Source organism: Arachis ipaensis, chromosome B4, assembly GCF_059453495.1.
Source record: "Arachis ipaensis isolate K30076 ecotype BB chromosome B4, ASM5945349v1, whole genome shotgun sequence".
Taxonomy (NCBI): domain Eukaryota; kingdom Viridiplantae; phylum Streptophyta; class Magnoliopsida; order Fabales; family Fabaceae; genus Arachis; species Arachis ipaensis.
In genome coordinates this window covers 8,473,766-8,617,177 of record NC_142439.1, presented here as the reverse complement: position 1 = coordinate 8,617,177, position 143,412 = coordinate 8,473,766, and the positions used below count along the sequence as shown (strand labels likewise).

Genomic DNA, 143,412 nt, shown 5'->3' with positions numbered 1-143,412 from the left:
ATTCATTTTTTGATGTGTTTCAGTGCGTTGATATAGGAGTTTTGAAATTGGGAATCTGCTTGGGCTATAGATGCTTGGTATGCCATTGTTTATGATATTCGGCTTCTTGCTGAGAATGTATCGATTCTCATTTCATTCGTTTTCTTCTAGAAGTTTTTTGTGAGGTTTTGTGCCATTGTAGTCTGATAGAGAGTTTGCTTCAAATGGGAAATTTCTGGAGAAATTGAAAGGAGCTGGTTTGTTTCTTATAAAACTATTTGGTGTTCTTGCGGTATGTATTCTTCTACCTAATGGTTATTGTTTCTACATTTGGTTCATGAAAGTGAGGTTTTTTTGAAAGGAGGATTTAGCTACTTTCTTTATAATAATAGCATTTTGTGTAAAGAAATTGGAAATAACTTCGCAAATTTCAATTCTGAAGTAACAGAGGCTATAATGTTATAGAAACCTTTTATATTTATAAATTATAATCATAATCACAAGTAGGATTATCTATTGTAAGACCTTGGTAAATGCTTTTTGTGGATGAGAGCACTGTGAATTTATGTTTGTAATATATTCTGTTGTATTCTGATTCATTTGTGTCTTCATAATTTTTTGGCATCTTGATTAGTTGGTTATATGTAAATAGTATATATATAGCTGGTGAATGAGTAAGGTTTTGGGCACTATAAGTTAGGAGAGAGCAAACACTCACTTAGGCTAATAAATCATGCAGATGACATGACCCAACCAGATTAATTTGGATAACACCGAACTCAACTTGATTTAACTTTTTATTGTAGTTTCATTCTCTTCTTCAAGGTACCACCCTCTGCTGAATTGCTGATCACTTCGATCTCTGTTCTCATTATTTAGGTATCACCAGCCATGACTGCAGCAGCTTCAGGAGAAATCGCTCGAACTGTTGTCGGCATCTTAGGTCTCTCTCAAGTACTCTAATTAATTAGTTACTTCAATTGTATCTACTATATCATCATTGATCTTAATTACTTTCTTTTGTCTTGCCTAGAAAACAATTTCTGCCTTCCTGTTCTTGTCCCCAGTGTAAGTTTGATATATTTCGCCTTCATTCTTAACTATCCCTTTTTATGAGGCCATATTTTTGTCATTTTTTATCTGCATCTGATCTTCCTAGAGTAAAAAGGAAACAAGTGTCTTAATTAGGATGATGCAAAATACTTAATTAATAAGTATTGCTTGTGCTGTTCTATCATTGGGTTTTAAGATTTAACGGGTTTCATTGATATTTAATTTGATTGTATGGTAATTAGCTAATTTTAGGTACTTAATTACTTTGGTTAGATAAAGATAACTCTTTATTTACTTCACTTCAAGAATAGAGTCTTTCTCAGATACGGTTGGTACAACTACAAGTTACTTCTAAGTCTTTAAGATTACTTACTATATATATTCATTTTTAATCATTTAATTTGATTCCCCTAGATTCTAAAGTTTGCTTTTAAGAATAAAGCGCACAATTTTATTTATTGATGACAGATTGACATTAGATTTCTGGAGATTTACATGTGCTTATCGCGCTATAATTTATATTTTATAAAATAAGATTAAGAATGATCACATTTTTTTAAAAAAATTACATACAATTAATTTTATGTAAAATTGATGGTTGAAAATCGTTAAACGGTAATTTATTGTTAAATATATTAAATTATTTAAGATTCATTATTAATTTTTGTCTTAAAACAAAAATATTCATTTTTCTTTCGTGTTTTTTTCGATCTGTTTTTGCTTCCCTGGTTGAAGTGCGAAAAATTGTCTTGATTTCCGCATGGATTGTTGCAAGTTGCTATGATATTCCTTCCCTTTTTTATGATGGGTTTTCTCTATTTTGTGTTTCAGAGAGATCCAAAATCTTGAGTCATGCAATCTAATGTGCTCGAAGCCTACACCAGCCTTCAAAAAAGTCTTGAAGTAATCCTTCCTTACCTATTCCCTTCATTTCTTTATTCTAATTATTCTAATTTTTATCTTATTGAAAGGAGCTGGTTTGTTTCTTATAAAACTATTTGGTGTTCTTGTGGGGTAACATTTTATTTCATCCCCCCTCCCCCCGATTTGCACACAAAGGAATTGAGAGGCAACTTTGGTTTTGTTGCCTTTTTTTTTTTTCAGTTACCTGTTCTTCAATTGTGCAGCAGTTTTTGGGTTCAAAGATAACATACCTTTGGGTAAGTTTAAGTAAGACCACTGCTTGCTTATTTTTTATATAAATTATTCTTTTGTTTTCTTGTGTGTGGGTTTATAATTTTTACCTTTTTATGATATGTGAAAATTTATAGGTGTGTAAAAATAAGTTAATGTATTTATAGGATGCAATTGTATTCACTGGTTTATTTTTTTTCTGGTTTTCTGATTTTATGGTATTTTATCTTCTTGATTATTTACTTTCTGAATACATATTTTGTTTACCTCTCCTATGAAATAAAATTAGTAAGAAACTTATGGTTATTTGTTTCTCTCTTTTATTTATTTCTTTTTTCCTTTTGTTTTCTTGGGTGTTGAACTAAATAATTAATAAATGTTGCTGTTTTGTCTTTTTTCACCATTTGCTTCAGATTGGAGCGATTTATCTCTTATATTTCTAACTGTTGAATTATGCCTTTTTATGCATTCAATTTCTAACAGTGGAAAATTCTTTAAAAATTTGTATGGTGTAATTTCAACCGCTGAGTTCCTTTATTTTATTCTGTTGTTTCTCAGATCTTTTGGTTTTTATTTTCTTGGGTACTTATTTTATCAATGCATTTTTTGTTTCCCTCTATTCTAACGTGTTATGAGTGATAGGCGTGATGGATGATGATTTGCTTTTGATGGTCCGCTCTGGTTTTGCAGTGGCGGCGGTGCCAGTGCTAGGTATGACTCTTCATTCATATTACTCTGTTTTTTGTTATTTTTCATTTTATTTTTTACCTCTGTGCCTTATTATTTATATATAGGTGTGCATCACTTGATTTTTATTTGGAACCTGTTTAAAATACTTTCTCACTTTTTAAGAGGTCTTGGTTTTTCTCTTTTTTTGAAATAGGCCAATAAGATTATAATAGATCAAGTCCTTTAAGCTATTGTGGAGCTAATGAAAATTAAATGTGATTATTATGTTGAAATTATGCCATTTAAATATTTTGTTTGGTTTAGAGAATGTATCCATTAATGCTGTGAAAAAAACAAAAGAAGTTTACTGAATGAGGAAAATAGTAGGCTTATATTAAGAATTGTTGGATATTAAGTTTGTTTTTCTAATTTCCTTTTGTTGTCGCGCAAGGGGTACGAGATTGAAACCATTCTTTTTAGATGTCATCATATGTTGTTACTAAGATTTAGAATGTTGATTTATATAATTGTTTGATAGATATTTAGCATTGCATAAGGGATCAATTAATGTTACTACTTTGTATTGTAATCATGTCAATGTACTAATTTGATCAGAAAATGTCCATTGATTGGGGAAAAAAGAGATTTCTAGATTTTTTTTTTCTCCTCTCATTAAACACCATAAAACGGTATATGGTATTCTTACTGAGTGTGCTACTATAAGTTATGTTACGTATTTATCACATGCCATTACCAAAAAGGCAGAAGATGAAATTTATAGGGAGAAGGTAAGGTACATTATTTAGTTGTTTGAATAAATAAATTCTGTTGTGTGTTTATCACATGCCATTTAGTTGTTTGAATTGGGTAGTACTTATTTAGTCACATGACATGCTTTCAAATTGAAGGCAATTCCTAACTAAATACATACCATGAAACTGAATGCCTTTAAGCTAGGGATGTTATTGCAATTGAGTTAAAGAATTGAAATTTTATTTGTTCGTTTTGATTTTTTATTTGTTTTTTGGAGGTTATTTGTGGAGCTGAAAATACTAAAATATCTCCAATTACATGACGAGCTTCTAAATTTTTTAATTTTATATTCTTTCCATTCCAAGATCTCAAATGTCTTTTTGTTCTTTTTTGGTGTATTATTTGGAGCTTTTATTTTTTTTTCGTCTTCTTTATTTCTTTATTTAATTATACCTGATTCTATGTGAATGATTTCTTTATACTAAGCATCTTCACTGTATTGTTATCTGTCTCAAGAGAGCTTTTCATTTCATTTTCTCCTTATACTATGCATCTTGACTGTTATTTTTCATTGGTTGGCTAGTATTCTGTTGTGGACTTGTGGTAACTACTTCATCACTTGAAATTGTTTGTATATATTTTTAGTAGGCAGCATGATTCGGTTAGAGATGAGTGAATAAATGCAGCGGCATACGGGGAGCAAATTGATAGGATTGCCAGCTTACTGATTCTCAGGTTTGTGAATGTAGCTTTGGAGCTTAATTTGTTAAACATTTTTACATGAATCTCCCATTTTTTCCTTTCCTGCTTCTTCTCCAATTAATACAGTAAAAATGTTTGTGAAAGTGGATCTGATCAGGTCAGTGAATTTCATTTAAAAATGCAATGGTGGTGAAAAAAATCTAAAGTTGTTTCGCAACTATAGGACTTCTTTTAATTTAAAAAATTACTAAGATTTATAAACTAGGAAAGGATATGCTGTCTTTCAGAATTTTAAAATCACAAATTAGTCATTTTACACAAAATTCATGCATATAAAGGGGAGGACTAATATGCTGACTTTTATTTGATATTTTCTATTTCTTTATGGTTATTTCTTTGTTATTTTTTGTGGGTCTTACTCTCTTTTATTTAATTCTCTCTCTCTTTGATTGAATCTTTTATTTTTAGTTTTATGTCTCTATTGGGGTAAATAATGGAGTTGTTATTTCTACATGATATCCATGTTGATTTTATAGGTATCATAAACATTTTTTTTATTTTTGTTGTTCTGAATTTTTGGACAGAAAAGATTTGAGAGTGAAATTTTGCTTTGTGCCTTTTTTATTTTTTTCATATTAAAATTATTTGTTGTTAGTAACCAGATTTCATTTGTATAAAATTAGTAAGAATTTGAGGTACATGTTGATTTGACAAGTATCATAACATTTGATTTCATTTTTCTTTTTCTGAAATTTTGGGCACACATGAATTGAGAGTCAATTTTAGTTTTTTGCATTTTTTTAATTCTGATTAAAGCTACGTGTCGTAGCCATATTTGATTAGTATAATAAGCGCTACTGTTGTGAATGTGGTAACTGACATACGCTTAATATACATAATTGTACACCACTTGAGTTTTACTTTATGCTATTTATATACTTTTTTTTTTCCTAACTCACCTGTTCTTTAATTGTGGAAATTGTGGAGCAGCTCTTGGCTTGGGAGAAAAGGCTTTTTGGGCAAGTTAAGTTATACTACTACTAGCTTATTTTTATATGAAATTTAAGGCATTAAATATTTATATTTTGGTGTGTCGTATGCTATTTGGTGATGTTTGTGTGTTGTCAGGTTTGCTGGGGACTAAGAAAGGAATGAGTGTCTTCAAAGACAATGAGAAAGATGGGAAGTGAAAAGGTGTCAAAAGACCCTAAGGTGTCAAAAGACCCTAATAAACCAAAGAGGCAATTTATGGTTTCTTCGTTTAGTGCGAAAGGGTAAATAATTCTTCAGTCTTTACTTCCGTTGTAGTATGCTAATTCCGAATGCATCTTACTGATTGTTTTATGTTTTATTGTGCATGATGCATCTAACTTTGATTCTTTTAATTAAAAAAATTACCAAGGTTTAAAAACTAAGAAAGGATAAGCTGTTTTTCAGAATTTTAAAATCACAAATTAGTCATTTTGTACAGAATTTATGCATACACAGAGGAGGATTAATATTTGGCCTTTATTTGATATCTTCTATATCTTTAAAGTTATTTCTTTGTTATTTTTTGTGGGCCTTATTCTGTTTTGTTAACTTTTTCATTTCTTTAATGAATGATCTATTTTTTTTGTTTTTGCGGGATAAATACTCGGAATTGTTATTTTATAAGTATTGTAAACATTTTTCTTTTTCTGATTTTTGAAGTGAAAGGAATTCATACTTAGATTTATATTTTTGTCTTTTTATTTTTTTCTTCAAATTAAAATTTTGTTTTTTAACTTAGTAACTGAATTTCATTTGTATAATTAACACTATTGTGAATTTTATAATATGCTGCCTTTTATTTAATATCTTCTCTCTCTTTAGGGTTATTTCTTTGTTTTTTATTGCCTTACTCTCTTTTGTTTATTTCTTTATTTCTAAATTGAATGATCCATTTTCTTCTTTTCTGCTTGGGATGGTTATTAATATATGAGCTCTATGTTGGTTTTATAATTATCATGCACATTTTTTATTTTCTGATTTTTTGTATTGAAAAGAATTTATAGTCATGTTTAGATTTTTGTCCTTTTTTTTTCTATTGAAGATTGTTATTTGTATGAGGTCCATGTTAATTTTACAATTATCAAACATTTTTGTGATTTTTATTCTTTTGAAATTTTGTACACAAAGGAATTGAGAGTCAAATATAGTTCTTTCCTTTATTTTTTTAATTATGATTAACACTGATTATGTTTTTTTTGTGTTTTTTAATGTTTATTTTTAGAGAATTTTTGAAACATTTTACAAGTGATACATTTTTATGCATTTAATTTCAAAAAGTTTATGTCTTAAAGAAGTGGAATATTCTATATTTTATTATTTTTTTAAAATCAAATTAGTAAAAAGGTTATCTTTACATGTTACTCTCTTTTGTTTATTTCTTTAATTCTCGATTGAATCTTTCATGTATTTTTGTTTTCTGTTTCTGTGGGGTAAATAATATGAGTTGTTATTTCTATATGATGCCCAGGTTGATTTTATAGGTATTATAAACATTTTTTCAATACAACTATTTGCTTATTTTTATATAAATTATTTTTGTGTGTTTTTTTAAGCGGGTTTATAATCTTTATTTTTTCTTATGTATGAAAGCTCATAGGTGTGTAAAAAATAAGTTAATAAATTTATTTTTGATTTTTTATATTCTTGATTAGTTACTTTATAAATACATATTTTGTTTCTATCATTATTGGAATAAAATTAGTAAGTAGTTTATGCTTATTTGTTACTCTCTTTTGTTTATCTTTTAATTTCTTGTTTGTATATTTTATTGTTTTCCTTTTAACATAATTTTTTAAGTTTATTGATGCCCTATCTCTTGAAAATTTAGTTAAATAATAATTAGCTTGTGTGTATCTTCATTGGAATATGATTTTTTTTTCATCGGAAATCTAATTATCCAGGAAGCCTGGTAAAATCATGATATTTAAACAAAAATGCTCATTACCTAAGCCTGCCATCCCCTAGATTTATGCATAGGCTTTTTGGTTTTGATTCTTGCTTTTATTCTTATCCTGGCCTTATGTTATTTTTGTTCTCTTCCTCTTCTCTCTTCTCTCCCTCTATCTATGCATTAGGTTAGGGTTTAGAGGGAGCCGTCTTGATTTACGTGTTATTTTTCACACCTCTTTGTTGTATTTCTCTCCTAATATTAGGTTAGGATATAGGGTTTCAAGTCTGTCCTTCTCATTCTTTGATCTCAGCAGTTGCTATATTTTATATTTGCGGTATTTTTTTCCAAATATTAAGTTAGGATATAGGATTTATAGCAGTTTCACTATTTTATTCCATTTTGCCCCTTTTTTTTAAGGGTCCATTTAAATTCAAACTATTCTCTTGTGTGCTATAATAGTATCCTCTCAAGAGAAAGTCTGTTTATGCGGTGAGAAACAAGTTAAATGAATTATATCATTTTAAAAATTTATGTGATGAAGTTCATGAAAGTTAGGAGGTGAATTTTGTTAAATTATATTTCTATAAGGTATTGACTTTTATTTTTGGATTCTTTTGACTACGGTTATTTGTAATTATCTCTATAATTTGATTTCAATTTTCATGTATTTTTTAAAATTAGGAGTATGTGGTTAGTCTTAAACAATGCTTTCTTGAGAAAAGAGGAGCATCTCTTCTTGAAGAGGTTGAGAAGATCTTTGATGTTGAAATTTAATGAATTTGAGAGTCATAGCTCTGGAGATGATTCTGCATGTTAAATGAGATGGCTGTCTATGTCAGTTAACTAGAGCTACTGATTAGGATTAATAGGGCATTAAATATTTTGGTGGTGTCCATGTAAGCATTTCATATTTTTGGTTGTGATGTAGGAGATGTGTGGATTAGGATATTTTTCATCTTCTGTATGGAATACTTTGTGCATTTTTATTGGGCTTATTTTTCATGTAATTGGTTAAGTGTTAGGGTGTGGACACAATATCATTAGTCGCTTAGTAAATTAATTGTGCAGTCCTTCATGTTTGTAATTCAGTTATTTCTTTGAAAAGTGTCTTTTAACATCATAAATGAGCTACTCCACTTTATTGAATTTCAAAGAAATAACTGAATTACAAACATGAAGGATTGCACAATTAATTTGCTAGCGACTAATGATATTGTGTCCACGCCTTAACACTTAATCAATTACATAAGAAATAAGCTCAATAAAAATGTATAAAGCATTCCATACAGAAGATGAAAACATCTTAATCCACACATCTCCAACATCACAACTCAAAATATGAAATACTTACATGGACACAACCAAAATATTTAATGCCCTGTTAGTCTTAATCAATAGCTCTAGTTAACTGGCATGGGCAGTCATCTCATTAACATGCAGATTCATCTCCAGAGACATGAGACTTATAAGATTTATCAAATTCCAGCATCAAGAATCTTCTCAATGGAAGAGGTTCCTCTTTTTGTTTAAGACCAACCACATACTCCTAATTTTAAAAAATGCATGAAAATTGAAACCAAATTATAGAGATAATTACAAATGATCGTAGTCAAAAAAATCCAAAAATAAAAGTCAATACCCTTTCAAAAAAATAATTTAACAATACTCATCTCCTAACTTTCATGAACTTCATCACATAAATTTTTAGAATGATCTAATTCACTTGACTTGTCTCTCACCGCATGAACAGACTTTCTCTTGAGAGGACACTATTATAGCGCACAAGAGAATAGTTTGAATTTAAACGGGCCTTAAACAAAATGGAATAAAACAGTAAAAACTGCTATAAATCCTATATCCTAACTTAATATTAGGAGAGAAATACCGCAAATATAAAATAGAGCAACGGCTGAGATCGAAGAATGAGAAGGACAGATTTAAAACCCTATACCCTAACCTAATATTAGGAGAGAAATATACCAAAGAGGTGTGAAAATAACACGTAAATCAAGACGGCTCCCTCTAAACCCTATCCTAATGCATAGATAAAGAGAGAAGAGGAAGAGAACAAAAACATGAGGTCAGTATAAGGATAAAAACAAGAATAAAAACAAAAAAAAATCCTATGCATAAATCTAGGGGATGGCAGGCTTAGGTAATGAGCACACCTTTTTGTTTAAATATCATGATTTTAGCAAGCTTCCTATATAATTAGATTTTCGATGAAAAAAATATTATTTTCCAATGAAGATACACACAAGCTAATTATTTATTTAACTAAATTTTCAAGAGATAGGGCATCAATAAACTTGAAAAATTATGTTAAAAGAAAAACAATAAATATACAATCAAGAAATTAAGAGATAAACAAAAGAAAGTAACAAATAAGGGTAAACTACTTACTAATTTTATTCCAATAACGAGAAAAACAAAATATGTATTTATAAAGTAACTAATCGAGAAGAAAATTAGGGTTTAGTGGGAGTACGTACTCTGTACAATTTTGAAAATCGAAGATGAGCGCTGGAGTGAGCGGGGAAGAGACTTTGAGGGTGAAACACGGTGAGGCAGCCGATAATGTCGGCGGAAGAGATAAGGGGGAGAGTGGGGGAGGGATTGCATCAGGGGAAAAGGAGGATCATATTTCGGGAGGGGTTTCTAAACCTTTGAAGGTTTCTTTCAGGGACAAAGTTGTGGGTTCTAAGATTGCTAAAGCTTTTTCACTTGTTGAAACTTTATCGGGAGATAACATTGCGGTAGTTTCTGGGAAGCAAGGAGATCTCTTGCCACCGAGTGTCACGTTTACCCAAGAAGCTAAGAATTGCTTGGCAGAACCTTATAAGGATGCTATAGTAATTAAGGTGCTAGGTAAACATTATAGCTACACTACATTGTCTCATAAACTCCGAACGGTATGGAGGATTAAGGGAGGTTTTGGTTTATTGGACGTGGGATTTGACTACTTTCTTGTGAAGTTTGATGTAGCTGAGGAGCGAGAAAAAGTTCTCTTAGGAGGTCCATGGATGATCGAGGGAAATTATGTGGCTGTGAAGCCTTGGGATCAAGAGTTTAGATCAAGTGAAAACTGTTTTGGAGAAACTTTAGTGTGGATTAGAATTTCTGGATTACCAATCTGGTGCTACCAAGAAGATGCAATGCTCCGTGTTGCGGCTGCAGTTGGCATTCCCGTTAAGGTTGATTTGGCAACAAAATTAGCTGAAAGAGGACGATATGCTCGAGCATGTGTTCAGATAGATTTAGGATTGCCAGTGACTAAGAAGATTCTTGTTGAAGGTGTTGAATATGAGGTTGAATATGAAAGTCTTCACCTTATTTGTGGCTCCTGTCTCAAGTTTGGTCATGATATGAAGGTGTGCAAGACTGACAGCAATGCAGGAGGAGGAACTAATGCCAAGGTGATCAGCGATGTAGCAAAGCAGCCAGAAAGCTCAAATTCAAAAAATCCAGTACATGTAGAAAAGGCAAGTTTTCATTTTGGCAAGAATCTTGGAGATGAGACTGTAAAAGTTACTGTCCCGGATTTGGTGGAGAGTGATTTGCATGCTGTTCATGTAGACCATGCACAACATGAGGATTTGGAAGGTTGGACTCAAGTGATTAGGAAAGGAAAGTATAAAATGGGTCAAAAGCCTTCTCTTAGCACCCATCAGGTCCAACCAAAAGTAAAGAAGACTCCTAACAAGACTACCAATACTTGGACAAGGCCTAATCACCAACGTACAACACATGCTACTGGATCCAAAGCAAAATTAAGCAGGGGCATCAATATTGGAAACCGGTTAGTGTGGCTTCTTCAGGGACCCGGCACAATGTTCATCATCAGCAGCAAGGTGAGACAACAAATGGCACTGTGCGAAAGCGTCCTTGCCCAAACTCTTTGCAGAATTCACCAGTAGATAAGGATGGAGCATCGACGGCGGGTATAGTGCAAGTTTCGACGGAGAAAATTGGGCTGCAACTTGAGAGTCCATTAAAGGCAGGATCGTCGAAGACAGGGACATCATGTTGAGTCTCGGGTTTGTTATTGGAGCTCCCTTTTTGCTATTTTTATGGATAGTTTCAATATCATAGCCTGGAATGTGAGGGGTGCGTCTAACAAGATGGCCTGTGTGCATTGCAAAAATTTGGTGAGAATATATAAACCATCTTTCTTCTTTCTCTTTGAGACTCATACCATGTTTAATAATTTGAAGAATTTTTGGGATAAGTTGGGTTTTCATTGTGTTGGTATTGAGGAAGCAGTAGGACACAGGGGTGGCATTTGGTTTCTATCTTCTATTGCTAATGCTTCTTGTGTGGTTATTGATCAAATTGACCAATGTATCACAGTGAAAGTGAGTGTGGGTAACTTAGTTTGGCTTTGTAGTGCAGTATATGGGAGTCCTCAATTCGAAAAAAGATGTATGCTTTGGGATCATTTGCGTTCTATTAATTCAGGCCATAATAGACCATGGATGGCAGTTGGTGATTTTAATGAGATTGTGGCACCAGATGAGAGTACAGGTGCTTATTTTTCTTCTCACAGAGCTAGTCTATTAGCTACTACTCTAGATGACTGTGAGCTCTTTGATCTTAAAGTGACTGGTAGGAGATATACTTGGTATAGAGCAGTTCAGGCTGGCAAGGACTTGGCTAAAAGGTTGGATAGAGCTATAGTTAATGAGGCGTGGATGACAATGTTTCCTGAGGGTTATTCTGAAATTCTTAGCAGGCTTCATTCTGATCATTGTCCTATTTTAGTTCGTTGTCATGGTAGCCCCAGAGTGAAAGGTTCACGTCCTTTTAGGTTCCAAGCTGCGTGGGCAACACATCCTTCTTATAAACATGTTATTAGTAAGGCTTGGAATCAAGAGTTTGGAGGCGTTACCGAAAGGCTTAAGATGGTTCAACAGGCTTCTTTGGACTTCAACTCAAAGATTTTTGGAAATATTTTTGTGCAAAAAAATAAGCTGGAATATCAGATTGATCAGATTCAACGGCGTTTAGAGGTTACCGATGTGTTATCTCTGAGAATTAAAGAAGCTGAACTGAGGGAAGATTACAATAGGCTTTTATTGCAAGAGGAACTTTTTTGGTACCAAAAATCTAGAGAGCAGTGGGTCAAGTATGGGGATAGAAACACTAAATTCTTTCATCTTCAGACTTTGGTGCGTAGAAACCATAATAGAGTACATGGATTATATGTTAAAGATGGGTCTTGGTCTACTGATCCAGATATTCTCCAGGAAGAAGCCCTCTCTTTTTATAAGAATCTCTTTGGTACAACGGAAGAGGTTGAGGTTGATTGTTTAGGGGATGTTCCGATGCCCACTCTAAGCACTGAGGCTTGTGCTAGGTTAATTGACCCTGTCTCTTTTGCGGAAGTCAAGTCAGCAGTATTCAGTATGAGCCCTTTTAAGGCTCCTGGTCCAGATGGCTTTCAAGCTTATTTTTTTAAAGAATATTGGGAGATAGTAGGCACTGAGATTTGGAATATTGTCCGGAGCGCTTTTTTGGGAGAGTTCTTAAATCCTAGCATCATGGAAACTCTGATTGTGCTTATTCCTAAAATTGATAACCCTACCTTTATGAAGGATTTCAGGCCTATTAGCTTGTGTAATGTTGTTTATAAAATTATCACCAAAGTATTGACTAACCGACTTCGGCCTTTTCTTCCAGATATTGTTAGTCCTTTACAAGGAGGTTTTATTCCAGGTCGTGGTGCTCCTGATAATATTATTGTGGCCCAAGAAATTCTGAATTTCATGAAGCACACAAAATCCAAGAAAGGTACTCTTGCTTTTAAAATTGATCTTGAAAAAGCTTATGATAGGGTGGATTGGAAGTTTTTGGAGAGTACTCTCATTGCTTTTGGTTTTCCTATCATCACTGTTAATTTGATTATGACTTGTGTCCGTGCATCATCTCTTTCTATTATGTGGAATGGGAATAGATTGGATAGTTTTGCTCCTAGAAGGGGGCTTAGACAGGGCGATCCAATGTCTCCTTACTTATTTGTGCTTTGTATGGAAAGACTTGCTTGCTATATATCTCATAAGGTGGTTGAGGGTGTGTGGAAACCAGTTTCTGTCACTAGGGGTGGCCCAAAATTTTCTCATTTGATGTTTGCAGATGATCTCTTACTCTTCTGTCAGGCTACAAAGAGTCAGGTCCAAATGGTCATGCATTCTCTTAACATTTTTTGCAAGGCATCTGGCATGAAAGTGAATCTTGAAAAGTCTAAAGCTTTTTGTTCTAAAAATGTGACTGCTCGTAGAAGAGATATTTTTACTAGTGTTTCTTCAATACGTTTTGCTTTGGACTTAGGAAGATATCTTGGAGTTAACCTTAATCATTCCCGTATCAGTAGGGCTTCTTTTCATTCGGTGATTGAAAAGGTGAGGGGAAGATTAGCTAATTGGAAAGGAAGGCTTCTAAATAAAGCAGGGAGACTTTGTTTGATCAATTCTGTTGCAGCATCCATTCCTGTCTATCATATGCAAGTATCTTTTTTTCCAAATTGGGTTTGCGATAAATTATCTTCTATGATGAGACAGTTCCTTTGGAAGGGTCAAGTTGATGGTAAAGGTCTTTCTCTTGTTAATTGGAGGACCGTGATCACTCCAAAAAAATTTGGTGGCCTGGGTGTTAGAGATCCTGCGTGTGTTAATATATCTTTACTTGGTAAATTGGTGTGGCAACTTTTTTATTGTCAGGACAAGCCTTGGGTTGCTCTATTGAGGGCGAAGTATCTGAGGAATGAGGGAGTTTTAGATGGCCCTGTCCCTTGCAATGCTTCTCATGTTTGGAAGAGTATCTCAAAGGCTTTTGGTGCTCTTAAGGATGCCTTCTCTTGGTGCGTTGGGTCACTTGATCAATCTTTTTGGTTTGACAATTGGAGTATTGAGGGCCCAATTGCTCAAGATGTCCCTTTTGTACATATATCTGACTCTGATTTAACTATTAGAGACGTTTGGAAAGATGGTCAATGGAATCTCCATGATATTTTCTCTACCATTCCAGAAGATGTCAAACAGCGTTTGAATGCTTATAATCCGGATTTGAATGCTGGAGAGAGTTCGGGTTGGTCGTGGGGTGTGGCATCTTCTAGACTTTACTCAGCTAGGAGTGGGTACAGTTGGCTAGCCAAAAGAAAGTTTGACTGGAATGAGCATGATAATTGGTTGTGGGTATGGCGACTGCATATTCCTGAGAAGTACAAGTTCTTGATTTGGCTCAGTCTTCATAATGCTATTCCTACGGCAGAGTTTCGTTTGGGTCGTGGTTTAGCTTTATCTAGCACCGTCAGAATGGTTCTGAATCAATTCTTCATTGTCTTCGGGAGTGCCCTAGTGCCAAGGAGGTCTGGAACCTTTTAGGCCTGTATTCAAATAACTCGAATTTACATGATTGGCTCTACAGAGGTGCAAGGAGTGAAAATGTTTTTCTTTTCTTTTCGACCATCTGGTGGATTTGGAGAAGCAGGAATCAGGACTTATTTAATATAGATGATTCATGGAGTGCTAGTAAAGTGGTGAGTTTGATTCGTAGTTCAGTAAGGGAGTTTCACACTATTTTTGCTATGCATCAATCTCTGTCTCCTCCTTCACTTTGTTTGCATTGGGTTCCACCTCCAGTTTATTCTGTTAAATTGAATTGTGATGCTAGTTGGTTTGCTCCTTCTGGCTATGCTGGTTTTGGTTGTATCATTCGCAATCCTGATGGATGTTGGTTGAAAGGTTGCACTGGGAAAGTCGAAGTGTGCAGTGTTCTTTTTGCTGAATTGTATGCAATTTGGAGAGGTTTACTTCTTGCTTGGGAGAGTGGATTTCGTGAGGTTATTTGTGAAACAAACTGTTTAGAAGCTCTTTTCTTGGTAAACCAAAGAATGCTTGGTAAGGATATTCCGGAATGGGATTTGGCAAAGCATATACAGGAGGTTATGAATTGGAATTGGAGAGTCTCTATTCTTTTAATTCAGAGGACTGCAAATAGTGTTGCAGATTGTATGGCTAAAGCAGCTGCTTCTGTCGCGGACATTCACTCAAATTGGAGCCAACCATGGAGTGAGCTTCAACATCTAATAGATTTAGATATGACCCTAGCCAATTAATTTGGTTTTGTATCTTTTTTTTTCTTTCTTTTCTATTTAGTCACCAAAAAAAAAAAGTAACTAATCAATAATATAGAAAATCAAAAATAAATTTATTAACTTATTTTTTACACACCTATGAGCTTTCATATATAAGAAAAAATAAAGATTATAAACCCACTTAAAAGAACACAAAAATAATTTATATAAAAATAAGCAAGTAGTTGTATTGAAAAAATGCTTATAATACCTATAAAATCAATATGGACATCATATAGAAATAACAACTCCTATTATTTACTCCCACAGAAACATGAAAGATTCAATCAAGGATTAAAGAAATAAACAAAAGAGAGTAACATAATAAGGATAACCTTCTTACTAATTTGATTTTAAAAAATATGGCAACGAAATATAGAATATTCCACTTTTTTAACACAGAAGCTTTTTGAAATTAAATGTCTAAAAATGTATCACTTATAAAAATGTATTAAAAATTCTCTAAAAATAAACATTAAAAAACACAAAAAATATAATCAGTGTTAATTAGAATTAAAAAAATGAAGAAAGGAAAATTATATTTGACTCTCAATTTCTTTGTGTACAAAATTTTAAAAGAAGAAAAATGGTAAAAGTGTTGATGATAATTGTAAAACCAACATAGACCTCGTACAAATAACAATCCCCATTAGAAAAAAAAAAAGCAAAAATCTAAACCTTCCGTACAAAAAATAAAAAAAAATGTTCATCATACTTATAAAACCAACATAAACCTCATATATTAATAATAATTTCGAACATTTACTCCTACAGAAACAAAAAAGAAAATGGATCAAGAAATAAACAAAAGAGAATAAGGTAACAAAAACAAAGAAATTACTCTAAAGAGAGAGGAGATATCAAATAAAAGCTAATATATTATGAAATTCACAACAACAGTGTTAATTATACAAATGAATTTCGGTTATCAAGTTAAAAAACAAAATTTCAGTTAGAAGAAAAAAATAAAATGGCAAAAATATAAATCTAAGTATGAATTCCTTCCACTGCAAAAATCAGAAAAAGAAAAATGTTTATGATACTTATAAAATTAACATAGAATTCCGAGTATTTACCCTACAGAGACAAAAAACAGATCATTCAATGAAAAAGTAAACAAAACAGAATAAGACCCACAAAAAATAACAAAAAAAATCCTAAAGATACAGAAGATATCAAATAAAGATCAAGATATTTGTCGTATGCATGAATTCTGTATAAAATGACTAATGTGTAATTTTAAAATTCTAAAAAACAGTTTATCCTTTCTTAATTTTTAAACCTTGGTAATTTTGTTAATTAAAAAAATCAAAGCAAGATGCATCATGCACAATAAAGCATAAGACAACTAGCAAGCTGCATTCAAAATTAGCATGCTATAGTGAAAAAAATAAAAAAGTAAAGACTGAAAAATGATTTACCCTTTCGCATTAAACGAAGAAACCACTAAGTTGCCTCTTTGGTTTATTAGGGTCTTTTGACACCTTTTCACTTCTCATCTTTCCCATTACCTTTGAAGACATTCATTCCTTTCTTAGTCCCATCAAACCTGACAACACACAAACATCACCAAATAGCACACGACACATCCAAATATAAATATTTAATGCTTTAAATTTCATATAAAAATAAGTAAGTAATAGTATAATTTAGCTTTTATAAGCGTATATCAGTTACCACATTCACAGCAGCGCTTATTATACTTGTCAAATCAACCTGGGCTTCAAATTTGTTGAGTTAAGAAATTAACTAAATTAATTAATGATGACAAACATTATTTTTGAGCTAAATAAATAATTAGTGTTGATTAATTATATCTACTTATTAACTAATTGTTTATTGTTGCAGGCCAAATGTTAATAGCCCAAATGGAATAAAAAGCATTCAGCAAAGAATATTGGGCTGAAAGCAAAATATAGAGCCCAAGCAAAATCAAAGGAAGAAACCAAAGAAATTAAATCGGGCCATACATACTAATACCCAATCCAAGCCCGAACCGGTTTCAGAATTGAAATTTCCTCTCTCCTGCTTAACCAAAAGCAACGTTCTTCTTTCTTCTAATCAAGTCACATCAAGATTTCAGAAAAAGCAAGAAAGAGAAAGAGAAGAAAAGCTTCTTCCATAAGCCATTAACCAAAGAAGCAAGAGAGAGAGAGTTGAAGCTTGAAGCACAGAAGCTAAAACAGAAATCCCAAGCTAAATCAAGCTTAAGAAAGGTAATCCATCTCATCTTGCATGCATCAAATCTTCATCCCTTCTTTCCAACTCTCTGCACTACCCGAAAATGGCTTTGAAGGAAAAGTTGGTCTCTGCCCTATTCTGCTTCACATCTACGGTCACAAGTGATACTTGGGGACCAAGTAGTTTATCAATGGCTAAGATCAAGTTGACCACAAGAAGAGTTCTATTGTTACTGTTTTGTGGCTTTCGGTCAAGTTGGAAGAGTCAGAAGCAAAGGTTCTACTTTGATGTTTGAGAAGAAAAAGTAAGCTTGTGGGTTGGTGAAGCTCAAGGCTCAAGGTGTTGACCTTGGAAGAAGAACTCAGCCACATACAAGGAGATATAAGAAGTTTGCTGTTCATTCAGAAACCAAGGAGAGAAAACCAGTGAATAGAGGTTATTGTTCTGAGAGAGCTCTTTGAAGAAGTTCAACTAACTGGACAGTGTAACCTAATCAAAGGTGCATTCCGCCAGTATGAAGAACTGAATCAGAGGCTTGCTAATCTGGTTTTTCGCATAGCAAAGAGGCTGTTGATGAAGTCAATCTCCTTCATGTTTTACTGATTGTAATGTACTTTTCTAAGCTTATCTTTCTGTAATTTCTTGAGAGAAAAGGCATTGTGAGAAAGCTTGAGAAAAAGCCATGAGTGGAAAAAGGCTGAGATATACACTTGAGAGAAAAGCCTAGAGTTATTTTCTGATTTCTTTAGGTTGATTAAGTGTCTTGTATCTAGTATCTGAATGGTATCCCTTTCTTAGTTGGGTTAGCACTAAGAGGTATAGTTAGGTATTAGCATAGCCAATGTCAAGTTAGGTTAGAACTTGAGTGTGAAAGGATTGGGTCAATCCTGTGTTATTGGTGTATGTAATACTGTTTACTATAGTGAAATTCTTCCACAGTTGTGGAGGAGACTGGATGTAGGTTGCATAGCACAAGGCAACCGAACCAGGATACATGCTGGTGTTAGCTTTTCTCTTCTCTGCTGTGTTCTGTTTTCTGATATTCATGAGACAAAAATAAATTGTCTCATAAATTTCCGCTGCTAAGTTAAAACAGAATCAGAATTGCAAATCTGTTTTAAAAGGGTAACAACAGTAATTAAAAAGGAAGGCATAGATTCAACCCCCCCTTCTCTAAGCCTACCACAACCTTCAATTGGTATCAGAGCTAAGGTCTCAAGAATCAAGCTTAACCGCTTGGAGCAAAGATCCAATGGCGAACAATCTGGGCACAACCACAATTGCCTACACCCTCACTGAAGGCCAGTCAAACAACCGGCCACCTTTCTTTAATGGAAAGAACTACTCCTACTGGAAAGAAAGGATAAGGATCTTCATCCAATCCATTGACTACAACTTATGGAAGATCGTTGTGAGTGGTCCCAAGATCCCAACAAAAACAAGTGCTGATGGAGTGGTGACTCCGAAAGAAGAAGCTGAATGGAATGAAGATGACAAGAAGAAGATAGAGCTGAACGCTAAAGCAATCAACCTTCTTCACTGTGCTATCAGCTTTGAAGAGTACCGGAAGGTGTCTAGATGCAAGACAGCCAAAGAAATCTGGGAAAAACTCCAGGTTACACACGAAGGCACTAAACAAGTCAAAGAAACGAGGATTGATATGCTGCGAAAAGAGTATGAGATGTTTAGCATGAAGGATGGAGAAAGCATTGATGAAGCATTTGAGAGATTCTCAATCATAATCAACAACCTTGATGCTATGGGTACAAACTATGCAGAACAAACCTTGGTGAGAAAACTCCTTAGAAGCCTCACAAAAGAGTGGGAAAATACTGCCACTGTCCTAACCGAGAGTAACAACATAAGTCCCATAACCTATGATGAGCTGAGAGGAAAATTCCTTGCCTATGAAGCCACACACACAAACACAGACTCAAAAAAAAAGGGAATAGCCCTCAAGTCACAAATAGAACCAAAAGAGAGTGAGTCTAGTGATGGTATTTCAGATGACGAACTTTTGTTTTTTGCTAGGAAATTTAGAAGGATGATGAAAAGCAAGAGCAAATACAAGGGTTCAAGTTCAAAGGAGCAAAAGATGGACTTGAGCAAGGTGACATGCCATCATTGCAAGGAGGCTGGACACTTCAAGTCAAACTGTCCAAAGCTCAAAAAGGAGGACAAAGGCAAGAGGGAAAGGAAGAGAGTACTCATGGCAGCTTGGGAGGATCTTGAGAATGACTCAAATGAAGAAGAAGAATCTGAAGGAGATGACAAAGACTGCTTCATGGCTGGAAACAACAATCTTGATGAGGTAAACTATTATGATTTGACCATTGAGGACTTGCATGTTATTATTGATGATCTCACTTTAAACACATCAAAACTGCTTGATAAATACAATGAATGCAGATCTGAAAGAAATTTGTTAAGAGCTGAAAATGAATTTTTAAAAGAAAAAGTGAAGGAAACTGAATGTGCTTTGGACATCATTGAAGAAAACAGATTTCTAAAATCTGAACTTGAAAAATTAAAAGGAAAGCATATTGTGGATCCTTCACATGAGTTAATTGCTGAAAATAAAAGATTAAATGATATGGTTAAAAGGCTTAATAGTGACTTAGCAAAATTTGCTCAAGGTTCTAGTAACTTGGACAAATTACTTGCAAGTCAAAGACCATTGTTTGAAAAATCTGGTTTAGGCTACATAGCCAAGGAAGATGCATCTTCTAATATTTCCTCTATAAAGTTTGTGGCTTCTTCATCAAATACCAAAACCATACCAAACAAATCTGGTATTGAAAATGCTCAAACAATTGAAGAAAAATTTGATGAAGTATACACAAGTGAAACTGACCCTTCACCAAAAACTGAACCGAGTTCAAACCGGCCAGGTTTGGGTTATATTTCGAAAAATGAGGCTGCTTTCAAGAAACCAACTTTTTACAACAAAACCTCATTTTCGAAAGGTAAAAATATTCAAAAAAATTCTGGTGAAAATGCTTTTGCAAAGAGGAATAACTTTACTAAAAATCAGTTTGTCAAAAGAAATGTATCTCCTCCAAGAACCAGAAACTTTCAAAGCTTTAATCATTTCAAGCAATATAACTCACATCAGTTTCAGAAACACACACCAGAAAATCATTGTGTTAATTGCAAGAAATTTGGTCACTCATATGCACAATGCTTCATTGAAAAGAGAGTTGTAGGAAACAAAGTCTACAATGTTGTTTGTGATTTCAATGCACTTGGGCAACCAAGATGGATTAACTTCAAAGGATCCAAATTAATTTGGATACCTAAGGCTACTTGAAACTCATCATGCAGATTTGCCTAGCATCCAAGAACAAAAAGGACATGTGGTACATGGATAGTGGATGTTCAAGGCACATGACTGGAAGGTCAACCTACTTCATCAAACTAAATAAGTATGATGGAGGTTTTGTGACCTTTGGAGATGATGGTAAAGGTAAAATCATTGCTGTTGGAAAAGTAGGTAATGAGCAATCTACTTTCATTGATGATGTACTTTTAGTATGTGGTTTAAAGCACAATCTTTTAAGTATAAGTCAGCTGTGTGATTTGGGATATTTAGTTGTTTTCAAAAGACTTGAATACTGTGTTGTCAATGAAAAGACAAATGAAGTGATGTTTGTTGCCAAGCGTTTCAATAATATGTATGGACTTACTCTTGATGAACTAAAGAATCAAAATGTAGCTTGTCTTCACTCTAAAGAATCTGAAAAGTGGTTATGGCACAAGAGATTGGGCCATGCAAGTATGTTTCAAATAAACAATCTTGTAAAGAAAGAATTAGTAAGAGGTCTTCCTTTGATAAAGTTTGACAAAGACATCACTTGTGATGCTTGCCAAATGGGAAAACAAACAAAAAGTTCTTTTAAACCAAAGGAAGACATCTCTACTAAAAGACCACTTGAGTTGCTACACATTGATTTATTTGGTCCAACAAGAACTCAAAGCCTAGGTGGTAAACATTATGGTTTAGTAATTGTGGATGACTACACTAGGTTTGGTTGGGTTTTATTTCTTGCACACAAAAATGAAGCCTTTTCGGCCTTTGAACCTTTTTGCAAGAAAATTCAAAATGAAAAGGATTTGAAAATCTCTTCTATAAGGAGTGATCATGGAACTGAATTTGAAAATAATTTGTTTGAATCCTTTTGTGAGAAATTTGGAATATCTCACAACTTCTCTTGTCCAAGAACACCACAACAAAATGGTGTTGTGGAAAGAAGAAATAGAAGCATACAAGAGATGACAAGAGCTATGCTTTGTGAGAGCAATGTTCCAAAATTCCTTTGGGCTGAAGCGGTTAACACAGCTTGCCACATTTTAAATAGAACAATCATAAGGAAATTTTTGAAGAAAACCCCTTATGAACTTTGGAAAGGCTACCCACCAAACTTAGATTACTTGCACATCTTTGGATGCAAATGTTTTGTTTTAAATAACAAAGAAAATTTGGGAAAATTTGATCCAAAGGCTTATGAGTGTTTGTTTGTAGGATATTCCACAACTAGTAAAGCATATAGGGTTTATCATCAAGATGCTAGAATTATTGAAGAGTCCATACATGTTACATTCTGTGATACTAACTTGGTGCAAAGCATTTTGGAAGACGTTGATGCAGGAAATCAAGCTCAAAAGGGGGATGAGACTGCTCAGAATCATGGAAAAGAGAATTCTGGACAAGCTGAACCAGAAACAGCAAATGATGAAAATTCAAGAGACAATTCCATTTTGTCTCATGAATCTGAAGGAAATTCTGCAGACAGCAGCACACAGAATCCCTTGGTGACTGAATCTGCCTCCAAGTCCACCAGACCTCGTGAATGGAGATTCTTGAAGAATTATCCTGAGGAATTTGTCATTGGGGACGTCTCTCATGGAGTGCAAACAAGGTCCTCCACTAGAAAGGCAAATGAAGGTTCAAACATTGCCCTTCTTTCACAAATAGAGCCTCAAAATGTCAAGGAAGCACTTAGTGACCCTTCTTGGGTTAAAGCTATGGAGGATGAGCTTCTTGAGTTTGAAAAGAACCAAGTGTGGACGTTGGTTCCAAGGCCAAGTGGAAAGAAAGTGACCGGCACCAAGTGGATATTCCGGAACAAGTTGGGAGAAGATGGTAGCATTGCAAGGAACAAGGCAAGGCTGGTGGCACAAGGATATGACCAAGAAGAAGGAATCGACTTTGATGAATCCTTTGTCCCTGTTGCCCGAATGGAAGCCATAAGACTTCTCTTAGCTTATGCTGCATTTTGTGGTTTTAAATTATACCAAATGGATGTGAAATGTGCATTTTTGAATGGAGTGATAGATAGAGAAGTGTATGTGGAGCAGCCTCCTGGTTTTGAAAATAAAGAGCATTTTGATCATGTTTTCAAACTATCTAAAGCTCTCTATGGTTTAAGACAAGCTCCTAGAGCTTGGTATGAGAGACTTAGCTCTTTTCTTTTGAAAAATGATTTTCAAAGAGGCACCACTGATACAACTCTATTTATCAAGAACTCTAATGATTCTTTTATTCTAGTTCAAATATATGTTGATGACATTATTTTTGGATCAGCAAATGAATCCCTTTGTTCTGAATTTGGAAAACTCATGACAAGTGAATTTGACATGAGTATGATGGGTGAACTTAATTTCTTCCTTGGGCTGCAAATTAAACAATCTGAAAAAGGTATTTTCATTCATCAAGAGAAGTATGCCAAGGAATTAGTTAAGAAATTTGGTATGGAAAATGCCAAACCCATGGGAACTCCCATGCATCCTAATTCTAAATTAGATAAGGGAGAAACTGAGAAAGATGTTGATGAGACTAGGTATAGAGGAATGATTGGTTCTCTTATGTACTTAACTTCCTCTAGACCCGATATTGTGCAAAGTGTTGGATTGTGTTCTAGGTTCCAATCCAAACCAAAAGAGTCACATCTTTCTGCAGTTAAAAGGATCATTAGATATGTTCATGGCACATCCAATTTTGGTCTTTGGTATCCTAAGATTGATGATTTTTCTGCAGTTGGTTATTGTGATGCAGATTTTGCTGGTGATAGAGTTGATAGAAGGAGCACTTCTGGTTTATGTTGCTTCCTTGGGAAGTCCTTAAATGTATGGTCAAGTAAGAAGCAACCAACAGTGGCCCTTTCCACTGCAGAGGCTGAGTATATAGCTGCTTCTTCTTGTTGTTCTCAGCTTTTATGGTTAAAAACACAGCTTGCTGATTACAAATTAAAGGCTGAAAATATTCCCCTGCTGTGTGATAATATGAGTGCCATTAATATTTTTAAAAATCCAGTTTTGCACTCTAGAACTAAACATATTGAAGTGAAATTTCACTCAATAAGAGAACATGTCCAAAAGGGGGATATTAGTATTCAATTTGTTAAATCAGAGGAGCAATTAGCAGATATTTTTACAAAACCATTAGCTGAGGATAGATTCTGCATGCTTAGGACTTGTTTAGGAATTTTGAGTTATGATTCCTTGTTTGAAAAATGCTAATGTATTTGCTGGAGCTTTTTGTCTCATAAACAGGCATGAGACAATTCTGGGCAGGTGATGAACATTTCCATCTAGTCAACGTGTTCTGGGCTTGCTTCAAGTGAAAAACTGATCTGGACCAACCTCAATTCGGATCTGGGTTGTCCTATATGTTTCATTAAATCCAAATCACCTCAAGGCCCTAACATGAATGTTACAATCTTGTTTGTTATTTTTTTGATAACTCATGTGTGTCATGAAAGGTTTTCAATAAATGTTTTGTGGCCCAAAAGATTTTCAAGAGGATTTAATTTTGGCCCACAAAGGTGGTTCAGGTTAATTTTGTTGTTTTTCAAATTTTTAATTAATTTTTAAAATCAAATAAAATCTTTTTTGAATGAGGTCATGTCTTTTCAAGTCTTTTCAAATGGTGATGCAGTTGCATGGTTTTGGAAATCCACTTTTTGGGTACGGTTACCAACACTCCCTCTCTTCCCTCCATAACTTCTCCACACACTCTTCGGTTTCTTCCCACTCACTTTACTGCTTCTCTTCCCTCAAAAGACTGACACTAACCAAACGAGGAAGAAAACCATTCCTAAAAGGCCTCCTCGTGAAAAGATCTTCAAGCTGCCCACAAAGCCTTCCACTCGCTCTCAAGACCGAACCTTTACCCCTTCTCCTTCTCCTCCTACCTCTCCTCCTCGCACAGCATCCATGGCACGAACCAAAAATACCCCAAGGTACCCTGCCTCTGCCAAGCCGACGCCACCACCGAAGGCCACACCCTCCAAGCCTGGCTCCTCAAAACCAAGTTCAGCAAAACCTGGCTCCTCCAAAGGCAAACGTCAGGCGACAGAGGAACCCATAACCGAGCCAACACTACCCAAATCCAGGTCGGTTCCAATGCGCTCTCAACGAGGTAACACTCAAGTCCCTCTCCAGAATGTTAAAGAACCAGACATTGGACCTTTTGATCACAAAGCTCACTTTTTGACTTCTCATTCGAACTATAACCCTTATAGATTCAAATCTGCCATGAACAATGATTTTTATGAGAAGGTTATCCAGTATCGTACCCTTTGTCCCTCTTTTCTCGCTGATTTGCCATCTTTGAAAAGAAAAGGTTTTCCTTTTGTTGATAACTTGATTTTTCTGGACTGGAATCACCTTTTTGATATCAAAAAACCTGTTTATCCCTTGTTGGTTAAAGAGTTTTATGCAAACATGACTTATCATGAGGGCACTGCTCATTCGTATGTCAAAGGCCGAGATATCGTTTTAAACAATGAGACCGTCAGTGATGCTTTGAAGTATACTGATGTTGGGCCTTGTGCCTACACGTCGGTTAAGTGGGATGAAGGAGTTGGTGTTTCTTACAATGATGCCCTGGCTAGTATTTGTGAACATATCTCCTTGATAAATGGCATTACACCCACACACAAAGCCCTAGGATATGAACGTGCTCAGTTGCACCGCATGGTCAACCACATTATTCTTCCTCAAAGTGGTTCATATCAAAGGGTTTCATACACTGACACTCTTGTCTTATATGTCATTCTCACCAAAACTGAAATTTCATTTGCATATGTGATGGTTAGATACATGTTTGATTCTGTTAGAAGTGAAAAGGACAAAGCTCTACCTTATGGCATGTTTCTAACTTGTATTTTTGAGTATTTTGGTGTTGACTTGACCAATGAGAAATATGAGAATAGACATTCATACCTAAAGGGGGGTGGTTCAGTGAAACAGAACAAAGGACCCACTCGATCTGAACGAGTCATCCTAGATGATGAAGATGAGGATTTTGTCCCTGAGGATTCCACTGCTCCTTCCACTGAGGGTACTTCCATTTCCACTGGGAAGAAATCCACTCTGCTGAATGTGGTCAGGGATGTTGCTCAAGAGTTTGTCTCTCAATCGAACCACTTGATTGAATTGAGCAAAGAGAAAAGGAAGCTAGCTAGCAAGCATGAGAACTTCCTAAAGAAGTCAAGGGATAGGGTGGCTGTACTGATGACCTTCATTGATAACCTTCAAACTGATGAAGATGCTGCCACTGATGTTGAAGAGGATGCTGTTTCGGAAGGGAATGGTTCTGATGCCTAGGATTTGTCTCATAAAATCTGCTGATGCTGCTCATTTTTTTTTGTCTCATAAACTCTGTTTATTTTGCTACTGCTTGGTATACTTTTGTTGTCTTGGATAACTGTAATAACTTTGATCACTGATTCACTTTTGGTTATTTAGACAGTTATTTTGGCTGTACACTAACCTTTCTTGCAGGGTTTATAGTGTTGTTTTGTTGTTGATCTTGCAATGTTATCCGCCCTTGATGACAAAAGGGGGAGTAATGATACAAGACTTTGTTACTTATTTTTGCAATTAATACTTGTTTCTCACATGCTGAATTTGTTTGCTGATGGTAATAGCTTGATGTTGGGCTGATTATGTGATGTTGCTCATTTGATTATGTGATGTTGCTCATTTGATATCCCTTGTACAAGATATATTGTACATAACTCTTTATTGTATTTTCTTTAAGTACAATGTGAAACAGGGACAAAGAGGGAAGCAAAGATTAAGGGGGAGCTACGGTTGAAAAGGATAGGGGGAGCAACATAAAATCAAAGGGAGTTTTCTAAACCTAACTCAGAATTATTTCCTTTTGATTTTTACTTAAATCATGTTTGTCATCAAGGGGGAGATTGTTGAGTTAAGAAATTAACTAAATTAATTAATGATGACAAAAATTATTTTTGAGCTAAATAAATAATTAGTGTTGATTAATTATATCCACTTATTAACTAATTGTTTATTGTTGCAGGCCAAATGTTAATAGCCCAAATGGAATAAAAAGCATTCAGCAAAGAATATTGGGCTGAAAGCAAAATATAGAGCCCAAGCAAAATCAAAGGAAGAAACCAAAGAAATTAAATCGGGCCATACATACTAATACCCAATCCAAGCCCGAACCGGTTTCAGAATTGAAATTTCCTCTCTCCTGCTTAACCAAAAGCAACGTTCTTCTTTCTTCTAATCAAGTCACATCAAGATTTCAGAAAAAGCAAGAAAGAGAAAGAGAAGAAAAGCTTCTTTCATAAGCCATTAACCAAAGAAGCAAGAGAGAGAGAGTTGAAGCTTGAAGCACAGAAGCTAAAACAGAAATCCCAAGCTAAATCAAGCTTAAGAAAGGTAATCCATCTCATCTTGCATGCATCAAATCTTCATCCCTTCTTCCCAACTCTCTGCACTACCCGAAAATGGCTTTGAAGGAAAAGTTGGTCTCTGCCCTATTCTGCTTCACATCTACGGTCACAAGTGATACTTGGGGACCAAGTAGTTTATCAATGGCTAAGATCAAGTTGACCACAAGAAGAGTTCTATTGTTACTGTTTTGTGGCTTTCGGTCAAGTTGGAAGAGTCAGAAGCAAAGGTTCTACTTTGATGTTTGAGAAGAAAAAGTAAGCTTGTGGGTTGGTGAAGCTCAAGGCTCAAGGTGTTGACCTTGGAAGAAGAACTCAGCCACATACAAGGAGATATAAGAAGTTTGCTGTTCATTCAGAAACCAAGGAGAGAAAACCAGTGAATAGAGGTTATTGTTCTGAGAGAGCTCTTTGAAGAAGTTCAACTAACTGGACAGTGTAACCTAATCAAAGGTGCATTCCGCCAGTATGAAGAACTGAATCAGAGGCTTGCTAATCTGGTTTTTCGCATAGCAAAGAGGCTGTTGATGAAGTCAATCTCCTTCATGTTTTACTGATTGTAATGTACTTTTCTAAGCTTATCTTTCTGTAATTTCTTGAGAGAAAAGGCATTGTGAGAAAGCTTGAGAAAAAGCCATGAGTGGAAAAAGGCTGAGATATACACTTGAGAGAAAAGCCTAGAGTTATTTTCTGATTTCTTTAGGTTGATTAAGTGTCTTGTATCTAGTATCTGAATGGTATCCCTTTCTTAGTTGGGTTAGCACTAAGAGGTATAGTTAGGTATTAGCATAGCCAATGTCAAGTTAGGTTAGAACTTGAGTGTGAAAGGATTGGGTCAATCCTGTGTTATTGGTGTATGTAATACTGTTTACTATAGTGAAATTCTTCCACAGTTGTGGAGGAGACTGGATGTAGGTTGCATAGCACAAGGCAACCGAACCAGGATACATGCTGGTGTTAGCTTTTCTCTTCTCTGCTGTGTTCTGTTTTCTGATATTCATGAGACAAAAATAAATTGTCTCATAAATTTCCGCTGCTAAGTTAAAACAGAATCAGAATTGCAAATCTGTTTTAAAAGGGTAACAACAGTAATTAAAAAGGAAGGCATAGATTCAACCCCCCCTTCTCTAAGCCTACCACAACCTTCAAAATTCTTACTCCTTTTATACAAATGAAATTTGATTACTAACGACAAATAATTTTAATATGAAAAAAATAAGAAAGGCACAAAGCAAAATTTCACTCAAATCTTTTCTGTCCAAAAATTCAGAACAAAAATAAAAAAATGTTTATGATACCTATAAAATCAACATGGACATCATGTAGAAATAACAATCCCATTATTAACTCCAATAGAAATAGAAAACTAACAAAAAATAAAAGATTCAATCAAAAAAGAAAGAACTAAATATCATGTTTTGGGAGGGAGATTAGGAAATTGAAACTTAATATCATGTTTGTTGGTCTAGTCATTGGTATTAAAATTTCAATTTATGACATCAAAATTTTAGTATTTCAGTACTTCCAAAAGTGAGAACACAGAGAATTAAAATTTTTGCAAACAGAGACTAAAATTTTAATAATATTTTATATCTAAAATATCGTCATTTTAATTAATTAATTCCAATTTTATCTTTGTGCAAATTAAATTAAAATTTTATTTTTATTTCAATCTCTATTTCTTATTTTACACCAAACACAATATTAAAATTTATTTCAGTTTTTATTTATGTATTAGAATTTCTATCTCTCTTCTAAATGGTATCCTATTGTTTATTGGTTGGTAAGCTTGTAGCCACCCTTAGTAGTGGCTACAGGTAGCAGATACACAACCTATATATAAATACTAGGAGAAGGCCCATGCTATGTACGGGTGGAAGATCTCTATTTGCTAAATTCTTTTATTCGATTATGTTTATAAAAAAATTATTAATTTATTAAAAAATACGTGTAATATATATTGACTTAAAAAAAATAAACAATATCTCAATTATATCATTTTTATCAAAAGACACAATAAAATTCGACACTTATCAAAATATTATTTCTGTTATTTTTTGTGAGCCTTAGTCTCTTTTATTTAGTTCTTTCATATAACATCACTTTTACATACATGTCATCATACTATTTTTTGAAAAAAAAAATAAATTGATAAAAAATATAAATAATTATATTTCTAACAATATATTATAATTATTAAAATAAAAATGATAATATTTACTCCCTAAATCTAATAATTATATATATACTGAGAAATGTCCAATGTTCTTCTGAAGACAAACCATTATTCAATTATATGATCATTGGTTATTTTACGAAAGAAATTAAAAGAAAAGAATGTCGTTTGATTTGGTCAAAAAGATCGCTTGATCGCAAAAATTATCTTAAAAAATTTTCTTTTGAAATCGTGATGAGTGACGTGTGGCCGTAGTTTCGGTCAACCGTTGACTAATACCAATAGATTTTAATCATTTTATATTATGTTCTGCTGCTGCTTCTTTCTTCTAATAACAACCATATTATTAGTGTAATTATTGAAACTACATACTTATTATAATCTTGTCTCGTCTAACAATGGTTGTTCATACATTCGCTCCCTCTTATTTTATTAGTTTACATTAGTGTGTCTCCCACGCGAAAGTGCGGGTTGTTTTCGTAAATTTATTTTAGAGTGAATACCTCATTCGATCTCTGACAATTACTTCGAAAGGACAACGAGATCTTTAAGAAAAAAAATATCCAATTCGATCTTTGATTTTTTTTGGGACTGATTAGTTCCTGTGCAAAAAAAAAAACAACATTAACTTTTTTTGGCACAGGGGCCTCGTTGTCCTTTCGAGGTAATTGTCAAGGGCCGAATTAAGTTTTTTTTTTGTTAAGGGTCTCGTTGTCTTTCGAGAAAATTGTCAGGGACTGTTTTGAGTTTTATTCTTTATTTTTATGATTTAATTTTGTAATCTATGAATAAAAAAATTTATAAAGTTATTTTACATATTATATGAAATGAGAGATTATCTTTTTTATTATATTTGTTAGGTAACACCCTACCACACAGAGCCTTACGCTTAAGTCGTAAAGCAAAGGCGGCAAGGTATTACGACCTCTAAAAGAAAATGATATGTACATAAATATAGTTGGATGAAATCATATCTAGGAACCTTAAAGGATAAGCTAAACAAAATCGATAAACAGAAAATCGTGTCACACTCGCATGGATATTCGTAAAACGGACAGGTAAAATCGAAAGAAAACTGAAAACATATATACATATCAGAGTTCCAAAACTCAGATAGCAAGCTCCAGACTCGACCTGCGAAGCTAAGGCTGGTCAGAGTATATAATTATATATATATACAACCCCAAACAAAACTCAAACTACAAAATAAACACCTGTATCTCCAAATCGACCTCTAGGGGGGACAAAACACAAAATATACATGCGGAGATTCTATAAACATATATACATAGCCTAAAACAAAATATGACAGTCCAAAAGGTAGTTCTTCGCTTGTAAGGAGGGTCTCTAGACGCTCAACGAGGTGCATCTCGACCTGCATCTGAAAATAACAAAATATATATGGAATGAGAACCAGAGGTTCTCAGTATGGTAAAGGTGCCCGCATAGTTAATATAAAAGGTCCCGGGAGAGCCAGAGGTATTCCTAGAACTTCGACACTCAGATTTCAACTTAAGAATTCAACTAAACCAGAGATTAGGTAAGTTCTCTAAGGTATTCTAGTTCTGAATCTAACTTTAACCTAATACTTCACATTCTGTTTCCTCCAATCCTTCGAATCACTGGTGGAACAACCCTCTCCCCTCACACCTTCATCAAGAGAAATTTCTCAGAAAACATACACATACAGTTCAAGAAAGAAAAACACAGATAGAGAAGCATTTACAGCAAGTAGAACAAGTAGCGGATAAGCAGAATTAAACAGTTAAGCAAACCAAAACAATGCACACTCAAGCAAACAAACAAATGCATATGATGTATGTCTGTCCTATGGCTGATGAGTATCATCTGTCGGTTATATAGCCAACCCGACATGTCTTGGTAGTTAACCATTGGACAGTCCCTATGTGCGCGCATCCCCAAGCTCAATAATATTCCATGAAGTCAAACTCCAAGCTCAAATATAATATTCCATGGAGTCACACTCCAAGCTCAATAATATAGTATTCCATAGAGTTAAACTCCAAGCTCAATAATATTCAATATTCATATTTATATGCATGCCCATGGGGGAATCCGGAGAGTTAAAGTGCCCAGTCACATCTTGCGACAGAGGGTCAACAAATAGTCTCAAATACACAGGCCACATAATAATCTCTTTCCTTTTTAAAATAACCCTTCAAATCAAAACTCTAATTCTCATAGAAATCTTGGCAGTATCTCCTCTAAAACTCGAATTTCTGCCACCCTTAAAAGGGTCCCAACTACCAAACCAAACACCTCTCAGTCATTCAAATCATTTCCAGTAACAAATTATTTCAAAATCAAACAAATACTAATATTAAATCTTTTCCCAAAACCGACCAACTTCAACAGTAAATTATTAACAACAGCTAAACCACACATTTTATACCATATACACAATCCATCAATTATTCATTCAGTTCATTCATATCTTAAGGTCTGCTAGCCTAAGTTTTCATGTGACATTAAACATTAACTACGAAAAACCAAAACCATACCTTCGTACGGAATCAAAATATTCGAAGCTCTGGAGAAGCTTTTGGACCGAGCTATCGAAGAAGAAACCGTCCAGAATCATCTGTGCCTCCTAAAACTCCCGTTGGCCAAACTCAAGAGATAGGAGAGCTACGTCACTGTCAACTTTCACCGATCAAAAGTAGTACCAATGTGTAGAGAAAAATGATACGAATACTTTTACCGGATTAAATTTTTTATTGGAGTTACAGATTATAAGAAATCGAAGCCAGAAATTTGGTAGGAGTTTAGTTCTTTCGCGGTTACGCTCTTCTCTCTCATGTCTTCTTTCTCTTTTTCTCTCGCATACGCTGATCATATATATATATATATGTGTATGATTAATTAGTAAGCAGCCTTGGCTTTCTTTATTATATATACATAACTTATTATATATACATAACGACGGGGACGGACCCAAGCACAACAATGAGGGGGCACTTGCCCCCACGGTGTTTTTATTTTTTGTTTTAAAAAATATAGTTATATATAATTATGCCCCCACTTCAAATTTTAAATGACTTCACTACAAATAAAATAAATTCAATTAGCTAAAGTTTTAAAATTATTTTTTTTTTATGATTTTGACTATTATTTAACCTAATCAAATTTAATTATTGTACCGTCACTTCTTTATTCTCTTAAACTATCTTCTTATTTTTATATTTCAACTTTCTTTTTCTATTCCTTGTCTAATGGTCATCTTCTCTTCATCAAAAAGTAAATTTTAAATTCTCCAATTTTTTTTATATAGCTCTCCATGACTCTATGTATCTTTCAATTTCATTATTTCTCTTTTTGATATTTTCAATTGCAATTTTTAATTCAAACAATTATAGTTTAGGTATTAATCTAATATTTTATTTTTTTGTGACTTTATATATTTTATTTTATTTTCGATTTATTCATCCTTATTACTTATTTTTTATCTTTTGTTCTATTATATGTACCTATGTTGCATATAAAATTTTAAAATGAACTGATTAATTTACTAATTTAGAATATATTTTTTATTTTTAAAAATAAAGATTAAAAATATTTTAATTACAATATATAATTAAACAAATACATAAAATCTTTTATCTAACATTATATCAAAATTAAATTAAAAAATATATAACAAATTTAATTATTTTAAAAAGAAATAAAAAAATTATAAATTATATTTTTATTATTTTATATAAACATACTTTTCATATAAAGATTTAATTTTTCTAGTATTTATATATAATTTTAATTTCAAATTATAAATACTGATGTATCATTAGGCACTAATATGCCAGTTAATTCAGTCTTTTATTATTAAATATGTATAAAAAGATTAGTTAGGATAATAAGTTATTTATAATTTAATTAAAATATTTTAATTTTAAATTTTAGAAATAAAAAAATATTTTTTTATAAATTATATATAATGAATAGTATTTTAAGAATAAAGTGTTCATTAACTCTTTTTAATTTTTATATCTCCATATAATTAATAATATTTAACAAAACTTATTTAATATATATATATATATATATATATATATATTTTTGCCCCCACTCCTAAAATTTTCTGAGTCCGTCACTGCATAATGATAATGATAAATTTTAGTGGACATATTTATATATAATGAATTAATGATTGAAGTACATTAATACGTATATGCATAGTCTTTAGTAGATAATAATAATAATAATAATAATAATAATAATAATAATAATAATAATAATAATAATAATAATAATAATAATAATAATAATAATAATAATTTATATATAAAGTTAATAATATATGAGTTACTAATCTAAATGACATTAGTAACTCAAGAGTGAAAGATATTTGGTGAAGCATTAGCAAAGCTAAGCTTAACAAAAAGTACCGATATTTATTCATATTGGCAGATATTGAACTCGATAATAATATTATTAACTAAACTCTATTTTTAAATTAAAATATTAATTACTCAAATTAAAATATACATATAAGTTTCATTACTTATAAATTACTAGAATTATAGTTTTAATTTTGTAAAATATTTCATTATAAAATATAAATATATATAAGAATATGAATTTGATTGAATTCAAATAGTTATAAAATTAGTTCAATTACTGATAATAAAATAATTTTTAAAAATAGAAAATTCTAATTTATGAAATAAATTATAACTTATTTATATTTATATTTTTAAAACTAAGGGTCGCTACAGGTTATATACAAAAATATTATTTGTATATCAAAATCAGTTACTAAAATTAGCTACTAATATATTTATATATAAATACATGTATATTTTAATTTATTTTTAATATGTATTTATATTATAATATATATTTTATACTGGTGATTGACTTTGGTGATTGATTTTGGTATACACATAACATGATTGATATATTTAATCATATTACAAAGAGTAAGTATTTAAAAATTAGAGTCATTTTTAGAGCATATTTTAACTAATAAAAAAAATTAAATAAGTAAATAAATTTGTTGTTATATAAAAATAAAATCAACTATTGAGATGGCTCCATCTATATATTAATAGATTATACTCATTCAATATTTAAATTATCTCTTTTTATTTGTATAATTATCCCAACTTAATATTTAGTACATATTTAATTTATTTGTTTCTATTTCATTAGACATAATTCTTTTTGTGATGAATGACAATATAGAGTATAGAAAATATTCAAAAAGTAATTTTTTTTAAAAAAAATGTTACTCGAAGAAAATACTTTAATATCGTGACACCTAATGAATTCTTCTTCATCCATGATGTATTCGTGTATAACCCAATTACACTACAACAAGAACGGTGATTAGCGACGGTTAAAATACCAATTTGCGGCGGTTTTAAATACAAATGCAGAGCATAAGGGGACGGAGATGATATTTTGCGGCGGTTTCCAGCAAACGCTGGCATAACCGTAGCAAATCAATTGTTTTGCGTTGGTTGGTTTAGCGGCGGTTACCAAGAAAGATTTAGCCAGCTTATTCGCGACGTATTTTAACCGCCGCTATTTGATCAACGTGTTTATATGGTATTCATTTGCGGTAAAACCGCCGCTAATTATTTATGCGCACTTTTTTTTTTATAAATTCTAAAATTTTATTTTGATTTATTTAGTTAACCTAGGAGTGTTTCTTAATCGTATGGAGTATTTTTTTTATTTTAAAAATCTTTTTGTTCTTCTCTAAAGTTCTATATTGTAGGCAAAAAACTCAAGAATATTTAATTGCAAAAAAACTAACATATTTATTGTAATATTAATAAAGTATTTCAATAATCACCCAAAAAAGTAAAGTATTTGGCTAATAATTAATGCTGCATAGTAACATAAACAAAACATATATCGAAAAATAAACTATCACATATATCCTAATTTCTATTTTCCGCCATGTCCATCCAAAGAATTCATCCGTGCAGCAATGTCTGGTAGCAGCTCTCCACCTTGCTGTTGGACTACAAAACTCAGCACACTCTCTAATGCCTATCTCTTTGTTTTTTCTGCTACTATTTCATCCTCTATTGCCTTCCTTTTCAATTTTTTTGCTGCTACTTCATCCTCCACCGTCTTCCTTTTCAATTTCTCAGCCGTCACCTCCGCCTGTAGTTCAAACAGCATCCTTTGGGCCTCTTCTATTCGAACTCTATCCAATGGCGGCTGCGAACTCGGATGAAAGAGTTGAATTAATGTCGGCCCGAAACCTATGCCACGCACTCTACCTGAGTGCTCTTTACCGAGAGTTTGGGCAAGGGAATCATTTTCAGACAATATTCTCGTAGTTTCATCCAGCTTCTCAATCTCAGATATTTTTTCCTACAAACGTAAATAAGCATACACAATCACACTAGGAATATAGCATACTCAAGACATTTTAATAATAAAAAATAACATGTACCATAATAATTGATTAACTGTACTTACACCAATCCTCTGCGCTTCTTCGTGTATGTAGGTGCCATCACATCGTTTGTGCTTTAGGATCCATACTTTTTCCCTACCAACTCTCTTCCCTTGTTTTTGTGACTATGACAATACAATTTATACCATAAGTTTCACCTAATTAATTTTCTCCAATAATTTTTTTTCTTCTTCCCTATAAATAAATTCAAACTACATACCAACCAAATTATTTTACCTCAATCGGTTAACAGTCTAATGATTGCTCCATTTATTTTATAAGGATTGAGTAATTGATTATACCTAAATAGTAAATTTATTTTAATAGCTCCAACATTTATTTTTTGGAAATCAACATCAGCTGTCAATTCCTTATAAATCAAAACTAAAGAATGATTTGCTTAAAAATATAGAGAATTATTTGAGACAATGATAGGCACCTATACTTGATTAAAAATTTATATTACCTCTTCTTCCCTTGTCCTAGCCAAGCTTTTAGAACCGCCAGTGTTCGTGTAAAGCTGCTTCTTTCGATTCAGCGCGTTTTGCTTGCACTTTGTCTATTTATGTCATCAACAGTAACATTGGTTAGACACAGAATGAAAACATACGAGTGTACCATAAATAGTTAAATATTCTTATATTTCTCTTTTACTTTGGTGTATTACTTATATATACGTTTTTTTTTCTCTTTCTTTGAAAAGTAATGTATATAACTCCAAAAAAGCTTGAATGCAATAAAGTAATCTCTAAGACTGAAAATTAGTTGGTATTATATGCATTTATATGGATCCTAGGTGGATTAAAGACAAGGGCTACTTAAAAAATGGGGTACCTTTGCGGCAACATCATTACGATAATCAATGAACCACCTCCAATGCACTCTAGGAATTCCCTTCGGGTGGTTGTTAAGATTCTGCTCAAGTGTCAAAGTTGGTTTGGAATGCGAGTCATACAGCCTCCCCCTTGTATCCTTCCAGGACCTCCCCATTTGTTGCAAAAATATTTTCTTGATTCTACCACCGCTATCTTCTTGAAAGTGGAACATCTCCTGCGATGACAATGTCCAGCTGTAAGTAATTGTAAGTTGAAAGGTTTGATATGATTAAACAATGCCGAAAGTCATTACCTTTATGCAATAATCATAAATCCTGTCTTTGCCCTGCACCTTTGCCAAACTCTTCTCACAGATAGAAAATTTATTGTAATCAGAACCCAGTGCTCCTAGAATGCCCCTTAACAGGCCAGCTCCATCTCCGACTGCTTGCAGTTCCTCGTTGAACCTCAGTATGATCTTGCTACCATTAAGAGATCGCTTCATAGCCTCCCTCACACTCATTTTAGCGTGCTTGACTATTCCATCAGAATCTATTTAAAAAAAAAAATCTTATTTGTGTGTCCAATGTGCCCAACATGTGAGAAACATAACAATATCATTGGCTAATCAATTAAAAAGTCGTATGGTTCAACACTTGTTACCAATGAGATCAGCATCCCAAAACTCAATAGTCTTTCGTCCTTTGCACTTTTCAACATCAAAAGCAGCAAACATCTTGTCAATGTGTTCGTCAAATGAATCTACCTTGTTCGCCTCCGGGTCCATGTATTCATTGCACGGTTCCATCACTTGTACACCGTTAGCGGTCTGTGGCTCAGGTCTTGGTTCATTTCGGGGCAGACAAAATGGTCAGAGAGGAGCCGCTGCGGAGACCCCACCGTTACTGGGGGCGGGGGGATGAGCCAGTCATCGTCAGCGGATGGTGAAGACGCAATAGGTGCAACTAGAGGCTGCTGACGTGGTGGCTCCACTCTTGTGCCTTTCGTGTAGCGAGCTTTCCTTGGCATCTTAAAATCCTTGTATAAACACATATATCATGCCAAAAAATATTAATTAATCTTAGACTAATATAATAATTAACAAGGGATATTATTAACGCAATTGGATAAAACAGTAAAGGTTAGTTTACATTATTTGTTGAATTCGTATCATTTACTAGTATATAATTTTTGTAATCTTGATTTCTCTCTTGTACAGGTGTGGTTACTACAGAAAGTGAACAGTTAGAAGTAACATACACGCACAAAGACAAATAAATATAGAATTGGATAATAGAAGTAACATACACTCACAAAGATGGGTCCGGTGGCATATTTTTCATCGGTGATGGATGAGGTCAACTGAGAGTATGGAATTGGATAATAGACCCAACCATTTCCAGTCCAATAATAATAATCCCTTTGGGTTTTAATATTATATGTCTAATTTTGTTACATTTTGTTGAATCATATCCAAAATAAGTTAAAAAGAAAAATTACAAAATAAAAAACTTAATACATACTAAAATTATTTGCGTTAATTTTATAATATCTTTTAAATATATCTGAAAATAATGTGGGATGAAACCCGGTGTAACATGCATATTTGGTTTATTTAATTGAATCTTGGGAGTGATTAGTTTGCCTAAAATCTAATCTATAATTTTTTGCTATATTCATTATATTTTAGTTGCTCATCTTCACAATTCAACCAGACATATGAATTAGCGTGTGTTTGGATTACCGTTTGCAAACGGAAGTTTGTATAAAATTAATTTTGTAAAATTGATTTTGATAAGAAGTGAGTTAGTATTAACATGATTTATGTTTGATAATTTTTATTCAAAATGGATTATAATAAACTAAATATTATTTGGATTACATTATTCAAAATCACTTTTAGATGAAAAATTACAAAAAAGGACATAAATTTAAATAATAATTTTATATTATCTTATAATTTTATTTTAAATATTTAAATAAATTTTAACATTCTTTTTTTAGTACTCTTAGTATTCTTTAGTACTCTAATAGGATTAATAGAATCATAATACAAAGTAAAAAAATATTCCATACAAAAAAAAATAACAATAACTGTAAAAGAACTCGTATAAACAAAAAAAAGTTTCATAAAAAATAATAATATGCATAAGAGGGTATTAAAAAAAATACTATAAAAAAAATAAACATATAAATAATGAAAGACATAATTAGTACATAGAACATAAATTTCAATTCAACATGAGAAGGTGAACGGAAAAGTTAGAATTTGTAGCTTTTGGTAAACGTGGATTGAAGATAGAAATCACTTCTGCGTTTAGAGGATAAAAATGTTTTTAAACATGAAGATAGATGAAGCGTTCAAGGAACTCAAATGCGCTTTTCTCTTCTCCAACGCAAATCCAAACACACCCTTAATAGAATGGGAAATGCTAGGTAAACAATGACTATCTTGAACAACATGAACAACCACCAATCAAATAAAAATATACTACACCCTAATTTAATGCTACTAATTAAATTTATTCTTTTAACCCTATTAATTCACATTCTTTACACATTGTTCAAAAATGTTATTGGTTACCTATACTTTTCCTAATAGATTTTGTCCCAACTATATGAATTGAACACCACAAAAATATATTTGGCTTTGGAGGAACCATTTACTCACAGCATCAAAAGTTGAATACTTAGCATTAATTCATCTAGAGCGCTAAACTCATTAATAACCTAAGGTGATTAATTAGAACTTCCAACTTGCATTTGTGAAGTAGGTAAATATTATTCCCCTTTAAATTGACTGAGTTTAACTAATAGACAAGTACCAGTAGTAATTGACGCATCATGCTAGCTATGTATAGAAAATAACATTAGATATATGTACATATATTAATTACATAAATGAAACCTTTTTAAATCAGAAAATAATTCAATGAATCAGAGACCGTATTTTTAAAAAAAATTTTCTAGTTATATTGAATATATGAACATGCAACCCGCTAAATCCATCAAATCTTAGCTGTGATTGTTCATACTCTTATATAATTTTTTAACAGGATAAGGTGAATAATTAAAAATGCAAGAAGGGATGCATGTGATTATATATGGTCAGCAATTCAAAAACGCAAGAAATTGAAGTAATAGAAGGAGGATAAGGATTAACATGAAGATGAGAACTTGTTACTTCAACGAACACGATGAAAGTGTGGAAGAGAACTTGACTGACGACGGTGTGGAAGAGAACTTTTATTTTACCAATTATGTATTATTTTTTAATAAATTGAACTTTTCCATTATATAAAATACAATCAAAAAAATATATATTATTCATGTTATTTCTTCAAGCAAAATTTTAATAATTTGGCTAAATTATTATTTAGTGTCTTTGTTTTATTAATAAACAAAATATATGCAATTAAAAACTAATACGTTTGTCTATTAAATTGTTTTAATTATTTTAAATTCTAAAAATTCATTATTGATGCAAACATTTTTCAAACAATCAAAATGTCAAAATTTTTAATTATTATAACAAAAAATATTCTAAAATTTAAAACACTATAAAACATCAAATTTACTTTCATGTATAAAATACCCGATTAATTTTTCTTTAAAAAATTCATTTGCCTATAAATTAGTAACAAAATATATATTAGGGCAATTTACACAAATAAAACAATTGGGAAGAAAGCTTATGCAATTACAACTTTATAAATTACCAGATGCATTTGCAACTTTTCAATTTGTATGTAAATCGCTGCACCCTGTCGCGAATTTCATTAACACGTAAACCGCTACACTTTGTCGTGGTTTACGTTCAGAGGCTGAAACAACATAAACCGCTAGACCCTGTAGCGGTTTACGAAGGGCGTGGCAGCTTCGAAAATGATTATATATACCCAGCCATTTGTGTAATATGTCATTTTCATTGAAAACTTTAGAATGGAGAGTGAGGAGAGCTTTTTAGTGTTAGTGCATTACTCTGAAAAAATAAAAAAGAATAAAAGTCAGGTGTAAAGTTTACCGATAGAGAACCACTGAGTGTTTTTATCTGGTCATCTAATACACTGTTAGATCTGAAAACTAGTATATTGCAGAAGTTGGGTGTGTACGGCATAAAGTCGGTGAAGAAGCTGTTCTATAAGATTCCTATTGCGGTTGTGTCAATCGGCATGAAATATGAAACATTTGTTATAGGATCCGATGAAGATATGCAGGTGTTATTTCATTGTCGCCGGAGTTTTTCGGAAGTGAGGATACACGAGTTGTTTGCGAAGTTGGAAGATATCATCGATAATTCTGGGGCATCGGCGCCAAAGCCTCAGTCGACTACGATGGGTGGTGCTTCTACCTCGATGCCTGTCATTGCACCTGATTGTTTGTTGCCTAATCGTCCAGCTAGTGCAGTTGGGTAGTTTTTTCAGCCCGTCCGATTCCAGATGCTAGGCGTGAGGGGAAACCGGATTGGGTTGAAAATGCGATGCAAGAGGATGATGAGCCTGCTGACATTGGTGGGGACAGTGACGATGAGATTCGGACAAACCCAGCAACAGGTCAGGTCCGTCAGGTTCCGGCACACATCAGCATCCTCCACACTTCTCTACCCTGAACTTGGAAGTCATCGGCCAACCGCCGGACACAGTTCCAACCTTTAGGGGTCAAGGATTGTATGAGGGAAATGCTGTAGTTGAATTTCAAGTTGGCCAATCTTTCCAAAGTAAGGAGAAAGCTGTTCTGAGTGTAAAGGATTACAGCATTCGCCGTGGTGTCGAATACAGGGTGATGGAGTCGGATCATCTTAAGTATCATGGGAGGTGCAAGGAGTTTGGTAAAGGTTGCTCGTGGATGATTCGCATCAGCCTTCGGCAGCGAAAGAGTACCTGGGAGGTTTGACGGTACAACGGACCGCACACATGCTTGGCTACATCGATATCCAGTGACCACCGACAGCTTTATTATCATGTCATTTGTGCGAAGATCTTTCCTCTGGTTCGAGCCGATGCGGCGGTATCGATAAAGGTGCTACAAGAAGCTACTGAAGCAACGTACGGGTTCAAGGCAAGTTACAGGAAGGCCTGGTTGGTAAAACAGAAGGCAGTAGCACAGATCTACGGGGATTGAGAAGAGTTCTATGTCGAGCTACCCCGTTGGATCCTTGGTGTGTAGTCTACCATGGAGAGTACCGTTGCCTTGTTGAAGACTTCTCCGGTTCGAGTCAGTGATCAGGTTGACGATTCCACCGTGTACTTTCATCGTCTTTTTTGGACCTTTCCTCCTTGTGTTGAAGCCTTCCGACATTGCAAGCCTTTGGTCAGCATAGACGGTACTCATCTGTATGGCAAGTATGGTGGGATGTTGCTCCTGGCCATCGCGCAAGACGAAAACTCCAACATCATGCCAATTGCCTTTAGTCTCGTTGAAGGGGAAAATGCGGAGTCATTGTCTTTCTTCCTGACCAACCTGCGGCAACATGTGACTCCGCAAGAGGGGATACTAGTCATCTTGGATAGGCACAACGGCATCAAGGCTGCACTTGAGGTACCTGACAGTGGGTGGTTACCCCCTCATGCGTATCAAGCATTTTGCATTCGACATGTTGCAGCTAACTTCTCACTTAGTTTCAAGGGCACGGATGCAAAGCATTTACTTGTGAACGCTGCTTATGCGAAGACTGAGGCAGAGTTTGACTATTGGTTTGATATCATGCGGACTGAGAATCCGGCGATGTGTGACTGGGCGAACAGAATAGAGTACGATAATTGGACTCAGCACCAGAATAGTGGCAGACGATTCGGTCACATGACGACCAATATATCTGAGTGTGTTAATTTTGTATTAAAGGGTACAAGAAATCTTCCAGTAACCGCCCTGGTTAAGTCGACATATGGTCGGCTTGCGGAGTTTTTTGTGATTCGAGGTCAGACGGCAGAGGCTCAGTTGGTCCCTGGTGCCCAGTTTTGCCAGTCTTAATTAGTATCATAATGTTTGAATTTATTCAAATCACATTGCAATTTGTCACTACTCCAATAATTTTAATAAACAAAATCCTATTTGCAACGTCTTCGAAAAATAATTTTTGAATGAGACTCTGATTCCAATTCCTGTTTTCAATAATTGAGTCTTTAACTCTTGGAACTAAATTGAAAGTAGCCTCTCTATTTGGTATTTTTTACAAATTATTAAAAGATATAGAGGAGACAATCAAGGATTTTCAAAGGTTTAAATATTCTCTCCCATCCACAATTCAGGTAAGGTCCTCTTCAACAATTTTTCGACCTTTTTCAGTATGCTCTTCCATCCTTAAAAAGATAATACTCTAATTTTTTGCAATTATAGCATTACCATTTCTAAAATTCTAAGATCTTTAAATTCAATGTCTTTTTTTCTTCTTGGACGAATCATCATATTTCAACTAATCTAAATCATCCGCTTTTTAAAAAAAATTTTTGTCTCCACTAAAATTGAAAAAATAGAGAATGAATTTTTGAAATTAAATCATCATACAATTTAAGGCAAAACAATATATATATACCTTAAATAATACTTGTCTATTATCAATAAATATTTAAATATTATAATAAAGAGACAAATAATTTAGTAAATAAAAATATTTAAATATTATAATATTGAGATGTATCTTGAGGTAGTGTTTATTTGCAAAGAGACTAGAAATAAAATTGAGGGACAAATTTATTAAAAGTATCAACTAGACTTCATTGTTGTTTATTGATATAGCACGCATAGCACAATAATTTTTTGAAAAATGAAAAATGAAAAAAAAAAAAAAAAAAAAAAAAACCTCAAAAGTCAAAGTTGGTGTTTGAACTTCTGAATTATTTCCCACAGGCTCTTATAATAGCAAAGCTACAATATCACAAGTCAACATCTGAATTCATCATCATCACCAATGCATTGGTAACACCAATACTATCTCTTTTCTCTTTCTCTGAAACCTTCAACATAATAACATGTCTTCTGCAACATTATTAACCGAGTCCTTGCATAGTATGCACCAATCATCATCATCATCATCAGATGAAGGTGCTAAATCCACCATGGGAAGTTCCCAAATGTTCAACAACTACTATGGAATCATCACTAGTAGTAGTAGTGAGATAGTAGAGATAGAAGAAGAAGAAGAAGAACAAGACATGAAGACATCAAAATTGTACCTTAATAATGATGCTCCTAGGACTATGTCAAGAATTAGTGAAGGGAAGAGTAGTGAGGAAGAAGAAAGTGTTTATGTAGCAGTTGGTAAGAGTGAGACAATCATGGAAGCTCTAACATGGACTCTCAAGAACTTGGCTACTACCTCATCTACCATAATTTATCTCATCCATGTTTTTCCTGAGATCAAACACATTCCAAATCCATGTAAGTCAAACACTCTCTTTTTTCTTTTTTCTATTTTAAAACCTTAGTCTTCTTATCATATCAATCTTTTCAATTTCAGTAACAAACATAAAATATATATGGTTTAAATAAATAATTTTTTTTTTTTTATATATCAATTTTTCATACCATTTTAGTTTGTCTGTGTGTGATTGTTGGATGGTGCAAGATTTTCAGGCCCTGGTCCTACATAAGTGAGGTTGAGACCTTAACCACCAAGTTGTTTTAAGATCAGAAATATATGATCCTTGTTTTAATAGTAAAGTATCAAGTATTCATGGACATATATAGAAAATTGTTGAATCTTTGATTGAAACAAAGTACTAATAAACACAGTTTGTTTTTCCAACATCACCTGTGAACCAATTTTAATTTGTGAGCTTAAAATGATGCCTAAGTCAACAAAAGACTGCTGAAGATTGAATTCTCAGTTTGATGAACTTTAATTTAGATCAGTAAACCTTGGCTAGCTTGTACAATCATTAATGAAGCAAGAATGTGAGTTCCAAGGACAAAAAGTCAACCATCATGAAGAATACTTTTAGATTAGTTCAAGATGTTGCATTGTTTTCAACATATTTAATTTGCATTGCATTATTTTTTTTATATATTAATATTCAAATACTATATAAAATAAGCTGGTTTGGTTTATTAGTAAAAATGACAAGTCTAACAACAAAAATGATGTCATAATTTCTCAGCTTGCATGGATATTAGTTACAAAATGTCAAAATCATCTAATATATATTTTGTAGTTTAGTTTTAAAAAAAAAAACTTAAAAACAAAATTAACCTATTTAATAGCTCTACTGAAAAGTGTATATATCCCAAAACATACATAAATAATTTTTAGGTATTTTATTAGAATGTAAATGGTAAAAGCCTTAATAGATAGATAGTTAAATTTGTAATAATTAAGCAATGTGTAAATAGTGTGTATTTGGGACTAGCTGTTGTTTATGCAATGACAGTGGGAATGGGAATGATCCCAAAGAGCCAAGTGAGTGGTGAGCAAGTAGAGACCTACATGGCCCAAGAAAGAGCCAAGAGAAGACAGCTCCTTCACAAGTTCCTCCAAACTTGTTCTGCTTGCAAGGTTAAGGTGGACACCATTCTCATTGAGAGTGATTTTGTTGCAAAGGCTATATTGGACTTGATCCCCATTCTTCATATTACAAAACTAGTTCTTGGACTCAACAAATCCCAATTAAGGTACATTTTTTTATAAATCATGATTTTATATTACTCCTTAGTCATTAAGATTTTAAATTGTAAAGGTTAGTGATCAAAGTGATTGTTCAAAAAATATTTGAAGATAAATTTGGAATTATACTCTTTTATATAACCTAATCACATGTAATTACTTAAGAATATCAGTGTTCTAGTAATTTTAATAGTCGATCTCAATTATAAAAAATATGTAATATACGTTAATTGAAATCAACGGTTAAAATGACTATATATCACACTGATATTTCAGGAATATTTGAAAAATTTTTAATCATTTATTATTTTGGTTTTTAAAATCAATTATCAAAGATCACATATAAATGCATAGGGGAGTGAAATGGAAGTTGCACTTATAAGATTTTGGATGAACAGAAAACTAAGATCAAGAAAAGGGAATGGCATAGCAGATCAAGTACTTCAGAGTGCACCAGAAATGTGCAAGGTGAGAATTGTGTGTGAAGGGAAGGAAATTAGTGAAAACATAACTGGATCAGGGTTAGGTTCAGGGTCACCCTCTCCTTCTCCTCATGCCACTTCCATGCCCCATAAAGAGCCTCTCAAAAAAGATTCTGTTTCATGCACTTGTTTTAACTTTTAAGCCAAACTTCTTCAATTTCATTCCATTCTGTGTTGGTATATATGTCATGATTCATCACTATGAATTATTATTGTATAATTTCTATATAGGATATTACAAATTATGGAATGAAACAATGATTTATAATTTGGTTATACTGTATGTAAACGAATATTGACATAGGTGATAAAGATTGGTCATGTAATGTCTCTTATATGAATGCAGGTTTGAGTTTTGTTTTTGGTAAGTGTTAGAAACAAGAGACTAAACTGGAGAAAGGATTTGTGTGTCTATTCAAATTGTCTAGAATGATACAATATAAAAAGGTATTTATAGGTATTAAGAGAATCGTAATAATAAAGACGTAATCTCCTACAATAAATATTCAGATATACTAACTAATTGATCCTAATTATATTTTAACAGTAAGTATTTATTAAATTTTGAAATATATTCTAAATTTAGTTGGTTGGTCAAAGTTTATGATATTATCAATATATTGAAATTATCGTAATATTTTTAATTTATCTCTTAATTATTGAAATAATTGAAGAGTGACAGAAGATTTTTATTAAAAAATATAATAATATTGATAATAAAGTAGTTATAATTAATAAATAAATACAATAGATACTCAATAATTATCATATTACCGCTAAAAATTTCGTGTGGACTTTAGCTGTTGTTCTTGCTTGAAAGGAATAACTATATGATTATTAAAACTAAAGTTAATTTCTTATGATAGGTGCAGCCAAACAAAAGAAACGTGTATGCATCCATGATGATCAGCTGATCTCAAAGAAAAAAAAATATATAATTAGTTTTATATTAGCTTTAGTTTAATTTAGATGAATTATTAATATAATATATAAGAGAAAGTATGACTATCAAATTTTGAAGAACAAACCTCTCAATTTCCCATACAAATTTTCTTCAACGTAGATACATGCAAGTAGTTAAGTTTGTCTGAGGTAAATACTAATAATTAATTCTTATAATGATGCTCTTTTATGCCGTTTTTTTTTTAATCTGTTGTAAATTTGAACTTTATTTAAAGATTTGTTGTTGGACAATAAATTGTGTATGTACAAGATAGAATTCGAATTCTCAAAATTTGTTTAATCGAACGAATGAATTGATGACCACTCAATCAATTTAAATTTGTGTTATTTAACATTTATTAATTTTAACGACAATTAATAATGCTAAATAAAATAAATTTGAGCTATTTTTGGTTAATATTTTTAATTATCAAATATTTTCGTTCCGAATAATTTAATTAGAACTTTAAAGAGAATACATGGTATAAATTATATTTTACTTTAAAGTTTAAACCAGACAATATATATATTAATAATTTTGCTTCATGTAAATTATCACAGGTGATGAACAAAAGTTGTAACATGGAAAATAAAATTGTCTTTTCAGAAACTTAACCTTTCGGAAATCCTAAGGTTTAATCCCTTTACACCTCAGCAACCTAAAAATTTAACCTTTTATGGTTTCTTTTTACCTAAAATCAAATTCATGTGATTATTATTGTCACAGTTGTTGCCCAAATAAAATAACAATAGTAATAAACTCTTAATTTTAATTTTTTTTTACTTATTGACATGTGAAGTATAATTTTGTTTCTCATGTATATCTTTTTTAGTCTTATATTAATAAATACATGATTTGACCAAATGATTTAATTTTGCCTTGTTCATACTATTTTAAACAAAGACTAACAAAATTATAAATAAAGAAATTATATTTGCACAATTTTTCATGTTATCTCAACTAAGTTCAATATTAATTGCTTCTCTAATTCTCACCAGAACCGAAGAAAAGCTCAATTAATAAGATTCAAATAAGATTGGCGAACTTAGAAAACATTAGTCCCTAACAAAAATAGGTTATTGTTAGAAATAAGGAATGTGATGAATACAAGAGTTTTATTGGTTTATGATGCAAAATTTTCTACCAACTTTAATTGTTTAACTGACTTTTTGATTGATAAAGAATGCTAAATTCAACTAACGAACAAAACGGTTGTTTCAATTCTTAATTAATAAAAGAAAGTAACTAGCTATGACTTTGTCTTCTTGATGTTTCTCTGTTTTTTCTTAATGTTTAATGGTAGTTGGAAAAATTCCAAGGACTCCTGTGAATGAGAAGTATGCTGACAGTTACTTGTAGGGGTGGCAACATGTACCCTACCCACGGGTATCCAACCCGACCCTACTCGGTCGGGTAGAATTGCCAATCCAATCCGCAGCGAGTAGGGTTCTCGTGCGGGTCGGGTAGGGTGCGGGTTGTGCCTCAACCCTACCCGACCAACTCGCATCTTATATATGTATATATTATATACTTATATAAAAATATGTTTTAAGTGGATGTTATACCAAAGACCTCTCACTAAATACAAAAGATCCTTAGTCATTAAAAGAAGATCATTAATTGATAATTTAATTTTTTTTTACATAAAAGTCAGTTCTATTTTAATTTATCAAGTTATATAATAGTGTTGCATCTTTTTTTGTAACCCACGGGTAGGATCGGGTACCCGCAGATTAAGAGCGGGTAGGATTAGGGTTGAGTTTATATAAAAATCTCAACCTGCGGGTAGGGTTAGGGTTAGCTCCAAACTCTACCCTACCCTATCCATTGCCACCCCTAGTTACTTGACAGAAGAGAAAGGCAAGAGGAATCCGCTTCTTCAAAGTTCATTGACTTGTGCAATCTTAAACAACTATTTCATTCTATTAATCTGTTTGACAAGTTTAATCCTTTCATCAATTAATATATTTAAATGTAGCTTATTTTTAAAAATCTAATACTAGAGTAAACTATTAAAAGAGTACTCGAAATATTCTTAGAACAAAAAAAAAACCCTAAAAGTAATGACAGTGTGAGAATTATCTGATACCGTTTTCATATCTTACTCTTAAATCTATTATTTTTGCAAAAAAAAATTCATGAATATAATTTTGTATTTATTATTATATTATTAGAAATGATAATAGTATGATACAGGTGAAGGTGGAGATGTTGCTTATTGAGGGTGACAATATGCCAAAGCCATAGTGGACCTTGTTAACAATCTTAATATAAAGAAATTGGTGATTGGAACCTGTAAGTATAATTTAAGTACAAATTATTACAATACCCTATCTTTGCAATATATGAAGTTAAATTAATTTTTATAACACTAGTTTTTTTTTTTTTTTTCTGAGAAGCCAAGTTATTTGTATTATTTGAATGAGTAGGAAAAAATCTGTGTCTAGAAAGGAGACAAGGCATGGCAAACAAGGTACTGAAGAATTTATAGCAGAGACATGTAATGTTAAAATCATAAGAGGAGAGGAAGTAATTGATCAGATTATTGGAATTGAATTTACTTTATGACCCTCTAATGATGTTACCAACTGCAGAGTTTCACAAAAAGAAGATGAATCCATTGAATCTGTTCCTCTTACACGTCTTATGCACAATTCTATGAGGGCATTTAGACCAAGATTTCAATAACCACAATATATTAAATAAAGATTGCATGAAAGTGTAGGAAGTTTTTTCTTTATTAGACTTGGACCAGGGATTTGATATATGATATGAACCTTTCTTAGTTCCTTAAATTTTTAACATCAATTCTTGTTGTATTGGACGTAGATACTCCTTTAGATTAAGAGACATGAGTGTCATGTAATGAGAAATAGATTCTAGGAAATGATGAGTTCCAAGGCAGAAAAAAAAGTTGTCATTTTTCAAAAACATGACACTCATGTTTTCAAAGGAAATAAAAGCATTCAAATCAAGCATTGATTTTCAGGTCTGCATGGGCACAGAATTTTGGGGGATGCCCATGTGGCTGAGTTTCCACAGTTTCATGCTTACCATCATCACCACCATTAATCACAGCTCAAGTTCCTTCTTTTATGCCTTTGAGATGACAGAGAGAAGCCATGCATTTTGATTATGCCATACAAATTTGAAACTTTGCAAATAGCCAACAAAAACAAACATACAATTCCTCATCATCTGTTCCTGAAACATTGAAAAACAGTTCCTCCAACCCCCCACCTAACAGAAACCATTCTTGCAATCAATATTGTCTATATCTAGAAGAAATCAAACTCCAGATAATTATCCGAACCCTTCTGATTCGCTATTGACATGTGATTGACGGCCTTTTCGCCGGCAGACGAGGCTGGGGAAGGTATCTTCTCGAACTCTACAGGCTTGGGGATCTCGGGTGGGGTAGCACAGCGGATCAATGCCCAGTTCACACCTTCGAAAAAGGGATGCTGCTTGATCTCGGTAGCACCTCGTTTATATGCCAATCTGTGCTGAGGTTCTTTTACGAGCAACCCTCTTATGAGATCCCTCGCCGCGAAACTGACAACAGGTGCTTCAGGAAACCGCAGAGGCTGACCTACAACATTAAACAATGTAGCTCGGTTCCCGGATCCCTTAAAAGGAGTTTTACCAAACAAGAGCTCATATAGAAAGATTCCAAAAGTCCACCAATCAACTGCACTTCCGTGACCTTCGCCTTTAATGATCTCAGGTGCCAAGTATTCATGGGTTCCGACAAATGACATAGAGCGAGCATCAGTAGGCTCTGCAATGAGCTCCGGCAAGGGACTCACTTGGTTGCCAATTTCATTTTTGGGTTTCCGGTCCTTCTTTGATTTACTAGAAAAGAGCCGAGGTGAAAAGCATGTAGTAGGAGCAACACAGGATGGCTGGATACAGGAAGTCGGCTCAATACATGCTGGCTGGACACAATAAACAGGATTCTTTCTTAGAGGCTCGGCATCCATGGACGCACTTTTAACAAGAGTTGGGCTAACAGCACAGCGGAGTGAAAGGTCGAAGTCAGAGAGCATAATATGACCATCATCCCTAACCAAGACGTTTTCCGGTTTAAGGTCACGGTAGACGATCCCAAGCATGTGAAGGTACTCCAAAGCCAGTAGGACCTCCGCCACATAAAACCTGCAAGTTCAGAGGAAATTAGCCTTTTCATTACCACTATATATTAAATTAACATCTTCACCAGCTTAAACAAATTACCAAAACAAAAAGGCACAATCACAAGTCATCAGCACTGCACTGACTAAATTATTGTTTCATTATTAATGACAATTAAGATTCGTAATTAGTTTATCTTCCACAAGCCAGCTTCCAAAAATTGGTTTACTCTTGGTGACTGTTACAATTAGTTTGAAGACACTCGAAATAAGTCAAGGTGCTCATCAACCTTGTAAACAAATTGATACTGATGTTATCTGGAATAAGCAACCATCCATATAATTAACATGCATAAATAAGGTCAAACATGCATGCATGCATGCAGACCCACAGGTAAACGAAACCCTAACCCTAATCCCAAACGCACTCTTCATGCATGCATGACAGTTCCAAAGCTATTGTACTAAGCACATTACTAGGAGACAACTTACAATGAATGTATAATTTGGACCTGAATCTGCAAACAACGATAATGTATTCATTTGTTTCAATATTCTATTGTGAGCCATAAATCTTTTTTAAGTCTCAACCAACCGCATGTTTCATGAAGATAGAGAAATCAATGTTTAACAAAAATTTGCAGAACCCGTTAGTTTCTAATGGGAGAGATAAAGCAGTACCAACAGAATCAACTAAAGTATGAAATAACAAACGAAGTATGAACAATAACCAATATGAATAAACCAAAATTGAGTCTTCATGTTAAACATACTTTACTGCCTGCTCAGGAAAATGCTTCCCTGGTTGCTTCTGCCTCAGTGTATGGAGGTCTCCGCCGGGGCAGAATTCCATTACCAAGCATGAGAACTTCTCCGTCTCAAAATGGGTATACAAAGTTGGAAGAAAGGGATGGTCCAGCGATTGCAGGATTTCTCGTTCTGTCTGAGCACGAAGTAGTTTTTTCCGACTCGCTAGGGACCCTTTGTCCATTACCTTCATTGCAAAATAACATTTAGTTCCACTCAACTCAGAGAGATATACACTCCCAATATCCCCACAACCCAACCTCTTCAGCAGTCTAAAGTGACCTAAACCCAACGCCCCATCTCTAGATCGAACAGCTTGGATAGCTTCCCATCTCAAGTCATTGGCCTTATGGGGCTTGTTTACGGTGCTGCTAAAGCTACTACAAGTACTCTCATCACTCACATCACTGCTTGTACTTCCTCTGCAGATACTGCTCTTACCGCTCTCAACAAAGTCGACTCGATCACTGATCTTAGCACTCCCACTTGTCTTTGCGAGACTGCTAGCCCCATCACTAACTTTCGCAGATACAGAACTGCTCTTCACACTTCCATATTCTGATATCTTTTTCTCTTGATCAGCAGAGTTCTCCAGTGAGCCTAAGCTCTCATTAATGCCGTGATCTGCTTCTCTAGATGCTTTGGCAAGAACAGTTGAGGAAGTACCAATAGTGGCAGCAGCAAGTTTATGACTCAAGGAATCAGCAGACACCTTCTGGACCGAAGCTCCCAAGTTCTTGCTTCCCGGAATCTCCCCGGTATCCTTCTTCGTTGTGTTCTGTGTAGACTTCAAAGAACCTTCGGAAGCAGTCGGCTCCAGTTTGCCCGTCTTCGTTGTGTTGTGATGATGTTTTGGGAGAGCTCTAGCACTAGTTTTCGAGTCCATCAGAGATCCTATGGAGTTTCAATTGAGATCAAATTGACAAAACCCTTGGCTGAAAATCCATTTATGTCTTCCCACAAAGAAGCAACCTATCAGAAGCATCAATATCATAAAAAAGATTCAGCTATGTCACCAAGTATGCTGTGAAAAAAAGTAACCAGTTTAACAAACAACATGTACACAGATAAACACAAGTCTATAAATCATGATTGAAATCTGAACAGAAGTAACTCACATAATCAAACAAGGAACAAATAGATCCATTAATCAGTGAAACATTCTACTGAAACACCGATAGGTATGAATCCCAACATATAAACATAGCTAAAACTGTTAAAAGCATAACAGCATAACCTCCTTCTGAGTGAACCCACATGGTCTATTATCCATGAAACCAACAGTGACAGAAGTACCAAAGAACAGAGTTAGCAAATTAAGAAAGCATGAATCCCTAGAAAGAAGAAAACTTGAGCTGTGAAGCTGCATGCATATACATACCATAATCATTTTAGTAAAGCTAAACAGTGATTAGCAACCATCAAGATTAGAATCAATTCCAAAAATCAAATTTAAATAACAACAAAGGGTAGGCAAAGAAAAAAGCAAGGTATTAGTCAAATTAGCCACCCCAATTGAGTGGGGGCAAAAACAGATTTTTGATGGAAAAAAGGGGGGAAATTACCGTAAGGAGGGGTAAGATGAAAGTAAGTTAGATGATAGAGTGAATTGGGAATAAAGAATGGATTTTGATCCGAATCTGAGGCAGATCGGGGGAAAAGAGAGAGACCCAGATGCGAAAAAGTGGAACTTGGGAAGGAGTAAGAGGTTAGGAGAAGGTAGGGGCGGAAAGAAGAAGAAGAAGGAGAATGCAATGGAAGAGAGGGTAAAAAGGGAAAGTAAGAAGAAGAAGAAGAAGAAGAATGAAGAGAGTAACAAAATTCAAAGTGGGATCAGAGACACTCACTCAGCTACGTAGCTTTAGCAGTTGAAGAGGGAGAGAGAGAGAGAGAGAGAAAGGTGCTTGCTTGCTCGCTCCCATGGCTGTGTTGGACTATTAGGCACATTCAAGAGAGAGAGAATCAGGGTCAAAGGTAGTAAAGTCTAGCTTTTTCTTTTCTTTTTTTTTTCCTACAACATAAATTTAAATTCGGATAAATTACTTTTTTATTATTATTTATATATGGTCATTTGGTTAAGTTTTTTTTTTTATATTGAATTGACAACAAAATTTTTTTAAATTATGAACAGTTAGAGTGTTAATCTCAAATATGACGGTATTTAATTTAGAATAAAAAATTGAATTTTTTAATTTTTAAAAAATATAGAAATTAGACTATTTAATTTTTAAAATTAGTAATGTTTATTTTTAAAAATTAACAAATTTAAAGTATAGAAATTGAATTCTTCTATTTATATAGCTTTCATAATTTTTAAAAACACTAAAAAAATTATAATATTTTACTAAATCACTTTTCTTATTTTCATTGACAAAAAAAATAGCCTAAATATTCTTATATTATAAACAATAGAAACCTTTTCTGGTTCGAGTAATATTTTTTTTTTACCAAAAATAAAAGATTTGAACTCGCAAGCTCTTAATTGAGTATGGAAAGACTATATCATTTGAGATATAATTAATTGGCTTTCAAACAATACTTTATCAACAAATAGAGAGGAGAGAGAGTAAATATGACTTATGTTGTTATTGTAGTAAAAAAAATTACAACAAAATAAAAATATCATTTTTCTCTTGAGAAATATTAAAATACAATTTTTTTCTTTATTTATAGAATATATACTTCTTTGAACAGTAAAAATAAGTTATTATTTAATTTATTTAACAAAAAATACTTTTATATGTTATTGATAATTGTTTTGTTAGTTTAAATTATAATAATATAACATATATTTATTGATTATTAATAGAAATATTTTTATTTATTTATAATCTTGATCATTTATTATAAAATATTTTCATTTGTTGCAAAAATATTTAATTTAATATTTTTATATATTTTATACTTAATAATAAAATGTTTTTTATTAAATATTTTAAATTTTATAATTTAAAATTTATTTTATAAATAGATGAACTAAAGATTTCACTACTTCTATAAAGATTATTTTAATAAATGACTTATTCATATATTTTAATAGGTATTCAGCAACTCACTAAACACTAATTCTAAAGACATATTATCATTGTACTATTTAATATCAAATTCGCCTCATCTTTTATTTATTAAAATATGTTAATAAGCCGATGATCCACCTGAAAAATCAACTAAAATAACATTTTATTTCCTTCATTTTTTTTTTCTTGGTTTAATATATTTATGTATGACTTGACAACTTTGCCATTTGAATAATAAAAATTGGCTAAAGTGTTGAGGCTTTATTTATCGACAAGTTTTGAGCCACAAGGTACATAAATTGACAAGAATAATGAAATTAAAAGAAATGAAAAAAAAAATAGTACAAATATTCTAATTGTAGGGCATCTAATAGATTGTAACCATGCATGTTATCCTATATTCTCGCTTCAAATCTAAATATGACGATAATAACTTTTTCCAAAAAAAATAAAATAAAAATAAAATTATTATGGTTTAATTTGTATACATGGTCATATCTGATAAAATCTGTTTTTTTTTTTTACCGAAAATATAGAAACTCGAACTCGCAACCTCTTAATTGAGTATGAGGAGACTATGCCATTTGAGCTATTACTTCTTGGCATATCTGATAAAATCTGTTACTTCCCATATCTATTATTATCTTAATAAAATATTTACGTAAATAATGTTAATATGACAATAATAATTAGATGTTATTCATACAAAAATATTTTACCCTAAAATACATAACAATCAAATTATTTATTTATTTTTACGTATATTATTATTATTATTATTATTATTATTATTATTATTATTATTATTACATGAAAAATTCACATCACTTAATTAAAGCCGACATGAAGATTTTTGGTTGCCTAAAATAGGTGCCCTCTTTCCATTTGCATTCAATAAAATGGTGTAAGGGTGGATAGAGAATGAATGTTTTGGAGTGATCCAATGAGAAATGAGAAATGGAAGTGTATATATTACTACTCACTCAATCATCCATAATTACATTTTAAGTTTCTTGTTGGTGGACCTCTTCTATCCCCATTAAAGCTTTTTATTATTATGTTTATGTACCAAAAAGAAAACAACCAACTTATGCCTTTTATTTTTTTATTTATCAATCAATTCCCCTTTGTAAAATAGGAAAGATATAATATAATAACAAAAAAAATTAAATATACTAAAAATACTAATATTTTAATACTTTTAGTCATTAATTTTAATTTATATATTTTTTATAATTAAAATCAACGGTTAAAACGATTAAAATACCGATATAGAATCCTAAAATACAATATATAGTGTATAGTATATGGTAGGAAAGTATATGGTCTATTTGAGGTTGTTGTAGTCATGTTTTGTAGTATTATTATCCCTACCAAGCAATTACGTTTGTTATTCTCAATGTCTTCACAATGCTAGCCATGAAGGGCCCAACCCTTTGTTATTGCTAATTGCTATGATGGGACTAGGGATAGCATTTGGATCACTCAAACCCTATTATTTAATTTGTGTGAGCAAGTGAGAAAGAGAGATCTTATAGCTTGCATTAATAAATTAGCATTTCAATTATTTTCTTATTAAATTATATATTGATATCAAAATCTTATTGTTGGGAATTTGATTAATTCAACTAAATTGGACTGAAATTTTAAAATTAGGGTTTTCAATTGATAAAATTTTTCATAAAATATTAATATCATAAAATATATACTAATATCGCATTGTTAATTAATAAATGAAAATTTTATCTTAATTATAACTCATTGACAATGAGCTAATGAGTTATAGTTCAAATGCTATGAAGTACGGATATTTTGCTAAGTTGTTGTGTCTACGTGTCGGACACATTTTGGACACGACACTTACTGACACTCGTCCGACACGCGTATCTATTGTGTCCAACCGTGTCTTAATAAAAAATAAAAAATTATTTTCCAGACACACCTAAATACCATCACGTGTCAGCGTGTCCAGTCTTATTCTTAACATATATTCTTAAAACAAATTTAGATATAGTATATATTATTATTTATTAAAATAAAAAAATATTTTAAATACTTGATATAATTAAAATAAGACATTAAAAATAATTAAAATTTTAATTTATATTTTAATATCAATAAAATATCAAAATATCATTACAATTTATCTAAAAAATATTTTATATTTTATATGTATGCGTAGTGCATCATAGCTCAAATGACATAATCTTCCTATATTCACCTAAAAAGTTGCGGATTCGAGTCTCTCTATCTTTGATTAAAAAAAAAAAAAAAAGGAGAATTTCATCCCTATGGTTTGAATTGGTTCAAATCCTAACATTATGTCCATATAGATAAGAGTGTTTTTAAGGGAAGTGGTCTATACTCTAAGAGTGTAGGGCTTTATTTTTGTGTGAACATAAGAGAATTAGGACAACTGTGTATTGGTCCCAAATGAGTATGAACTCTCATAAATAATGATAATTAAGGTGGTTGAAATTCATTTTCTCAACTTGGTCTTAATCTTTATTGGTGTTTTATATGTAATCCAAATATCTCTCTTTCTATAAAGTATCAAAATATATCTCCTTCCACAAATTCCTTTTCTTCTTCTTCTTGTCATTCTTCTTTCTTTTCCCCTTTTATTTTTTATTTTTTTCTTGGTGTGACAATTAGGGCAAGATATGTAAGGAAGAGGGCCAACCAAACAAGTTGAGTTCATTGCACTAACTAAAAATAGATAAATTTAAAGAATCATTTTAGTATGATTATATTACGGTAACTATAACGATTATGCTATTTTAAAAAATATTGTTAAAATTAAAGTAACATTTTTTTTTATTGTTAAACAACGTTTTTTTTAAAGTATTACTTAAAAAATTATTATCAAAATATAAAAGATATAATTTTAATTTTAAATACACTTGTATAATCACTGTAACATAGCCATTTTAAAATTCACCTAATTTAAAACTCTTCAACCTATTGTAAACAATTAAACTCACATGATATACTTGTTATTAGGTGTTTATTCTTAGGAACATTATATATAGCAGTTACTATTAAAAGAATTATTTATCAACAAACAATTGCCTTATTCATATATGGAATCCATGCTCTCTCATAAATACAATTCACTCACCACTTCACTTAACATTATTTGAATTTTTTTTTTTTTAACTAACACTAGCTATTTAGCTAGCTAGTTAAGTATGATAATTAAATTGAGTTACTACTCCACCTCATGGTGTTAATAAGTTCCATAATTTATTTAAAGGGGGGAAAGGGAAATAATGAATTTAGCACCAAATGGGAAAAACATGAGTAACAAACTAAGAATCTAATAAGTGTCCCAAAAACGACAATAAATTAAATCAACCTTTGACTATGGCTCTATTTTACCAACGTTTGTTTGATTGTAAGTGTGGTGTGCATGCATAAACATTATTTCTTTTGATTTGGTTGGAGTAGTCATTCAGCCACATGCATGGGGCAATTGAAGAAGGGAAAAAGGTTTATGTGTCCTTCAATTTAAGGGGTTGTAACCTTAGAATCATTGGGTTTTGGATTTTGACTCCCCAATATATATAGAAACCAAGGTTTGGTCCCAATCAAAAAGCAAAGTAGGGCACTTCACGCTTCTATGGTCCTTTCCCTCTCTAAAAACAGACACTTTGTTTTCTAAGTTGCTTTTTTATTTTCGAGAAAAAGATAAATAGGTTTTTGACTTTTTGATCTGTAGACATTTAAGTCTTTGAGAATTTGAAAATAGATTTAAGTTTCTGACCTTTTCAAAATTTGGACATATTGATTCTTTATGTTCACTATGGTCTGTCAGATTTAACAAAAAAATCAAACGTGACTCCCGTTATACTGACCTAGTTGATACGGATGCACACGTGAAAAAGTTTTTAAAATTGGACAAATTAGATTCAGATATGTCCAGATTTTGAAGAAGTCGGGAACTTAAATGTCCACAAACCAAAAAGTTAGGTATCGATTTATCTTTTTCTCTTTATTTTTTTCATCCTTTATTAATAGACCCCTTTAATTTTCTCTTTTTAATATTTTTTTTGGGGGGTCAAACATAACTACTTTATTTGGACCAATTCTATCCTTTATTATAGACAGGCTCTTTTCGTTATCATAAAATGTTGAATGATGATAAGATTTTTCCTTTGATACCTTTGCCTTTTTTTTTTTTCTAGGTTTTGATAATACATGTGATGTCTTGAGAGTGAGTGGAACCAAACTTATTATAAGGAACCTTTTCTAAAACACAAAAATAGGGTCGGCTTTTGTATCATGGGGTTTTAAGTTGCTCAATCCATTTACAATTATTAATTATTCCTTTCAAAAGTAACATTGAATTTATTTGGATGATTTCCTTTTTGTTTGGACAGCTATTTTTGTTTTTCAATTATTTGATATATATGGTCAAAGTTATAATAACCATTATTGTTAAAGCCATATATAGTCATTTTAATTTACTAGCTACTACTAAGAGAAAAACTTAGGTAATTAATAAATTAATAATAACTAGTCTAGCAAGAATTCCATTGTAGTTATCATCGTTAGTGAAACTTTTCTGGTCTTTTTCCTTCTTTATTTGATAAGTGTAAAGAGTATCATCCCTTTTTAGAATATTGTAATAAGAACTATTTGTGAAACTTGTAATTAGAATCTTTTTTAAGGGTACCATCTATTTTTTTTTTTTTTTTTTGTTAAAGATCACAATCTCTTGAATTATAGTGTATTTCTATCATTATATCAATAATTATGTAAATAATAAGAGAAAAAGACAAATAAGTCATTGACTTTTTGATTCGCAGACATTTAAATTTTTGAGAATTTAAAAATACAATTAAGTTTCTGACTTTTTTAAAATTTAGACATATTGATTTTTCATGTTCATTTAAAAATCAAACGTGACTCCCGTTGTACTGGCCTGGTTGATACGGATGCACACATAAGAGAGTTTTTAAAATTGAACAAATTAGACTCAGGAATTGATATGTTCAAATTTTGAAGAGGTCATGAACTTAAATGTATTTTTAAATCTTTAGAGACTTAAATGTTCGTAGACCAAAAAGTCAGAGATCGATTTATCCTTTTCTCCAATAATAATTAACTAAAAAATCATTTCAATTTAGAGTATAGATGATGCTAATGGCATATGAGTTTGAGAATTTAAATCAAAATACTAGTATTAATTAATGAGAATGGAAGATCAAATCAAATTTTAAAAGTTCTAGTACAATGTACCAAATATTTTTTAATTTCTAATTAAATAAGAATTTAGCTAATTTATATCCTAAAGATATATTTAAAAAATAATAATAGAAATTTTTTAATTTTTTAATATATTTAATATATTAAAAATATAAAAATATTTATTTTTTTAATAATTTTTATAAAATATTTTTTATAATGTTCTTAACCTATATCTATAGGAAACAAGTTAGTAAAATTCATAAAATAATACTCCTATGTGATACCAATGTGTGATGAAAAAACCCTTTTTGACCTTTTTAGGACACATTATTATTGTGGCCTTCTAAAAACCCATGCAAAGTTGAGCATACATATAGCTTTTGCAATTTGCATAGAATGCCACTTACCCTTCATTCAAAGATTCATATGGGAATGCTAAACAAAAATGCATAAACAATTAGAAAGGTTAAAATTAAGTAATAAGAGAAAAATAAAATAAAGTAGATCTACATACAGCTCCATACATAGAGGTTTGAGCTACTTACCCTTCCATACCCACATGCATATGCTAACTCTATTTGTTGTTTTTTGAATTAAAAAATACATATATATAATTTTTATGAAGTGGTCCTCTACCCCCAATAATATTAATCTCATTATTATTTATACTTACTATATGATATGATTAAATTAAATATTATTACTGGTACACACTGAAATGATATGAGAGCAACAACCAATGGCAGAACAAGTACAACTGGATTTTGACATGTGGCATGCATGTGAGCCTTGGGCCACTCAAACATAATTTACAAAGTTTTTTATTTTACTTGGGTCTCTACAAAATTTGAATCTTTTTTGTTTTTTAACTGGTACAAGCCAAGGGAATATATTCTCTCAAGAGGGTAAGTCTGATTCTTCAGAGTTTGATAACCTCACCAAGCAGAGAAGAGAAGGAAAAAAAGTGCTTTATAGAAAGAGAGAGAAAAAAAGTTTTGAAAAAAAGAAAAAAAAAAAAAACACTTTGGATATGTGGGATTTGGCTGCTAGCTTCACTTTTTGGCTTCACTTTTTAGTTTCTTTAGATGTCAAAATCTCTTTATACCATGCACCAAATGAAAAGCAGAATATAGTTTTTTTTTTTTTTTGAAAAATAATATATATTTAAATTTTTAGTCATATAAAAATTAAAAAAAAATAATTAAAAGAATAAACTACAACTCAAAATTAGTGCTCTCTCTCTCAGCTTAGAAAAACCTATTACCTAATAGGAAAACTCAAGGTTTTGGGCATGGCAACAAGGTCCATATAGTCATATAATATACCTTTCTTTTCTTTCTTTGATGTCCTTTTCTAAGTCTTATCATCATTCTCATCCCATTTGACCTGTAATCTGTCTGGTAAAGAAAGAAAGAGAAAGAAGAAAAAAAATGTGGACCAAATATGATATTGAAAACTTTGTTTGATGTTTTTTAATTACATACTGAGTTTAGCTAGGGTGTATGCTTTATGCTTAACATCTTCAAATTGAAAAAATTAATAATGAGGCTTTTTCTTTAGTGAGAGGGAAAAAAAATAATATAATAGAAGGGGTCATGTAGGGTGTTGCAATATTATTTGGCTGTCAAAGCCTGACAAGTTATAATTATTTTATTATTATTACTTTCTAGCTAGGTATATGGGTAGCTAGGTAAAATATAGTTTTGGCACCATGTGAAGTGAGTAATTATAGACACACATTACATTACATTATTACATTAAATCTTTAAATGTTATTAACTTATTATTGGCCTTATTGTTGTGCTAAGGGGTGAAGCTTCAAAGAAGTCAGTTTATTATGACACAGCATATTTTGAGAATATTCCACAAAATAGGACAAATTAAAATCACTTTTTTTTTTTTGTTAAGCACCTGCTTTTGGTATGCATTTTTCAGAACCTTTTTTTTTTGGTACAATAGTGGGCCATTCAGAACCTTTTTTAATAGGCTAGAAGTTGCCCAATCTAAATATGGGCCAAGTTTATTACTGGATCCAAGTTTTAGCCCAATAAAGAACCCAGAGAATACACAAAAAAAAAAGAGCACAAGGGTATTAATTTCATCATGCATGAATCATGATGATGGGAAATCAGCGAGATTAATGTTTGGGTAAGCATGATTAAAATTTATAATTCATAATAATAACCATAATTATGATTTTGTTATGTCATTGCAAGTGGTAGACAGAATAATTTCTTCTGTACGTTCTCATGATTTTGTGGCAAATTTTGGTGTCTTCTATTCAAGAAGTAAATTTGGTGCTATAACAATACAAGGGAAAAAAAAAGTTATGATAATACTATTGCACAGTGTTACAATATTGCGCTTTTTAATTTACATATTGTACCGAAGGTGGTGTATGAGAAGGATATGGGGGTGGGAGGTGTGTAACCAAGTTGTAGTGTCAGGGGAAAGGGAGTCGGACCCTCCGATTTCAAGCGACAAAACGCACGGTCCGACTCCAGTGCATGTGCGTCAGGCTGCTGAGGGACTCGGACCCTCCGAGTTGGCTGGGCTTGGACGAATCGCACGGTCCGAGTATGTTCATCAATGGACACGCGTTGTTTCCCCGCTGAGTCCCTAAACGGTGCCCCTCATAATGACAGAAAGGAATATGACCTCTCTTACCATCCGAAACCGAAACCACACTTCACTCCGACTAACCTTTCACCCTCACAGCCTTCTTCTTCCTTTCTCTGAGTTTCTCTGAGTTTTGCATGGTGGAGGAGCAACAACAATGCCAAAAAATTACAAAGCTAAAGATGTTGATCGATCTGAACTTCATATTATTCATTATCTCAGTGATCCTGATTATGTAAGTATTTTTTTAATTTTTTTTAATTTTTTTGAATTTTTTAATATTTATAATGATTAAAATATAAAATTTGAATATTATGATTATTGTTAGACACATAGTTGACGAAGCATATAAATGGAATGATTATGACTAATTTATGAATATTAGTTAGATTATTTTAAAATATTTTTAACAGATTAATAATTATATTTATCATAATAAAATTTTTTTTTATGATTATATTGTTGTTAGACATGCACTTGAAGAACATAAATGGAATGATTATGACTAATTTTTGATTGTTTGTTAGATTTATTTAAAATTATTTTACAGATTATTAGTTATATAAATCATGATTAGGAAATTTGTTATGATTATGTTGTTGTTAGGCGTGTAGTTGAAGTATATAAATAGAATGGTTATGACTAATTTTTAAATATTTATTAGGTTTTATTTAAATTTTTTTTACAGATTATTAATTATATATATCATGATAAGGAAATTTTTTATGATTATGTTGTTGTTGTTGTTTAGTTTTGTGTTTTTGGGTGTAGTAGTAAGTAGTAGATAATGTAAATTTTTTATAAATTTATTTATTTTTAGTATAATTATTATTTGTAAGCCAACGTTATTTAAATGTGTTTTTAATAAATTAAGTATAACTGTTATCAATTTTGGTTAAATGTTATTATTATTGTGATAAAGTGTTAATGCTGAATTGATTAGAAAGGTTATTTTAATTAAGCCATATTAGATATTTTTTTATGAGAATATTTAAATAATCTTAATTGTAGTAATTATTATTAGCAAGTTAATTATTACCGTTGTTAGAATATGAATGATGGCATATAGAGATTATTAATATTTTGTACTGGAGGAGAAAAAATTTTTAACAAAAGAGTAATTAACGTTCGATATTATTGTGGATGTTGTAATATTGTTGAGATTTATGATTAGGAATATATGTATTTGTAATGAAATTCATTAGCAGTTATGAATAATTTTGAGGATTAATTAAATAAATTTAGAGGTTACAAGAATTAGTTGTATAAGGATTCAGTCAAGAGATTGATGATGGTAAGTTAGTAATTCTTAATAATTTGAGTAGTAATTTGTTATATTTTTTTTTGTAGAAATCAAGAATGTTGACATGTAACCATCCACTTCCTCCGGATCGGTATAACGAAAGGATGGAGGATCATTTGCGAATTACCGGGTTCTATCATGCATCTCAAATTGGGATAGTGCAGTGTCAAAAAGCATTGGTAAATGCTCTAATTGAACGTTGGCACCCAGAGACACATACGTTTCACCTTTCCATTGGTGAATGTGCTGTGACACTTGAAGATGTAGCTCTGATTCTTGGTCTTCCCACAGATGGTCTTCCAGTCACAGGGATGACCATGAGCAGTTTCGAAGCGTTGGAGGCGGAGTGCTTGATTCAATTTGGAGTTGCACCGCCTAAGTCGGATTGTAGAGGTAGTTGCATAAAACTTACCTGGCTGCAGAATCTAAAAGAAAATTTACAGTTGATTGATGATATCAGTATACAGAGGTATGTGAGGTGCCATATTATGTTGTTGATCGGGACGATCTTGTTTGGGGATAAGTCTGGGGTAGGAGTGCATTGGAAATTTCTACCCTTGCTACGTGATTTTGTTAGTATTGGTCAGTATAGTTGGGGAGCGGCGTGCCTAGCACATCTCTACAGGGCATTATGCCGGGCATCCCGTTTTAACTGCAAGGAAATAGATGGTCCACTAACACTTCTACTCTGTTGGGCTTGGATCAGGCTGCCATATCTATCGCCGCTACCTAGGGAACCTCGAAGTTTTCCGCTAGCAAACAGGTAATAATTTGTTTCAATGTACCCGTATCTTGATAGTTAAGATTCATTTAATGCTAGTTGAGGTAATTGAGTATATCATATTAGGTGGCGGAACTGGGAGCGTGGTGACCGGCGATATAGATATCTGAAGTTAGGTCACTTTAGGAAGGCATTTGACGAACTTCAGGAAGGGCAGGTGTGTTTTAATTAAAGTATTTTTAGTTTTTGGTTTAGGGTCTGAGACATAATTATACAGCATTGTTACTGTAATTGGCATTCTGGACTGTGATCATGAGGTTCCTTTATTTTTTCCAGTTTGTTTGGGTTGCTTATGCTGTGGATCGCGTGGATCCAAACATCATTCCTCCTGAAATCTACATGCAGTCGGTTGTTTGGAGCGCTACAGTTCCGTTGGTATCATTTGAATGTATCGAGTGGCATGCTACAGATAGGTTTAGGCGACAGTTTGGTTTTGTTCAGGGACAACCTAGTCAGGAGCAGAATCTAGAGAAGGCGCATGGAGAAACCCTGAAGGGTCCCAAGAATCTTAATTGGGCCACGGAACCGAGTCATTCAAATTGGGTGATGCATTGGTCAAACAGGTATAACTACGTTCTATCTGAGCTTCCCATGCCTTCACATCATCTACTAGATAGTTACATGCATTGGTACCGATCAAAATATGTGGACCACTTGAACTTGTCAAGTCTTGTGGGTCAAGATAATGATGAAGGTGATCAGGATATGGATGAAGGTGATCAGGATTTGGATGAGGATAATCAGGATACCGATGAGGGTAGTCAGGATATGGATCATGACAATGAAGGACAAGAGCCACATTCGCCGCATATATTACCTCCAAACCCGAATCCAGAAGAACAACCACAGTCCTCAAGCCAGTATGTACCTCAGCCACATTTACCCCCATCATTTCCAATAAGTCAACAATATTGGGGAACCTCACAGTTTGAAACAGGAGAAGGAGGTTCTTTTAGCCAGTTGCTTGGGTTGATGTCTGCAGATCCTGGACTATCACAATATGGACATCAGCCTGAGTTCATGGCAGGTAGGTATTCATTGGATGCGAGGTATCCAGGCCATACCTCATCGGTTGCTTCTGGAGGGTTTGTGTCGGTTGACTCTAGTAGGAGTGATGGTGGACGCGGAGCTTTTTTTAGTCAGAACCCTAACCGTGTTTCAATGGGACTCATTGAGGAAAATGCTAACACACTCGGACAAGAGACAGGTGAGTATCTAGTAGATGACCCGGATGCCGAGGAGGATCATGAGGATGATGAAATAGAGGAGTTCGATGAGGATGAGGAATCTCGTAATGACGGTATTATGTTTTGTATTTTACTTTACATGTTCGATTGCTTACTTATTTTTTGCTCTTAACTGGGATCTCTGTTTGACTTTTAGTTAATGATATGTGGTATATGTCTTGCTTTGATTACCTGATGCACAACATTTAATTGTTTTTTATAAATTGTATACAGGTCAGGCACGCACTACGGATGAAGCATCCAAAGGGTACAATCTGAGGATTGACCCACCACGTCGCAGCGCTAGTCGATACACTCCATCTGTGTTCAAGAAGGCGGCGAAGAAATGCAAGAATTTTGTCAAGGATGTGAAGTGGGCCATGAGAAAGTAGTTGGGGTTTAAATTATTTATTTAAGTTGTAATCACCTGGACTGTGTTTATACTAATTTGTATCTGTTGGACAATTTGAATTAGTGAGAAGGACAATTTGTTTCAACTAGAAAACCTATGACCCGGACCGGCCGGTTAACTCAGAAAAAACTGAATGAACCCGACTGGCCGGTTCAATTAGAAAACCTCTGACCCGGACTGGCCGGTTCATTTAGATAAAACTGAATGAACCGGACAGGCCGGTTCAACTAGAAAACCTCTGACCCGGACCAGCCGGTTCATTCAGAAAAACTCAATGAACCGGACTGGCCGGTTCAATCAGAAAACCTAATAACCAGACCGGTCAGGTCAACCAGGAAAACTGTGACGCGAACCTGCCGGTTCAACATGTTCGCAGATTATAATATATTGTTGTGATACGTATCCGTTTTATGTTTTAACACATACATCTGGCATACATTAAAATAAGAACAACTGAAGAACGTTACAACATAAAAACCGTTTTGAAATAAAAACAGATTAAAAATGTTATACAATATTACACATGTCAGGTCAAGTTACCTCAAAAGGAGAACCCATGCCATACTAGTGACGTTCTACACCTACCACAATGTGACCCTACTGAGCATCTCCGTCGGCATTTGTACCAGCTGACCGACGGCATCTACTACGACTGTGTCCCTTGGCTCCACATAGCGTACATCGCCTAGGACGACGTAACATTCGCGTGTCCATCTCATTCAAGAAGCGCGTCATCCTCGGGCGCCCTTTCGAGACACGTCTCAGATAAGGATTCGGTACGTAGCGAGGACCGTTGTATGCAGGCCATGTCGTCGGGTTACCTAGTGGCCTAAATCTTGCTTGGTACACCCGCCGAACTTGGTCCATCTTATACACATCATGCACATACAGTTTCCAATCCAGTCGCTGGTTGGCGCAACATGCGAACACATGTCTGCAGGGGATCCGGTCCACCTGGAACTCTCCACAGTCACATCGAAGGCCACGTAGATCAACTGCAAACTCCAGTCCGCTTGGCATCTCACGCACCTCAAAGACCTCATTCTGCTGGTCAAAGCAACTGACCTGAATGTTTCCTGATGCAAGTTGGTTTGCATGCAACTTCGAGGTCACGACTTCGGAGAACACATGGCCAGCATTAATCCGCGCTTCTGCCTCCGCTCTTTTTCTGGTGAAAAGCTCGTTCAGCTTGTAGAATGTTGCCTTGACAAGAGCAGTAATGGGAAGATTGCGTGCACCCTTCAACACTGAATTGATGCATTCCACTAGATTCGTTGTCATGTGACCTCATCGGTATCCACCATCAAACGCCAGTGCGTACTGTTCGCGAGGAATTCGGTTTAACCAGTTAGTGTACGCTTCCCCCCGTTCCCGTAATCGCTGGTAACGCACTTCGTACTCCCGCACCGTCCTCGAATATCCTAGAGAATAGCAACAAAAAAAATAGATGAATTATAGATGTCAAAAACAAATATTAATGTTTATTTCTGTTATTAAGTTACTTAAATTTAGTAAATGGTTACCTATGTTGACGACCAATTTTTGGAGGTACGGTGCCTTGAATTTTCGCAGAAAATTCGACTCTATATGCCTGATGCAGAACATATGAAAAGCTCTAGGAGGTGACCAGGCTCCGTTACTCCGTTCCACAGCTGCATTGATGGATTCGTGTCGGTCGAATATTAGTCCCACACCATCCCGAGTGACAACATGTTGACGCAAGTTACTAAGAAAAAAGTGCCATGCATCAGAAGTCTCTCCCTCGACAATAGCAAACACAATTGGGATGATGTTGTTGTTGCCATCCTGTGAAACTGCGACTAGTAGACAACCCTTATACTTTCCGTACAAGTGAGTCCCGTCCACCTGGACAAGTGGCTTACAATGTCTGAATGCCCTGATGCAGGGGTAATAACTCCAGAATACTCTATGCAGTACCCGAATATGACTGACCAAGTCATCGCCTTGATATGCAGGCATAGTCTCAAAATGGACAACAGCTGATGGCTCCTTATGACACATGGCCTCAAACCATATAGGCAACGCTTCGTACGATGCCTCCCAACCTCCAAATATTTTTTCTACTGCCCTTTGCTTAGCCAACCAAGCTTTCCGATAACTAACGGTATAGTTAAACTTCGACTGCACTTCTGCAATAACCGATTTTACCTTTAAGGAGGGGTCAGCCTCAACCAATGGCTTTATTGCTTCTGCAATTGTGATGGAGTCTAGCTTCGAATGATCCTGTGAAATGGTGGCTCTGGTACAAGTGTGAGTACCATTATACCTCCTTATAACCCAACAATACTTCCTGCTGATCAGACTAACCCTGATAAGCCAATCACACCCTGACCCATACTGTGTACACTTGGCATAAAATGTCAACGGCTCAGACTCATACACCCGGTAGTCTACGCTTCGTCGTATAGAATACTCTTTTATTGCCTTAATAACAACTTCCCGGGAACTAAACTCCATCCCAACAGCAAATTCACCATCTGCGACAATAGGAACTTCTGCCAGGACAACCAGCATGGGAAAAATTTCAATAAATACAAACATGTTTCAAAACCCTAATAAATCAATATTCACTGCATCAAGTATGATATAAATCCAACCCTAACATCATGTTACTGTGTAACTTTTATCACAAATACGGACATGAACGTCAGATGTAAAAAACCGGCCCAAACCGACCGGTTCGACCGTCAACCCCGATGAACCAAATACTAACCGGTCCGGTTCTCTAAGTCATTTCGACAAACACACGTTAACTTTCATTTTCAAAATGTAAAGAATTTTATTAATATTTTTTACCCAATACCTATAATGTATAACATAAATAATAATAAAATAGTAACTTCTATGTTCTATATTAGTTTAAAATAACGTTATATGTTTTCCAATGTTAGTAAACACATATTTTAACTTCTATTTTTTTAACTTCTTACTATTTTTTATTTTTTTTTTTACATAGGATCTTATAAACCGGTTCAATGTCTAACACATACATGACATCAACGCATGCTAAAATAATGGTTAATAAATACTAATTCAATCATAAATAATTCAATAACTAAATAATCGAAACTATTATTTTTTATAACGTACCTGCAGTCATATATTCCGGATACTCCGGAACATGCATGGCTTCCAAGTCCAGAACTCGCATGAATGAAGGCTCCGCAAACGGCATATCGTTTGCGAGTGCATCTGCCACCTCTGTCACATCTGGATCCATAGTTCCGTCACCATGAGCTTCAACTCCATCTGCACCAACACATTCGTAGTTGCTTTCGAACTCTTCTTCACTGTCACTATTATAATCTTCCCGTAGAATGTTTCGGTTAGTCTCAGATTGTTCAAACTCAACATACAACTCGATAAACGAGATCTGAGCCCGGTTTTCAATATACATTGAAAACATCTCCTGCATGCTCGCTTCGTCCGTCACATATCTTGTTTGAAATTGGACGAACCGACCAAATACCGGTAATGGATATCTATATAGAACACATGATATTTTTTTTGCCCTCTCAGAATCAATCTTCTCACAGATCAAACCTTTAAGTTCTTCAAACGAAATAATAAAAGGAATAACAACATCTAGTGGATTATCACAAATAAATTTTACTCCTTCAGACGTTTGTAATAAAATCTGACCAAAATAATACACCTTTAGTAGTACTCTGTCACTCATTTTTCCTACTCACAAAAAAAAATCATAACATTTACTACTAACTTCTGTGATTTAGAACAACTATGGAAGAGATTGAGAAAGACGAAACAGAGGAAGCGGCGCTGAAGAAGGGGAAGAAGGGGAAGAAGACGGGTAACCTAACACTAACTCGTTGCACACTTTTATATAGACCCTTTACTCAACTCGGACCATTCGACTAGGTTAACTTCATTCAAAAATATATTAAACAACCAAATCGGACCATGCGTTTTCATAAACCGGTTCTGACATCCCTACCCAAACCGGACGGTCCGACTCCATTCATCTTCAGCTACATGCAACTCGGACCGTCCGAGTTGCCCTACCCAACCACCCTTATCGAAGGGTCCGTTTTCTCCGCACCAAAGGTTTTTTCCTCCCCACCCCAAATCGGACCGTGCGTTTTTGAGTTTACGAAATTCACAACAAAGGACTCGGACGGTCCGAGTTCTTCTCCCAAAAGCTGCCAAAATTCTGCCCCACATACATGTCTAACCCCCCTTGATTCCATAGGGATGAAAAGCTCACATTCAGGCTCCATTTCCATAAAATTGAGCCTACAATATTGCCTTAGATAGCTTGGTTTTGTGAGGGTTATTTATTTATTTATTTATTCACTGACTGAGAGAGGAGAGATATGTTAAAACACTAAAGGATGATAAAACAAATAGATAATATTAATCAATTATCCTAGGTATATATTTAAATTAGTCACTAAAATTAATTATTAATATAAAATATATGTTAAAATATAAATATATGTTGTATGTATTTATATATAAATATATTGATGATTGATTTGATATACAAATAGTATTTTTAAATATTAACAGGTCATTATTATTGGAGATAAAAAGATAAATGAATAACTATCATGCAAAAATGATATAGAAACTAATCACCAATTAATAATTTGTATAAAAATATAGAATAGTCTCATAATCACCAAATATAATCAAATTGCATAAAAAATATAACTGAACTTAATAAATAGTATACTCAAACTTAATTTAATGCTACATTCAAAATATGATGAATAAGAGATTAATCTACCTAATTTAATCTTTGATATGTATCGAATTAGTTTATACATTTTATAATTAAATAGTAATTGTCAAATAATAAGTCATGAATAATAAGTGTCAAATAATAAGTCATGAATAAATTATTATTTAATTTTAGACATCTTAAAAAAATTAATTTTAATAAAATAAATTTCAAAAAAATAATATAATATGTTGACTATTTAAAGATGATGTCAATACCACAAAATACATAAAAGATGAAGAGATATACTCTAAAAAACTTTAAAAATTAAATTTTGAGACAATTATTTTTTAAGTTTACTTTAAAAAAATGATATCCTTTTATATATATATATATATATATATATATATATATATATATATATATATATATATATATAACACATGAGTCATTTATCATTTATACAAAAATAATATAAAAAATAGTTTATTTGTTTAGATTGAGATGAATCATCTTTAGTAAGGATATACACAGGTTGGATGAAGTCGGGTTCGTTTTGATCCGAATTCGATCCTAAATAATAATCATGTTTATGTTTTGATACAGTTATTCGACTCTAAATCCTGTAAAATCACATTATTTTTAGGTCACATTAAAACTGGGTTTAAATCGGTGAAGTTCGAATCTTGATAAATTTTATGTCAAAAATTTATGATACACTTATTTATAAAAAAGAAAAAAACATACTTTATTATCGAGAAGTTGATATCCATATTTGTATTTGAATTTGTCCATAAATTTTAATTTCATGATTCTTTGATCTATTTTATAATTCAACAAGTGTGATTAAAAACAAAACAATAAGTTTATAATTAATATAACATAATATTTGAATTAATTTAAAACATATATATTTTTTTAAGTTCCTTTAAAGTGTACATGGAGCCGGATAAAGCCAGATTTACCTTGACCCTGACCTAATTTTAAATTTGGTGAAATCACATTAAATTAACCCCAAAAGTGTTCGGATCTTGACTGAGTCTTTGTATCGGATTGGATCATATACACCCCTAATCTTTAGAAAACTAAAAATGGCATTTTTCTAATTTTGTGTTTTGAAAATTAATTATTTTAAAAATAAAAAAATAAAAAAATATACACGTGAGTGAATTTCGAATTTTTTAAATAAATAATTTAATTATTTTATTTATCGAAATATGTCATTTTTAGCGTATTTGTAGTATAAGCGAGATAATTATAAATGTTAAAACCTTGAGTTAAAATCATTTGTCTTCTGTTATCTTAAAATGGTCCCTCTTTCTGTTATTTAAAACTTATCATTTTTTTTATTTGAAATTTTTTATTTTTAAGAGTTTAGTTTAAATTAAATTATTAATATTTTTTATTATTTTAAAAATTATATTTTATATTTATAAATACACATATATCGTTTACATTAACAAAATAATTATGAATGTATATCGTTTACGTTATAAACGAAAGATATTAAAAAATAAAAATTAATAAATATGCTACAAATGTGAATAAAATATTTAAATTATTTATTAAAAAAAAAAATCCGTGAACCTTAGATTGAGATTAAAGAAAACAAATATTTTTAGCACGTGGGTAAATAAAGAGAAGAGAAGCAGCTAGAAAGCAGCCAATAGTAGGAAGAAGAAAGGGCGAAAGCAGAAACAAGTGAAGAAGAAGCAGCAGCAGCAGCATGAACCGTTGCCAGGTTCTATCACGTGAGAATCTGACTCACCTGCTGGATTCCGTGGACACCTTCCTCTTCGACTGCGATGGCGTCATTTGGAAGGGAGATAACCTCATCGACGGCGTTTCTGAAACCCTCGACTTTCTTCGTTCCAAGGGCAAGAAGCTCGTCTTCGTCACCAACAACTCCCTCAAGTCACGTGCTCAGTACGCCCTAAAGTTTCACTTTTTAGGGATTTCTGTTTCCCCGGTACTCTCTAGTCTCTACTCTTCACTCTTCTCTTCTTCACTCTCCTTTCATTTCATTTCCTCATCTTTCTCTCTTTTGTAGGATGAGATTTTCTCCTCCTCTTATGCAGCTGCCATGTACTTGAAGCTCTACAATTTCCCTCCTCAAAACAAGGTTCGCTTCCATCATATTCTAATATCTATTTTTTCTTTCTGCTTCATCTTCTTCTCAATGTTCAGGTTTATGTAATTGGTGGGGATGGTATACTGGAGGAGTTGCGCCTTGCTGGCTTCAATGCTTTCGGTGGTCCGGTAAGTTAAGTTCATCTTCATACTGATATCTTTTGCTCGTAAAGTTTTGATTTTTCCATCGAGGAATGCTAGAGCGTCATCAGAATTTATTGTTGTTTTGCCATCACTTAGCCATCAATGTTTAAAAGTATGGAATAAAGAATGTTGTTGGATTACTATACTAAAGGTTGAGTTGATGGCTAAATGAGGCTAAAAACAATAAATTCATATGATCCCCTAACATTTCGCTTTTGGGATTATTAGATTGAGGGTCTGATTGGTATAAGGTTGAAATGGAGTAGATTTATCAGTAAAATTATATCAGAAGATGTTCTTGTGCATGTATGTATTGTTTCAAAGGGAACCCTTACATTAACAGTTTGATTCATGTGATCATATTCAACTCTATTTTGGCTACACTTTCTTAATGCCAAATTGACAATGCATGTTTCAAAAACAAGACACTAACAGAGGGCTGAGAATCACAAGATTGCCTCTCAAGTTATTGTTGCTAAATCATTCAATAATTGCAGGCAGATGCCAATAAAACAGTGGACCTGAAGCAGAACATCTTTTTTGAACACGATAAGAGTGTAATGTAACATCTTCCCCATTGTTCTTTGAGTATCTTCATTGAGACTATGCTTCTGTTTAACTGAGGATTGAGGAGTGCACTCTTGCAGGTTGGGGCTGTAGTGGTTGGCATTGATCCTAACATTAACTATTACAAGCTTCAGTAAGAAAACATTTTCGCTTGTTCTTCTTTTCAGCATTACCTTCTAATTTCTATTGTTCCAGACTATTTGAAATTTCAAATTCAGAACGTTTGATTACTTAGAAGTTTTAAAGAACTAAACATATGGACTCCTGAAGGAGTATATACTATATACAATATCAATACCATTTTTTTCCTGATTAATATTATCATCACAAGATAGATTGATCATATATTGATTGATATTCACCAAAATCCTCTTCGATTTCGATGGTAGAATTAGTTCTATCCACTTTTAATTTCTAACCGTGATGTTCAAATTCCATCTAATAGGTATGGAACCCTTTGCATACGTGAGAATCCGGGATGCCTTTTCATTGCTACCAACCGTGATGCAGTTGGACATATGACTGCTTGGCAAGAATGGCCTGGTTCTATCTCTTATTCCATTATCTCACACAGTGGAATTAGTTTGCTATCTTATTGTATGACCCCATAATGGTTAAAAGTTGGATTTCAGGTGCTGGGTGTATGGTTGCTGCTATGTGTGGATCAACCCAGAAGGAGCCTATAGTAGTTGGAAAACCATCAACCTTTCTGATGGAGTTTTTACTCCAGAAGTAAGAGTTAAAATATGCTTGAATTAATTGATTTTGGTGGCAGGGACTTTCTTGTTTTACTTTTCCCTCCTCAGCATATAACCCACTCTTTCAAGCAGATTCAACGTAAGTTGCTCCAAGATGTGCATGGTGGGCGATAGACTAGATACCGATATATTGTTTGGACAGAATGCTGGTTGCAAAACTCTTCTTGTTCTATCTGGTAAGGGAACTTACCTTTTTTTCTGCATCATAGACTCATAAGTTATCAAACACTTGTATTAAATCATAAACTCTCATGAGTTTACATGTTTAGGTTTCATACTCTTATGAGCTTACAAGAGTTTTATGATTCAAATTTACCTAAGTGAACTCTTTGAGTTTGATAACCTTTGCATACACTTAACCACATAAGTCATTCATGAAATGTTACAACTACTGTTGTGGTAACAGGTTGCACAACTCAATCAGCTCTGCAAGACCCTTCAAATAATATTCACCCTGATTTTTACACAAGCAAGATTTCTGATATGCTCGACTTATTGGAAGCATAAGATTTTTCTCTTTCCAATTCAGATGACACTGTAATTGTTGTTCTCCCATGTAGATTAATAATAAGCATGGGATATTTTTTGGGAAGATTTTAATGGCATGAACATTTAATAGTTATGATTGAGCCGTACTCAGATTATGCTGTAGCATGAGTAGTCACTGTTATAACATAAGATAGGAGGCTCATAGTGAGAGTGATATGCTGCTCAAAATAGCATTGATTTTTATGGCTGTAGACCATCAAGACAAAACTTGAGTAAATAACCATAATAGAAAGCAAAGAGAATCTCCTTTCTTCCCTAACTATGTATTTTCCTTAATATTTTGAGGGATGAAGAAAGAGAGATGAATAATGGCCCTATGATCTTCCACCAATTTCAAACCTCCCCAATGTAATTTGTTCTCGTGTGAACAACCTAGACGTAACCTCGGCTACAGGAGTTGATGCCGAGCTTTGGCCTTTAACACCGAGCTTTGGCTTTCAGCGCCGAGCTTTAAGCTGGAATGGTCCGAGCTCCAGAGAGGTGTCGCGTCACGGAGAGTATGAGCAAAAGGGGAGTGTACCTGCAAAGGTAGTCTGAAGTTTAAGTTAGTATTGAGAATTCAATGTGTCCTTATTGAGAATAAAACATCATACCTTTATAGGTGACGTAAGATAGGTCAGTTACGTTCTTTATCTGACTTGATGAGCAGTTATTAGGTTTATTAAGTAATAAATACATGGTCAGATAGTTTTATTCTAGGATGTAGTCCGTTGAGTCCGATTATAACGTGTAACCGCCGAGTTATGATGCAAATTGCCGAGTTATGGTGTATAATGTCGAGTTAAGACATTGGGTTTGTAACGGCCGGATCATAGCCCCCAAGCTTAGCTTGAGAATATGTTTAAGGAAGCAAGTTGAGCTTGTAATGAATCATAAGTCGGCTTCTGAGTGAGTTCATAACTCGATGACTAATATGGCCTTGGAGCCTCCAGTTCAAGTTGCTTTATTAAACGGTTATTTATGCTAAAGAGTGGTATGATGGTTGCTTTATTAAACGGTTATTTATGCTAAAGAGTGGTATGATGGTGATGCTGAAGAAGATGAAAATGTTGGGTAGATTTTGTTATCTGGTGGAATTTGTACATTTGTTTTGAACTCTTATACTTTGTTCATTCGACAGATGCTTAGCCCTTGTTGTGACTGTTTGAAACATGTTATTTTTGGTATCTAAACACAATGTGATGGTATAGATGCAACATTTAAAAATGTGTTTGGTATCTATTTGTTTGATTGATGCGTTTGCATTAGGTGTCTGATGGTAGTATGTTTGACTGTATGTCTGGTATGACCATAGTCATTAGGTGTCTGATATGTATATCTAATAAAGATATAATTGAAGAGATAGGGGTATCTGATAAAGTTCGGCGATTTGTTATATGGTCGGTGCATACCAATTTAATTGATAGATCGGTAATTTGGCGAAGACCGATTTGATTGATAGTTCGTAGTTTGTTATCCAGTTTGTTTGATTCTGGATAAAGATCGACAATCGATTTATCCGATTTGTATGGTTATAGATCGGCTATCTGTTTACCCAATTTGTTTGATTCTGGATTAAGATCGGCAATCGGTTTATCCGATTTGTTTGGTTATAGATGGCTATCTGTTTATCCAGTTTGTTTGATTCTGGATTAAGATTGGCAATTTGTAATTTGATTGGCGGAGTCTGATGAGCCCGACTCTGAATAGAAGTCAGCAGAATAATATCTTTAATTCGAAAAGAGATTAAAATGCTCAATGGAAGATATAGTAAAGTAGAAAGTATAAGATTTCAGATGTATGGATGGACCTTTGATTACAAAGGTGCAGGTAGGCAAGCCTTGTTAAAACCTCTCCAAACAAAACTCTTTTTGGAAAAAATCTTGGCAGTAGAAAAAAGAGTACTTGTCTGGCTCTGGCTTTTAACTGTAATATAACTTTAAAGATGATACATTCCAAGTGTTAGGCACAGAATTACCATCTATGGTTTGTAATCGGTAGGCTCCGTTCCTGACGACTTTGATAACTCGGAAAGGGCCTTCCCAGTTAGCTGCTATTTTACCATGGTTAGGTGGTTTTCTAGCTTGTTCGGTTCGTCTCAGCACCAAGCCGTTTACATTGAAGGACCTTGGGTGGAGCTTCTTGTTGTACCGCCGAGTTATATGCTGTTGCATAGCTCGGTGTGTGATTGCTGTTGAGGACCGGATTCCCTCCGTGGTGTCTAGGTCATTTTGCCGACCTGTATCTGCTATAGTATAGGCGGCTAATTGAGTTCGCAGGGAGGATTGTGAGATCTCCACAGGTATCATTGCCTCTGACCCATATACCAGTCGAAAAGGCGTTTCCTTTGTTGTTGAGTGGATGGTGGTGTTGTATCCCCATATGGCTTCAGGTATTAATTCGGCCCAGAGACCTTTGACATCGTCAAGTTTCCTTCTCAACGCATGTAAGATAACCTTGTTTGCAGCCTCGGCCAAGCCATTGGTCTACGGGTGCTCTACTGATTAAAAATGTTGTCTGATCTTTAAATCATGCCCTTCCGTTAGAGGAAAAGAACCAAGGATGTCGAGCCCCCATTGATTGAAGGGCCGACTTACCTCGGAACTATGGAGGAGTTCGGCTGGAAGGTGTGTGATCAAACTGTACTTCTGGCAATTGTCACAGCTTTGTTTTACAGTCTTGCTGGCAGTTGTTGCAATGTTGGCCAATAGAAACCAGCTCGGAGTATCTTTGATGATAAACTACGGACTCCGAGGTGTGTGCCACAAATTCCTTCGTGTGCCTCGGTAAGAGTAAGTTCGGCCTCCGACTTGGAAAGGCATTTAAGCAGGGGACGAGAGAATCCTCGTTTATATAGGTAATTATTATATATTGTAAAAAATGAAGCTTGTTGGCGAAAATGCTGAGCATTTTCGATACTCTCTGATAATATTCCTTTCCTGAGATAGTTTTAGTAGGGTGTTCTACAATCTGCATCCTGTGTGACACTTAGAACTTTTGGTAAATCTATACTGGGTTTAACTAATGTTGATTGGTAAAGGGAGGAGTTGGTTGTTTGAGTACTGGCGAGCTTAGATAGGATATCAGCTCGGCTGTTATTCTCCCGAGGTATATGTTGAATTTTATATTTACGAACTTTTGAAAGTAAGGTTTGAACAATGGCAAGGTATTTGGATAATAAATGATCCTTTACCTGGTATAAATCGTTTACCTGTTGTACGATGAGCAAGGAATCACAATACAACTTGAATTCGGCAATGTTTAGATCGGCGGCGAGTTTGAGGCCAGCAATAAGAGCTTCATACTCACTCTGATTGTTACTTGCTTTGAAGTAAAAGTGTAGAGATTTGTTCGATGACGTTACCATTTTCGTTTTCAAGTATGATTCCGGCTCCACTCCCTTGTGGATTAGAAGAACCGTCTACGTATAAAGACCATTGGGTTGATTCTTCGGTTGTCTCTGGGACTGTGAATTCAGCAATGAAGTCTACTAAATATTGAGATTTGATTGGTCCGCGTCCTTGATACCGGATATCAAACTCGGAGAGCTCAACCGACCAGTTTACTAGTCGGCCAGCTAATTCTGGCTTTTGAAGGACTTGCCGCAAGGGTTGATCTGTTCAAACATATATTGCATGACTTTGGAAATATGGCCGAAGTCTTCGTGCCGAAAATACTAGAGCTAAAGCCAGCTTTTCGATCTTCGGATAGCAAAGTTCGGCATTTTGTAGGGTCTTGCTGATGAAATAGATCGGCAGCTGCTACTTTTGCCATTCTGCAATAAGAACAGAGCTTATAGCCCAGTCAGTGATAGATAAATATAGAAAAAGCGGTTCCCCTTAAAGGGGTGTTTGTAAAACAGGTGGTTTTGAAAATATTTTCTTTTATAGATGTGAAAACTTGTTCACATTCATCAGTCCAGTAAAAAGCTTTTTTCTTTTTTTTAAGGTTTGGAAAAAATAGAAAGATTTGGAAGCTAGGCAAGGGAGGAATCTAAAGAGCGCGGCAAGTCTTCCTGTCAGTTGTTGGACTTCTTTGATAGTTTGTGGGCTTGTCATCTCCAAAACAGCTCGGCATTTTTCAGGATTTGCCTCGATTCCTCGGTTGGTAAGCATGAAGGCGAGAAATTTGCCCCCTTGTACACCAAAGGCACAATTCTTGAGGTTTAGCCGCGTGTTATATTTTCGGATTTGTTTGAATATTTCTGCAAGGTTGTCAAGATGGTTGTGACCGAGCTTTGTTTTGGCTACCATGTCATCGACATAAACTTCGAGGTTTCTGCTGATTTGTGCTGCAAATACCTTGTCCATAAGGTGTTGGTATATTGCACCTGCATTCTTAAGACCAAATGGCATAACTTTATAACAATAATTTCCAAATTCAGTAATAAAAGCGGTCTTACTTTGGTCAGAAGGATGCATTAAAATCTGATTATAACCAGAATATGTGTCCATGAAACTTAAGGTTTTATAGACTGAAGCATTATCTACTAAGGAATCAATAGATGGTAAGGGGTAGGAATCTTTTGGGCATGCTTTGTTGAGATCCGTGAAATCAATACACATGCGCCATTTACCGTTGTGTTTCTTTACCATGACGACATTTGCCAACCATGTTGTGAATCTGATCTCTTGTATGAAGCCGGCATTGATTAGCTTTTTGGTTTCTTCCAAAAAGGCTTGTTTTCGTTCAAGTCCGAGGTTTTTCTTCTTTTGTGCTATAGGTCGGACAGATGGGTTTAATGCTAACTTATGAGAAACTACAGAAGGGTCAATGCTTGGCATATCTGCTGGGGTCCAAGCAAACAAATCGGCATTTTGTTGTAGAAATTTTTGAAATGAGGTTTTCTCTTCCAAGCTTAGTGTGAATCCGACGTAAGTGAATTTTTCCGAGTTATCTGCAAAAAAGGTTTTGTGTAAGTCCTCCGTAGGGGTTGGTCGTTCGAGAACGTTGGCCTTTAGGTCAAGGTCGGCCAACACTGGGGATTCGTCTTGATTGCTAATGGTGTGAACATGTGCATTTATATTTCGGTTGCGCCTTTTGAGGCTATTGTTGTAACATTGTCTGGCATCACGATTGTCACTGTGAATTGTTGCAATAGTGCCATCCTGCAAGGGAAACTTAACACAGAGATAAATTGTAGAAACAATAGCGCCAAACTTATTCAAAAAAGGTCGGCCGAGGATCATATTGTATGGGCTAAAACAGTCAACTACTAAATATTGAATGTCTAAAGTTTTTTATAAGGGAACATCACCGAGTGTGGTTTGTAACCACGCAGATCCCAATACTGGGACTCGTTCGCCTAAATCCGGTGGAAGGTTGTTGCTTAATTTCATCTTCTGGAAAGTGGGGTAAAAAAGGACATCGGCGCTGCTCCCCGGGTCAAGCAGTACCTTTTTTACCAGGAGATCTCCAAGTTGAATGGAGATTACCACATGATCATCCAGATTTGTTGTAGCTGTATTGAAGTCGGATGCTTGAAACGTCATCTGGGGGAAGCGTGGAGGCGTTTGAAGGTTGTTCGGACTGGCTTTGATTGAAAACATAACTCGGTAAGAGCGTTTTCTTGCTGAGCTTGTGCTGCCTCCACCTGCAAAACCTCCAGAAATATAGTTAATGACTCCTCTTGATTGTTCAGGATGGGTTGTGCTCGCCTTTTCTCTTTCTCGGCGGTGAATGGTCCAGGCGAGTTATCTGTCTCGCCATCCTCGTTTTCTGGCCGAGCTTCCTCATTGTGCTCAGGTTGGACTCTTTCGTTCCGAACTTCTTTGTTCCGAGCAGTTTCAGAGACATGTGTTGGAACAGATTGATGCTCGGCTTCTTCGGTTCGTTCTTGACGTCCGTCATTGTTTTCAATCCGAGCATTAGTTAGGTTAGCAATCTGATACGCCATTCTTTGATTCTCCTCCGTCATGCGCTGGTTGGCTTGTTGTAACTCAGTCACCATCCAAAGGAGCTCGGACGGTGTAGGTGGAAGTGGAAGTTGCTCAGCCATGGTTGGAGGTGAAAATGTCGAGGCCAATGAAAATGAAAAGAATTATATTTTCGGGACCCACGGTGGGCGCCAATTGTTCTTGTGTGAACAACCTGGACGTAACCTCGGCTATAGGAGTTGACGCCGAGCTTTGGCCTTTAACACTGAGCTTTGGCCTTCAGCACCGAGCTATAAGCTGGGATGGTCCGAGCTTCTCGTCCAGAGGGGTGTCACGTCACGGAGAGTATGAGCAAAGGGAGGAGTGTACCTGCAAAAGTACTCCGAAGCTTAAGTTAGTATTGAGAATTCAATGTGTCCTTGTTGAGGATAAAACATCATACTTTTATAGGTGACGTAAGATAGGTCAGTTACGTTCTTTATCTGAATTGATGAGCAGTTATTAGATTTAATAAGTAATAAATACCTGGTTAGACAGTTTTATTCTAGGATGTTGTCCGTTGAGTCCGATTACAACATGTAACCGCCGAGTTATGATGCAAATTGCCGAGTTATGGTGTATAATGCCGAGTTAAGACATTGGATTTGTAACGACCGGATCATAATTGATATTATAATGTACTATTTATTATTTAGAGTAATTACCCAAATCAGTTCCAAAGATTTTAAAAGCGGATATTTTAGTCCTAAAAAAATTAATATAAAGATCAATCTTCAAGGTTTATTCCGATAGACAAATCAGTTTACAGTATATTTTCCAGTAGAATAATTACTTTTACTATATGTCAATCGTTGTTATTATTAGCTTAATTTTGTGTATGTGGATGATGACACTAGTATATTGCCACACTGTTTTCGTTGGAAACAAGCAAGATAAATAATGATGTTTTGAAATCTAAATTAAAATATTTTCTTTTAATACTAACGTTTTTTTAAAATAGGTTATTGTCGGATTCTTGTTGACAATTTGACATTATGCATATGGAATTAAGTTGAAATTTGACACTTTTTTAGTTAACATGATTTTTGCACACATTATAAATCAAAGAAAAATAATATGTATGTGCCACATAGATGTGTATGTTAAGTTAGTCTAATTATGAAGTAGAAATTTAGTTAGCTTTTTTAGTTAATTGATAATTTGGTGATCAAATTGAGATTCAAGTGAAAATAGAAGAATAACTTTGATTATACTTAATTCCTAGCTATCACACTAAGTTAAGTTATATTAAATATAAAAATATCAAATAATTTCAACCTTTGTTGTTGTTATTGTTGGATTTGGAATTGTGTATGTAGTGAGGATGGTTCAATAATTAATTTTTTTTGAAAAAATACCATATTAGAAATCAAATAGGTTTAATTTAACCTTAAAAATTAATTTGATTATAATGTTTACTAATATTTTTTTCCTAATAAATACTTGAAAAATTTAGTGAGTCATTGCTGAAAAATAGATGGGAGATTGTTATGATTGACGTAGAAAAACATTGGGAATTGATTTGTGTAATATTTTTTTTGGAACTAAAATGTATGCTTTTAAAATCTTTGGAGACTTATTAGAATAATTACTCTACTAGAAAATAAATTGGAGACTGATTTGTCTACTGGAGTAAAATCTTGGAGATATTTTTGTGTATTAATTTTTATTAGAGACTAAAGTATTTGCTTTTAAAATTCTTAAAGACCGATTCAGATAACTATTTTAATGTTTACTATGGTAGAATTACCGATCTAGATTCCATTATCATGTATACAATCAAAGTTTGTAAAGCTATTATAAATTCAGCTCCCACCAATGAGAATGGCATTGATAATGATTTTATGATGGTTGTTATCCGGATTAAAATTTTGGAGACGAAGACTAAAATTTTAATAATATTTTTTATAAAAAAATATTCTCATTCAACTTTTTAAATTCTAGTCCCACCATCCCCCACTTCTCCTTTCGGCAGTTGTTGCCCCCATCTTCTTCAGCTGCCACAATCCCCCCTCTTTAGTAATCAACACAATAGCAATCAAAAGCAAAATAGATTAAAAAATTAGTTATTGCTATGTTGGTTCAGTAATCAACTTTTTTATTTTGCTTCTTGTTACTCCGATTGAAATAGTTATCACTACGGTGGTTCAGTCATTGATGGTGTATAGGTACTGCAACCGCCACTTTTAAGGGGGAGATTAGGGGAATGGAGTGGGACAACAACTTGGATCTGAACGGGAAAGAGAAAGAGGAAGGAGCGTTCGACCTCACTGATGCAGCCACCGATGATTGTCCTCTCACGTTTTCTGTCGAGAACCTTCTTTTCCAGAGGAAGCCAAGTGATGTCGTAGGAATTTAGATCGACGGAGAATAACTTGACAGAGAAAATGACACGGGGTCATTGGCGAAATTGTCAAAGTAGACAAGAACGACTTCAGTGTCGAAGGGGTGAAGGCTAAGAGGTAGAGTAAGCGCTGCGATGGGAGAGGGGGCGGGAAATGACACGGGGGTCAATGGCAAAATTGTCAAAGTGGACAAGGACAATTTTGGTGTCAGAGGGGGTCAATCACCTTCGACACTCATTTCTTATTCACTCATCTACTATTTTCTTCATCTAGTTACTCTATAAAATGTCTAAAATTCTATTATTATCTGTTTATTACGATAGTGAAATACTATATCATCACGATAGATCTATTATATTTAGTTCTGCTCAATCAATATTTGCATACATGCCACTTGAAGTGGGTAGTCTAACAAGTTTAAAGAACTTTATAGTGTATACCATTCACCAAGTACAGACAAAAAGTCGTGTAAAAAAATTTATTATAAATATCCGACAAAAGTGAATGACAGTTTATTTTACAAGAGGTATAATCGTATTATTTTTAACATTTACTAAGTTTTGTAGTTATTTTATACTTCGTAGATGTCATTTTTATTATTATTTTATTATTTGACCATATATTTTATGTTTTGTGCGAATTAAGTATCGATTACGTGATGACGAGAACTTACGTCTTATAAGGATCTAGTATAACCGTTGGGCCAAATGTCCATTTGTTGGAGTTATTCGTGTTTCTGATCGATTTGTGTGGATGGACCTCTATGGATACTGGTGATGAAACCCAATCAAGTGGGGCAATCAAAAGAAATATTAGGAAGACGATGGTTGACCTTAACATGCCACCTGAGGATAGTCAAGAGGGGTCAAATATCGATGCTTTTGATAATAGTATGATGCAAGCAGATTTTGAAAGTTACGAATGTTCTGAAATTAGAGATCCAATGATAAATCCGTATCAAGTTAACCCTGATGACTGTGAAGATGCAGATGCTGAACCGATGAAAAATTCGGATGAGGAGGAGGAGCAGATGAACTACTTCACTGATAGAGATCTGACGCTGACATAGCCTGCGATTTCTCAACCATATGATCGGTCGAATCACTTTTCCATGCTGAATCTTAAGGCAATGAATCGAGATTACTCGTTTAGTCAAGGAGGTCCTGAAGATGATTCCACCGAAGAATTTGAGATTAGGCAACAATATGAAAACAAAGAAGAAGTTATTATGGCGGTCAAGATGTATAGCACTAAGAGGACCGTGGAGTATAAGATCATAGAGAGTGACCAATTGAAGTATGATGTGAAGTGCACTCAGTTTGAAAAAGGGTTGTCAATAGAGCGTGCGTATATCTTATCGCCGAAAGCAAGAAAAATAGAAGGTGAGGAGATACAATGGTCCTTACACTTGCATGCAAACATCCATCAGTCAAGACCATCGAAGGTGATTGCTCAACACATATTCACAATGGTCAAAGCAGACTCTACCATCAACATAAGAGTTCTATAAGGATCTGTGGAGAACCACTTTCGTTACAAGACGTTGTATAGAAAAGTTTGACTTACGAAACAAAGAGTCATTGCAAGGATTTATGGAAACAGGGAAGAATTGTACAACGAGCTTCCTTGTTGGTTATTCGTAATGCAGACGAAAAAAGTTGAAAAGGTGAAAACTGAATGGGATCACGGCTTATATAGTGTGGCGAACCATTCCCAAATTTGCCGAAAGGTAGGCAAACTTCTCATTAAATAATAAGTTTGCCGACACTACAAGAAAAAGCGTGTTTATCAACGGCAAAAATCGACGGCTATTTCTGCCGTCGATAATTTTCGACAGCCTGCTGTCGATATTACTAAAAAAAATAATTAAAAATAAAAATATTAAAATCGACGGCCTAGTCGTCGATATTTTTATAATGCGTTAATTTATTTCCCTATTATCGTCATATTATAGGCGAACCAAAAGTCGAAAATAAAATCGACGAATATGGCGTCGATTTTATTATTTTAAATATCGACAATTTTGCCGTCGATAAATTTGAACGGTCTAGATTACTTTTTAAAATGGAATGAACGGTCTAAATTTAATCTATATAATAGACGCTATATGTGTTGTTTTTATATTAAAATCGACGAATATAGGGTCTATTTTATTATTTAAAATATCGACACCTTTGCCGTTGATAAATTTGAACGGTCTTGATTACTTTCTAAAATAGAATGGATGATGTAAATTTAATCTATAAAATAGACCCTATATGTGTTGTTTTTTTTTTAATTAAAATCGACAAATATGCCGTCGATTTTTATCACTAAAAAAAACAAGTTCTCGCGTCAGCACCCGCTTCCAAAGTTCAGAAACGCAAACTTCCCCAAATTCAAGCTAGGTATTCTTCAAGCTAGGTATCCTTTGGTTGACTTCGCTTCCTCTTCACCACTGCCTCCGTCCGACACCACCACCGGCGACCACCATCGCCTACCCTCTCTCTCTTCCTTCTTCTCTTTCTTCCCCATTTCTCCATTTCTTCGTTCCTGCGTGCGACACCCCTGTTCGTGGAGTCACCTTCTGTCCGCGTCTTCAAGCACCGACAAGCAACCACCAGCGGCGGCGACCTTCTGTGCCACCGCGACATCACCACCACCCCACCACCTCTCCTTTCTTCTTCCTCCTTTCATCAATGCAGGTTCCCTTCCCCTATTCCCTGTCTTTCTTTTCTTTATTTTCACTGTTTTTTAATTCTGTTTTTAGAAATTTTGGTTAGGCTTAGGTTTGTTAAACTTGTGTTTCTGGACTGAAATTGTTGTTGGATGTATCTTTCTGAAATTACTGGGTTGAATGCTGCTTAGATTGAACTAAAATTTACTGTTTTGAACTCTGCACACCACATGTTCGGAGAAATGCCTGAATGGAATTTTTTTATTTAATTTCTATGTTTGATCAGCATAGGCTTTACATTATGGAACACTTAGCTTAATTAAAGTAAATGTAATATTGCTGGTGGCTTATGTAAGCTAAAGTTTCTTTTGAAAGTTTTCAACACTTTGATAAGTAAGCGTGGATAACTTATTAGGACATATACCAAACAAACAAAGGCGAGTGACCTAAAAATTTGATTTATGTAAACTTCTTTCTAACAAATGATTGGTATAATGTATGCACAACTAACTTGTATTGTGCCTTGGTATTCTGTTGTATTTGTATTGTGTCTTGGTCCTTTTGGGGTTATAGTGACTAAAATCTTTTTTTTTCTGACAACTAATTTGTATGTCTTTAGGTGTGTATTTTGTTGGAACAAAACAAATAAATAAAAGATAGAAAGTAAAATCCGATCCATGAAAAAAAAATATCATTCAATAAACCTAGAAAGGTTATCGGTTTAAAAGCATTGATAAGAACTAAAAAGGTTATCGGTTTAACAACATGGAGCAGTTTATTTTCTCTTTGTAGCTTAAACATGTAATGAGTTGATGAGATAATTTCATTGTGATTTTAGAATTTGTATATGTGAACATTTGGATACATTCTTTTCTTCGCAACCACTCTTTTGGTGTTAGTTGTAAGTCTTGATCATTATAGTCAGTGAACTTTCCTTACACTCTAATTCATCAGAAGTCAGAACATGATTTTTGCTTATGTCTTTTGTAGATAGATTTAGCAACATCTGGTAGAGGAAGAATTGGAACTTTCATTGGTATGTGTAGTAAGTGGTGCATTTGGAATAGCAGATGCTCATGTCCAAGGTGGAATGGTGGGAGACCTTTCATATATGCATCCTGAGTTGCTTCAGGTCAACATCACCATTGCAAAATTGCTCTCTATAACTTTCCTCACAATGTTACTTTCTTTTTTTAACCGACAAAAATTTTCTTCTGTAAACAAATTTGTGTCTTTGAATGTGTTGAATAATCCCATTAACTCCTGCATGCTTTTTTATGTGGTGTGATTTTGTTGTAGTCTTTCCTTGCTGGTGGAGCAGCATCAGGTGCATTAACTTCTACTTTGAGGTTAATTACAAAAGCTGCATTTGAAAACTCCAAAGATGGTCTTCGCAAAGGAGCATGTAAATTCCAACTAACATAACTTCTCTGGAACATAAAAATTTAGTTAAACTACTAATCACTGATCATGCTTTCTTTCTTTTTTATTGATCCTTTGATTTGCAGTTCTGTTCTTTGCCATAACAACATTCTTTGAGCTTCTTTGTGTCATTCTCTATGCATTTGTGTTTCCCAAAGTACCAATTGTGAAGTATTACCGATCAAAAGCAGCATCAGAAGGAGCAAAAACTGTTTCAGCTGATCTTGCAGCCGCTGGCATCCAGACCCTCATCTGTAGTCCACTTTTTCTTTTCTTTTCTTTTCAATTCCAACATGGTTTTAAATTGCAGTTGCTACCACAATTAGTGCTACATCAGCAATGTCATTTCATTTTAAGTTTGCCTCATCTTAAGGATGGATTTTGTTACTAGGGGATATGTCATTTCATTTTAATATTTCTTAGAAGTAATTTAATCTTAGCTTATTTCTGTATTTTCTCTTCAGGTTTACAGCCAATCTTATCAATGGTTTCCATACTCTAGAAGGCGCAGAGCTAGCTAAGTGAGCATTCAGGGCTTTTCACTGATGGTTTCTTATGGAGTTTTTTATGGAGTTTCTTCCAATGGTTTTCACTGCTGGTGATGATTGCGGATTTTCAAGCTTCCCTACATTTGGTCTACAGGCCTATAAGAACAAGTATGTGACTCACTCTATATCTTATTGATGAATCAAAGTATCAAACAGAAGAAGTGTTTAAAACACTTATTTCAATAAAGGACATGTAAATATATTCGCAAAACCTCTATCCTCTAAAAAATATGCTTCTTGAATGTCAAATATTAGCCAACTTTGTATTGTAATAATAATAAACCAATAAAAGAAAAACTAAGATGAAGCATTTCACCTTCTAGTGTTAGTCTTAGCTTGATGGGGTAGCACTTATTGATCCTGAATGAAATAATGCCATTTTTTATTAATTGTTTATTGTTATATAATAATAGATTTGTACTTTGTTTTTCATTTCCTTTAACCACTTGCTTATCTATTTGTTATTTTCTTGTGCATAACATGTTCTACTTTGATTTTTCCGCTACTTATGTTGGGGTTGGGATGATTTGCCTATATATAATCAATGTATCCCTACTGATTGGTGGAATTCTCTCATGGGGTGTCATGTGGGCACTCATTGCTAATAAAAAAGGTGATTGGTATGATGCAAAACTTAATCCAAGCAGCTTAGAGGGCCTTCAAGGTTACAAGGCAAGTCATCCTTTACCACTCAATTTTCACTATGTTCCGTATTTTGTAACATTAACCTTTAGGTTAATTAAACGCTAATTGATTAAACGTTAATCTTTGATTTTTCTGTTCTAACTGGACAACATATGCTGAGCCCTAGGCGAAGAAGGCTGAAAAAATCGTTAATGGTGGATGGTGTGGGTGGAAGAAAGCTGTTGATAGCAAGGGAAAGAATTTCTTCTTGCATGTTTTATAATCTCCTTCTACCACAGAGGCCTAACATGATTTGATAGGATCATTTTCATGGAGGGTAACAGTTCCTAGTTTGTACCAATTTTCTTGCAATGGAATGGTAGTTTTTCATGGTTGGAATTTGATAGTTTAGTTAATTAGTTGACTTACTTTTGGGTTGGTGTTTTTAACTGGTGTGACTGTAGTCTATTATATAGGATTTATCGCTGTTATCTATTTGAGTTACTTGGACAAGTAAATGATGCCAGCAAAGGATATTCCAAGATAATTAGAGTATTATTTTATCATCTTATTAACTTTTTTACTTTAGAGGAATTTGATCCTTCAACTATAATAGTTAATTTTTGTAATAATGATTCTTTTAAGTTTTGTAGTTTAATATTTTAGTGCTTTTGTTAAGAATTAAGTTGACTAATAAAAAAGGGCTACTGTGAAAATTTATCTTGTCTTAAATCTTTATGTTAGAGGGTTATTTATTATTTTGATAAGTTTGTAAACTTATTATTTAATATTTAGTATAAATTTTATTTTTATATTTAAAAATTTATTTGTCTTGTTATCTAAAATTCTGTATAAATTTTATTTTTATATTTAAAATTTTATTTGTATTAACGGTTTACTATTTTTCAAATAAAAAATAATGAAAACATATAACTATTAAAATCGACGGCAAAGTTGTCGCTTTTATAAGTTATCTAAATAATTAAATCGACGGCAACTGTGTCGATTTTATTCAATCACATATCGACGGCGTTGTCGTCGATTTTATTAAACATATTATTGACAAAAGTGTTGTTGATTTTATTGAGTTAAATATCGACACAAAGGCTGTCGATTTTATTGAATCAATTATCGACAAAGAAGACGTCGATTTTAAATTATAATATCGACGACAATGTTGTCGATTTTATTAAGAATGTAAAATTCTCACACCAATAGTACAGACGGAACAAACGTCGATTTTATTAAATTATTATCGATGACCATGAAAGCCGTCGATTTTATTAGCATTTTGAAAAATCGACAAGTTTTATAGCGACCAACTACGTCGTCTATTTTGCCGTCGAATTTCAATATTATCGACGGTTTAGCCGTCGATTTTAACGACGTTTCTTGTAGTGCGAGAGATAACAAACCCTATAAAACTCAAAGTTTATTGCACTGCGCGCAAACTTGCCTGCGACCCAAAATAAAAAACGTATCCTCGTATATAATGTCTGTTTTATTTGTTTGGAGAAATAATATATTTTTTATTTTATTTTAGAAAAAAATCCGTATAAAATGGTTTTATTACGAAAATGGATATTTTTTATTTTTTCTCAAATTATTTTATTAAATATAAATTTTCACCATATATTTTTAAATTGGAACGAAAAAAATATGTAAACAAATATTAAACAATAAAAAATATACTTGACGAAATAATCTATCTACTTAATATACTAAAACTGGGTTTTCCTCCAACTAATGGAAGTGAGGTGTCGATTCCTCATGAATCCATTTTCCCACTAAAATGAATGCACTATTTTTTCTTCTAAGTTTATTTTATAAAAATATCTTTATTATATTTATACTATAATTAGCATTTAAGTTATAATGTATGATTATATTAATTGAGGAAAATATCTTTATTTTTAGAAAATACTATTTTCATGTAATGAAAGCACTATTCTCTCTTCTGAAATTATTTTTAAAAGAATATCTTTATTATAATTATATTACAATTAGCATTTAATGAATAATGCATGATTATACTAATTTAGGAAAATATTTTTATTATAATTATATAAAATAATCTACTTAATATACTAAAATTGAATTTTCCTCCCATTAATGAAAGTAAGGTGTCAATTCCTCATGAATTTATTTTCTTTTCAAAATAAAAGCACTATTCTATCTCTCTTCTAAATTTATTTTAAAAAATATCTTTATTAGAATTATATTACAATTAGCATTTAATGAATAATGTATAATTATACTAATTTAAAAAATATCTTAATTATAATTATATAAAAAAATTAAACATAAATTTATAATTCTAATTGCCATAAATATGATACTAACATTCATAGTGGTAAATTGATATTACAATAATTAATTTCTATAATTATTTTTGTACTACTAATGGCTACATATAGTGTTTTTTTGTGGTTAGTGAGTCTAAATCTAAGAGTCAAAGTATTCTTTTTTTCTAATTTGTTATTTTTCTTTGATTGGGAAATTGTTTCTAAGGAGCTTTGTAGGTCAAGTTCAAGTCACATCTCCTCCACGTTTTCTACGTTTGTCCGAAAATATTCGAAGTGGAGCATATAATGAGATTGAATTTCCTCAATTTAGGTTCAATTTTGAAAAATTCGTGTTGTAACACCCTACTACACTGAGCTTTACGCTTAAGTCGTAAAACAGAGGTGGTGTGGTGTTACGACCTTTAAAATAAAATATGTACATGTATTAGCAGAAAGATTATAATACACTAGGAGCCTTGAAGGATAGAGGAAATAAAAATTGTGAAATAAAAGCGCAACGCTCAAGAAACGAGTTAAACTGCGCATCAGAAAAACCATAACTATTGAACATAAGATAGCAAAAGTAGGAGTAGAGCGGCAAAGATACAAAATAACGAGCTCTTAACTCAGCCCGCGAAACCAAGGCTGGCCGGAAAATATTTACACATATATACATATATATCCAAAATTCCAGACATACATAAACAAGATCCTGTCTCTCCATGAACCTCTAAGAGGATCAAAAGAATAGTTATGTGGAGAGAAAGCTAAGTACGCATATATATACAACTCTGTACAACAAAATAATCCAGTATCCACTTCACTTCAGGAGTCCAGACGCCTAACGAGATGTCTCTCGACCTGCATCTGAAAAACAACAACATAGTATGGAATGAGAACCGGAGGTTCTCAGTATGGTAAAGGTGCCACACACATAATATATAAGGTCCTGAGAATGCCAGAGGCAATTCCTAGAACGCCGACACTCAGATTATAGAGCTTAAAGTATTAAACAGAAGTCACAAAAGGTGGTTTTCTAAGAGTATCTAAATCTAACTTAACTTAACCTTAAATATAAGTTCCATACTGCCATTCCTCCATACCTCCAACTCCATCATGCATTTCACAGACAATTAAACAGATAAAGGCAAGTACAAGAATGTTACAAATACTGCAAGTAACAAATATACATTTAGCATGGCAAGTACACTTAGGCACACCCAGTTAATGCACAATCAAGTAATTCAAGTAGTATGCATATGATGCATGCCTGTCCTATGACTGATGAGGCTCATCTGTCGGTTATCCAGCCAACCCGACAAGTCCGAAAATCTTAGACTATCTTTCGACGTGCATCCCCAAGAGTATATGCATAGCTTTTTCTCAAATAATCAACATTGCTCAATGGGGGTTAACATTCTCGGGAATTTATAGTTTTTGATCACCCTTACGTCATAGGGTCAACAGAGTTTCGAGTTTTCAACCTGGTACACATGGTGGCAAGTCATGGTACTTACCCAGGGAATCTCGTATCTCATATCATTTTATCTTTCAAGCCAAGTATCATACATTATCATTCATTTGATTATCAAGTCAAGTATCATACATGATCATCCGTAACATTTCATAGTTAATTCATCACTTTACAGCTTTATTTCATCTCCAAGTTATCCCCATTTCCTAAGTTCATCTAAATATCAAGTTTAACACTATTATTAATTATTAGAGGAATGAAAATAGAGGTTTAGAAGTTTGAAATTCAGTTTAAAATGTTTAAAATTATGTTTGCTGAAATAGAGGCCACACGTACGCATGGCTCACGCGTCCCTTGTCATGCGTACACGTGGGTGTAAACTTCATGTCACGCGTATGCGTGGACATGCTTGTTTTCTCCTTACGTGCACACATGGGACCCGTCGCATACGCATCGCCAAAAATCCACTCCACGCATACGCGTGGGCGTACGTTCTTTCAAAAAAAAATAAGGCAGATGCACTAGCAAAGTTACAATAGCAGAGTTGGAGAAGCAAAGCTGCAAAATTTGTTATAAGCACAGTTTATAGATTCAATCTTCCAACGGGAATAACTCAATCATTTTAAATCATTTTTCTTCCGTTCTTCAAACGGCATAAACTTCACGAATTCAATTTTCATTTAAAACTGGTTGGAATCAGTTTGGGGTTCCGAAAACCAAATTATAGCCCGCCGAAGTTCAGCTCAAAAACCAATTTTTGCAAACTTTTAAAACCTCATACTCATTCAAATTTTCCATTCCTTCCAATATCAAACCTGCCAATACCAATACAATTGCCAGCAACAATTCTTAACAAAACTCTACACCATTCTACTAACCACCAATCAATAACATTAGACAATTTCATTTCTCAACAATTCCATCATACTTTCAATCAATATTCTTGTAAACTCACAATCAACAACGCAACCATATTCTTTTTCAACATCAACATAAATAACAAACTTCATCACACAATCAAATCACCAATTATCCAACAAGCACCCACCAAGCATGTTCATTCACAATTTACTAAACATTCAATATACACCTGCATTCCAAACTTATCTTATGGTCATCTAGCCTAAGTTTTCATAGAACATTATATATTAAATGCAAGAAAACTAAACCATACCTTAGCTGATTTTTCACGTAGCGACCAAAGCAATTTATTTAAAACCAAGGCAGCCCCTCAAAACTCAATAAACTCTAAGCTCAGCTTCTTCCAAGTTCCAATATTGACAATTTCAAGTTCCAATTATTTATTCTCAACCTAATACACATTCATAACACATATATATCCAATTTAATACTCAAAACTCAAATTCAATGAAATTAAAATAGAATTATCGTATCCTCACCTTACCCAAGCTTCACATAAGTAAGAGTGATAGCTAATTGGATCCTAAAACATCAAAGAGTAAAGAAATTCAATACCCGTACCATACTTTCAAGAATTGGGGGAAAGGAGTGGCTGAGAGTATTTAATGACTTACCTATAAAATTGTTCTGGTAAAAACGTAGAGCTCAACGCGGTGGACACGTGGCCACAAACGGTGCGGCAATCAGAGCTCGGACGGAGAAGTTACGGGATTTGGAAACTAGCGTAAGGGTTCGGGAGTGTTTCTCGTTTCTCTTCTCCGTGGAAGCCTTTTGCTGCTGAAATGAGGGAGAAGACAAAGCTTGGGTTCATTTAATGCTGGGCTGGTTGGGTCTACTATCTGGTTTGGGCTCGGTTCAACCGGTTCGGTTCGTTTGGTCCAATCTTAGTCTGTTTTCTTTGAAATTAGTGTCAAAATTCTCATTTCGATGAGCTCTATCCTAATTTGATATAATATTCGCATTTTTAATCTTCTTTATTGAAAACTAATTTATTGACTAATTATTTTCTAATTTAACGGGATTTACACGTGTCAACCTTGAAGATGCAATTCAAATATTGGTACTTGGTAGTTTGGTACTATATTTAAATTTTCTTCTCTTAAGCTTTTTGTATTAAAAATAATTTTATAACATGTTGTGATTTTTTTCAGAAACTACTAGCCTTCTGGTGCATTAATGCAATGCTATTGAGGAGAATAAAAGTCAATTTAGTTTGACAATTTTAACAAGAAGATAGTCTGAATTTGTACGGATTCTAAGTGTTCGATCTTATGATGTTATTTCGGTTGGTTGTTACGAGAATGACTCTAATCTATACGTATCTAAGTATTAGAATAGATTAAATATTATTTAAATAATTTAGTTCTAATATTAGTATTTGATTAAGTTAGTTTTAGAGAAATTTAAATTGTTGTCTCAATTTATATATTATGACTATTCTTTTTGGATATGTTATTTTTAAACTTTTTAATATGAATTTTTTTCATTTTTTTTATTTTTAGGTTTGTTTTTTTTTGGATATATGTATCACCTTTTTTTTGTATTTCAGATTAGTAATAGAATTATTAAGAGAAATGTAATTCATCTATAGATTAGAATGATTAAAATTTTAATTATATTATGTGGACATAAGATTGATTAATTAAGATTAAGGCGTGAAAAAGGAAAAAAGAATCACAATATGTGGTTTTGCTTTCTTGGTAATATATAAAAATACATGAAAGAAAAAAAATTAAATATCACCATTTAAAAAAAATTGTTAATCATGCATGGATATAAAAAATAAAAAACTATTACTCGATTGTAGAATAAAAAATAATTATATATAAAAAAAAATAATTATAACAAAAAAATAATTAATATATGTGACTTAAATTTTTATATGTACAATTAATAATATATATATATATATATATATATATATATATATAAACAAATATTTAAAATTATTTAATAAAATTAAGATATATGTATAAATAAATAAAAAATTATTATAATTTATGAAAATTACACATACCATGGCATTAATAATAAAGAATAAAAAAATTATTGAATTATTGTAAGCTCAAAAGAAAATAATCATGATCAAAAAATAATTAATATATATATATATATATATATATATAAACTACATAAAAAAGTATTTAAAATTATTTAACAAAATAAATATATTCTAAAAATTTTTATTATTAACTAAACAATTGATATATATACATATAAATAAATACAGAAATTAGTATGATTTATAAATATTATTACACGTATGATGGTATTAATGGAATAACAAAATCATTGAATGATTGTAGGCTAAAAAAATTATTTATAATAAAAAAAATCAAAAAATAATTAATATATGTGACTTAATATATATGTATACTTAAATAAGAAAAAATTTAAAATTATTTAAACAAAATAAATAAATATATCCTATGAATAAAAAAATTATTGACTAATCGATCAATATATACTGGTAGTATAAATAAAAAAAATCATTAAATAAAAAAGATATAGTATGTTTTTAATTTTGGGAATAAAACGTAAATAATATAAGTTAAGTACAATTCAAATTAATTTCAATAAAATAATTTAAAATTATAATTTCAACCTTATCATGTGCATAGTATGAATTATTGAACAATTTATTATCATGTACATGGCAGAGATTATTAAATAATTTTTTATGTGTTTTTTTTTCCAAAATAAAAATACTATTTTTACTTATAATTATTATTCTTTATCGATTCTTTCATTTAAATATTAATATTATTTATTAATTTTTTTATTTTTATTTCTCACATTTATTAAAAATTCTTTTTCAATATTTTAGGTATTAATTGTTGTTATTTAATTAACTTATTTTAGGTATTAAATTAAAATTTTAGGTATTAATTATACCTCAATTACGGTATTAAGGCCTAGTTTGGAAAATCAACTTAATTAAGCTATTTTTAAAAAAATAACTTAAACAATAAATGACTATATTAAAAGTAACTTATAAATAAGTTATTTTGTGTTTGGATTTTTAGTTTTAAAAGTGCTTATTTAATAAAAATGTGATAAAAAATAGTAGTATTATGAGAGAAGTCATTTTTTTAACTTCTCTATAAATTCCTAAATAGTTTCTTAAAAAACTGCAATTTAGTTTTAAAAATTGCACCAGACATTAATATTATTACTTTTCATAAGTCAAAAGCTCAAAAAAGTTACTTTTCAAACTTTCCAAACGGGTCCTAAGACTTTGAACATAATTTTAATTTAATTTTAGACAATATCAAAAATAAATATATATATATATATATATATGATATTTTAGGTATTAATTATTGTTGTTTATTAACTTATTTTAGGTATTTAATTATTAAAATATTATATATTAATTATATCCGTTTACCTGTTAAGATTTTAGACATAATTTTAATTTAATTTTGGACCATGTTGAGAGCAAATATATATATATATATATATATATATATATATATATATATATATATATAATATTAAATTAGAAGAGTAGCTTTTAATTTTATATAAAATAATATAATAAATATAGAGTATAAATAAATTTACTTGACAAATATAATTAATCATAGTGTGATATTTTATTACGACAACATATCTTTGTGTATTGGCTCTCTCTCTCTCTTTATATATATATATATATTTCTTTTTAGTTTATTATTTTTCTATCACATGACATATTTATTATTATATTTTAAATTTAGAGTTTTCTTGATCTAACGTTGCGATAAAATAATGGCAAGCAAAAAAATAAAAAAAAACATGAGAACATTCCAAACATAATTACCGCTAATTTTTTTTCTTTAGTTTTCAAATATATTATTTATTTTATTTATTTAGAGTAATAACTAAATTTATTATAACTGTAGTACAATTATCTTTAAACTATTAATATTATTAGTATATTTTTAAAATTATTGACATATTATTAGTATATATAATAAGCAATAGTAAATTTTCTTTCATATTTATCATTTAAAAAATTTATAATTTTGACATAGTCTTTATTCTATTTTTTTTTTCCATACCTAATGACTATTGACTACGATCATATCAATAGTATCACCTATAGTAGATTATACAAAGAGAAAGTATGGAAAATAAAGACAAGAATTATAAGGCTATAGAAAATCCCATCCAAGTTTGACAAGAATAAGACGGCTTACATAGAAATAGTTTTAATAGATGATAAGATTAGTTGATTTATTTACTAAATTTTTTTAAGTAATGCTAAGTTTAATTTATAAATAGAGTTTAATTTCGATGCACTGACAGTGTAAAGCATTTTACACAATCGTGCAATCACATCCGTTCTTTTGGATGACCATTCACGCGGTCAATGTGAAAGGTATTTATTTTTATTGATGTGTCATTACGTAATTGGATGCATGTGTAAAACTACTTTACACTGTCAGTGCATCAAAATTAAATTCTTATAAACATTTGTAGTTCATATTTTAAGTTAATTTTATAAGTACACCATTTCACAAGTCAAAGACAATTCTTTTTAATAGCTTTGTAAATGCTAATAGCTTTTATATTTAATTTATTTTGCAGTACAATAAAATTCATGGTTCAATCAAGAATTATTTGACAAAAATATTTGAGAATGAATTGGTAGAAAGGAAGGTCTATGTTTTCTCAAATTTTGAGATTGAGAAATCAAGCAGAATATATCTTCTGACTATACACATGTGCAGAATATCTTTTGAGAAGGAGTGTACATACGGTCGAATGGTCGATGATCGTAAAATTCCGGATAATCATTTTAATTTACTTGTCCATGCTGATATATTGAAACAAACAAATGAACGATTCTACTTATTTGGTACGTAATTAATTTATATTAACCCACACAAAATTATTTTTCTTTTGATTTTAAGTTTTGCCAACAAATTGTGTAATAGCATCATTTTATCGATAACAAAAATTTTAACAGTTTATTTTTGAAAATATTTGAAATTGTATTGTGACTTTTTTTGAAAGGTATATCCTTTTATTAATATACTGTTGTTAGTTTTATCGTTTAACATAAAATAAATCACTAAATTCTCTTTATTTTATACACGTACGAAGTTATAATTTCTTATATTATTCACTCATTTGTCTTTAATTTGGTACTTTTAATTCAATTTTTTTTGTTCAATTGGATGTTATTGGACTCTTGACTGAAAAAGAAAAACTTATATCATAGTAAAAAATAAAGAGAAATGACTAGTACATTATATTTTATTTTCATGATTTCAGTATGTAAAATTTTAATATTTTAATATAAACATTTATTTTGGTAATAATTATGTGTTGTGGTGCAAAATTTTTTTTCTTTATGTATTACTATTTACTCTTTTAATTTTCGCTTTCATTTAAAAATGAGAAAAAAAAATAAGATATACACTATGAGATCAATTTACGATCCAATTATTTGATCATCTATCTGATCACCTAGCAACTGAATACATAATTTATTTTCTAATTTATAAAATTTAACAAAGGCATTAGTAAACATATTTACTTTCACATTTATTTATATATTTTTTTTATTTATGTTATATTTGTAATTATATTATATCTATTTTTATTAATATATTTTCTTAAAAAATACCATTAGTGTTAGCATATGGTGTATTAAATAAATTAAATAATAGAAATACGTAACTATTTTCTTTTTCAGTCAAAATTCAGTAAAATACTGTAATTTAGACTTGTAATATTAATATATTAATAATAAAGTAGAGAAAAAAATATAATATTATATTAATTTTTTTTTTAAATCATAACTGTAATTATGATTGAAATCATAATTTAAATATTTTAAACGGAATAATTTTATTTAAAAAATTTATAATTTAAACATAATTTTTATACACTTAATAGTTACATTTGAGTTAATATATTTAATATTATATTTAAAAAAATACGAACAATGCACATCATATTATTTATTTATTAATTAAATTATTATAATTTAAATTAATTTTAATAGAATCATTTAAAATTATAATTATAATTTTATTACGTGCATAATATGGCTTATTATTTATTACAATTGTTGAAAAAAAAAAAAACCGAGAAAATTCCTTCCCACTTACTACTGCTAGGCTCTCAAATTCCATATATATGAATTGAAAAAATGAAAAGAGCATGTTTAAGAATGCTTTCTTTTATTATTTATCAAATGCTTTATCTTTACTGAAGAAAATTTGTTAAACATACCAAAAAATTAAAAATTTTCAGCAAGTTTTTGATCAAGTGCATTTTCTTACTTTTGTGTCAAAAGTGTAATTCTCCACCTTCCCTTCAAGTATTTGGTATTTTGTACTTGAGGGGTTGGCATGACCAAGATGTAATGGATGCAAAACAAAGTAGAATAGCTCTACATAAAAGCAATATTTAAAAAAGCGTGCCACGTGAACCATACGGAACATAAATTAATCCTAGCTTTGATTTGATGATAGATAGGTTAAGCATTCGCACTTGTAAACAGTACACCATGACCACACGATTCATCATCCCGCCCACTGATCTGTCAACTAATAGTGCTTTGGGATTAATCTGAACCACTCGTTTATTTGGAAATAAAAATATGAGATCCAACACCCAAAATGTTAGGAAGTACCTAATAAAAAACAATCTGATTCTCATTCCTCGTGGAATGCAAGCTGCGAACAAACGAGGGCATCGTGGGAGAATCTTCGTCCTCTTCCCATAATCCAATCAGATACTACTAACACGAGGAACTAACCTTCCAATAGCAGATTAACACGTGTCACCTCACTTCACTTCATCCTCTCCCTTCTAGATTTTACACCTATTTTCGTAAAATGAGACACTCTATTATACATATTAAAATTGTATAGGAAGAGAAAATAAATTCTTTTTATATTTATTTTTTATTATTTTATTGTTATTTAAAGTGTGTATCCTATTTTTTTCAATCTCTTTTTCATCTCATAAAAAGAAAAATATGTAAACTTATATCTTTACTATATAATTTACCTCATAAAATAAATAAATTATAGTAAAAATTCAGGTAAATTTAATTTTACTTAAAATTAATAATTAAAAATTGTTAAATAATTTAATTGATTTGATTAAATTTTTATTTAATAATTTTTAATTATCAATTTTATATAAAATTAATTACACCTTAATTTTTCTCTAAATTAATTTATACCTAGTTTCATAATTATACTACTTAGAAATTGAGCAAATGAGTTATAGCTCAAATGGCATAGTCTCTCCATATTCAATTAAGAGGTTGCGGGTTCGAACCTTCTATCTTTGATAAAAAAAAAAATACTACTTAAAAATTGTATTCAAACCCTAATATCTCAAAATTATTTTTAAGTTAAAGTATCCAAATATTAGTCACTTAATCAATTATTTTTAAAAACGATTATATAAATAAAAATTATTAACATAAGTTTAATTTTTCAGCATTCCAAACACACTTTCAAGTTTCTATAAATTATGAATTAGTTTTTCAAAAGCCTTTTTGTCTAAACAATTTTTTTTATCATTACCTTACTAACCTTGTAATTTGTAGTGAATATTATCACCGATGCCTTCCATTAACGAGAAGAGCAAAAATCAAAATAATTTTGAAAATGGTTAAGACTTAAGATGCTAGATAATACATGGATCCTTTAAAAGAAATTAAGAAAGGTCTAACAATTAAATCTTAAAAATGGAAAACAAAAATGTTGTGTACATACCTTTATATTTCACTTGAATTGGGTTAGATAAATAAGATTCCTCATACGTCATAATAGAGTTACAAATTAGTAGATAATCATTGGCCGGTAAATTAGGGCTAGTTTTCGTTAAAAAAATAAAAAAGAAAACCAAAAAATATTATTGGTAATTAAATTGAGGGGTAAACCACGAAAATACATTTGAAGTATTTTGTTGTTAATAAAAATGCTTTTGCATTTTATTCTCAACAAAAATATATTTAAATAATTTAAAAATATGATAAAAATATTCTATCATAATGAGAAGTCTATTCCTTTTTTTTTCACATGTTGGCATTTTTAGGTTTTTAAATAATTTAAAAATATTTTACTGATAATAAAATTTAAAAAAAATTCTTAGAGATAAATAATTTTTAGTATTTTTGGTCATTATTTAGTTAATGCAAATATTAAATTATTTTTAACAAATAAATTTTATTAAATTATATGTGTAAATTTTAAAAAATTTGAGTGTAAACTATATTGATTTATGTGTATAAACTCTTAGGTAGTATTTGGTAGAGAGACATAGACAGAAAGACTGAGACTGAGAGGCAAAGACTAAGAGACAGAAATTGAAACAAGAATGAAATTCTAATTTAATTTACACAAAAGGTAAAATTGAAATTAATTAATTGAAATAAGGGTATTTTAGGTATAAAATATTATTAAAGTTTTACTCTTTATCTCTAAAAAATTTAGTCCCCTGTGTTCCTATTTTTTTGAGGTACTGAAATACTAAAAATTTTGGAGACAGAGACAAAAATTTTAGTATTAATCATTGAATCAACAAATATGATACTAAATCTCAATCTCTCAGTCTCTGTTTCAATACTTCAAAATAAATATTATTTTAATAAATATATCTATAAATTATATATTTTTTGTGTATAAAATATTTATAAATATGTATGTAAATTTTTAGTAACTAAATACTGATAAAAAATAATAATATTTAGTGATAATGCAGTAAATTTACCTAATTGGAGTGTAGTTTTGGTTGAGTGTTGTGCTTGTACCCTAAATTGAGAGAAAAAGGAAAATAAAAAAAGAGAGAGATGGCAAAAATGGTAAATTATATGGAAAGTGCGGAGGATTTCAAAAAAAGAAGGTAAGGAGATGATAAATGCGGTAACAAAGCGTGTGTTGTGTTGAGAGGCAGAGGTCCCTTCATCACTCTCACGAAGCTCTCTGTACTTCCACCACGCTTTTCGTTCCTCTTCTTCTTCTCTTCCCTCCCCCTTCTCTCTCTCTCTCTCTCTCTCTTCCTATATTTATAAATCAATTGCAATCGCAAATTTCACTTCTTATTATTTATAAACTCAAAACCGCTACCTTTTTTTATTTTTATCCATTCTTTCTTCTCCAATGGCGGATCTCAAGTCAACATTCCTCAATGTCTACTCCGTTCTCAAATCCGAGCTCCTCAACGACCCCGCTTTCGAGTTCTCCGATGATGCTCGCCAATGGATCGACCGGGTAATCATTCCCCTTCTTCTCAATAAACTTGTGCCTTTCATTCATCTCTTTATTGCATTTGTTTTGTTGACGCGGGATCTTCAATCTTAATAGCGTGATTCAAATTGGGGGCAAAAATTCGTTCTTTTTGTGGGAGTGAAATGAATGTGGAGTTTAATTGCATAATTAGAATGTACGGCGCGCATTAGATTTAACTCAATGTTAACACGATTGTACTATACCGTACTATGGTTGAGATTATTGATGAGTTCCATTAATATGATTGCTGTCGTAGTTGTAGTGACCCCACTAGCAATATAGCTAAATGAGATTGTTGGTTGAATTTACCTAAATGAGATATGGTTTGGTTGCCTGAACATTTATATTTTATTTGCTAAGATCGTGTTTAATTTGAAGAATTCTACTTAAAATTGATATTTAATTGTTCAAGGATTTATATAGAGTCTTCATAATTTAAGCATCACTTGAACATTCTGTTAAAGCCTTAGAGGAGGGAATCCTGTATGATGCAAATCTGCATGGCAAAAACTTATTCCAACAATGCGGTGCGGTCTTTTACAAATTGTGACATGGTCAGAGAATGGCTTTATTTCTTGTGGGAACTTTGAATGGGTTCTATTACTCTGATGGCACTGTTATGATTTTTCATGAGTTACTAATTGTAGTTCTCCCTTAGTCCAACCATATTTGCGTCGTGTATGCCAAGGTTCTAAGTGTGCATGTTTGCATAGATGATCTTTTCTACTTTTCGTTATTGTTTCTTTGAAATATGGATGCATGTTCTGATCAGTTACTTAGTGTTTTGTGCTCTTAACTTATTGCAGATGCTAGACTACAATGTGCCTGGAGGTGGGACTTGAGAATCTCATTTAAGTTTATTCTGAGCAAATTTTCAGTTTATTGTAACTGTTCCCCTCTAGGAAAGGAAAGGGGTGTACAGGAAACATTTCGAAAGAGATAAGCGTCATTGAATTAAAGATGGATTATAAATTTACATTGCAGGGAAGCTGAACCGTGGATTGTCCGTTATTGACAGCTACAAATTGTTAAAAGAAGGGGAGGCGCTAACTGATGATGAAATTTTCCTTGCTAGTGCTCTTGGTTGGTGTATTGAATGGGTATGGCAATCTGGAACTTTTACTTTTGTAGTTTAACCATTACAGCCGAATTTTTCTGTGATGTATTTAAGGAAACTTACTATTTTCTGCCAATGAATGTTGCAGCTTCAGGCATATTTTCTAGTTCTTGACGACATTATGGACAACTCTCACACACGGCGTGGTCAGCCATGCTGGTTCAGAGTGCCCAAGGTTTGAAACCAAGTAAACATGTGTTATCATGATATCTTTTTTATCCTGTTGTGATAAAGCAAATGACCTCTTGTTACTTTGTGGTGAAGGTTGGACTGATTGCAGCAAATGATGGAGTTCTACTACGAAATCATATTCCACGTATTCTTAAGAATCACTTCAAGGGAAAGCCATATTACGTTGATCTTCTTGATCTGTTTAATGAGGTTGTACAGATACCAAAGTTTGGATGATGTGAGTACCCTCTTGATATGTGCTAAAACTTGCTTATCTTGACTTTATGTTAGGTTGAGTTTCAAACTGCTTCAGGACAGATGATTGATCTGATCACTACACTTGAAGGAGAAAAAGACCTATCCAAATACACATTAACGCTGTGAGTCCCCAGAAACTAAGAAAATGGTGTGGTAAAAATTATTATTCATGAACCTCTTTTCCAACAAACATATGATACAGGGTTATATGTGACTATAATAACTGTGAAGCAGTAGAAATTCTTTCTTCTGTATTACAAACATCATATCCTTTCTTTATAGAATAAAATGATGGATACCTTGTGATTTTGCTTCACAGCAAATGTTTGTGTGAGTGCTGCTTGAGATCTTCAAAAGACCTTAGCCAAATTCTTTTGCCGGGCATATCCCTTCCATATGTTATATTTATGCTTACATGTTTTGGCAGTTTCAAAATCAATACTAATATCTAATAGATTAACATCTTTTGCAGTCATCGTCGTATTGTTCAGTACAAGACTGCCTATTATTCGTTTTACCTTCCGGTAAGTATTATATCTTGATACATTTTTATCTTTCCTCCACAATTTAGATTTCTTACTTGCCCTTTTTCTGTAAGATACCAAGGACAATTGATTGTTCTCACCATATATTTCACTGCTAGAACTTATATTTTCTGATTGTTCATGAAAAAGCAGACATAACATCCCTAATTTCTGTTCAGTTTGAACTTTGAAATCACTTCTTTTATCTTTTCTTTTCCTTTCATGCAATGTATGGCAATCTTTCACTTAAAGCATTTGTTATACTTAAATATAGGTCTGTTATTTAGCTTTTCATATTTGTCTTTCTTACACAGGTTGCATGCGCATTGCTCATGGCGGGTGAAAATTTGGATAACCATGTTGATGTAAAGAACATTCTTGTTGAGATGGGAACATACTTTCAAGTACAGGTAATACTTTTTAGCATGACTCTGCACTGTTGAGTCTTGAAGTTTCTTTTAAAAGCTGCATTGTACCTATCTTCTTTCTTTCCCTTCTTTTTTCAGGATGATTATTTGGATTGCTTTGGTGATCCCGAAACAATTGGGAAGGTAAGCATACTAAATAATTGATGCTGGAAATATAATCTTCTGAACCTCATTCTAGTTATCTTTGGAATCAGATTGGTACTGATATTGAAGATTTCAAGTGCTCTTGGTTGGTTGTGAAAGCATTGGAACTTAGCAATGAACAACAAAAGAGAATTTTACATGTGAGTCTTTCTGCCTTCCTTTCTCTTTCCCGTGATTAAACTGGGAAAATTACTCATTTGTTTTCATGGTTTATAGGAACATTATGGGAAGCCTGATCCAGCAAATGTGGCTAAAGTGAAGGCCCTGTATAACGAGCTAAATCTTAAGGTTTGAACCTCATTTACAGCTAGCTTTCATTATCAATTCATAGTCAACAAAAAATGGGGTTCAATTTCAGTTTAAGAGTAACATCCAATTAGGTGCTACCTCGTAGATAAAAGTAATTTCTTTGAAGTCAATGAGTGTGGAAATTAACTGCTTTATTCGACGTGGTAGAAACCGATTGGATAACAGTGTAAAACTTTTTATCATTGACCATGCATCGAAATCAAACTCATTATTTATTTACATATAATGGACATGAACAATCAACAATAGGGTGTATTTGAGGAGTATGAGAGCCAGAGCTATGAGAAGATTGTAAATTCCATTGAAGCTCATCCTAGCAAAGCAGTGCAAGCTGTGCTCAAGTCTTTTTTGGCTAAAATTTACAAGAGGCAGAAGTAGGGACCCCCCCCCCCCCCCTTTTTTTCTCTCTTTTCAAATATCAAACTTGTATTTTTTCCTTCTTTTTTTTTTTTTTGTTTATTTCTACCCCATTTGGTTGCTAAGTGTTGTATTTTATCTTGTAAGCCTTTTGATATTCTCGTTTGTTTAGAAATAAACATTCCCTTAATTTTATTTGGTAGTTATTAATTTATCACATCATCATCATTCATTTCTACTATCTTCTTTGTTGTTCACTCAGAGTGGAATAACTTGGTTCAATCTAAGATAAGATTAGTTCTAGAAATCAAGTGAATTCTAAAGGATCGGTAGCTCTAAGAAAAATACAAAGTAAAAACAGAAAATAAATTTTTATCATATTTAGTAAATCAAATGCGTCCTAAATAAAATTTATAAATAAACATTGAAGTCTGAAGAACGCGTCAAGCAAGATTGAAGCTTGCGATTTCAATCAACGCTGACTCCATAAAAGTGTCACATGCAACGCAATTCCATTCATGAAATGAAAAGTGTTATAAGAATAGTAAGAATTGTGCTGTTTGTATATTATAATTCACATTTAGATTAGATATATAGGACTTCTCTTACGTAATATGCCATATACAAACGTGTTTGGGTGTAATAATAATATAACATATATTTAAAGTATTCCATTCTATACCATCCATGTGGATTAAAAAAAACACAGAAATATCTTCCAGACACAAAATTATTCAAACATCAATAATCTTGTTTTTTTTTTTTTTTTTTGGTTTTTTATGATATCTCCTAACTTGATAGGTCAAAAACTAATCCGCCACGGTATTAATCTCCATTTAAGGATTTGTTGCTGGTTAATGGATTGCTGCATGCACAAGGCAGAATTCGAATTACTACTTGTTTAAGCGAACTAATGAGCTAATCACTAAATTAACCCAACTTGGTTATATTTTTATTTGTCTTATGTGAAATTTTTTTAGTAAATAAAAATTAAAATCTAATTTATTTTATCATAAAAGTTTTAGTATTATGTTATAAATTATAAATAAAAATGAGTTAAAATATATTTTTAAAATACATATTAAAAAGACTAAAATTAATAACTTAAAAATATTTTTTATGTATTTAGTTCTTTAAAAGTTTATTAAAACTATAAAAAAATATTTTTTTAATAATTTTTTTCTTTTAATTTTTTTAATTAACAGAGCACATTTTAACCAATAAATTATAACTTAAATGACATAGTCTCCCCATACTTACTTAAAAAGTCGCGAATTCAAGTATCTTTGATTACAAAAAAAAAAAAAAAAACAGACCACATCTTAACCCAAACATTCAAGGGCATGGTTGGGGTAGGTGCCCCTCATTTTGGACCCATTAACTGCATTTGACATTGGATACGCATAACTCAAATGTCATGTCCATTTTTCAGCACGTAACAGAAAAGGGAAAGCCTTCATTCATTGGCACTTAATTTTGTATTATTTTTATAGGCTTTAGCAACTTAGTCTCTTAATTATTAAAGAGACCCCAGAAGGTGTGGTATTGGTATCCATGTCTTTTTTAAAGAAATGGTCTTCTTAATAAAATGACAACTATGTAATGTATTATTTCATATTAAATGTTTGATTTACTTTGATTTCAACATAAATTAAGCATAGTCATCATTAAAAATGTAGTACATGAAAAAGAAAAAAAAAAGATGGATGGTGGTTGTGAATTGTGACGGTTGCCAAAAAATTCCCAAGAAAATGGGCACAAGAAACAAATATTGGTATTATATCATAAAGAAAATTCAGTCATATTACACTTGTATATAAAAAATATTATTTTAATTATTAATATAATATAAAATTTATATATATATATATATATATATATATATATATATATATATATATGGTGCTAGTTATTAAATCAGTTACTAATATAAAGTTTATATTAAAACTTATATATATAACTGATTTAATAATTAATTGTTTGTATATACGTCATATTTTTATATTTCTTAAAAGAATATATCTAAAAATATATCATAAGTCATAACCTTAATGAATTAAAAGTGTGGATTCCCTTAAATTAATAAAAGAAATGGTGGTTGTGATTTCTTTCAGTTTGTAAGGTCAAGTACTCAAGTAGTCCAAACCCTTTACGCGCAGTGTCAATAACAATTAACAAGTTTAATTAATTAATTAATTAATTAATTAATATGGGACAAATTTATAAAAATTAAAGAAACGAAAGCGAAAAAAGGGTACAAAATTTTATGACAAAGTGCATTTACTTTTCTAAGTTACAAGTTTTGATTTTGCAAATCCTTCTTCACTTTCCATTCAATTTCGTTCTTTTTAATTTTATCCTTGAAAAACCCATTTTTCTTTCTTCTGTTTTCTACTATCATTCAATCATTCAGTTAATTGGGGTCTGCTACAGGTTCAATCATTGTCTCTCTAATTATCCGCTCTTAAAAAAAAATCTTCTTTTTCATTTCTTTTTCCCTTCAATTTCTGCTTCCCAGACTTGTTGACAATCTTTTTCTTCTTCTTTCACGTTTTTTTCTTTCTTCAAGTTTCAACCATTCATCATGCTGAGTTTGCAATTCAGAATGAAATTGAAATAGTTTTTTTTTTTTTTTTTTTTCCTTTTTCTCTGATTCATAGGTTAGTTTTTCTTTTGCTGTTCACTGAATTTGACTTGTGTTGATCAATTTCAATTTGGGATTTTTTATGTTCTAATAATTTTTTTCTTTTCACTTCCATTAGTTCATTCCACTCAAATCTTCAGTACATTTTTCTTCTCCTTGTGCTTACGCTGCATTACCCTTTTGGAAGATCTTTCTGGGGTGCTCTGTAATTGAAAAAAGTTCACATTTTTAGTTCTCAAGATTCAGGTACCCTTTTGAGTTTTTTGGCTGCTCAATGAAGCTTGTGGTTCGTGTGATTGAGGCAAAGAACTTGCCACCGACGGATCCTAACGGGTTGAGTGACCCATACGTGAGGTTGCAGTTGGGGAAGCAGAGGCACAAGACCAAGGTGATCAAGAAATGCTTGAATCCAAGGTGGGATGAAGAATTTAGCTTTAGGGTTGATGACCTCAATGAAGAGCTTGTGATCTCTGTCATGGATGAAGACAAGTTCTTCAATGATGACTTTGTTGGTCAGCTCAAGGTTCCAATGTCACTTGTCTTTGAAGAGGAGATCAAGTCCCTTGGCACTGCTTGGTACTCTTTGCAACCAAAGACCAAGAAGATCAAGAACAAAGAAGCTGGTGTGTAATGCTTGCTAAACTCTATTTTTATTGTAGTTTGTGTAATAGTTTAGTAACTTACTTTCCCTAGTGATTATGCGGCTAAGTCCCCTTCCTCATTGTTGTGATATTGATTTTGAAGTTAATTTATAGTATGTGAGTGAGTTGGTGGAAATTGCATCATGACTAATTCGACATTTAGAAACTGTAAAAGAGTTGTGTTTCTGTGGTTGTCTCCATTGTCTTAGTTTTTAGGTGGACATAAAATTGCGAAAATTTTTGTCCCAGGATAAGATGCTTTTGTGTTGTTCTTATTTTCCATAGAGGTTTGTGTTTTCTATTGTCGATATATTTCTGTCTCGAAACAGTTACTGAACTTGGCCATACGATCTTGCCTCTCAATGGGCCATTTGTTCAAGTTTTTTAGGAAAACAATGTGCTAACTACCTATGATTTTGTGCCATTTATATCATTTTTCTTGCTAGGTGAGATTCGTTTGAGTATATATTTTCAACAGAAGAATGCAGCTGTGGATTCATATGGTAATGGTGATCAATTATCACATCCAAGAAAGTCGGCCGATGGAGCCACTGATTCACCTTCAAGGTCTTCTGCTGCCTCAAGCTCGTCTTCTCCTTCAAGGGAAGAAACTACGTCTTCTAAGGAAGAGAAGTCTAGTGCACAGAAAACACTCACAGGAAGAATTGCTCAAATTTTTAATAAAGGTTCTTCTGATATGCCTTCAACCCCATCCCGCAGAAGCATTGACTCAGAGCAATTCGAAATCATTAAAGAAGAAGTCAGTGAGATCAAGACTGAAGATGCGTCGTCTAATGAAACATTTGAAGAAGCTATGAGTAAAATTCAATCTGCAGATCAAGAAAGTGAAATTCCTAGCAATTTTTCAGGAGGGTTGCTTGTTGATCAACATTATATGACTGCACCCAAAGACTTGAACACATTGCTGTTTTCGACTGATTCAAATTTTCTCAAGTCATTGGCAGAGGTACAGGGTTCTACAGAACTTCAAGTAGGACCTTGGAAGTTTGAGAATGGTGGGGATTGCTTGAAAAGATTAGTTAGTTACACCAAGGCTCCCAGCAAATTAATTAAGGCTGTCAAAGCCTTTGAGGAACACACGTACTTAAAAGCCGATGGGAAGAACTTTGCTGTTTTGGCCAGTGTCAGTACTCCCGAAGTCATGTATGGGAGCACCTTTAAGGTAGAGCTACTCTATTTGATCACTCCTGGACCAGAGTTGCCGTCGGGAGAGCAGTGTTCCCATCTCGTCATATCGTGGCGAATGAATTTCTTGCAAAGTACCATGATGAAAGGAATGATAGAAAATGGGGCTAGGCAGGGTATGAAGGAAAGCTTTGATCAATATGCGACTTTGTTATCTCAAATGGTTAAACCTGTTGATATGAAGGACCTTAGTTCGAGTAAGGAACAAGCTCTAGCATCATTACAAGCGGAGACGCAGTCAGATTGGAAGCTGGCAGTGCAGTATTTTGCTAACTTCATAGTGCTGTCGACAGTGCTCATGGGGTTATATGTCCTTGTCCACATTTGGCTGTCTGCACCGAGTACAATTCAAGGGCTTGAGTTTGTTGGTCTTGACTTGCCAGATTCAGTTGGTGAATTGGTTGTTTGTGCAGTCCTTGTTCTTCAATGTGAACGCATGCTGGGTTTAATCTCACGCTTTATTCAGGCCAGAGCACAAAAGGGTAATCTCATAAAGAAAAGATTGATATGCTTCTCATGTAGTCAATTTTGCTATCCACAGAGTTACTTAATGATGAGACCATTTGCTTGTTTTCCTAATGTTTTTGGATATTTTTTGCATATTTGGTGTTGATACATCTGTGCTTATATAGACTTATTTTTTGGCTTTAAAATATTAGGTAGTGATCATGGCATAAAAGCACAAGGAGATGGATGGCTGCTAACTGTTGCCTTGATTGAAGGAAGCAATTTAGCTTCTGTTGATTCCAGTGCCTTCTCCGATCCATATGTTGTTTTCACTTGCAATGGGAAAACAAGAACGAGCTCAATCAAGTTCCAGAAATCCAATCCTTTATGGAATGGTGAATATCATCATGGCATCGTTTATCATTTTCTGTGCTAATGAATGAAATTGAAATCTCGGCAGAAATTATTGTCTGACTAGTCAGTTTTTTAATGTTTGGAACATTGTTTATCTAATCTATGCAGAAATATTTGAATTCGATGCTATGGATGATCCTCCTTCTGTGCTGGATGTGGAGGTTTATGATTTCGATGGACCCTTCGATGAAGCTGTATCGCTAGGACATGCTGAAATCAATTTTCTTAAAGCAAACATCTCAGATCTTGCTGACATATGGGTTCCACTTGAAGGAAAGTTGGCTCTGGCATGTCAATCGAAGTTGCACTTAAGAATTTACTTGGACAACACTAGAGGAGCCAATGTTGCGAAAGACTACCTAAGTAAAATGGAGAAAGAAGTGGGCAAGAAGGTAAGTTAAGACTTTCATTTTGTCGTTTTTGTATTGTACTCGTGTTTTGTCACACTTCTTTCTGGCTTATTTGTTCTAAATTGAAAATGTGCAGATTAATTTGCGGTCTCCTCAGACAAATTCAGCCTTTCAGAAACTCTTTGGGCTTCCGCCAGAGGAATTTCTCATCAATGACTTTACCTGTCATTTAAAAAGAAAAATGCCACTTCAGGTGTGATTTTTCTGTTCAATTTCATGTTAATTTTTTTATTGTGGTAGTAGATGGCACAGGATTGTTTAATATTACCTCATCATGTTATCGATGTTTATTGTAGGGTCGCCTATTCCTTTCAGCAAGAATAATTGGATTCCATGCCAATTTGTTTGGAAACAAGACAAAGTTCTTTTTTCTTTGGGAGGATATTGAAGACATTCAGGTCATCCCCGCGACATTTTCATCAATGGGGAGTCCGGTCGTTGTCATAACTCTTCGACCGGGTAGAGGTATGGATGCAAGGCATGGTGCCAGGACACAAGATGAACAAGGCCGGCTGAAGTTCCATTTCCAGTCCTTTGTGTCTTTCAATGTTGCACACAGGTAGACAATGGAAATATCAGGCAATGTCTCCTTTCGTTTAATTTGATCCTCATTTAGAATCAAATGTAGTTGCTTCTCAACTGCCACTATTCTCAATACTGATTTTCTTGGTCATGTAACATCTAAAAAATGTGTATCCATATGGTATGGGATGATATGATAACTGCATTCAAAAAGATTTCCTGTGTTACTATTAAATTATTTTGCCTCTGATGTAGGACTATCATGGCTCTGTGTAAAGCCAGATCCCTCAGTCCTGAACAGAAAGTTCAGCTAGTTGAAGAAGAATCCGAAACCAAAACCCTTGCTAGTGAAGAAAGCGGAACATTCCTTGGCATGCATGATGTTAGCATGTCTGAGATTCATTCTTGCACTTTTCCAATTCCTGTAACCCCCCTCTCTTTGTCTAAGATATGCATTTCTATTGATTTGTCATTGATTCTGAATTCAGATTTTTGTGCAAACTTGGAACAATTTACCTGTTTGATTATTGTGTTTCATTTCTTCCCCCCTTCAATTGATTCAGGCCAGTTTTTTCATGGAGATATTTAGTGGCCGTGAGTTGGACCGTCGGGTCATGGAAAAATCTGGTTGCCTAAACTATTCCTATACCCCTTGGGTATCCGAGGACAACGAAGTCTTTGAAAGGGCAATATATTACAAATTTGAGAAGCGTGTTTCGCGTTATAAAGGTGAAGTGACAAGCACTCAGCAGAGATCTCCCCTTCCAGATGGAAAGGGTTGGCTTGTGGAAGAGGTTATGAACTTTCATGGAATTCCACTTGGTGACTATTTTAGTGTGAGTATTTGTTTCTCGGCTTTCGGTGCCTAGTTGCTATATCTTTGTTTTCTGTGACTTACCTGTTTTCGTCTCCGGAAAACACTGAATTGCAATGTATACTAATATTCTGCAGGTGCACCTTCGATACCAAGTCGAGGATTTACCGGCAAAAGCAAAGGGATGTAAAGTTGTTGTAGCCTATGGAGTTGAATGGCTGAAAAGCACTAAGCATCAGAAAAGAATCGCAAAGAACATTGTACAAAATCTGCAGGAACGTTTAAATTTGATGTCCACCGTAGCCGAGAGGGAGCTTGTATCGAAATAACAAACGAGTCTCTGAACAAGCAAGCATGGGAGGTAGCTGTTATTCCCGCGTCGAAAAATAATTTTTCACAATTCATCAATTCATGAACTTGGAGCAGAATTTATATGATGGATCATATCATAAAGGGTTCATGTGATTTGTGCATTCTGGGTTCTTAACTGCATTGAATATCAGTGAAACTAACCCTGATAGTGGAGGAATCTGTGGAGATTGATGTTACTTGTCTTTAGGAAGTTTTGAATCAGAGATATGATGATGCTGAGATTTGAGATGCTCTTCCATACAGATTTTCTGATTGGTTCTCCCATTGTAAATGACTAGTTTTGACTATTTAGAATTTAGATGATTTAATTGATAGCAGAATACATAGGTTACAATTTACATATATAGCAATTGTTGTAACCATTGTTGTAACCATTGTTTTAGGCCTCAGAACACCATGATATGAAGGCACATATCCTATAGCAGCTATAGTCAGTTTCTCTCATATATTGATTTGTTAAACACATTCATAATGAGATTACTTTTTAGACATTGATTTTTTATAATCTGGTATAACATTCTTCTTTAATTTTGGGTTTGAATCTAAAAAACTAATTACTCAAAGTTTGGATTAAAAAGGGATAGAACTAATTTAATTTTCATATAATCAATCTTGTATTATTACATCAACAAAATTAATTAATTTTAAATGTTATTAAAAAATTATTTAAATATATAAATTTAGTTGGATGATCATATAAATTTTTTTATACTTTAATGTATTACAATCCAAAAAGTTTAAACATAAAAATAAAATAAAATTATATGTTTAAAATGTTATGTGTATACTGTACATTAAAATTTAATTATTAAAATTTAATTACTAAATTAATTATTATATATTTATGTATAAATATATATATAATTTATTTTTAAAGTATATTTATATTCTAATATATAATATATACAAATATCTAATTTAGTAGTTAATTTTTATCAGTACAACTAGGATAGTTGTCTTTTCTTTTTTAAAATCAGATAATTTCATTCATGAAATGAAATAAACATATAGATGTTCATATATGGGACAAATAAAAGAAATGGAGGACTCCCAACGCTTTACAATAGAGGTAACATCATATAATAATCTAATAAGAGAAATAAAAAGTAAAATGCTCATCAATTAGGAAACGAGAATTTGTTGAAATTCTTTCTACAACTTCAAAATCAACGCCATTATTTCTTCCATACTAGTTGATATATTATCAAAGATGAACCTGTTCCTAGCCTTCCATAAGGACCAGCTCAAAATCACCATCATCATTCTCTGAAAGGAGTTATTGGGTTGGGTACGCAAGATCCCATTTTCAAGTTCCACTTAACATAGAAATCAGAGTCTTCGGTGTCCCTTCTAATAGCTGGTAAGCCCATTTTTGACCAAATTTTCTTTGATTTTACACAATGAATGGAAGATGCAATGATTGATTGTTTCTGGAAATTGTAGGCATCTTCAGTAGGGAGATTGAATCGATGGGATGCGATGATGAAGCATTTGTAGCACTAGAAGCTTTTTATGGAAACCCCTCCAGAGAAAAATCTTCATCTTCGTTGGGATTTTCAACTTCCACAATTCTCGCCACAAATTTCGTTGTCTCATAATCTCTGGGGAAAATTCAATGGGAGGATGCGAGAACCCATAAGCCACACGGTACCCAATACTCACTTCATACAAACTACTTTTATTAAGGGCCCAATAAATTTTATCTTCTCCATCCCCAATTGTTGTTGCTAGCATATGTTGACTAGTGCCCTCAGAAAAAATACTTTTAATTAGAGTTTGATTTCACTTACCATTAGAAAGTATTAAGTCTTTGACCATCAATAGTGGTTGATTTTGTAGTTTGGAAGTTTCATATGAAGAAACAACATAAGAATGTGGAGGAGCAAGCCAAGCATCACTAAAGATTCGGATATTGGACCCATCACCAACTCGCCAAACCAGCCCCTTTTCGACAACCTTACGCCCTTTCAATATGCTATGCCACCCCCACGAAGGTACTGTTCCAATCTCTGCATTCATTATAGAACTGTATCGAAAATATTTACCTTTGAGGAGTCTAGATAGGAGTGATTGTGGTTGAGAGGCAACCTTCCAACATTGTTTTGCAAATAGTGCCAAATTTTGAACCCCTAGGTCCTTAAAACCTAGTGCATCTTCCAGTTTCGGTATTGTCATAGTATCCCAACTAACCCATGCCATTTTTTGTTCTGTACCTTTTTGACCCCACCAAAGTTTGGAGAGTATGTTGTGAATCTCCTTAATTAAAGTATCAAGAAGACGAAAACATGATAATGGATAAATTGGGATAGCCTCCCCAATAGTTTTGATTAGAACATGTCTGCCTGCAGAGGAAATACGTTTTCTTTTTCACCCTTGAATTCGCTTCCTCACCTTGTCCTTGATTTCTCCGAATGTGGCCTTTTTTTTTTATTTTTGGACTGTAGATGGAAAACCCAAATATTTATTCTGTGCAGCAATATGAACAATTTTCGATTTCCGAGCCAGTAGTAATGGAGCAGCGAGAGGAGTATTATTGCTAAAGAATAGAGTTGATTTATGCAAATTAACTTTTTGGCCATTGAACCCCTTGTATGACTGAAGAAGACTGAGAATATTTTCACAACTATTTTTTGACGCTTTGCAAAAAAGGATTGAGTCATCTGCAAACAATAAATGATTAACAGTAGGACATCTTCGGTTGATCTGAATATCTTTAATGAGACCGTTTTGCTCTGCCTTGTTTAGCAAAAAGGATAATCCTTCTGCACAGAAAAGAAAAAGGTAGAGAGATAGAGGGTCTCTTTGACGGATGCCTCTATTTGGTTTAAAAAACCAAAAGGTTGACCTTCAATAACGACAGAGTAAGAAACTGTAGTTACCACCTCCTGTATCCAACCAATCCACCTAGATTCAAATTCCAATTTCTCCAAAATAAACCAAAGAAAATGCCACTCAACATGATCATAGGCTTTACTCATATCCAATTTAACAGTAATTTTACTCGATAGGCCTCTCTTCTTTATCTTTAGATAGTGCATACATTTATGAGCGACTAGGACATTGTTTGAAATCAATCTACTCTTAATGAATGTACTTTGATTAGGACTGATCGGCGAAGTCATAAATTTCTGTAACCGATGGACTAGTACTTTAGAAATAATCTTATACACAACTGAGAAAAGGTTGATGGCTCTAACCTGTGCCATATCCTTTGCATCAGGAATCTTAGGAATGAGACAGATTTGTGTATTGTTGAAGCTCTTTAGTAGTCTATCACTGACAAAGAAACTGCGGACAGCTTTAAAAATATCCTTCCCTACTAAATTCTAGTAGAATTGAAAGAATTTAGCCGTAAATCTATCATCACCAGGAGTGCTTTGGGGGTGAACACTAAAGACCGCACGTTTTACCTCATCAAAACTGACCGGTTTAGTTAATTTTCTGTTCATAATTGCTGAAACTTTGGTTTCAAAATCTTCGATTACATGTGTCGAATTAACTTTGGTTAATCGATACGAAGATATTCTTAAAGTATGTTTCAATTACTTGTACAATTTCCTAGTTAAAATGAACAAGATTCTAGTGTTTAAGTAAAAATAAATAAATACAATAAACATTTTGTGAGATGAGAAATCACTAAGCTTTGATTATTCTATTAGGATAAGATTGTCATGGGCAAGATGGTCAAGGCGTGTAGATATATAGGGATAAATAAGTAATAATCCATTCATGAATAAAAACATGAAAAGTTGTAAATAAATAATTACATTAATATTTAATTGAGAAAATTAAAAATTTTCAGCGCATCGCACTCGCGCACACACACAGTCACACACACTCTCTTTTCACTTCTCAAAGACGCAGCGTTCTAAAACCCTAATCGGTTCGATTCTCTAACTTCCGATTTCCTCAATCAATCAATGTATGAAACAATCGTCTCTCTTCATTTTCCCTCCGGAGTGCGATTATCACTTTGAAATTAGAATCCCTTTAGCTTCTCAATTGTTACGATTACATAATCATTATTCCCGCGCTAGATTCATCCCCAATTTAACTGCATGATTCTGCTGCTATATCCTTAGCCTAGGATGAAATGATTATGGTTTTGTATGTCTGATTACCTAATTTCCTTCTGATTATCATATGCAATTATTTTCAACAATTTCCTATGTTGTCATATTTATTCTGCCTTTTACCTAATCTCATATTCTCTGATTTTTTTTTCTTTCTTTAAGTTTTTAGGGTTTGTGTCTGAAAATAGAGAGCTTTTGTGGCATGGTGGTTCAGTGGAGCTAAATGGTTTTGTTACATTGCTAGTTTTGATGAATGTTATGGCGGCATTGTGATGCAACTTATGTTGTGAGCTCATAGTGCGGGAGAGCTCATCAACAAAGTTTAATTGAAGAGAGGATGTATGGAAGAGCATCATCAGGTCTTGATAGGTTTAAGAAAGCTCAGACTTTGGAACCATTCTCTGTTTCTGCGACTTCAAGAAATGGTGGCGGTGGCGGTGGCAGCCAATCCTCAAGTAAAGTAGTTGGCAATCATGCCTCTGCTTGGACTCAACAGAATCAAAATTCTGTCCACCAATCCCAACAGCATCAGCAGCAACATGCCTCTCAGAAAGGTGTGGGAGTGGAGGCAGCCCCCTTGTTAGGGCAGACTCAGCAGTCAACTCAGGTTGGAGGAGGGCAGTCGACGTGGCAGCCACCGGATTGGGCGATTGAGCCGCGAGCAGGGGTTTTCTACCTGGAAGTTTTGAAGGATGGCCAGGTGCTCGACCGGATTAATCTGGATCGACGGAGGCATATTTTCGGGAGGCAAATCCAGACTTGTGATTTTGTGCTTGATCATCAGTCCGTCTCACGTCAGCATGCTGCCGTTATTCCTCACAAAAATGGGAGGTTAGCATATTACTCTCATCTTTAATATTCTATAATGGATTTACTGCTTCTGTGTAATTATCACTGCTGTTTCTTGTATGTTTTCTGGGTAATTCACGTCATGAACATGGAATTTCTGTTAATGATCCGTTTCATGGATTAAATATATTTCAGGAGCCACTTAACTCGATGCTTTTTAGACATGAAACTAAATATTTCTCGTGTAATTTAGGATTTAATGATTCGGTGAAAAGGGGTTTCTGAATGGGCAGAAAACTGTGTCCTGGAGAGGGCACAGACGGTGAAATGGATGTGTTTAGTTACCACCATTTAGGGTTTTAATCAACTCTGTTGAGCTTGAAGATCCTTTGTCAAATGAGTTGCTATTGCCATTGACACAACCTCTTTTTCTGTTACAGTGTATATGTAATTGATTTAGGATCTGCACATGGTACATTCGTTGCAAATGAGCGATTGACTAAGGATTCACCGGTTGAGCTTGAAGTTGGGCAATCATTGCGGTTTGCTGCATCGACAAGAACGTACATATTGAGAAAGAACGAAGCAGCGCTTTTCCCTCGTCCTCCACCACCAACAGAGATCAATTTCCCCCCACCTCCTGACCCATCGGATGAAGAAGCTGTTGTTGCTTATAATACACTTCTAAATCGTTACGGTATCAACAAGTCTGATCTAGTGTCCAAATCAGGTGAGTCTGGTGGCTCAGCAAGTAGCCAAAGTAAGCATTACCCGTCAGAAAGAGCTGCAAAGAGAATTAGGAAGACAAGAGTTGCCTTCAGGGATCAAGTTGGGGGAGAGTTAGTTGAGGTGGTTGGAATTTCGGATGGCGCAGACGTAGAAACAGAACCTGGCCCTGTTGGTGTTAAAGAAGGAAGTCTTGTGGGTAAATATGAATCTCTTGTACAGATTACTGTAATACCAAAGGGAAAAGAGCAGTCCTCTGCCAAGGAGGCTGATTCATCCCAGAAAGGCGTGACTGATAGATTACAAGAAGTGTTAAAGAAGGTGAAAGCCCCACAAAAAACTGGTATTTATGATGACCTTTATGGCGAATCCTTATCTGTGAAGGTTGGATCTTCATGGGCATATTCACCTGCAAGTTCCGGCGAAAGAGCTAATCCTGCTAAAGAGGATGGGGAAGGCAATGCATTGAGTGGAAAATCAGAAAGTAATCCAAGCAGTGTTGATGGAGATGATGATGATGATGATGATTTGTTTGGGTGACTATTGAACCTCTGCAGTCAGAACATGGAACAGAATTGTCATAGGTTTGTTTGAGTTTGACTTTGACATAAGCATGCAAAATTGCAAATATTGTTCTTTTGTCATGTGTAGTTACTGTTCCAGTGTATCCATAATTAATGTTTTTCCACTGCAAGCTTCACTAACTAGTAACTATATTACAGGTTCATGGTTGAATGTTATGTTATCCTTGTGTGCAGCCTCACATTTTGAACCATTGTGCAAATAATAAATTCTTTTACCAGTTTAATTATTATCAATTCGGTTCTTAAAATATTATTAACATTACTCAAACAACTTTATCTAATTAACATCAAGAAGTATAATGCTAATGTTGATGTTGTGTAGTGCAATTTAGGTTTTCTTGACCACATAGTACCAAATACTCATGAGAAATTATCAAAATCAATACATGACAATTGACATGATTCTATACGTGCAGGCCTACTTCCTTTTTTTTTGGTCAGGAAAGGCCTACTTCCTTAAATGTCAAGTATTAGATACTCTTACTTCACCCAAAAAGAAAAAAAAATGAGACACCATTATGTTACTGGTGAGATATTTCAATTTTACAATAAAATCACGCCTATATTTAATCAGTTTCAAAGATCGGCAATAATTTATGTATATTATATTCATTGCTTAATTGGTAGCTATATGCCTATATTAGTATAATTATAATATTTATACACAAAAAATCAGTTACTAAATCGATTAATTTACTTGTATACATAAAATCAGTCACTTGTTTTCATAACCTTGAATTGTAAAAAACCATAAGTGTTTATGAAGACAAAAGATATGTGTTTTAATAATAGATAGTAAGTTCGGATTAATAGATTATAGTTCTGTAAACAGAATTAAAAGCTTAAGGAGAAATCAAAAGGTAAAGTACAAGAAGAGTTCCCATCTAAATTAAAGTGGGTAAATCTTTTCCTATATTTCTTTATAAATTTTCTTGTAGAACTAACTTTTTTAAATACGATGGCAATTATTACTTAAGAAATTTCGTAAAACCTTTTTTTCACTTTTAAATCTTCATTTTGAATTAAGAATGATTGAAATGTGTTAAAAGTTGCAAAAAAAAAAAAAAAACTAATTTACAAAACTACCCTTGTTGCTATTAATATTTACTTTTTAAAATTAATTTATCAATGTATTCTCTTTAATTCGCTTTTTAAGAGATATAATGAAAAAAAAAAGAATTATTATATTAGTGTTTTTTTTTTTTTGTGTCCAATGATTACATTAGTTTACTAACTAGATAATTATTTATGAAAAAGAATTAAATTGTAAAGGCTTACAATTAATTAAAAAGGGAGAAAATATTCTAAAAGTAAAGTTTGAACTTCAACTATTGTCATAAAAGCTTGACTTGCTTACCACTCCTGAAAACAATTAATTAATATTTCTTTTTTGAAAGGTATTAATTACTTATTAATAATACATAATCCTAGATTTTCCTCGCATAATCTTTTTTTTAAGCGCATGAATTAAAGTTATGCATGCACTATAAAGAATTGTTGGTACTATTTGTTATAATAATGATTGGCATCTTCATCAAATGGAGGCACTTGGTCGGTTCAAAGATTAGTATGGCCACTGCCATGATTATTATCAACGATATCTGATTAAGAAACTTTAATGAAATTGATGATCATGTTATTGAGATCATCATGCCCATCATCAACACTTGCTCATAACATCATTTGATTGGACTTGGACCCAAGCCAAAATAATAATAAAGAATTTTCCCTCTAGCTCTAAATATGGAGAGATTAGTTGGTTGAGATTTGATTCACTATACTTAAAATTTAATTTTTTGTTGCCCACGGTATTCCTCAACCCGATAGGTCAATGACTAATTCGTCGCGGATCTGAGCTCCATTTAAGGATCTGCCGCTGGCCAATAAGTTGCTGCATGCACAATGTGGGATTCACTTAAAATTTAATTTTGATATACATATAAACTGGTTTTACAGTTGGGCTACACGTCCATGTAATTTTCCATCTAAGTCCATCAAAACTGACCCAATACAAAAAAAATCCAATACCATTAAATGAGCGTGTATTACATGCACCCCAAACCCCCGAAACGTTAACATTCATTCGCGTCTTCATTATGAAACAATATTCCTTCTTCAACCTTGAAACTGCTACTGAGAATTTCGAATCTCTCTCAAAATCTCTCAAACTTCACTCATGTTCTCCGCCGAAACTGGTTTTACTGAAGAATCGCGAGAAGATTTCGAAAGAAAGAAGGAAAAACAAACGAAAACAAGAACAGAGACTGCGAAAGATATGATAAAAACTACTGTTTATTTAAAATCTCGCAATCTCGTGTTTCTCCTAGTTGCATTTTAGGTTTACTGGATTGAGTTGCTTCGTTTAGTAGATCGACTTATTCTGATTCTATTTTTTTTTTGCGTAACTAGGGCATAAGAATGGAAATGTGTTCTTATTTTCTTTCAGTTCAGTGGAGTTGGTCATTTTGATTCACTTGATTGTTAGTGTGTTCAGTTGAGTTCTTTTGCATGCAAAAATGCTTTTCTTGCTGATTGAATGTTTATCACGTTTTATTCAAAACATGATTGGAGTTCTGTTCAGTGGAGTTTGTCATTTTGATTCATTTTATTGTTAAGTGTTCAGTTGAGTCCTTTTGCATGTAAAAATATTTTTCTTGATGATTGAATATTTATCACATTTTATTTAGAACATGAATGGTATTCGGTTCAGTGGAGTTGGTCATTTTGATTCACTTGATTGTTAGTGTGTTCAGTTGAGTTCTTTGGCATGCAGAAATATATTTCTTGCTGATTGAATGTTTATCACGTTTTATTCAAAGCATAAATGGTGTTCGGTTAAGTGGAGTTGGCCATTTTGATTCACTTGATTAAAATATGCATGTTTGTGCTTGTCGGTGTATTGAGTGAAGTATTGACCAATTTTTTTTGTCCTTATAGCAAAAATGAAAAAGATGATGGTGACAAAAAAGTAGGAGTCGCGCTATAACGTAAGCATATGTACACATTAAATATATTTACCCCCTTTTATTCAAATAAACTCTATTTTGTATTATAAATATATCATGACATACTGTTTCGAAATCTTGCAGAAAACTCACGATTGCAGAGGCCAGACAAAGACAATAGCAAGGGTGTTCAAGGCAATGAGTCGAGAAAAGAAATATATTGTTGAAGAAATGAGATTCGGTACGCTGGCACATGTTCCGAAAATGAACGTCTCTCACAGCCTCCTGAGAGAATTGGTTGCTTGCTATGATGAATATTATGGATACTTGGACACTCTCTATGGAAAAATATCCATAACACCTGATAAGGTAGCAGCTGTGCTAGGCATAAATCACGGCGGTAATACACTTTTCACCTTGTGCTTATTTCGGTTCATTGCTTACTTTATTTACGGTTCATTTGTGTACAGAAAATAAAACTGAGCCTATTTGACTGGTTAAAATATTGTAGGGATTGTTTTCCTGAAAAAGTTGAGTACGGCAGACTGAATGAGGCAGAGAAGAAGAAAATTGACGGCTTCAAAAGTGCTACATTGGCATCTTTGACAAAATCTGTCCTTGATATGAGTGTTGAAGGGGAAGAGAATCGGCAGAAATTCCGGAGAACTTTTGTTGTCTTCGTCCAGAAGTGCTTCTTGCTGCCGATGACGGTAAGCACGGCCTCCCCGATCCATAAGCCACCTGTCCTTCGTGTGGAGAATATCCAACAATGGGATTGGGCAACTCATGTGCTGAGCTTCTTGAGGAAGGGGATCGAAGCCAGAAGAAAGGGAAAGAAACAATCCGTTAACGGCTGCGTGTTTATTTTGATGCTGATATATTTCCATGAATCCAAGTTCCCTCGCTTGGATGCACCTAAGGCTCCCGGGCCACTATGTGTGGCCCAATGGACACGGAAGAGGATGTTCGACTGGATTTCTAAGGAAGCAACCGACACAATGGTAAATTAAACAAAAATTCCCCTGAAATTTCCGTTCAGATGCTTCTAAAATACTCTGCTAACTAAATAAGCTTGTGTTTTAGGGACTTCTGCACAGAGCACAAGTAAGGGAGGAAAGACAAAAGGAAAGAAGGTGGAGAATAAAATAATTTTTCTGAAGGGGAAAGAGAAGGGAAAGCAAAAGAAAGAAGAAAAGAAAATTGTTGTTCTGGATTCTTCTTTGGAAGAAGACAATTTTTCTGAATCCGAATCCAAATCTAAATCCGAGAAAACACCGCCGACCAAAAGAACACAACAACAAAGGCTGGCAAAAAAATAAAAAATTGTTCTGATGGATTCAGAAACAACAAGTAAATCTAAAAACCAAAACAGTACGAAGGATTTGGAAAGCACAAGTAAAACAAAAAACCAGTAAGTTTGATGTTCATTTGGTTTAGTTTAGCTTGTATTTGGTTAAAATTGTTCTTAGGCACTTGTTCTTATGTATCGCAGAGGAGAAGAAGAAATTGAAAAACAATGACAAAAAAAAAAAAAAAAAGAAAACAACCACAGAAGGTGGTTAAAAAAGAAAGCAAAGAAAGAAGGTTGTTCTGACAGATTCCGAGAGCACAAGTGAATCTGAAAACCAGTAAGTTTGGGAATTGATTATTTTATGTTCATTTCTATGATTGTATGATGTTCATATGGTTTAGTTTTACTTTTATTTGCTGAAAATTATTTGTGTGTGCTTGTTAAGTAAATTATAGCTATGATATTTTTCTTCGGTATAAATTTCATGTGTTTGAATGTGTTGCGGAGAAAAAGAAATCGAAAAAATACTAACAGGGAAAAGAAAACAACCAAAGAGGGGTGCCAAAAAACAAACCGAACCAAGCAAGCTTGTTCTGATAGATTCAAAGAGCAAAACTGAATCTGAAAGGGAGTAAGTTTCTGAAATCATATTTTCGATTCATTGATATTTTTATTTTAGATTCATTGATACTTATCTTATGAATTTTCAGAAGTGAACGAGTAAAGGTCAGCATTGCCGAAAGAAGAAGGGAGGCGTTGCAGCTATTAAGAGAAAAGAGAGCAAAGAGAAAAAATGATGGAGCTTGAAAAACAAATGCTGCTCCGGATGACTTTGACTCGACGGAGGCGCGAAATGATTTATCTGAGACGTAAGATTTGGTTTCTTATATCGAGTTCTTTTTCTTTGTTTGCTAACTTTTCCTAAAACCTCTTGTAATTCCTCTGGATTTACTGAATAATATTTATTTTTTTTCTTAGACTACCGACTATAAATCTGGGCAGTGAACCTTTACAAACTCAAACGAGCTCCACACCATCTGTAAATGCACCCGCCAATGCCAGGTAAATTTGGTTCTTTTATTGGTTTAAATTCGGTTCATTGGATTCCAAAAAATAAATTTTAGGTGTTTTTAATCCTCTACTTTTAATCCTAGTTGATGATTTTAATTTGGTATCTTTTTTATTAGGAAAAATACCCTGGGAACCCCGGTAAAAGGTTTTAGAAGAAAGACATCTATCGAAAACAGAGTTTCCAAACTCCAAATATGTAAGTTGAAATATTTATGTTGGTTTTTTAGATTTAGATAATAATTTTTGTTTAATTAATCACACAAAATTTGTGTTTAATTGTCAGTAGCACTACACCTGATCCTGAACTCCAAATAATTGCGGTTCGAGAAGAAACTCATTCTCAACCTCTGGATATGTGAGTTTTTCAATGTACAGATTTCAGTTTCTCAGTACCTATTCTAATCATTCAACATTAACTTCTTCCTTGTTTACATTCCTTAGATTTTATATTGTGGTGTCTCTTCCGAGTTCTCTTAAGGAAGATCTAATAAAAGATCCCTTTACCTATTTTCCTTCCGAAAGTCAAACATAAGAAACTTCTGTTAATAAGTAAGTTGTAATTAGAATTCTTTTTATTAGTTTTAATGGTATAGGATAATAATTTGGGGGCCTTATTGAACTCTTTTCTTTTTAATGCAGCAGCCCTCCCGAAGAACAATAGCAACCGTGCTAAGAAGCTGCGGTGGCAGGGCAATTGGAAGAAGAAACACAGCCTGATTTAAGTTTTCTGCCTGTTCAAATCTAGGTAATTTCGATTCATTACATGGTTTACTTGTGGTTCATTTGAATCCAGAAATCAATTACTCTCTTCTGTTTGTTACAGCTACCCTCCGAAACCCGAAAAGCAGGACGACGAGGAATCTTCCTCGATGAAGACGGAGCCAGAACCTCCGTTGAATGTGTAAATTTTAATTAATATCATGTTTATTAGCTTTTGTGTTATATGATATTGCTTTTTCATTGTTCCTTTAAGTTGTAATTAGAATTCTTTTTGTTAGTTTTAATGGTACAAGATAATAATTTCGGATCGTTATTGAACTCTTTTCTGTTTAATGCAGCAGCCCTGCGAAGAACAATAGCAACCATGCCAAGAAGCTGCGGTGGTAGGGCAGTTGGAAGAAGAAGCACAGCCTGATTTGTAAGTTTTCTGCCTGTTCAGATCTGGGTAATTTCGGTTCATTACATTGTTTACTTGTGGTTCATTTGAATCCATAAATCAATTACTCACTTCTGTTTGTTACAGCTGCCCTCCAGAACCCGAAAAGTAGGCCGACGAGGAATCTTCCCCGACAAAGATGGAGCCAGAACCTCCGTTGAATGTGTAAGTTTTAATTAATATAATTTTTATTAGCTTTCATGTTATATGATATTGCTTTTTCATTTTTACTTAAAACTTTACTCTGTCGTCTTGCAGTGCTACTCGTCCTTCTTTATGGGAAGATGATGCACCTTCCTTCAACCTTGGGATAAGTCCCCCAACATCTCAACCATCTCCCCCGACCTCTCAGCTGACGCTGACACAGCTTGAAATCCTGGCAGAGGCGGTGATAGATGCTGGGTTGGTGGTGGCATTGAAATTTGCTGGGAAAACCAGTCCCAAGCCGAGCTTCACAATGGCTGTAGGGTACAAAACCCGAAGAGAGAAAAAGAAATCACAGAGGAGTTGAGAAAAAAATGTTATCATTGGATGACACATGTAAAAGAAACCAAAGATAGTACCAACGAATATGACGCCATATTCGTCTTTAATCATGAAATGCATTTGGAGGGGTTTAGACATCATTTCTTGTCTTTAAATCCCGGAGAAGATGTAGATAACACGGTAAATTCTTTGCTTATTGGGTTAACATTAATGATTACTTCTAAAGACTCTTATACTGTATATCTCATAAATTTTCTTCCTGTAGGTGGTCAATGCACAGTGTATGATTCTCAACGACAGAAAATGTCGCCAGTTTTAGGAAGAAATATACTGTGTGCCGACGGATATTGTGGTAAGCCAAATTTTTTATTCCCTAAGTAATTTACTGGTTCTGATAAATAATTCGGTTCATTTGGATACCCATGGCGAGAATTACATTGATCTAAATACCAACAAGGCCTACCGGATGGATATCGATCAATATGCACACTACTGTCATTTTCTTGACAAAAGAAAACTGGCATCACATCTATTTATAAGTTGTGATTTCTAAAACTTCTTTGATAATTCTGTTGTTTGCTATTGTTTGGACTGAAATATTCTATCATTTTTCGCTTCAGCTGTTTGTGCCGATTTGTAATGGAGGAAACTGGTGGTTGTGGATTATCGATGTCCATAAGAAGACTTTCTATGTGCTTGACCCTATCAACAAAAAGAAAAATGAAATACCTTACTTGAGAATTAAACTGAACAAATTTGTTGTAAGTTATTTACATCATACATATTTTGTTGTAAATTATTCAAACTTGAGTAGAATTCGGTTCATTGGGGTTGGTGATTTACATTCAGTTCATCCTTAAGTGTTCAGTTGAGTTCTTTTGCATGCAGAAATGTTTCCTTTGCTGATTGAATGTTTATCACGTTTTATTCAGAACATGGACAGAGTTCGGTTCATTGTAGTTTCTTATTTACATTCACTTTTTGTATCCCTTTTAGGGATTAATAATCTCCCAAATGATGGTTTATACTGGGGCAGAACCCTTAATGGAGGATGGAGAGGGAATAGAAGCGGAGTATATCAGGCTTAACGGTCAACAAACAAAGTAAAAATATTTCTCTGCTATTGTGCTATTTTTAATCTTTCTCTGCTAATGTGCTATTAATCATTTTTACTTAATTCTTGCTTAGCTATGATTCCGCGATATACGTCATGAAATGGCTTGAAACAATTGATCCTCAAAAGATAAAAAAGAGAAGATGTATCAATATTAAAACTGGACACAAGTAAGTAGTTTCTAAATTAATCAAATTCGTTTCATTTCTTATTTCAGTTGGATTTATTTCTTATGTAACTAATTCCTTTCAATTGAATTGTAGGAAGAAATTGATGCTTTCAGGGGCGAATATGGTCCAAATATTCTGTTGCACAAAATGAACAAAATCAGAGACTAAGTGATTCGGGAATCTGAAGTCATAAGACTCCCGAAGCCATCTGCTACCCTCTCCATCCCATTTTGTAAATTCACATCTGGGGACATAGATAGTAAATAGGATATACTTTATTTGACTGGTTATAATTAACATTATTTTGTTTAACTTGTTTAAAAAAGCAAACACTGCTTCTTTAATGTATATATGTGAATATTAATGTAAATTTTTTTCAAAATCTAATGTTAATGGAAAATATAATGTTAATGTATATATCTGTTGGAACTGAAATTAATACACAAGATCATAAAAAAAAGTGCATATATCACTATAGCAGAGAGCTAATTTGAAAAAAATGTATATATCAGTATTCAGTTTCAGAAACACTTGAACTCTTTGACATAACATAATAAAGTGACTATTCAATAAACAAAAAAGTGACTATTCAATAAAGAATTTCAGAAAGCTAATATAAAAAACAAAAAAAAAGTGACTATTCAATAAAGACTAAAACCAATCAGAAATTAACCCTCCTATAACTTCAATGAACCGAAATTTGCTCATACATGAATGGAAATTTATGTTAATAAAAACAGAAACTCCTATAATCCTCTCCGGGATAATTCATATTTTGTGCATTGTAAAGGCTGGATCTTGACTGAATCGTTGATCCGCTGTCTAAAAAGTTCAACTGCAAAAGAGAAAATAAATCATATATTAGCAAAATGCACAAATGAATGTTTCCCTAATCGAAAGCAAATCAATGTTACCTCGCTTGGAGCTAGCTTTTTCTTTTTCTTCGTGGCGTTTGAGACATTTTTTTCCAGGTTTGATTCTAGTCTATTCTTGGGCCGGCCTCTAGTTCTAACACGTGGCGGGCTTTGAAGGTCGTTCACATCACTCAACGTCGCTTTTTTGTGGTATAACAAACTTTTTCCTTTACTTCTCGCTTGATATTCTTGCATCTCGGCCATGACATTGTCAAAGGCCCGGTGCAGAATTCTGGTCAGTTCCTCGAACTCTGACGCAAATTTGCAAATATTGTGTGACCAAAACACCAAATCATCGAATCTCTTGCTTCTTAGCTCCAATAGAGGCTCGTCTTGGCTGCTCTTAATGTGTGTATGCCTCGTCTTTATGTTCTTGCTCTATCGTTCCAATATATATTTCGGTGTCACGTTATCTACTCGCTCGAAGCTTAAGACGCTCAGAGAATGGCGGCACAGTATGCCCCTTGACTCGAACAGTAGGCACTGACACTTTAATTCTCATGATACTGCATCGTAGGTGACGAAAAATTTGTTGAATGTGGAGTTAAAAACCCGCTATACGACTTCGTATGTTGTAAAACCTAGGGTGGAATGCATTGATCTTGTGATGCAGTTCACCTTTCCTCTGAATTGTCCTTGAACTTTTATGAACTTCTCGTGGGTATACACATGCTGAAACTGAGCCTCTATTGCTGATTTTGTTGCGCATAGTATCACAGTGTGAAAATCTGCAACATCAAAATCTTTCTCTCTTTGCTCTCTGCTTGCTAGGCAATTGTTGTATTGCTTCACGAATTAACTCAAGGAGCTGTTGCGTGTGATGAACTTGTTGAAAAATGCATGCATGCTCTCGCTCCTTTGTGTGCTTTTCATCCCGGTCCAGAAGTGGTGATCCAGGTAAACTAGAATCCATATATGGCGATTTTTGTATAGCTCTGCAAAATGAACCGAAAACATGAGCTAGCATAAACCGAAATTTGTGCACGTTTTAACTGAAAAAGTAACAGCATAAAAAAAATTCGAATTAAAATCTCGATTAGCTGAGAGCCACTTGTTGCCTCCGAGGTAGTACTTTGTGAGGAAATCGTTCCAGTTTCTATTGAATGCGTCTTTTGTGAACGAGTTCCAAACGACGTGGCTCATCTCTTGTTCGATTTCTTCGTGTAACTTATAGCTGTTTAGTTTGCTTGGGATCTTCTTCATGATGTGTTAGATGCACCACCGGTGAATTATTGTTGGCATGCACATCTCGATGGCCCTTTGCATCGATGCGCATTGATCGGTGAGAATGCCTTTTGGTACCTTCCCTCCCATGCAACGGAGCCAACATTCGAATAGCCATTTGAATGATTGGATGTCCTCATTTTTCATCAGGGAGCATCCGAGAAGTATCGACTGACCGTGGTGATTCATGCCCATAAAAGAACTAAAAACCAAATTGTACCTGCATAAATGGACACACCCAAATAGTTATAAACCAAAATTCGTAGCGTCTATGAACCTAAAACTATATTTAAGTGAACTGAATACCTGTTTGTGTTGTATGTGGTGTCGAATGAAACCACGTCTCCAAAAAAATCGCATGAATCCCTACTTCTTGCGTCGGCCCAGAATGCATTTTTGATGGAGTGATCACCTTTGAGGTTGAGCTCAAAAAAGAAATTTTGGTTCTTCTCTTTCATTCTTAATAAGTACTTCCCAAATTCTTTGGCATCGTCTTGTTCGGAAATATTCCGTACTTTCCTTGTGATGTAATTCCTCACGTTATTTTCTATAAAACTTAGTTTTCGATGACTGTTAGATGCTGCTACGAATGATTGGTAAGTTTTGCTCGGTCTGAGTCTGGCTTCCTTGTTGGTTTTGATGGTGCGATGCACGAACATGCTTAGCTCCCTGTGTTGTTTGAGCATCTCTGTCCGGTATGGACAGTGGGGTGTGAATGATTCATAACAACTTTGAAAATTGTCCAAAGACCAACGTCTTTCAATATGTGTACGTAGATCCTGGTTTGACAGTTTATGCCGGCTGAGGGATTTGTCTTCAGAGTTGGAGATATCTTGGATTTCCACCTCCCCTCTCTGCTGCATACGATTAATTGATTCTTAATCTCGTCTCCCTTTCGAGTCATGTTCCTTATTTTGGTAGAAAAACTGGTAAATTTGGAATAATTTTTGTAGAACTTTCTAATTTCTTCTAGTGTCTTGAAAGTCATCCCAACCTTTGGGACAAATTGTTCATACACAGCACACCTGGTCTGCATAATGAACCAAACATATTATTAAGGTGAAATAATTATATAGTACTAAATAAACGAAACATTATCTATTATATAAATTCAAATTCGAACAGTTGTCTGCATAATGAACCGGACATGTTATTAAGGTGAAACAATTGTATAGTACTAAATGAATGGAATATTATCCATTATATAAATTCAAATTCAAACCTCTGTATGTATAATGAACTGAACACATTATTAAGGTGAAACAATTGTATAGTACTAAATGAACGGAATATTATCCATTATATAAAATCAAATTCAAAACACCTGTGTCTACAATTTAGAAATGATCAATTCAATTCAATTCAGAACACATGTGTCCATTCAATTCAATTCATAATTGAATAATTCAAACCTCGTTCGCTTGATAGGATTCAGAAGAATAATCCAAATCGCTCTCATTCAACTAATTTAAAGTTGAATCATTCATTGTTTCGATTCAGAAGATAAATGCTATGTGCAGATCAAAAAAGAAAATGAAAAAGAATAGAAAGAAGATAAATGCAATGTAAGCAGATCGAAAGAAGAAAACGAAGAAGATGAACGTGAGTAGAGAAGAACGACGAAGCTTATTACATTGAATACAATGCAGATCAATAAAGAAAACGGAGAAGAAAGATGTGAACAGAGAAGAACTACGAGAGCTTTACGTTGAGCAGAAAAGGCTTTATGTTGCAGCAGAGAAGGTTTAGGTTCATATGTTAGAGCGCGTGTATCACAAACGAGTTGGGGGTGGAGGAGGCGCGTCTAGCAAAAATTTCTTGGATAACTTGGTTAGGGTTTTTGCATGGATGTGGAGCATTATTGATAGTTTTATACGTGTATTTAATTATGTAATACTACGTTAACAAAAATTAAATAATTACTTTTATACTGTTGTTGTATCAAAATTAAATTTTTATTCTTATTGAAAAAAATAAAACAAAAAAAAGGACCGTTTAACTAATTTTAAGAGATATATTAAATTCAATTTCACTAAGTAAGGAAATTATTAATGGTGCAATATAAAGAAATTATATTTGCAGTATTATTACACTATCTTTTAGCATGGTTTTAAGAGTATATTTGTTTTGGGCTATACTACACATCCAAATATTTTTTCATCCAAATTTTATCCAAGTAGGTCCAACACTAGCAAAAACCACTCTCATTAAAAGAGCGTCATTACACGCGCTTTATCTTCTTCTCCTCCCCCGCGCTTCTTCTTTTAAATACACGCATACATCATCTTCTTCTTTCAAATTCACGTATACCTCCTCCTCCTCCTCATGGCACATTCTGCTTCTCCTCCTCCTCTTCCTTTTCTTCTTCTTCTTCTTCTTCATTATTGTCATCACCAACAACGCCAATACTTTGCTAATGGATTATTTTTTCAATCGAATTGACTGGAATGCAATTGCTAATGTGAATTGAATGGACGTAGGTGTTCTGAATCTGAATTAAATTGAATTGAATTGCTAATCTCTAAATTGTAGACAGAAGTGTTTCGAATTTGATTTTATATAATGGATTATGTTTTATTCATTCAGTACTATACAATTGTTTCACCATGAGTACGTATTCGGTTCATTATGCAGAAAGGTGTTTCGAATTTGATTTTATATAATGAATTATGTTTCGTTCATTCAGTACTATACACTTGTTTCACCATGAGTACGTGTTTGGTTCATTATACAGAAAGCTGTTTGAATTTGATTTTATATAATGGATTATGTTTCGTTCATTCAATACTATAAAATTGTTTCACCATGAGTACATGTTCGGTTCATTATGCAGAAAGCTATTTGAATTTGATTTTATATAATAGATTATGTTTCATTGAGTACGTGTTCGATTCATTATGCAGAAAACTGTTCGAATTTGAATTTATATAATGGATAATGTTCCATTCATTTAGTACTATACAATTGTTTCACCATAATAACATGTTTGGTTCATTTCTGTTCTACAAAATTTAAAACTCTTCCTCCTCACCTTCTACTGCTTCTTCACCAGGGAGAGAAGGAGGAAAAGACAAAAAAATACAGCAACAACAACTAAAGAATGATGATAAGGAGAAAACATGTGAAGAAGAAGGAACGCGAAAAAGAAGGAGGAGAATGAGGAGGAGGAGAAGGAACGCGAAGAAGAAGACGCTCCGTGCGTAAACGAGCGTGAGAAGAAGAAGAAGAAGAAGAAAAAGCGCAGGGGAGAAGAGAAGAAGAAGAAGAAGAGAAGAAGCGTAAAGAAAGAAGAAAGCAGGAAAAGCGCATGACCTAAAATTGCTTGGATGAACTTGAATGCCAAAATTGTTTGGATATGGAGAATATCTCATTTTTTTATGGAGTAAAAGAAAATCCTTAAAATAGCAATAATTTTAAATGTTCTAGTATTTGATAATATACTATTTACATAATGTAAGGTCACATTTTTTTAAATAAAAATAATTATGTAAAACATAGAATAAATGGACAAAAATACACATGAAAGATTTTTGGGTGAATAAATATATATTCCAATTATTCAAAATATTCAATGTACACACGAAAGATTAGTGGGGCTCTATTTTTGTTAATTTACTGCCTATGTGGCTATGTAGGATGAGAAGGTGAACTCTTTAGATTTAGGTGGAAATTAGTTAATTTAAGAAATTAAAAAGATAAATATTTTAAAGAATATTGAGTGCCCTAGCTCCGAGGAAACACTATTTATTATCCTAATTGTAGGGACTTGCAAAATTGAGGGATGAGAGGTGAAATTCAGTCAAAGTTTGAAGGTAAATTGAAACAAAAAATGTTAGGTGTCCAAGTCTTTTGAGTAACCAAGTTTAATTAAGTTGTTTAAAAATAAAAATTTATTTGCACACCACTTCTCTCTCCTTTAATGATTATCCCTTCTTCTTACGTTGTTTCTTCCTTTTTTCTTTTAATGTCGTTGTCGTTGTCACTGCCACTACTGCCGTCATCATGGTCACTATCACTACCGCTGTCTTCTTGATGTTGTTGTTGGTTTTTAATTTTTTTCTCTTTTTTTTTTCTTCCTCATCCTTTCTTATTATCATTATCGTTGGCCGCATTGTCTTCATCTTTTTCTACTCTTATAAATGTTCAGAAAACTAGAGCACAGAAATTTTGATGCATAACTTATAAATTTTGATACATAGCACACAAATTTTAGTATACAACACAAATTTTTTAAGGGCCATATGTCCAAAACATTGATACCCAACTAATGAAATACGCACAACATAGAAATTTTTTTGAACAACACAAAAATCTTGTTGCATAGCATAGAATTTTTTATGTGCAACATATAAATTTTTGGAGGATTACATACCCAGAACATTGACTCACCCAACTAATAAAATACATTCGCAACAAAAAATTGTGCTATGTGGAAAAATATGCGTGCTATGAGTAAGAATTTGTATGCTATATCGATAAGTTTGTGTTATGTGCAAAATTGTGTCTTATGTTTCAAAAATTTGTGTAATATATTAATAAGTTTTTGTACTCTCCAACAAAAAATTGTGTGTTGTAGAAAGCACGGAAAAAAGTAATGACATGCACACATTTTTTTTTATGGGCTTTGCACCAACTTGATTAGACTTGATTACAAAAAGACTTATACGCATAGTATCACTAATCGAAACTACCATGCCAGGAGAACAGCTTTAGTAATACTAGTGGGTCTTCCATTGGAGGTGTGACAAAGAAAAAAAAAGAAACACTCTTTTAATAGTGGTAAATGCTACCATAACATGAATATTGTGCTGTTAGTGTTACGAATGGTAGAAAATTCAGATAGATGATTCTTACCGTGTCCGCATTATAAGGTATATGTATATACTAATATTTGTGCCTCTACTGTTAATAAAAATCTTGGTTGATGTTGATTTATCTTTTCTTTCTCTAATCTTGCGTGAAACAAAAATTAGAGATAACATGTGACTATTTTATTTAGGTCGAAGAACTTGGAGATGAATGTAAAAAGAATGCCATTTTATGGGGCCTTATTATACCAGTTACAATGATGGGAAGACAATGTATATATCAACGAAAAGAGAAACAAAAATGACTCAATGCAAAAGTAATGTTGAAATTGATTGTTAGAATGAATTTCGAAATTGATAACTTAAGACATTGATAATTGGTTTGTATATTGGAGTGAAAATGTTGTTATTAATGAGCTTATCTTAAAAATTAAGACACTCAATATTCTTTAATTTTTTTTATTTTTTAAATTAACTAATTTTCACCTAAGTTTCACTAAAGAGTCCATTTTTGTCATGTTATAAGTTTCACTAAAGAGTCCATTTTGTCATGTCATATAACCACATAAGCAGTAAATTTAATGAAAATAAAATTTTACTAATAAGTATCACTTTTGTCTATCATTATTACTAATCTTTCTTATGTACATTAAGTATTTTAAATAATTCAAATATCAGAAATTCTTCGCATACAAGCGATTAAGGCTTGTAAGCCTTACAAGTCCAATTAAAACTAACGCTCAAAACGCGCTGCTACTGTTACGTAGGTTTCACGCGCTATATAACAGAATGCGCGAATATATAACTTCCAATTTTAAAAGATTTCGTTTCCTTCTTCGTTCTCCTTCTTCCCAAATTTTTTCGTTCTCCTTCTCACGCGTCTTTCCCTGCCTTTTCGATCGTTCTTTTCCCCTCCTTTATCACTGGTTTGTTCTTCGTCATTGACGTGAGTTCCTCTCTCTGTAACTCTAGCTTCATTTTTTTTCGATTTTCTGGTTTCTGAAATCAAATTTTGAACTCGTTTTGAAGAAAATTGATGATTCAACCTCAGATTATCAGCTGATTCAGGGCGAAGTGGATTATGAATTTCAATCTAACAAAGTTCCTGAGGTTTGATTTACATTCATCTAATTACGATTACTCTGGATTTTGATGCAGTTATTCGTCTATGATTGTCTAGCTGAATAATTGGTGATCATTGACTGTGAAATTAATGCGTGAACATAAATCTGTAGATTGAATCTAATGTATTAGTTTTGATTAATTATCTGCAATTTATAGCAGACGCTCGGGTGTAGATCAGAATTTTTTGGGTGTATTTTAGGGGAAGCTTGGGTGTATTTACAGTTTATGGCTTTTTTTGTTATTTTAGTTGAGTTATTGTTGCTCGGGTGTAGATCAGATATTATTGGGTGTATTTTTAGTTTTTGACATGGTGTATTCTGCAGCCTCTCTGTGTTGTTGATGACCAGTTTGTTCCGAAGGTTGGAATTACCTTTACCACCCTTGAAGATGCTGGAAAATTTTACAGGGACTACGCCAAGGCTGCAGGTTTTTCTACAAGAGTTCGGAGCACAAATAGGAAGGGAAACGAGATTAAGAATCAGTTGATTACATGTAGCAGAGAGGAAAAATGGAAATCTAAAATATCTCCGACCGAGAAAACAAATCCAACATCCGGTTTAAACTGTCCAGCGAGAATTTATATACACACATTGAAGGATGTTGGTGCTTGGATCATTTCAAAGGTTGTGCTGCATCATTCACACCCTTGCTGTCCAATTAAAGCAGAGATGCTCAAACAGCACAGGGAACTAAGCATGTCCATTCGTCGTACAATAGAGAATAACAAGGAGGCTGGTATTAGACCAAGCAAAACTTACCAATCATTTGTTGCGGCAGCCGGGGGTCACCGCGAGTTAAATTTTATTGAAAAGGATGTGAGGAATTACATTACGAGAGAAGTGCTGAATGTTTCTGAACAAGAAGATGCAAAGGAATTCGAAAAATATTTGTTAAGAATGAAAGAGAAGAATCATAATTTCTTTTTTGAGCTTGAACTCGAGGAAGATCAATCGATTAAGTTGGCTTTTTGGGCCGATGCAAGAAGTAGAGCTGCCTTTGAGTATTTCGGAGATGTTATTTTATTTGACACCACCTACAATACAAACAGGTAATAAACTGTCCCTGTTTATGATGCTAAATTAATGTTTTTTTATGAATCTGCCGCGGAGGTGTATATTGGGTGTATAAAATCATTTTTTGGGTGTACGTAATGATTTTTCACTCTGCACTATGGTAATTTATTTCAGGTATAATTTGGTTTGTGGTTCTTTTGTCGGGGTGAATCACCACGGTCAGTCAACACTTCTTGGATGCTCTTTGATGAAAAATGAAGAAATTGAATCATTCAAATGGTTATTTCAATGTTGGCTTCGTTGCATGGGAGGAAATGCTCCGAAAGGGTTTCTCATCGATCAATGCGCATCAATGAAAAGGGCTTTAGAGGCTTGTATTCCAACAACAATTCACCGTTGGTGTATTTGGCACATCATGAAGAAGATTCCAAGCAAATTAAACGGGTACAAGGGACATGCAGAAATTGAACAAGAAATGAGCCAAGTTGTTTGGAACTCTCATAGTAAAGACTCATTTGATAGGAATTGGAATGATTTTCTGCTGAATTTTGGTCTTGTGGACAACAAGTGACTTTCAGGTAATGTTTGTTTAAAATCTGCAGCAGATGTGTAAATTGAATTTTTTCGGGTGTATTTATAGTCTGTTTTTTGGTGTATTCTACAGATCTCTATGAAGACCGTCATATATGGGTTCCAATCTATCTGGATCACCACTTCTGGGCAGGGATGAGAAGCACACAAAGGAGCGAGAGCATGCATTCATTTTTTAACAAGTTTATTACCCGGAACAGCTCGCTTATTTAATTTGTCAAACAATACGATAATTGCCTCTAAAGCAGGGAGCAAGCAGAGAGAGAATCAAATGCTGCAGATTTTCATACGGTCATACTGTGTGCAACTAAATCCTCCATTGAAGCTCAGTTTCAAGATGTGTACACTCATCAAAAGTTTAGGGAAGTCCAAGCACAATTCAGAGGAAAGGCGAATTGCATCACTAGATTAACGAATTCCGCTCTAGGCTATTCAATATACGAAGTTGGAGAACAAGTTTCCAGTTCAATATTCAACAAGTTTGTGGTTACTTACGACTCAGTAGCAGTCGAGGTAAAATGTCAATGCTTATTATTTGAGTCAAGAGGGATATTGTGTCGTCACGTACTAAGCGTGTTAAGCTTTAAACGAGTAAGCCAAGTGTCACCTAGATATATACTGGAACGATGGAGCAAGAAGGTAAAGAGGCGACACACACACATCAAGAGCAGCCACGACGAGCCACTGTTGGAGCCAAAAAGCAAGAGGTTTGACGAATTAGTTTTTCGTTTGCAAAATATTTGCGAATTTGTATCAGAATCGGAGGAGCTGACTGCAATTCTGCACCGTGCATACGATAATGTCATGGTTGAGATGGAATCATTGAAAGTCAAAAGGAATGGGACATCTTCTTTATCTCACGAAGACGCCAACTTGGAATCCGTTAACGAGATTCAAAGCCCTCCAAAGATTCGAACAAGAGGACGTCCAAAAAATAGGTTAGGTTCAAAGTTGGACAAACAGATTGCAAATGCCACAAAGAAGAAGAAAATGAAAGCTTGAAATGAGGTAAAAGTGATGTTATTTAAATATGTGGTGATTGAGTTTAATTTTCTCGTTAATAGTTTAGCTAATATGTGAGTTTGTTATATTCATTAAACCTCTTTGATGCTGCATCAGTGGTGCATTCAAATTTCAGCCAATATCAAGGACGTGTTATGAATTATCAGTTCAGAGTACCAGCAGCAGCGGATAACTCTTTGGGTGTATAGTTACAGAATATGGGTGTAAAAGCACTGTTCTTTTGGGTATATTTTTGTGAATTTTCTTGTGTTTCACATTTTACATATATATACATATATATATTTCACAATCTGCTGTTTATGTTATAAAATATTGTTTGTTTTTTTTTACTACAGTTTAAGGGTTTTAGGGTTTAGGGTTTTAGGTTTTAGGGTTTAGGATTTAGGGTTTAGGGTTTATGGTTTAAGGGTTTTAGGGTTTACGGTTTAGGTTTTAGTGTTTAGGGTTTAGGTTTTAGTTTTTAGGGTTTAGGGTTTAGGGTTTAGGATTCAGGGTTTTAGGGATAAAGCATCAGGGGGATAGAATTTTGGGTGTACATTCAACTTTCTTTGGGTGTAAAAAATGTCAGGTCATGGGTGTATATTTGATTTGATGTTTTTCTTCATATTATAGTACCTGTAATTCAGACATTTTGAATACAGCAGAGAGAATTTTACTCATAATTGGCAGATTTTTACAGCATGTGTTCAATTTGTTACAAGACTATATAACAGTTACATTAATCAGTGTCAATATCCTTAGAATCTATCTGACAATATGGACTCAATAACAATGAGGATGGCTTGGACAGTCTTATTGCATTACTTCCCCTGATGACTTCAACTTTGTCTTGATTCATTTCATGGAATAGAATCCGGGAAGCATATTCTACTCTAAAGTGGTCCACCTCGTCCTACAGTTAAAAAGAATATTCTGTTTAATCAACCATGTTAATTGAGTAAAGTAATACAGAGTTATTTAGTTTTAAACACATTTACCTGGGTCCAATTGTCCCACTCATACTTTTTACTTTTAATGTTTGCGGGCTGAAGTATCTCAAGCCACTTCATTACGTAGATAGCACAGTCATAGCTGAAAACCAAGAAAATAAATTACAAATTACATATAGAAAAGTTTCATTTTCAGAGTGAAAGATTTATACCTTGTCTTTTGGCCTGAGATGTGAAGGTATGGTGGTACAATTTCCTTGTCCTTGTCCCTTGTCTTCAAAGGTGCCCCCAGCATATACTTTAATTTGTGAAATTACGTATCCCTTAAAATACAAAATAATTCAGTAATACATGAATAAATTCAATAAAGGGATACACCCAAAGGAGCACAAAGTTACACCTTATATTGAACATAAATACACCCAACTATTAAAATACAGAACACAGAACCAACTTATAATGAATGTATTCAGGGCAGTTCTCTCATCGGACGGAGATTTCGTGTGATATGGGTCGACTATATAAAATTTCCGCTTTCTTGTATCAGCCAACCATAACCACCAATGTTGTGAATGACAAACAGGTGCAAATATCTGAAATATGTTCAGATTGAACAATGTTTTAGTTTATTTGGCACATAAGTAAAAAATGGTAATAAGAAGTTTTATAAATGAAAACTTACATAACGATACGATGCTAATTTTTTAAGGTCCAAGAAGGGTATAAACATTGCGTAGTCTTCCACCCTGAACGGCTTATTCGTTTTAGGCCGTAAGAATACCCCTTGTGGATGATTTACAATGGCCATGTTCTACAAAAATTGTGAACCACCAAATGAATACAGAAAATACACCCAAACGAATCCAGAAAATACACCCAAATGAATACACAACTTACACCTACTTTAACACAGAAAATACACCAAAATGAACACATAAAATATACCCGATTTAAGACAGAAAATACACCCGAAGGAATGCAGAAAATACACCCAAAATTTGTTGAAACAACCCTTACCACAATATCAGGGGGAGACAGTATACTTCTTCTTGAAACCTTTTAATCTTTTGCTGGTTTAGGATGAAGCACATGGTAGAGACAATCTAGAAAAATATGCTGAAATCAATTTTACATCAATCAGCATTGTAGTTAATTTTGGTGATAAAAATATTAATGTTATTGTAATATTACCTCAGCTTCTATATGCGTTTCAGCTGCGAGTGATGCAAGGTGGAGTTTTGACAAAATGTATCTATCTTGGGCTTGGAGTGTGCAGACGGTGTCAAACTCATTAGTTAGTCCATCTGCGTATGTCTTCACTCGTATGGCCCAGAGGTAGCATTTCTCTTTCATGTCAGATGTATCTTCATTCATCCTCGCAGGAGTTTCAAACTTCTCGAAACTCTCTCCGCCACTCTCCTTTGGAATCTGTGGACTTTTTTCTTTTGTTGTCACCCCACCACTTGCAATTTTTTGTAACAGATCCCCTAATTGTTCTAGCAGTTTTGGGGTTTCTGGAGTTTTTGCCCTCCCTCCATCTTGTGTTGATGCTCCCTCCTGCGTTGCTGCTTCTTCTTGGCTTGAATCAGTCAAGCCAAGGCTGAATGATGGCATTGGATCTGTTTTAGGAACATACGATGCTGTCTATGCCATCATCATCAGCGCAGCAGCGTCTTCTGGGGCTGGATTACTGCGTGATCATGTATAACGTATTATAAGAATAAGAATATACGAATGATAACCAAACATTGATTTTACTCTGATGAACTTACATTTTAGATGGAGCTGGGGGAAGCGTGGGTGTGCTTTCTTCAAGTTGTTGAGGGGGTTCAGGAGTGCTGCAGGGTTACATAAAATTAATCATGTTATAAAAAAACTAGTTAGGGATCAATCGTGAAAATATACACCCAACAGGGGCAATATACACCCAAACTGTAACCAAATACACACCCAAGACTATTTCTTACCTTTTTGTAGTTCCTTCAATTTGTAGCATAGGGGTTGGTTCATTTTCTGTCTCAGGTGTTTGTTCAATTTTCGGCATAGTGGTTGTTTGGGACAGTGGTAGACAAACTTGAATCGGAACTTTAAACAAGAAGAAAAATAAAAGGTTAACAAAGCCTCCGAAAATAAAAAGGTTATAAGGTTGAAATTTTCTTGAAAAACTCACATTGCAAGCGCTTCGGACTGTGTCTCTTCCCTCACAACCATCATATTCTCTTCAGCCGGCTCACTGGCTGACTCTTCAACCAGACTCAACCTAAAATACACCCTAAGAAAGTCAAAAATACACCCGAAGCATTCAAAAGAAAGACAGGCTTTGATTTTTGAGAACTTACATACTTGCAGTTTTTGCTTTTTTTTCCTGCCTTTTTTTCTCGAATAAAACAATAAAGGGATTTTTTTTCTAAACAAAATATATATAGAATTAGAAGTAGAAGGTAATAAAAGAACAAAAAAATGGTTATTTGAAAGAGAAATTACATGCTCTCTGTCGGTTTGTTTACGCTACTTTGGTCTGTGTGTCCTTAAGAGGAAGGATCATCACTTTCCAAGTTTACGTCCGATATTCTAAACATAATAGAGTACATGTTATTCACAAAAAATACCATACTGTTAAATCGGGATAACAAGATTTTATCAAATAAAGCTTCTTACATTTCAGATGAGACATAGTGACCTTCCGTCGATCGCAGGTCAGCTTCCTTCTCCCTGTCAAACAAGAAACAATTATTAGCAAAGAAAATACTCTAAAATCTGAAATATACACCCCAACAAGACATACCCCTGTGCAGCAGATTTTTCATTATTTTCCCTTAAGAATTCATCTAATTCTTCAGTTCCAATTTCAGATCTGACAATACATGGATAAAAGAACATGTTAACAAATATAATTTTGATGATAGACGGTAATATAGCTTACAAAGTACTGTACCCATGATAGGATTAAGCTTGCTCAGGAGATGAATCCTCAACAATGACCTTTTTCTTTTTGGATTGTGTCCTGGGAGGAAAAAATAAGTATGAATCAGAAATACAAAATTAATTTAATCACAAAATACTATCCAAAGAAGTGCTTATTTTTTTGGTGTTCTCTGAGTCTTTTTCTTTGTTTTTTGCTTCTCCATTGGTGATGATTCTTCGCTTCTATAAGTTAATAAGAGACACTCTGTTAATACATGAAATCTTGATAATAAACCCAAAGGAAAGGAGTAATAATTTCAGAACATTACTCATCACTTGATTCAGATTCTTAATCAGAATCCTCCTGAATCTTCTTTCTTTTTTTGGACTCCATTCTGGAAGGCAAACAATCATTATTTAAAAACATACTAAAAGGGATAAAATACACCCAAAAGAATGCACAAAATACACCCAACTGGATAAACAAAATACACCCAACTTGATAAACAAAATACACTCAACTGGATAAACAAAATACATCCAAGTATGTTACTTACTTTTTGGCTTTTTGGGTGGGTTGTTTTCTTGTTGAATCCTCTGAGTCTTCTTCAGTCTCAGACTCAGAGGTAGAATGGTCACTTTCAGTTGTTTCAGTCTCAGATGATGATGTTGAACTTGTCTTCCTTTTTTTGTTTTTTTGGTTTCTTCTTTTTTTTTTTTTCTTTATTTCTTTCATTTTTTCCTTTGTTTTGGCCATCTTTACAATCCCCTAAAACATTTAAAATTTTAGTTAGCATCATTCAGGTAAATAAAATACACCCAAGATATTTTGTTCACTTACCATATGTTCCTCCATTTCTGCCCTCATTCTTTCGATCAACTGCTCTCTAGTCCAGTTGGCAATCCAGGGTTCTGGAGGTCTTTCTGCCCTCTTCTTGTCTTTATTTTTTGATAGATGAAAGTAAACTATCATCAGGGCAAATAGGCAGCCGTCAATTGCCTTTTTCTTTTTTAGATTGTAATCTGTTATGCCCTTGATGATAAAATTCAAAACATGTGCTCCCCAGTTCCGCTCTGTTATTGTGTCCATCTTGAAAATTGGTGCCATGTGCACAGGTGAGATTTTGGTTATTGTTGTTGGTAACAGGAACGCCATCTGTATATAGAGAATGAAAATTCTCTTGAACATGAGGCGATCCTGTTCATTATCAACACCAATAGCCATCATCTCATCTGTAAGATTTTTGAGAGTTTTAC

General features: G+C 33.3%; 14 protein-coding genes across 26 annotated transcripts in view; 9 read left to right on the top strand and 5 right to left on the bottom strand.

The window, feature by feature from the left end:
- The window catches only part of LOC107638747 (uncharacterized), a 21,877-nt gene extending 2,911 nt beyond the window's left edge, over window positions 1–18,966 (top strand). For 3 of the 6 annotated variants that reach the window (XR_015880569.1, XR_002360617.2, XR_015880568.1), the window contains 10 exons: window positions 24–77; window positions 182–271; window positions 859–922; window positions 1,013–1,047; window positions 1,864–1,935; window positions 2,137–2,192; window positions 2,809–2,877; window positions 4,237–4,323; window positions 5,281–5,564; window positions 17,193–18,966. Coding sequence is in view for 1 of the 6 variants with exons in the window: in XM_088483064.1 (XP_088339190.1) it covers window positions 5,461–5,564; window positions 9,897–11,130 (1,338 nt within the window). In the remaining 5 variants the exon portion in view is untranslated. Of the gene's footprint in view, window positions 1–23; window positions 78–181; window positions 272–858; window positions 923–1,012; window positions 1,048–1,863; window positions 1,936–2,136; window positions 2,193–2,808; window positions 2,878–4,233; window positions 4,324–5,280; window positions 5,565–9,896; window positions 11,164–17,192 lie in introns of those variants that run through there. The other 3 variants (XR_001619854.3, XM_088483064.1, XR_015880570.1) reach the window with 3 other exon arrangements.
- Window positions 18,967–35,426: 16,460 nt separating this feature from the next.
- On the bottom strand, window positions 35,427–37,392 carry LOC107635966 (uncharacterized). Its single transcript, XM_021122318.2, has 6 exons — window positions 37,320–37,392; window positions 36,970–37,208; window positions 36,676–36,891; window positions 36,308–36,400; window positions 35,865–35,966; window positions 35,427–35,756 (listed from the first exon to the last, which is right to left on the bottom strand). Exons 1-6 carry the CDS (start codon window positions 37,390–37,392, stop codon window positions 35,427–35,429), a joined length of 1,053 nt encoding a protein of 350 aa, XP_020977977.2.
- Window positions 37,393–41,828: 4,436 nt separating this feature from the next.
- Window positions 41,829–42,626, top strand: LOC107635965 (uncharacterized). Its single transcript, XM_016339512.1, has one exon. The coding sequence runs from the start codon at window positions 41,829–41,831 to the stop codon at window positions 42,624–42,626; it is 798 nt and encodes a 265-aa protein (XP_016194998.1).
- Window positions 42,627–43,496: 870 nt separating this feature from the next.
- Window positions 43,497–46,074, top strand: LOC107638746 (Adenine nucleotide alpha hydrolases-like superfamily protein). Its single transcript, XM_016342119.3, is given in 4 exon segments — window positions 43,497–44,033; window positions 45,023–45,263; window positions 45,654–45,786; window positions 45,789–46,074. Coding segments are annotated over 4 exon segments (825 nt in total). The 5' UTR covers window positions 43,497–43,624; the 3' UTR covers window positions 45,831–46,074.
- Window positions 46,075–49,787: 3,713 nt separating this feature from the next.
- D6PKL2 (D6 protein kinase like 2) lies at window positions 49,788–53,652 on the bottom strand. Of its 2 annotated transcripts, none has more exons than XM_016342117.3 (3): window positions 53,186–53,652; window positions 51,587–52,592; window positions 49,788–50,838 (listed from the first exon to the last, which is right to left on the bottom strand). In XM_016342117.3, exons 2-3 carry the CDS (start codon window positions 52,504–52,506, stop codon window positions 49,959–49,961), a joined length of 1,800 nt encoding a protein of 599 aa, XP_016197603.1. In that variant the 5' UTR covers window positions 52,507–52,592; window positions 53,186–53,652; the 3' UTR covers window positions 49,788–49,958. The 2 variants fall into 2 exon arrangements, with proteins under 2 accessions (XP_016197603.1, XP_016197604.1); XM_016342118.3 differs by having other exon boundaries at window positions 53,468–53,652.
- An 8,954-nt stretch (window positions 53,653–62,606) lies between these two features.
- Window positions 62,607–66,151, top strand: LOC148566607 (serine/threonine-protein phosphatase 7 long form homolog). The gene is made up of 5 exons (XM_088485969.1): window positions 62,607–62,684; window positions 63,800–64,515; window positions 64,600–64,690; window positions 64,810–65,833; window positions 65,994–66,151. The coding sequence occupies exons 1-5, from the start codon at window positions 62,607–62,609 to the stop codon at window positions 66,149–66,151; spliced, it is 2,067 nt and encodes a 688-aa protein (XP_088342095.1).
- A 617-nt stretch (window positions 66,152–66,768) lies between these two features.
- LOC148566606 (uncharacterized) lies at window positions 66,769–67,452 on the bottom strand. Its single transcript, XM_088484335.1, has one exon. The coding sequence runs from the start codon at window positions 67,450–67,452 to the stop codon at window positions 66,769–66,771; it is 684 nt and encodes a 227-aa protein (XP_088340461.1).
- Window positions 67,453–67,458: 6 nt separating this feature from the next.
- LOC148566605 (uncharacterized) lies at window positions 67,459–69,607 on the bottom strand. The gene is made up of 4 exons (XM_088484334.1): window positions 69,283–69,607; window positions 68,606–68,687; window positions 67,695–68,500; window positions 67,459–67,592 (listed from the first exon to the last, which is right to left on the bottom strand). Exons 1-4 carry the CDS (start codon window positions 69,605–69,607, stop codon window positions 67,459–67,461), a joined length of 1,347 nt encoding a protein of 448 aa, XP_088340460.1.
- Window positions 69,608–72,470: 2,863 nt separating this feature from the next.
- PGLP2 (2-phosphoglycolate phosphatase 2) lies at window positions 72,471–75,283 on the top strand. The gene is made up of 9 exons (XM_016342116.3): window positions 72,471–72,845; window positions 72,927–72,998; window positions 73,064–73,135; window positions 73,648–73,707; window positions 73,798–73,850; window positions 74,163–74,260; window positions 74,350–74,449; window positions 74,548–74,651; window positions 74,882–75,283. The coding sequence occupies exons 1-9, from the start codon at window positions 72,603–72,605 to the stop codon at window positions 74,980–74,982; spliced, it is 903 nt and encodes a 300-aa protein (XP_016197602.1). The 5' UTR covers window positions 72,471–72,602; the 3' UTR covers window positions 74,983–75,283.
- A 3,402-nt stretch (window positions 75,284–78,685) lies between these two features.
- LOC148566604 (uncharacterized) lies at window positions 78,686–80,495 on the bottom strand. The gene is made up of 4 exons (XM_088484332.1): window positions 80,256–80,495; window positions 79,596–80,111; window positions 79,095–79,430; window positions 78,686–78,778 (listed from the first exon to the last, which is right to left on the bottom strand). Exons 1-4 carry the CDS (start codon window positions 80,493–80,495, stop codon window positions 78,686–78,688), a joined length of 1,185 nt encoding a protein of 394 aa, XP_088340458.1.
- A 6,514-nt stretch (window positions 80,496–87,009) lies between these two features.
- Window positions 87,010–87,843, top strand: LOC107638742 (equilibrative nucleotide transporter 4-like). Its single transcript, XM_021120648.2, has 4 exons — window positions 87,010–87,051; window positions 87,219–87,324; window positions 87,428–87,595; window positions 87,806–87,843. The coding sequence occupies exons 1-4, from the start codon at window positions 87,010–87,012 to the stop codon at window positions 87,841–87,843; spliced, it is 354 nt and encodes a 117-aa protein (XP_020976307.1).
- Window positions 87,844–101,946: 14,103 nt separating this feature from the next.
- Window positions 101,947–105,944, top strand: FPS1 (farnesyl diphosphate synthase 1). The gene is made up of 12 exons (XM_016342114.3): window positions 101,947–102,423; window positions 103,248–103,272; window positions 103,426–103,541; window positions 103,647–103,733; window positions 103,823–103,939; window positions 104,021–104,109; window positions 104,460–104,511; window positions 104,826–104,921; window positions 105,018–105,062; window positions 105,134–105,223; window positions 105,300–105,371; window positions 105,642–105,944. The coding sequence occupies exons 1-12, from the start codon at window positions 102,313–102,315 to the stop codon at window positions 105,768–105,770; spliced, it is 1,029 nt and encodes a 342-aa protein (XP_016197600.1). The 5' UTR covers window positions 101,947–102,312; the 3' UTR covers window positions 105,771–105,944.
- A 2,057-nt stretch (window positions 105,945–108,001) lies between these two features.
- On the top strand, window positions 108,002–113,724 carry LOC107638740 (C2 and GRAM domain-containing protein At1g03370). 2 transcript variants are annotated; one of them, XM_088483786.1, is made up of 11 exons: window positions 108,002–108,182; window positions 108,319–108,409; window positions 108,512–109,016; window positions 109,481–110,722; window positions 110,900–111,082; window positions 111,210–111,493; window positions 111,588–111,704; window positions 111,808–112,070; window positions 112,289–112,457; window positions 112,597–112,869; window positions 112,985–113,724. In XM_088483786.1, exons 3-11 carry the CDS (start codon window positions 108,668–108,670, stop codon window positions 113,174–113,176), a joined length of 3,072 nt encoding a protein of 1,023 aa, XP_088339912.1. In that variant the 5' UTR covers window positions 108,002–108,182; window positions 108,319–108,409; window positions 108,512–108,667; the 3' UTR covers window positions 113,177–113,724. The 2 variants fall into 2 exon arrangements, with proteins under 2 accessions (XP_088339912.1, XP_016197597.1); XM_016342111.3 differs by lacking the exon at window positions 108,319–108,409 and having other exon boundaries at window positions 108,143–108,182.
- A 3,256-nt stretch (window positions 113,725–116,980) lies between these two features.
- Window positions 116,981–119,615, top strand: LOC107638738 (SMAD/FHA domain-containing protein). Of its 6 annotated transcripts, none has more exons than XM_016342108.3 (3): window positions 116,981–117,141; window positions 117,462–118,123; window positions 118,522–119,615. In XM_016342108.3, the coding sequence occupies exons 2-3, from the start codon at window positions 117,630–117,632 to the stop codon at window positions 119,345–119,347; spliced, it is 1,320 nt and encodes a 439-aa protein (XP_016197594.1). In that variant the 5' UTR covers window positions 116,981–117,141; window positions 117,462–117,629; the 3' UTR covers window positions 119,348–119,615. The 6 variants fall into 6 exon arrangements, with proteins under 6 accessions (XP_016197594.1, XP_016197591.1, XP_016197595.1 ...); XM_016342105.3 differs by having other exon boundaries at window positions 117,455–118,123; XM_016342109.3 differs by having other exon boundaries at window positions 117,003–117,102; window positions 117,455–118,123.
- The last annotated feature ends 23,797 nt before the right edge of the window (window positions 119,616–143,412 follow it).

Bases quoted from the DNA above. Each gene is read 5' to 3' on its own strand.
- LOC107635966 (XM_021122318.2), bottom strand. From the start codon at position 37,392: ATGTTTGCTGCTTTTGATGTTGAAAAGTGCAAAGGACGAAAGACTATT. The intron at 35,967-36,307 runs GTAATATAAATT...GTATTGTCATAG, and splicing joins CTAGGACAAGGGAAGAAGAG to TCACAAAAACAAGGGAAGAG. The intron at 35,757-35,864 runs GTAAGTACAGTT...TTACGTTTGTAG, and splicing joins AAGAAGCGCAGAGGATTGGT to GAAAAAATATCTGAGATTGA.
- LOC107635965 (XM_016339512.1), top strand. From the start codon at position 41,829: ATGGAGAGTACCGTTGCCTTGTTGAAGACTTCTCCGGTTCGAGTCAGT.
- D6PKL2 (XM_016342117.3), bottom strand. From the start codon at position 52,506: ATGGACTCGAAAACTAGTGCTAGAGCTCTCCCAAAACATCATCACAAC. The intron at 50,839-51,586 runs GTATGTTTAACA...CTGAACTTGCAG, and splicing joins TTTCCTGAGCAGGCAGTAAA to GTTTTATGTGGCGGAGGTCC.
- LOC148566607 (XM_088485969.1), top strand. From the start codon at position 62,607: ATGCCAAAAAATTACAAAGCTAAAGATGTTGATCGATCTGAACTTCAT. The intron at 62,685-63,799 runs GTAAGTATTTTT...TTTTTTTTGTAG, and splicing joins ATCTCAGTGATCCTGATTAT to AAATCAAGAATGTTGACATG. The intron at 64,691-64,809 runs GTGTGTTTTAAT...TATTTTTTCCAG, and splicing joins ACGAACTTCAGGAAGGGCAG to TTTGTTTGGGTTGCTTATGC.
- LOC148566606 (XM_088484335.1), bottom strand. From the start codon at position 67,452: ATGACAACGAATCTAGTGGAATGCATCAATTCAGTGTTGAAGGGTGCA.
- LOC148566605 (XM_088484334.1), bottom strand. From the start codon at position 69,607: ATGCAGGAGATGTTTTCAATGTATATTGAAAACCGGGCTCAGATCTCG. The intron at 68,688-69,282 runs GTACGTTATAAA...TTGTCCTGGCAG, and splicing joins TCCGGAATATATGACTGCAG to AAGTTCCTATTGTCGCAGAT. The intron at 68,501-68,605 runs GTATTCTATACG...TTGGCTTATCAG, and splicing joins GTTATTAAGGCAATAAAAGA to GGTTAGTCTGATCAGCAGGA.
- PGLP2 (XM_016342116.3), top strand. From the start codon at position 72,603: ATGAACCGTTGCCAGGTTCTATCACGTGAGAATCTGACTCACCTGCTG. The intron at 73,136-73,647 runs GTAAGTTAAGTT...CAATAATTGCAG, and splicing joins TCAATGCTTTCGGTGGTCCG to GCAGATGCCAATAAAACAGT. The intron at 74,261-74,349 runs GTTCTATCTCTT...GTTGGATTTCAG, and splicing joins TGCTTGGCAAGAATGGCCTG to GTGCTGGGTGTATGGTTGCT.
- LOC148566604 (XM_088484332.1), bottom strand. From the start codon at position 80,495: ATGACGTTTCAAGCATCCGACTTCAATACAGCTACAACAAATCTGGAT. The intron at 79,431-79,595 runs GTAAAGAAACAC...GGTTATAATCAG, and splicing joins GGTTGGCAAATGTCGTCATG to ATTTTAATGCATCCTTCTGA. The intron at 78,779-79,094 runs GCAAATCCTGAA...TTCTTATTGCAG, and splicing joins TTACCAACCGAGGAATCGAG to AATGGCAAAAGTAGCAGCTG.
- LOC107638742 (XM_021120648.2), top strand. From the start codon at position 87,010: ATGGTGGGAGACCTTTCATATATGCATCCTGAGTTGCTTCAG. The intron at 87,052-87,218 runs GTCAACATCACC...ATTTTGTTGTAG, and splicing joins TGCATCCTGAGTTGCTTCAG to TCTTTCCTTGCTGGTGGAGC. The intron at 87,596-87,805 runs GTAGTCCACTTT...TTTTCTCTTCAG, and splicing joins TGGCATCCAGACCCTCATCT to GTTTACAGCCAATCTTATCA.
- FPS1 (XM_016342114.3), top strand. From the start codon at position 102,313: ATGGCGGATCTCAAGTCAACATTCCTCAATGTCTACTCCGTTCTCAAA. The intron at 104,922-105,017 runs GTAATACTTTTT...TTCTTTTTTCAG, and splicing joins GAACATACTTTCAAGTACAG to GATGATTATTTGGATTGCTT. The intron at 105,372-105,641 runs GTTTGAACCTCA...AATCAACAATAG, and splicing joins ATAACGAGCTAAATCTTAAG to GGTGTATTTGAGGAGTATGA.
- LOC107638740 (XM_088483786.1), top strand. From the start codon at position 108,668: ATGAAGCTTGTGGTTCGTGTGATTGAGGCAAAGAACTTGCCACCGACG. The intron at 111,494-111,587 runs GTAAGTTAAGAC...GAAAATGTGCAG, and splicing joins AGAAAGAAGTGGGCAAGAAG to ATTAATTTGCGGTCTCCTCA. The intron at 112,458-112,596 runs GTAACCCCCCTC...CAATTGATTCAG, and splicing joins CTTGCACTTTTCCAATTCCT to GCCAGTTTTTTCATGGAGAT.
- LOC107638738 (XM_016342108.3), top strand. From the start codon at position 117,630: ATGTATGGAAGAGCATCATCAGGTCTTGATAGGTTTAAGAAAGCTCAG. The intron at 118,124-118,521 runs GTTAGCATATTA...TTTCTGTTACAG, and splicing joins ATTCCTCACAAAAATGGGAG to TGTATATGTAATTGATTTAG.